The sequence below is a fragment of the Meleagris gallopavo genome, chromosome 7 (assembly GCF_905368555.1).
Source record: "Meleagris gallopavo chromosome 7, MGAL_WU_HG_1.1, whole genome shotgun sequence".
Lineage (NCBI taxonomy): Eukaryota > Metazoa > Chordata > Aves > Galliformes > Phasianidae > Meleagris > Meleagris gallopavo.
In genome coordinates this window covers 24901321-25045131 of record NC_139410.1, presented here as the reverse complement: position 1 = coordinate 25045131, position 143811 = coordinate 24901321, and the positions used below count along the sequence as shown (strand labels likewise).

At 42.9% G+C, this 143811-nt stretch overlaps 4 protein-coding genes across 13 annotated transcripts; 1 reads left to right on the top strand and 3 right to left on the bottom strand.

Moving 5' to 3' along the window:
* Positions 1-1221: 1221 nt before the first annotated feature.
* INHBB (inhibin subunit beta B) lies at positions 1222-6711 on the bottom strand. The gene is made up of 2 exons (XM_085227557.1): positions 6277-6711; positions 1222-3926 (listed from the first exon to the last, which is right to left on the bottom strand). The coding sequence occupies exons 1-2, from the start codon at positions 6677-6679 to the stop codon at positions 3151-3153; spliced, it is 1179 nt and encodes a 392-aa protein (XP_085083683.1). The 5' UTR covers positions 6680-6711; the 3' UTR covers positions 1222-3150.
* Positions 6712-24266: 17555 nt separating this feature from the next.
* RALB (RAS like proto-oncogene B) lies at positions 24267-45954 on the bottom strand. Of its 2 annotated transcripts, none has more exons than XM_085227561.1 (5): positions 45772-45954; positions 31886-32045; positions 30446-30654; positions 27981-28158; positions 24267-26131 (listed from the first exon to the last, which is right to left on the bottom strand). In XM_085227561.1, exons 2-5 carry the CDS (start codon positions 31997-31999, stop codon positions 26012-26014), a joined length of 621 nt encoding a protein of 206 aa, XP_085083687.1. In that variant the 5' UTR covers positions 32000-32045; positions 45772-45954; the 3' UTR covers positions 24267-26011. The 2 variants fall into 2 exon arrangements, with proteins under 2 accessions (XP_085083687.1, XP_085083685.1); XM_085227559.1 differs by having other exon boundaries at positions 31886-32042; positions 45772-45953.
* A 31658-nt stretch (positions 45955-77612) lies between these two features.
* LOC104911795 (leucine-zipper-like transcriptional regulator 1 homolog) lies at positions 77613-93084 on the top strand. Of its 3 annotated transcripts, none has more exons than XM_085227555.1 (10): positions 77613-78034; positions 78287-78392; positions 81003-81075; positions 86081-86335; positions 87187-87266; positions 88062-88140; positions 89189-89235; positions 89880-90000; positions 90901-91087; positions 91407-93084. In XM_085227555.1, the coding sequence occupies exons 4-10, from the start codon at positions 86173-86175 to the stop codon at positions 92107-92109; spliced, it is 1380 nt and encodes a 459-aa protein (XP_085083681.1). In that variant the 5' UTR covers positions 77613-78034; positions 78287-78392; positions 81003-81075; positions 86081-86172; the 3' UTR covers positions 92110-93084. The 3 variants fall into 3 exon arrangements, with proteins under 3 accessions (XP_085083681.1, XP_085083682.1, XP_085083680.1); XM_085227556.1 differs by having other exon boundaries at positions 80986-81075; XM_085227554.1 differs by lacking the exon at positions 81003-81075 and having other exon boundaries at positions 77614-78034.
* Positions 93085-95463: 2379 nt separating this feature from the next.
* On the bottom strand, positions 95464-143265 carry EPB41L5 (erythrocyte membrane protein band 4.1 like 5). 7 transcript variants are annotated; one of them, XR_014884254.1, is made up of 27 exons: positions 143113-143265; positions 142180-142364; positions 134619-134723; positions 130200-130242; positions 129004-129082; positions 126593-126637; positions 126239-126291; positions 123777-123897; positions 123280-123367; positions 122573-122661; positions 121663-121732; positions 120779-120948; positions 120034-120140; positions 119509-119536; positions 117400-117442; positions 116454-116572; positions 108771-108937; positions 108381-108475; positions 104496-104624; positions 103794-103855; positions 103215-103316; positions 102715-102808; positions 101734-101811; positions 101230-101271; positions 100677-100810; positions 98401-99836; positions 95464-96449 (listed from the first exon to the last, which is right to left on the bottom strand). XR_014884254.1 is itself a non-coding variant. In XM_085227548.1 (26 exons), the coding sequence occupies exons 2-26, from the start codon at positions 142357-142359 to the stop codon at positions 99779-99781; spliced, it is 2301 nt and encodes a 766-aa protein (XP_085083674.1). In that variant the 5' UTR covers positions 142360-142364; positions 143113-143265; the 3' UTR covers positions 95464-99778. The 7 variants fall into 7 exon arrangements, 6 of the variants coding, with proteins under 6 accessions (XP_085083674.1, XP_085083678.1, XP_085083679.1 ...); XM_085227548.1 differs by having other exon boundaries at positions 95464-99836; XM_085227552.1 differs by lacking the exon at positions 143113-143265 and adding an exon at positions 142962-143089 and having other exon boundaries at positions 95464-99836.
* Positions 143266-143811: the final 546 nt, after the last annotated feature.

The window sequence follows — 143811 nt, the reverse complement described above, 5'->3', positions numbered from 1 at the left end:
CACTGGGAATGAGGTCTCAGCAAGCCCTGCCTGCAGGGCCCTGCACATTGACTGAAGACATTTCTTAATATATCCCATTTCTAACAGCGCTGCCCACTCTTATTTACAAAGACTGTGTCATTTGAGGTTAAACATGCCTTCAGACTGTAGGCACGTGTACTTCCAACTGATTTCAAGGGGAATTTGCTGCACTCAACAGTGAGGCGGCAGATGCAGCAGGTCGCCATGGAGCCATGTCGCCCCGCTGCCACAAAATGGAGCAGGAGAAATGGTTCTGACAAGAGGTGTGCAGGGAGCAGTGGCAAAAAAAAAAAGCAAGGAAATATTGAAGAAGTTTGGTCTAGGGTCAAAGTTCTGTGCAGCAAGTTGTTAACATGGCCACAGCAAGTTGCTCATAAGGGTCTTCCAAAGCAAAGTGGTCTAGCCCCCAAGCCTAGCTTTGGGAGGGAATGGGCAGAGTAGTGCTTGAATTGGAATTGTAACCAGAACCTGTCATTAGCCTCACAAACTTGCTTCTTCGACACTTCCCAGGTCTCGGGGTCAGAGCTAACATTTGCTAAGTCAACAGAAGTCCTTCTGTCAGCATTAGCTGGCGTTTGGTCAGGCCTCCGGCAGGAAGGGGCTGTCTGTGGAGATCAGCAAAATCAATATCTGAATATACGTGCGGCTGACATGGATTCCTGTGAGTGTCTGTCAACATTTTTTGTTTAAGTTAGTAAATAGGATGTGTTTTACTCCAAAAACATCTCCTGGCTGGCAATGAATTTGAGAAACAAAAATTGATCAGCGTTAGCATTGGCCTGTTTTTCCTGGAAGTGCTTTTCCCCTTATTTCTCACTTCTGGTAAGCGCTGTGCTGGGGAGTGACCCAGGCAAGAAGTCACATTCCTACACAGCAGGTGAACCAGGAACTCGCTCCCAGCGCTCGGCAGGTATGCGGAACGCGGCCCTGCCCGCACCCCACGGACCCACACCAGTGCATGCAGCAAGGAGCAGATGCTTGCAGGTACAGAGGGCCATGAAGTGAGAGCATGGCACTTCAGGATGGCAGCTGAGCTCTCAGACACAGCTTTCTGCAGCGCCTAATATGTGTACATCCTGACGTGACGGCTCATCGCCTGCAATCAGCCCCAAAAGCAACTGCGTTTCTCCAGATGTTGTTGCACACTGCACCAAAATTAAACAATTAAAAAAAAAAAAAAAAAAAAAAAAAAAGCAGGTCCAGTTTTCCTTCTTTTTATTTATTTAAACTGTACACAAATGTAAAATACTTCAACAGCAAATCTAAGTGAAAATTGTTTGGTTTAAATTATTATGGAACAGAACCTAAAAGGAACTTTATTAAATAAACATAAAAATTGGATTTAAAGGATGCACATCTTGTAATGTATTCTACAATAGTCATTTTTTTTTTCACTCTACGTTCCATGTGCGTATGGTATAGAAAAGACACTGAATAGAACAAACAGAATCCATTTTGTACCCTGAAACAATTGGTAGGCCTCGTGAGGGATTGCTCAGCATGACTACATGATATATGATGGCTTTGCCATCTCATAAAAATTATAACTAATATGTTGGCCTCTTTGGTTCCAAAATTTATGTATAATACATTTAACTGTATTCATTTTTTGCTGCTATAAAAATAACATTTTTTTCAAATGGCAGTTTTTTGACTAATCATGCAACTAAATCAGTGCAAACATTAAAAGCAATCATTCGCTTTAAAAAAGAAGCAAAAGATTTAATTTCAAGTATAAAAAAATATAAAAAAGTCATATCATAAGTCCAGTTTTGTCTAGTATGGGTCAACACTTTAAATTGCATAGCTCATGCGGCACCTGTTTACCTAGATAGTGAGCAAAGATAAGTGCACTATCAAGTACCACTTTTCAAGGCATTGAAATTTGCAAGTGCTATTATACGTGCATTCAAGCAGTTTGCAAGTGCTATGCTGTATCATTATTTTCTGATCTTTATGGCCATTCTTGACACCTCCCGGTAAGGAAATTGAAAGCACTCTCCTCTCTCCTCCTTTCCAAGACTCGTTAAAATGTTCCTTGCCTCTTACTAAATGCACTGCATTTTTCAGAACGTCTCCACTGCGGCACTGTCGCTCCTCTGCAGGGTTCATTGGTTTAGCCGTGGTAGCGGCCTCTTGTTTGCTCGCTCCCCACACGACAGCTCCTCGCCGAGTCCCCCGTCGAAGAACACAGAACGCAACTCTGACTCTTTGCTCTCGGAACAGTGAGAGATGCTCACGGTCAACACAGTCCAGATACAGTGTCAGATTCCCTTCTCCAAGACACAAACAGGTACAGCCATCCGCGGGTTGCTAGTGGTCAGTTACAGCATCAGACCTCCAACAGTCCAATGTCAGAAACACAGCAGCTGCATATGTGTCTGTCTCCTTCTCTCTCTCAGATGTTACCGAAGTGGAAGTGCTTACTGGAAGTGCTGTAGGAAGATACGGTTTTCTGTGATGCTTATATTTAGATAAATTTAAATTAAGAGGAAGTGATCACCTACAAAGGCAGGTGTCCTGCAGCTTCCCACTAGACCTAAGAGGTGACAGTCGACTTTTTTTTTCTTTTTTTTCTTTTTTTTTTTTCTCTCTAAGTTTGGTCATTTCGACACCTGCGTGCAAGAATACGTTGTGCTCTCGCAGTCTGTGCTTTTGCCTGAGCAAAGGGAGCTCATTTCGGTCTGGCTTTGCTGGCAGGCGGGGATACAGCTGCGCAGCCGTCCACTCGTACTGGCAGGCATGTAGGTACGTCGTCACTGGTCACTGACTTCCTGCGCTCACGTCCCTTTCCCAAGCTGCCTCGTGTCTGTGTGTGTGTCTGTGTGTGCACGAGCGCGTGGTTGTGTGTGCGCACGGTGTGTGTGTGTGTGTGTGTGTGTGTGTGTGTGTGTCTTTAAGATATCTCATAGCGTTAACTTATAAGTGGTAGGATATATAAGTGTCCAAGATCCACAAACTGCCACTGTCCTGACACCAAAGTGAAATGACTTCTTTTTTTTTTTTCGTCAAACTTTTCCACAGTGACTTTTCAACACTGATGCCTGGATACACAGTGAAACTTCCTCCAACACCATCTCGTACGGGAATGTTCTCTCTCTCTCTCCCCCCCAAAAAACACACCTCAAATCAAGCACAACCACATTCTTCCACAATCATATTGGGAACGTCCCTTTTCACAATGTTGTATTCATCATCAAAGTACAGCATTGACATTGTGCTAAGTTTGGTTGGAATGCAACAGGAGTTCACGGTGCCCGGGTTCAGCCCCCGCATTCGGTACTGATTCACGACGGCGGTGTGAAAGGAGGAAGCCGACCCCGGGACGCCAGCCAAGTAGGCCGGGCAGCTCCCTTCACAGTAATTCCCATAGTAACCTGATGGTGCTATGATCCAGTCATTCCACCCAATGAGTCTAAAGTCAATGTAAAACTGTTGCCTGCAACATAGATTGGTCCTGCCATCGCACTCCAGGCCTCTTTTCCGGATCCTGTGTTTGTTATCAGCGAGGCGGGCTTGCACCACTAAAAAAGGCCGGTGGGATTCCTCCCCGGGGTCCACATAAATTGGCAGCACTGAATACTCTTCACAGCCCTCACATTGAACATCCAAGTTCAGTCTCCTTTCTCCTCTCTCAAACAGAGCCTGGATCGCCTCTGTCATGGGAAAAGTGTGCCAACCACTTCTTTTGAGATCGACTTTCTTTTCAACCACATTCCACTTGTTGCTAGTGTCCGGGTCTTGGAAATAGACTTTGACTCTTACTTTTCGCCTGCTGCCTTTCTCTAAGACATATGGAAGCAGCTTCAAGTAAAGCCACAGGCTGGCTTGAACGACAAACAAGTTCTGGTTCCCTTCATTCGAGATGAAGAAATAGAGGCGGACTCTAGATGAGGCCAGATCGTCTGCAAGATAAGGAGAGATCAGCAAGATTAAGTCAAAAAGAAAATGTATCTTTTGTGCGATTCTGGGTTCAGCGGCAACGCCGGAAGACAGCTGATCGAAAGGGCAATGGGGCTGCATCAGCCAGAAGGCATGCACTGAATCTGAGAGCCCCGATCTGCAACCGAAACAAACTGCCGGGCTGCAGCCGAATGGGTCGGATGCACAGCCACCAGCCAGGGCTCTCCCAGCACTGGGTTTCTGCAGCCGGAGAGCTGCACGGACACCACAACAGCATCTTGAAAGGTCTGGTGCTTGCACTGCTCTATCTTGCTGGTTTAAGAATAGTTTTAACTCTCAGCTCTTGGCCGATTCTCACAGCGAGAGCCCTTTCAGCAACCACTGAAACGTCAATGCCAAACCGGGGATTTTGTTTCGATTTTCACATACTCTCACAGATGTTTAGCAAAGAGGATCCACAAGATAGGGGGAAAAATATTTCGGTAACATCCCTACATCTTCTACAGATGAAGCAAAGCCCTCCTAGTCTGGTACAATATCTGCCATTCACCATCCCAACCTCTGCCTTTCCCCTCGCAGCGATAACTCGCCTAGAGGCGACCAAACGAAGCAGTTGCTCTCACTGCACCGCCACTGCTGACTGCTCTCCGTGTACTACTCAATAACATCAGAATTCCTGCAGTGACATTATCCCGGGAAACCAAATGTCACCAAAGGTCTGACATAACCCATTATTTGTAAACACAGGCGCTGCTGCAGGCATTGCTGCAGAAACACTGGTATCCCCGCTGCTGTTCTGCACTGTAAGTCCCAACCAAATCTGGCGTAGGTGATGAATGCGCCTTTGCAGCGGGGACGGTAATGCTGGTGCTTGAATCACAGCCTTGCAGTCGCTATTTAAATTACTGCTGGAGAGGCATTTTCTCATCTGTCCTTATCTGTTTGACTTCTTTCTGCACGCAGCCAAATGAAGATTTCTCTTCCTTTTGTTTTCCTACGAACCTCTGTAATTTTTGTCAATGTTTTTTTGCACAGTCAGTGTCTCCATTTGTTACCCTAGATGCCTTCCCTCCTAATTCGCCTGCAGGGCCCATTCCTCACCCTGTAATATTTCAGGGACAAGGAATTGTCACTGTACAATTGTGTTTCTGTACATCTTACATCGAGGCGATATTCAAAGTGTTCATTAAAAAGCAAGTGGAAGAAGCCCACCCCACACCTCCCACCAACAGCCCACCAACAAATAACAACACCAGTGCTGTATGCTGAGAACACCTTCTGCACGCTAATAAACACACAACTTCTTTATAAACTGTGGTGACAGTGACAGAAAAAGAACAGTACAGCCTTGCTGCACCAATCCCCATCACTTGTGTTGCACGAGATTGTGTGCGTCCATCAATTTTGTATGTGAATATAACAAGCATATGTATAATGCAACAGATCCCATAGATACTGTAAATGTATATGCTTTGCTAAGTGGGAGGGTAGATAAAGAAGATGAGTAGGCAGCATCCAGGCTAGAAAGAGATTTATTTTGTGGACAAATGATCTATAGATGCCACAGAGTGATAGAGAGGCAGAGAAATGAACCGAATGAAAGAGCAATGAGGGCAAGGAGAGATGGGCAGATAGACAGCAGGCAGCAGTGCACAGAGTGCTGCAGATGTGCAAAGTTCACCGGCACAGCGGCCGCCCGGGTGAACTGCTGGGAAGCTCCGCAAAGGGACTCAGAGCCGTGCGACCGCAGGGGCTACGTGGGATTGAGGCAGCTGAGACGGTGGGGATGGATGATGGGGATGGCACAATCAGTACAGGGACAGACGGACAGAGGGGAGACAAGCAGCAGCGGTAGGAGGCAGACAAGGCCAACACCATGAATGAAGGCTAAATACGTGGGGATGGAACGGACAGGGAGGGCAAGCAGACCTCAACAGAGGGATGCACACTGCGGAGCAGAGGAATTAGAAGGGCATCAGCTGCGGTGAGGGATGGAGTGGGACAGGCGGAGAAGGGACAGAGGGATGCAGGGGATAGAGGCGAGCGGCTGGAAGGAGCGCTGCAAGGAGACCCGCAGGGGGACTCGGCGAGGGGGCTGGCGGGGCAGAGCCGGGCACAGAGACACGGGACAGCGAGGGGTTGGGAGCCGGGGCGGAAGAGTGAGAGGTTAAGGACGGGGGTCGACGAGCCCAGTACCAAGGGCCCACAGCTGGCAAGGGACAGGCAGCAGGGGACAGGCAGGGGACAGGCAGGGGACAGGCAGGGGACAGGCAGGGGACAGGCAGGGGACGGGCTGCGGGGCTCGGGACAGGCAGGGCAGAGGGCAGCGGCTCGGGGCCGGGCGGCGCCCACCTGTCTCGGCGAAGCTGATGATCTCGGAGACGGGGTCGTGGGCCGGGGGCCCGGCGCTCGCCTGCCCGTCCAGGCTGGGGATCTCGACGCGGCCGTCCTCCCGCACCTTGCCGGCGTGCAGCTTGCGCAGCGCCGTGACCATGGCCGCCTTGGGCACGGCGTGCGTGATGTTGGGCCGGTCCCGCATCTGCAGCCGGCTCAGGATGTGCCTCTTCACCGCCTCCAGGAAATCCCCGTCCACCTTGCCCGGCTCCTCGGGCCGCCGGAAGCCGCAGGAGGTGCATGTGTCCTGCGGGGAGCCCCCGGCGGGAGCCGGCGGGGTCGGGGTGGCGGCGGCTCCCAGCAGCAGCAGCCCGCAGGCCAGCAGCGCGGCCAGCACCCCCCGGCGAGCCGCCCCGTCCATGGCGGAGGAGCGGGGGGCCGAGCTGGGGCCGGCCCGGAGCGCCGCAGGGAGCCCGTCTGCAGGCAGCGCCGCTCCGAGCGCTCCGCGGCGCGGAGGGGGCGGCGGCAGCCAAGCCGGGGGCCGCAACCGCTCCGCGCGGGGAGGGAGGGAGGGGGGCCCGGGGAAGCGGCGTGTGCCGCCGGGGAGGCGGAGGGGGGAGGCCGCCCGCGCAGGCAACCGAAGTTGGGGAGGGAGGGAGAGAAGGGGGGGAACGGGGGGGGGGCGGCGAGGCTGAACGCACCGAGCGCCCGGCTCCGCGGGGGAGGGGGACGGCAGCAGGTGAGGGGGTGGCCGCGCAGCCCGGGGAAGGAGGGAGGGGGAGCGGGGCCGGAGGTGCGAGGGGAGCCGGGGAGCTGGGGGAGGCGGCGCCGCGCTGCCCCGGGGCCCCACGGCGCTTCAGAGGGGCATCCCCGGGCGCCGCCGCTCGTGGTCCATCGCTCGCTTCGGAGGGTCCGGGCGGGCCGCGGAGAGAGCTCTTTAGTCCGGCGTCATTGAGGGGGGTCAGGGAGATAACCGAAGCAGATTTATATACAATCCAATTTATAGCCTGGAAGGAGGAGGGGGGGTGGGGGGGAGAGATGCCACTTGTACCCCCCCGCCCACTCCGCCCCCGCAAGACAACAATCCACAGGCCGTGGGTGCGGGTCTCTGAGCCGCTCCGCCGCGCTCCGCTCGCTCCTTCCTTCAGCGCCCGCCGCTTCCCGACGCGCCGCCAAAGTTGACGCGGAGCACCGCCGGGGCGGGGGCCGCGGGCGGCGGGTGCGCGGCCGACGGCTCCACGGTGCCGAGGCGTCTCCCCGCGACGGCGGGATCGGGAGATCCGCACGGAGGCTTCGGAGGATGCGGCGGTCCCCGCGCGGTTCCGCAGCGTTGCGCGGCCGCTCCGCGGGGACTCAGCGCGATGCCGGCGGTCCCGGGAGTGCTGCGCGGATCCACTCGGTCAGCCCGGCGCTGCGGCTCGCTGCCTCGCTCGCTCTTTTTAAACAATATCTCCCTTGTTGGTGGTTTGGGTTTTTATTATTATTATTATTATTATTATTATTATTATTATAAGTATGATTTTTTGTTGTTGTTGTTGTTGCCGCCGCCGCCGCTGCTGCTCCAGTTAATCTGTCTCTCCGTCTCTCCCTCCTCTCTCTCTCTCCGCGTCTGTTTGATCTCCGCTCGCCGTGCGCCGGCTCCAACGCCGCGTTTTGTTTTGGTTTGGTTGGGGCTTTTTTTAACGCGTCTGATGTTCCCTCGCGGCTCCGCAGTGGAAGGGCTCGGGGAAGCGGCTCGCTCCTCGCTTATCGGCCGCGCGTCTCCTCCTGCTAATTTCACCACCCCCCCCCCCCCGCAAAATCACGACATTGTGGCACTTTCTACTGAAACTTTTATACAGGAGTTAAAACCACGTGGGAACTCCAACCTATAACAGAGCCGCCGTGGGTTCCTCACTATTTGGGAGATTAAGTTTTTTGCCCCCCGGGCTATTACAGTAACTTCCTTATGCGGAGCTATTAACTGCGCTGTTCCTTTAACTCCCCCCGTTCCTCCCGGTTCCCGCACACACCCACCGCACCGCACCGCGCCGCAAGGGCCGACCCCGGCCGGGAGTTGGGTGCCCCCCCCGGGCTGTTCCCTTGCCTTTTAAGCACTCGAAAGGAGAAGGCATTAGAAAGTTTACCGTCGAGTTGGTTTTGCGACGGGGCGGGTGCGAGCGTGTGTTTGGTGCAGCGAGACGGGGGCTCTCCTGGGCAGCGCGGTGCGGGGAGGGGGACATAACGGGACCCCGAGCCCTGCGAGCGGGTTTCCCTTTGCGGATAAGCCTCGAGGGCGGGGTAAGGCTCCGCTTCTCATCCGGCTACCCTGCAGCCAAGCCCGAGGGAGGGCGGGCGGGCCCCCAGCGGCCGGGGCCAGTCGGCCAGGTGCACGCAGCCTCCGCCCCGGCGAGCTGCGGGCTCACCCCGGGGCCGCGCGGTCCCGCACCGCCGCGGGCATGGCCGGGCCGAGGGCGCCCCCGCGGGGCCGCGCCGGGAAGCGGCGGGGCGGGGGGCAGCGGGGCGAGCGGAGGGAGGCAGTGCGGGGCCGTCGTTCCCGCCGCGGAGCCCAGCGCTGGCTTTGCAAAGGGCAGGAGCGCGTTTTCAAGGAGCCGCCGCTGTTTTAAGAAGGGAAATAAAACTTGGGCAGTGTGTGTGTGCGCGCTGTACGGGTTGCTGTCAGCTGTCACTAATAGAAGCCACCCGGGGCATAAAGAGGGTCAGTGAGGGATCAGCTAAAAGCAGAATTGCTATCCCCACACCACCGCCGATCTTTTCTCTGGCTTTGAGAGAGACAAACAGCGCTGTGGAGCACCATCGCATCTCAATCCCAGTCTGATCAGTGATATTAAGGGCAGTGTACCGCACCTACGCTGCATAAGGGGCTCAGAATTAGCGCCTGCATTTCGTGCCTCCTGCTAACAGGTTGTGAATGGAAAGCCCAGAATGTAAAAAAAGAAATAATGCTAAAAATCCAATCACTCGGACATCCTGTAAGCTAATAAGAGCACGTGAAGGCGGCAGGCTTAGTGCTTCACAGTAATTAATTTGACAGCAAAGAGCTAACAAGAAAACAACAGCAGAGCAGTGGTGAGTGGTGCGTAGAGGTCACTGTCACATGAAAGCTGAGAGTAAACATGGCCATTTTGGCCCATCCCTGCTGCTGCTGTTTTGCCTTTTTTCCTCCTCTTTCAACAAACTACGGGCATTTTGCATATTCAGACCTTGGGAAGATGCATCTTCTCCAGCAGCTGCCAACAAATGAACGCACTGATTAACCTCCCCTTATTGACAGTGCGCCCAGGGTTCGCTCTGAGGCTCCCTCCCAAGCAATGAAGGCAGCAGGGTTGGCTCTGTGCTTCGTTCAGAGAGCACAGCTCCGTGATGGAGCCATAGCACTCTGTTCATTTTCAGCCCTCCTTAGCTCTCAGTTCTATTCCCTGGGCACAGACCTGTTGCTGGCACACCACAGCTGCAGGAGCAGCACGGAGGTGATAACTTCGCACCCCCCACCTCCCCCCATCCTCTGTTTGCTCTGAGCTCATCTGCGTGAGGCTCTGCGTTCACACGCACCTCTCTAACCGGCTGCTCACCATCTGACTCAGGGTCACGCGTCTCTATGAGTTAAATGCAGGGGAAGCCAGGAAGGGAAGAGCTGGGATGTGTGCTGAGTGGGCAGTGTGAGGTGCTGTGCGAGGTGCAGCACTGAGGGCATTTCCTGCAGAAATGTCCAAGTCTCCTGGCTGAAGTCTGATGCTCATTAAAGCTGCTGGTGTAATGAGATGGGGATGGATGCCGTGTCTCATCCTGTGCAAAGCAGTGTGTTCCAACGCATCGTACTGCTCCAGTTCTTCCCACAGCCCTTTGCTGTCTTTCCAGGGCAGACAGTGCAGATGCTGCTCTGGGGCAGGTCTGCATCTCCCAGACCAGAAGGATGCTCTGAAGCAGAGGACGTGGCCATGGCATGGGGCAGCTCCCCCCCAGGCTGTATCTTCACAATGCATGGCCAAGGCTCTGGTCCCCACTATGATTGCTCCAGCACCTTTTGTGCTCTTAAACCAGCAGCAATATCTGTTAGGTAACCTTCCTAATCCCTCTGAGGAAGGATTTTCTTTACCGATGGCTGAACTGCCTAAAGCTTCTCATATATAAGAGGCCTGGTTTGCACTATGAACACTTCCCCTTTGATACCAGCAGACACAAGATTCTACTACCACAGGCATCTTTTTCTGCAAGCATTTCCTCAAAATAACATAGGCTATACTGGCAAAAGCACTTTTTCTGCTCTTATAGCTGCATCTACATGGGGGAGGTTGGGTGTAGTGGAGCGCAATCTGTTTGAAATGGCACTTCAGAAGAGCACTGCTCTCCTGCAGGAGTTCAAGGGTAGACCTTGGATCATGCACTGCTGCCCCATGTGTGGAAGAGCTCTGTGCAGGGTGGCTGCTGTCATCATGCTTTAAGTGCAGAGAGATGTGGTTACAGGGCTGTGAGGGCAGCGCTCTGTGTGAGATTTCTATTCATGCCCTTCTTTTGCTTCATAAGAAAGTGATTCCTCACTACCCATAAACGAATCAGGGAATCATTAATGTCGGAAAGGACCACTAAGATCACCCAGTCCAAACATCAGCCCGTCTCCACCATGCTCACTAACCACATCCCTCAGTGCCACATCTACACAGTTCTTGAACACCTCCAGGGATGGTGACTGACCCCAGTACTGACCCCTGGGAAGCACCAGTAGTGACCAGTCACCAGCTGGATTTAACCCCAATCACCAAATGCTTTTAAAACAACTGCAAAAAAAAAAACACTAGAAGTTTCAGAAGCACCTTAGATTTGTGGAAGGAGAAGTCCTATTGGAAGTCAAATAGGCAAATGTCATTCTGAAAGGATCGGGATGTTTTCTGAACTGGCGAGGCAGACCCAACTCATGAGAAAAAAAAAACAGCAAGAGGTTCCCTAGCTTCCCTGCACTCCTTTAAGAACAAACATGTCTGGAAGAGCACCCAATGCAGCCCAGCCCAGGTGTCAGGCAAGAAGGGGACATGGAGGCCAGAGGGAGGACAGGATTCGAGGGGACCCGACAGCCCCATCCCATCCTACTGCCCGGCCCCATTACCTGTGGTGTTGCAGGGCAGCGTCCCGGCCTCTTCTCCACCCCTCGTGAAGGTTTGGATCCACACTGCTGCCCCAGGACACAAAGTGCAGATCCTTATCCCAGAGCACAGGGCAGCGCCTTTCAGCAAAACAATGGCTTTGATGTCCAAAGAAGGACCATACACCATCATGTGGATACCCCCTATGACATTCAGATTGTATCCACAGCTCTAGGGTGGCCCAAGAGCACTCCTGTTTTCCTCATGGGCTTTGTCCTCAGCAGCCCAAAGCCGTACTCTTATAGCCAAGCTGTGACTTCCTCTGAAGTTGCTTGTATTGACCTAAATAGGTTGGGGCGGGTGAGGACACACAGGCGAGATGAAAAAGCCATGCTGGTTGCCCAACAAAGAAGTGTCTGCTTTGTGGTGAGCGCTTTTAACATATAAGCACTTTTAACATATTGTTAAAGAACACGATTTTCATGTTTAAGTTCACACCAAAAGCCTTGCAAAGGAGCAAAGACAGAGAAAATAAAATCTGCATTTAAGTGGTAAACAAAACAGTTAAAACTTCTCATAATGTGAGTGCTGCGCACCGAGGCGATGCATTTCAAAGGCGACCGGTGTATTTCATCCGTGCACCCAGCTGTGGTACACGGAGCAGATGAGGGATGTGAATACCAGGAAAGAGCTGTGCTAACATTGGCTGTCCTGAGAAAAGCAGGGCGCGGGGATGGGATGGAGAGGCTTCGCACTCATTTTAAATAGATTTCAGAAGCAAAAGATGCCTGGCACTTTGCAGTGCTGTGGGAGATGGGGTACAGCAGCTCAGCTGCGTGGTGGACCATTGGTGGCACCTGGCGAGCACCAAGCAAGCACAATTTGAAGGAAGCCAGAAGCCCTGCACTCAGGCTGATCTCCTTCTCTGCACCCCATTTTCACAAGCCCTACGCTGAAGATAATAGCATTCAACCTTTGTAAGTAGCTTTAAAACCAAGCAGTGTATAAGAATTCACCCTATTCAGAGTGATGCTCACTGCATGGCCACAGTACCGTCTGTCAAAAGTCATTTTCAGTCTATTCACGCTTGCCAGAGTTTGTTTTCTGTGTGCTTTTTGCTGCACCAAACCCAAACATACCCATACAGCGTAGCTATTCAGTGGGCATGGTGGAGATGGACTGCTGGTTGGACGAGGTGATCTTGGTGGTCTTTTCCAATCTTCATGATTCTATGATTCTCTAACATTTGCTTTCATGGTGCTGAGAGGCATGGCTTAGGGATGGAGCTCGGTAGGTCAGGCTGATGGTTGGACTCGATCATCCAGAAGGTCTTCTCCAACCTACACATTTCTGTGATTCTTCTAGAACGCCTTGAAATTAAAGACCATGGCTCAGGCTGCCGCTCTCAGCCCACTGAGATGTTCCTCACAGATGTTGTAAGAACACGGGAGCTTTCCAACCCTACCATTCACAAGCAGGTTTTGTTCTGCTGCCTCCCTTACCCCTATCTCCTCAGCAACGCACTTCTCCAGAGCCTTTTGCCATTTCTGAGCAACATTTATTGCTGTGGTTTCGGTCCTGACTGCAACACTGTTAAGAATAAATCACAGTATGTTGAAATAATACTACGAAGTACACTATACAAGGGTAAGACGACAAAGTGCTGCTCTGAGGACTACAAAAACAGAAGCACATGGATCACATTAAGCAGAAACTGGCCTGCAAGAGACATAGATACTGAGACATTAGGGGTGGTGCAAAGAAGCAACAGGAAGGTGTCTTGTTTTAGGGTTTTTTCTGCTTAAAAGATGAGAGAGAAGGCCTAGGGGAGAGGAATGCATGAAAAAGAAAAGGATGAGCCTCTTTTTTTTTTTTTTGGCTACTCCAGGTGGGGTTTTCCTCTGTTTAAATGCTGAAGGACAGAAAGATTTTAAATTAAAATCTTAATAAATATAGCCCTGAGGCTAGTAACATTATTACAACCAAGATGATTACAGCAACCAAGCCACAAAAGAAATATATATATATTTATTTATTTGAAGCATAATAAGCCTCAATATTTAGTTGGGAGAAAGCTAGGCAGCTAACTGACTTCCAAACTAGAGAACTCTGCGTTCTGCTGCACTGAAAGGATAAACCAACACTATACATACTTTGCAGGGCTTGGTTTCACTCCTGTGCAGGATAGCATTATTACTGCTTCTATTTAAATACATACATATATCTATATAAAATGTAATGTATACATATATGAATCACAATTGCTCAGATCACGTGTGTGAGGGTTGGCAAGAGAGAGGCCCAAGTTTGCAGTGTGTAATAGGAGATATGGAGATCATTCAGTACCTTCCCCCTGAAAGAGCTTCCCAGGCCCTCCAGCTTGTTCTGGTGAACAAGGCATGTTCTCCTTCAGACAGGTCTCCTCTGAGCCGATTTTAAGCTGACAACAAGGTTCCACAGTTTGTTTGTGTGTTGGCTTTTTGTTTGTTTTAATTATGGGAATATTTTAATAAAGGATACGGGGATGGAAAGGAAAGGATGCAAGCTGATAAAGATGATTAAATCATAGAGCAACTGCGGAGTGGGTCATGAAGTGTTATAATCCCCAACTCCCCTCTGCTTTCTGCCTCAATGTGTTAATGCATCACACTTTAGTACAGTGACACTTTCAGCCCTAGGTGGAAATTCACACATGATGAAGAGGTGGAGGAGGATTTCCAGATGGTCAGACCTCAGGGAGTGCGAAAAGGTGGGGGGAGGAAGGGAGAAACTGCTGAAGGAAATCGGACTTTGGTCACATCAGTAATTTCCAGCTGAAAATGGAATATTAAACAAAACAAAACAACACAATCAATGATCCCACACCAGAGCCAGATGCACTCAGGTTTGGATGTTGTGCGTAACAGTTCCTCACCACTGCTGGTCATGAAAGATCCCTTGAAACCACTGCCTTGTTTGTGGGTAACAGTGAAAGACGCGAGCTTCATTTCCTAGGCTAGGTCTCAATGAGGGTACCACAGCATCCCAACATGGACCCAATTAGTCATTTCATTCTCCCCAGCTTCTCTTTACTAGAGACAAGTGGTACTTGCTCTGAGTCACACAAGCTCAGCAGAGATGCATTTGGCTGGTGCGTGTCCTCCAGGGTCCTCTCCTGCAGGCCCACAGCTCCCGGAGCAGCAGAGGGCACTGAGACAGCAAATGCAAGGCATGCAGCTTGTAGCTCACCATGACAGTCCAGAACAGGCCCTGCTCTCCTTTGGGAGAGCATAAGGCAGCAGCTGCTGTCACACAGCTGGACCGCTCTAGGAAAACCTCATTTACTGCAGCCTTTTGGGGGAAATAGGAAAGCAGTCATGGGGTATAGTTCAGGGTCTGCACCTACTGGATAAGAGATGCTAGCATTGTGTGAGGAATTAGCACTGGGGGGTACCCTGCACAGCCACAGCTTCTCTCAGCTGTCAGGGGACATTTAAGATTGTTTATTTTGGCAACTTATTTTGGCAAACATACATTGAAGAGGTCTCCTTAAAATGGCAAAAAAGGAAACAGGAGGTAGGACAGCTCAACCCCATTTTTTAAGGGCTCTCCTTCACATCTGAGGTGTTCCTGAATCAGAGCGCTGCTTCTACCACAAACTGGATGCTGAAGATGCCAGGGGCATGCAGCCATGATGGCAAGCACTATTTTATTCAATAGCACCAGCATGAACACATCTCCTGGATGGTAACAAATTAAAAGGACTGAAGACTGGGGGATGACTTGTACAAATGTCACAAGAAATGAGGTGGCTGCACACTGTTTGCACTTTGAGGAAGTGTTTGTTGAATGTCCACTCCCTGACACTCCCAGTAGAAACCACATTGTGCACACAGGTCAGGAACACAGAAGAGAAAACAAGTGCTTCGCCTGCATTCAACACCTGTAAAATCTGTGCTCTTAAATAAGAGGAGTGTTCAGTATTAGTTAATTCAATTTACAGGTCAAAAATCAGGGAAGTTACAGCAAAAGATGAAGGAACACCAAGCACCTAGTGTAGTGGTGATTTCCATGAGGATATATCTGGAATGTTGAGGTGCCTGTTCCATGCTTCAGCAGCAGACCTGCAGCCCCTGAGTCTCAGAAGCCCAGGATGGATGCTGCAGGCTTTAAGCATCCTGTCATGACTGAATGAGCAGCTCTGACTCTTTTCCCTGATGGACTCAACACAGCAGGTGCTTTCAGCCTGCCTACCTTCCAGATCAGGTGTTCAAAATCACAGCAGTAAATATAATTTTTTCTTCCTTTTTTTTTTTTTTTTTTTTTCTAAAAGAGCTCAAGGTGGGTGGAGAGTACAGCAGCAGGCTATTTTTGATCATACCTTCATTTAGTCAGGAGTCCAACATTTCATGGGGGGGGGAGGGAGGATTCAGTCCCCCTCTTCTGGCTGACAGGAGTCCAGGAAGGAACAGGCCATGAGGTGGTATGGAGGCAGGAGTACACAGAGTCCCCTGCTGGGTCAGTGCAGGCACCAAGGGCACACAATGTCCCCAGCAGTGCTCCAGGCAGGCTGCTTCAAGAGGCATGAGGCCAGACCTCAGGCTTTCTAGCCCACCAGCCAAAATATCTGCCAGTACCTCATCCTCAAAGGAGGGAAGCAGGCCGCTCCCTGGGAGATGTACCGACTCCCACGGGGAGCAAGGAATGGAGCCATGTGAAATCCCCCATGCTTGGCCCTCACCTCTTAAGTGAGGAGCATGGTATACACAGAACAGGGCAGCATTGCCAACCACCCTGCTTTTCTCTGACAAGAATGGATCCATGCTCTGTTCCTGGAAGAAAGCCAAGAGCTGAAATTGTGACGCCCAAGGGATGTTCAGCCCTCCAGCAAGGCAGGTTTAAGAGGCTGCATCCCCCAGCAGATGTTCCAGCAGCAAGGCTGTCTTAGTGGGTACCATGGCTGCCATTTTGAGGGGGTGCATGGCACAGTCTGCTCTGTCACAAAAGGCAGAGATTTGGCATTTGTGATGGCTGTTGAGAATAGGCATTGCAGTACTCCACAAGCTCCCAAGTCCATTCAGTTTGCCTTCTTAACACTGCAAGAAGGCATGTTCCCTCTCACCAAACCATTGCTGCAGTTGCCATGCTAGCAGCCCCCAAAGCAAGAGTAGGTAGAGCTGTCCGAGAGTCCAAATTACTGCATGACACACAACATGCAGACTGCTTTGAGCATTACAGCAGACCAGGAATCACCTGCTCAAGGACTACATGTTGGTAGCTGGTGGTCTTCCCCAGCTCTAACAGGGCACCAATCTGCAGGATTGTTACTGTAGGCAAACTGCTCCGACCATTACCTAGATAAGTTATAAGGCTGAATTTGTTCTGTTTTACAGTAGCTATTAAAATGAACAGATGTAAGGTTGGAACGTAGAACGTATATTCAACTATGTATTAAGGATTGATAGTAAACAAGTGATTGATAGTTCAAAGAGATCATTCTTGCAGCAAAAGTAAAATAGCTGAACAGAAGAATCAGTGGGTAGAAGCAGAATATTTGCTTATAGTGGGATGGCAGCTATGAATCAACATAGAACAAGGAAGGAATAAGCAGCTCCTCATCTTTTCTGCTCTTTGAAGGGGTAGGGAGGATTTCCACACCAGCCACAGTCCCAGAGCAAAGCTGCCACCTCCTTCAGGCCTCCAGCTCAAGCCTCTCAGGCACCTGACACAGCTCTGAATTGCCCTAGCAACAGGAGAATATTCCTTATAGAAGTGCCTCAACTTCTGGGCCACTGCTCAGAGATTTAATCCTCACAGTCAGACCTGGAAAAAACAAAATGGCGCAGAGACGTGGTGACCAATTGCAAGTTACAAGCTTTGGCTTCTCACAATTACCAAGGTTGGAAGCCATCTACCTACCACCAATACACTAAATCACTAAATCAATCAGTTTCTTTGTACTACCTCATGGAGTCCAAGGAGGCAGTGCGAAGTACAAGACAACCTGGTGCACAACAAGAACAACTCCATCAAATTTCTAAGTTCAAGATAGGTCCTCACAGATACGTTTAACACAAAGTCCTAGTCAGACTTCCTAAAAAAAAAAAAAGTGAAGCATGCATCCCTTCATCACAGACCCACTTTTCAAGTGCTCCAAGCCTATTTAATACCTTGTACTTCATTGGATTTGTGTCTCATGCTGAAAACTATTCCCTCTGGAACGTATTTCCCTTTTTCTTTCCAAAAAAGAACAAAAGATAAGTTTTAACTTGGTGTTGATGCAATATTCACCCCACCCAGAACAGTGTAACCAACTTTGAAAGCTCATGTAAAAAACATGAAGAGTAATTTTTTTACTTAGCTCTTGTTATGAACAATTCAGAGATAAGAAACAAGGCAAGACACGTCTCAGCTGCAAGTGTGAACATGATCTCAACACTGCAACATTTTCCTTGCCCAGCCAGAGATGGGTTGGCAGCATGAGGTAAATGAAGGTAGGTTACAGGTGACAAGAAGGTAAAAAGCCTGTTATTAAGCTAGGTGTAAGCAGTCCTGAAGCTTCATTAGGGCCAGGGAACTCAATCCTGGACATTTGCACCTGCTTGATTGTTCTCTGAAAATTAACATTAAACAAATGCTGTAAAGCTGAAGCTAAGCTGGAGAGGACTCAGATGCATCTCTCCCTGCTCTCTGACTAGGCAGTGGCTAGGAAGAAGTGTCATGGACACGCATCAAATTTTTTTTCTTTAGCAGGGAAGCCAATTCCTATTCACCACCAGTTTCCCCAAAGTGTAGAGGGCACATTATCTGCTGTCCTCCAACCACAGCTGCAGAAGATGAGGGAACTGCAGAACTGCAGCACATTAAGAGGTGCATTTGAGCACTGACCTATTTTTGTTCATCTGCCATGGGAGAGACATGTGGAAACATTGTGGTTTGATGCGTTTGATTAAAAATATGCTAATGAATAAAGAAAATTAAGTGTATCCCTTGGGCTCCTGGCATACTGCCAAGGCAGGCACTGGGACCACCAACAGGGGGTCCTTATGCTTCACCTTTTTGCAAGCCTTCAGCTTCCAAGTGCAGAGGATGATGACCCAGCAGAAACAGGGCTTAAAGTTAAGTGGTGTGTGTCCTGCCTCCAGTCCTCCCCAAATACCACAATATTTGGAAGATTTATGCCCCAGGTGCTGGAATCAGCAAGCATAAAAACATCTTTGTTTGCATTGAAAAAAAATACTTCTACCATCACTGCTTGCAGAGAGCAAGCTTGCAGACATGAAGCAAGTGCACTCAAAAGGCTTGGAAACAAAAGACCATGAAAGAGAACTCTAAGTTCATTTTCTAAAGCACCTCATTATTTTTAAACCAAGTGTAGTTTTGGAGGCCTGACTTACAGTTTTCAGACTCCTGAGGCAAAGCTGCACGTGTGGCCTCCATTCCCACACAGGAGAAGCTCTGCCTGCCCTCCTCTCTCCATGCTGCTCAGCAGAGGGGAAAAGTACAAAAGCAAACTCAACCGGTCACAGTGTTACCCTCTTCTCCACAAGCATTTGCTGTGCTACCATCATCACTCACATGGACTTACTCAAGGTATCCCATAAGAACACTGTAATCTGGCTGCAGGAATAGGCAGATCACCTGCTCTGCTACCGCTCCTCAGGTAGGAAACAGCTCTGAAGTCTGAGGTGTCTGGCCCTCCCAGCACTAATAATCCTTCCGTGGGTAGTTCTTCCCAAAAATCTGAGTCATTCTCCATCATACTGCAGTCATCAGAGCTGGAACTGGGCAGCTGGCAAAGCTTGGGAAACAAGTGTCCACAGTCTGGTGGCACTGCTCAGCATCTAGTTGGAGCACAGTCACCAGCAGCAAAAGAAAAGGAAAGAAGGGCTCATGTCAACCCAAGTAGAATCAGGAAGATTTGAAACCCTGAAAGTAAAGATTAACTTCCATGGACAAAGAATAAGCATCTCTATAAAGAAATAAAATTTTGGGCCCGGGAATGGAATAGGTTCTCCCCCACAGCCCTGCCTAGGGTGGTAGCTAGAATTGCTAGATTTAAAACCACTTACTCCACCCTGCAGGCATCTGTTCAGCAACTGAGCAGGTCTCAGTTTTCATAGCTTCACCTCCCAAGCAGGAAGCAAAGTTTAAACTTCAGAATGCTTCCATTCTGCACAAGGATTCTTTTGTCACATTTGCATCTGACTTAAATCATTTATCTCAGGTTTTCTTTAACGCTGCTAGAACCGAAGAGCCAAACTTCTAGGAGTGAAAGTGCAGGCTGTCTTCAGCAGTGTTGCAATGATGGTTTTCATTTAGAAGCAAGAATTTGGTTATTTTTAAGATAATTACTCCTTCCCCCAGTCCATAGTTGTTTTCCTTGTTTACATGTATAGCAGTGTAATGGCATCATTTTGTGGCATGGGTAATCATGCTACAGAGCACTCCGAGACCACAGGTTGAGAAATGCTCATCTAAACAGCAAGTTCAGTTTATTGTATATGCTTTCCTTTCAAATACAAAACAGCACTATTAAGCAATAGGGAGTTACTTTCCTTGTCTCTCCATGCTGCATGTACATACAAGTTTGTCCTTAAATTTCAGTATTTGGCCTATGAAGCCAGCATGCATAAAGCCTCCGATATCCTGAACACTAGACCTTAAAAAACAAATCCTATAAACCTCGATTATATCAAAAACACGATCCTGCCTCAAAGCCAAATAGCAAAGCTCATTGAAGGGAACTTGCTGTAAACTCTGAAAATTAATCAGCCTTATCTGGAAGGCAACTGCAAAGTACATGGTCTCAGTCATACCTCTGCATTTTATCTCCAGCCCCTTAGGAACTACAAGGCTTAGGGAGCTGCTGGTATCTCCCCATTAGAACCTATTCCCACAGCAGACACTGAGTTTGCAATTGGGAAGGGAAACTGGGAGACATGAGAATAAGTATTTTTATCCTGATATTCCCACCTCCAAATTGAGGCTTTATACTGAGAAGAAAGAAATACCATCTTCACTTGACCACAGACACAAAGTGTTTTGTTAAGTACTGCAGTCCTCTGGAACAACTATTCTTCTCTGGCATACAAATTACTACTCAGTGAGCAGAACGTACTAACAGCTGCAGTGCAAACAAGCTTAATGCTATTGAAACCACAAAGCTACTATCCTTTTGAGAAACTGGATGTTCTGTTGCACACCAGAACAGTTTGACAAGAGTTGGCTCTTCCATTTGCATGCAAAAGGAAAGCTTTAACTTAGAGCAAGGCCTCCTACTGTTCAAGAAAATAATAGCAGAGCAAAGAGAAGACTCTAGTTCACAGGAATTTCTACATATAATTCAGGTAGCAGATAAATAGCAGCTGCATGTACACTCATCTGAGCATGCTGAACAGCCCTCTCCATGGTAGAGCTGCTAACTCTGAAAGCCACAAGATGGAGCCAGCAGTTCTCAGGAAGAGGTGCCTGTGCCACGCGAGCAGGTGAAGCGCTTAGCACACAGAAGAAACCACACCAGATAACTGTTCTGATTATGGCAGAGCACAGGCAACTTGCCTTCAACCTTTGTCCTTACGTATGTGCAGACACTCACCAGTTTCACACTGCTTTAACTTGAGGAAGGCCACCTCCTTATGAGCACCTTGAGGGCCAACCTGACAGGGTTTGTTCTGGGCTTAGGGCACAGCAAGGCAGCAGCATCCTGCCTCCTATGATTCTTCATGTTACCCCTTCTCTGCTGAAAAGTATTTTAAAAATAGAGTTAATTGGAAAGGAGAGCTACACAAAATCAATACAAAACACAGGGCAAACATTACACAAGCACCATATTAGCAAGATTATGTAAACAGCTGTAATCCTTGTCCAGAAGTCAAAGGAATGTTCTACTTCCAACTTACAGAGCCATGTCAACAGAAAGTGCACCCATCAGCAGATTTACTGTAAAACCCTTTCAGAATTAAGTGGCATGACAGCACAGTGTTTTTGTCCCAGACCATCCTGTCTACGAGGCATCTCAACTTAAGTTTGTTCATTACAAACTAACACAATAGCTTCACATTCACACTAGGTACCAACTCTTCTGCACAACACTGCTTATTTTGTTACTTGCTCATCAAGATCAATGAAGTAAGGTGAAAAGACTGTTTAGACAGTTGATGCAAGCCATCTGATCCAGTTAGGTTGCAGAAAGGGAGCTATGGAAGTGAACAAACCATTGCAGCAGCTGAGTTCTGAAATATACATAAGCTATTTCACCAATGCCTATGTGAGAGTTTTCAGTCACTTCTTTCCCTCCTTCCTCACAGCCTGTAATATAGCCATGCTACAACTTTGATTCAAAAAAGCTTAGTTCCAGAAACTGAAAAATCAGTGGTTGTTTGATTTAAGAATTTGGGAATTAGACTTACAAATACTGTAAAAATCAATAACAAACAAATGTGGTGCCTATTTTTCTTTTTATTGTCAATAGTAATAAAAATCAGTTGTATTAGCACAATAATGGAGTGATCTCTTTTATAAAGATTAGAAATGTTTGTGCACATTAGAGACAAAGCTTTGAAGCTACATAAGAAAAAAGTTGGCAATGTACATGATTTCGAAGCAGTCTTATTAAATCTCGCCATCACAATCACTTCCTCTTTGCTAAACCTCCCTCTTGGTGTTAGAGATAACACCTTCCCCTCCTAAGAGGAACACCTGCCATTCCCATGAAGTGTGGAGACCACAGTGAAAATCAGTTTCTGTTGTTCTTCCTTCATTCTCCCATCTATACAGTTAACAGGAGGTGAATATAGCAACATATGCTTATAGCAATTAAAAAGAAGCTTCTGTCTACATAAGCTTTGCTTGAAGTGAGATGAATTGATAAACAGCATCTTTCTGAAGGAGAATTGATAGACCTGTCAGCCCCAAGCACAGGATTAACACTTTGGAAAGTTTAAAAAATATTCATGGTGAGCATTTACTTCAATTCATTCCTCCCCCACTGCATTCCAAACAGCAGCTTTGTGCCTTAGACCTAAAGTATTAGCCAGATAGATTTCAACAGGAACTTTGGATAAGTACTAAAGTCTTGCTGAAGTTTAATACTCAGTAAATGAATGTACATCTTTCTTCACCAAGCCAAAGGTTTGCCAAGAAATTGCAGTAAAGGAGCATTGATCTGTATGTAACACATCATATGATGTCACTGTGAACATTCTTCATGATCTGTATTCTCATCTAGAGACAGCCTTTTCTAGTCAGCAAAATTCAGCTTTCACATTCCTGAGTTTAACCTGCTTTTTGAAGTTGCACTTTATAGTGACTTAGCTTCTGTTTGAATGGGAGGCTTGTCTCATACATGCTTACCCATATCTGAAGACTGGAACACTTCAATATCTACAGCTACACCAAATACAAGAGATTACACACCACAGTAAACAGTGCCCTGACTTTATGTCAAGCCATTATGCAAGAAAAACACTTGGCTATGTGCTTGCATTTAGGCAAGCAAGTCTTGCATGACCTCCAGCCTCAAATATCCAGTTACTTACCTACAGCCATTTTCAAGGAAGATTCAAGGCAGATTACACTGATGAAGTGAAAACTTAGCCTTGAATTACCAAACATGCAAAGGCTACTAGAATGTGTCAGCTTCAGATTCTTAAACTGCCTCAGCTAGGCAACAAGGCTAGCAGGCAGCTACACACACACAGCTCTTGCTGAAGACCTCCTTGTTCCACGTATCTGATCTGTAAATATTTGTTTAAATTAGAAGCCAAAAGATACCTTTGTTCTGTTCACAGGAAACCCCCAAATCTAAAGGAAGCTTTTCTGTGCCACTCCATATTCATTCCAGTCAACCCACCTCATACTGATGTCCACTGAAACACACCTGGAAGTAATTCAGGAACCCACAAAGAGGCAATACACTTTTATAAGAACATGCATTCAGGCACATCCACCATATGAGGTGAAGGCAGCAGAATTCCAGTTCAGGGGAACAGTTTCATTCACTTCCTGGTGCAAGTCAAAGCTTGTTGCCCACTGTTACAAAGCAGTCAGAGCAGCCACCCTGTTTACCATGTTTCCAGCTGCATCTGGAAAGTTAAATTGAAGCTTTTCGGAAGCACAGAAAAGGATACTGAAGAGCTGCTGAATTTAGCCTCTAGGCCTAGCACTTCTGTTAGGAGTGACAAGACCAGAGCACTGAAGAAATCCAGTACCAAGCAATGAAACAGCAAGCAGCTTCTTTCAAGCAAGTCTACCTCAGCACTAGGGCTTTATCTGTTGAGACAAAGTGATCTGAATGAAGCCAGCACACAACATAAAAACACCAGTGGGAGAGTGACTGTTCTGAACAGAAGTTCATCTGTCCTAATACTGTCAGGTATGTTATGATTAGAGAGGTCAAAGGTCAGAGCATGAAAGTCACTTGAGCTAACAGTTGAGGCACTCACTGTAAGCTTTGCTGAGTTCACTATTCATATAGCAAGGAAAGCTTATTCAGTTTTGTTACTCACATTTTACAATCCGCCTCAGAGGGGCTTGACCTAGGTAAGCTTGTAAAGTGAACACAGCCATTGTTTATCCTTTAGGTTAATTAAGGACTTAACCTTTAGGTCTCAACTAAAGCCAAACCTAAGTGAGTGGTCCGCCTCCAGAAGTGGACATTCACGTGCTGTAGATACAGTGTGCACAAAAATGAAATCTAAGCTCAAGAGGAAGTTTTGTTAGAAGCTTTAGACAGCTTTAAGTGTCCCACTGGGTGTTTAGGCTTCAGACACAGGTGGTACACTTCATGCGGTTCTATAAGCCATTAGGCTCCCAGCCTCTGCCTCAAGAACTACACTCAGTTGGCTTTGTTATACCAATTAATTATATTATTCAAAGGATTATTTCCAGACTTTGTGAACCATTCTTTCTGTGCACAGAACATCAACAGAAAATGAACTAAACTTGACATGAAGATTACAGCACCTTTTATTTAGTACAGTTTCCCCAGTCCAATGAGTTGCCTGACAAGTTAAACTAGTTATGGAAGACAATGAGCACGATAAATCCCTGTAAAACCTCAGACCAACAGAGGTTCTAATATCTAACTTTTTTCTCCCCGAAGTTCAGAGGTGGAATGCACAAGAGCAATCTAGTACATGTTAAAAATGTTTTTCATCCTCAAATTACAATACTAAGTACTGAACAGTATTTGCTACTCCTTCACCTCACAAAACAGTATTTGTTAATTTAGTGCTGCAGTGTGCTTCACTGAACAACCACATAGCATCATCTTTTCACCAATAGTGCTTTAAGCATCCGGTTAAAAAGCAAGGTACAGTCACTACTTCAAGTCTGTCTACTCCTTTGAAATATCCATAATTCATTGAGAGACTCCACAAACAGAAGAGACAGTTACATTCTACAACAGCAACAGAAGTATTTTTTTTTTTTTGGCAACCACACTTAGTTTAAACTGCATCAGAAAACAGTTCAGTCAGCTGACAAGACCTGCTAAGTACTGACTTCCCTTCCATTTCTAGGCTGGTTTTTGTTGCTTAAGACATGACCACCATTGCATAACCGACAGCAAAACTCAACATGCATCTCCATGTGCTAGGTTGCTATGCATCAGAAACAGTACATATAAAATTAACAGTGAGTAACAGACATGGCAACTGCTCAACTTCATTCACTTTTTGCAAACACAAGACTCACTAGCCAATTAATCAGAGGTAGCACGTACGCCTCACCTATTCCAAGACATGATTGTGATGTGAGCCATCCCTACTCAGCTTTCATTTTCAGCAGGAAATGGATGCAGATGTTCCCACTTTCCCAACATGTTACACATTCTCCAATATAAACAAAACTGATGAACACTGATTTTCACTGTTCCAGTACCAGTAAGGGGATGAACGACCAATGCAGAATGAGCATAACAGCCACAATACATGGGAGAAATCCAGGATGGCACTTCTAGGAGTCTGTGGCAACTATTTCTTCTGATGAAAAGCTTAGGTATTTTCTCATCCCATAACCCTAATTTAAGGATGAGAAGACAACATCAGGGAATGCCGATATTTAAATATCTTTTCTGTATTATCTAAATAAGTCCAAATTGAGGCTTGATTCATGAATGCCATATTGACTGAGCAGAACATGGAAGGAAGTTTGTTTCAAGTTGACTCAAGTGTCAGTTGCTATTTAAGTGGAGCATAAGAAGGAAACCAGCAAATTTCAATCTAACAACTCAGTAACCACTAACAGAAGGCAGAGACAAACTCTGACTAGTTGTCATCCAGCTTTTCTGCAGTTTGCAACATTAATAAGGGCAACAGTGGAAAAACCATTTGAACCTGAACAGCTGTGCTTGTTAAGGCCAGTAGAGGTTCAAGAAACAATCTGAAACATTAAACCAGGAAGTTAATATAAAAGAACTTCGTACAACCAAATAGAGTGATTGTAGTTCTGAAACCTCAATAGTTTCTAGTTTTGAAAGACACTGGGAAGACAGAGACAATTCAGTTTAAGTAGGCATAGGTTTTGTTGAATACCAGAAATGGTTTCAAAGTTGTTTTCACATTTTGAAGGTATGATATGCAAAGCAAAAGATAAGGGAGTCAATACAGACTTCCTTTCATGAATCCAGCCCTATATCCTTAGTGGTATCTTATCCATGCCATTTGTAGATAGATATACACAGTCTCCAAGCATCACAGTAAGCAACATCTTTCTTTAAAGCTTTTCTTGTTCTTTCCACTCTTCTTGCCATTCTTGTCTTTGTTTTCAGACATTTTCTTTGCTCTGATTTCTCTCATTAAATCAAAGAATACCTGGAGGGAAAAAACAAAAAGATTAAACAAGTTCTGGCACCTAAAAACAGATACAGATTACTGTATTAGGCACATAAGTGATGTAGCACAACAAGGTACCTAGCAGCAGAATCAAATCTGGACACATATCCGAGCAACAAACTCAAGAATTATGGTACCTGAAGCAGTGGCAAGAAGCAAGACTATTCTGTGACTATCGTAACTTAAGTCATTCAACAGCTCTGTTTCAAGAGCTTTTTGTTGAATATTGCTCTTGTACAAAAGTAGCATTCAGAGCTCAAGATAATATTTCTCTGCGCTTAGCAAGCATTTCCCAGCAAATAACTCTCATTAACTAAAGTATTTAGTCTGGTCCTTCCCATGTGGTTACAAGCACATATCCTGCTGCATAATATTCTGTTTGTTTTATAATTAAGAAGAGATGCAGCATTCAGAGTGGCAGTATCAGGTACAGGAAGTCCTGTTGCATAGAAGATTCTCAGGAAGTCATTATTCTGATGCCTTCACCCAAAATCCTAGATAACTTTACCCATGCAGGTCCAGTGTTTAACTAGACACCATCAGATGGAATAGCTGTTTCACAGAGTTACTAGGAAAAAAAAAATCAGTATTATAAAACAACTGTTTTCTCTCATACAGTTATGCTCCTTAAACAGGGAACTATGCAGAATTGAGATACTTAGAAACAAGCCTCTTTTAAGTGGCATGTAGCATAGGACAAGGAGCTGTGACCTAAAACTTGAACATAGAAAGTTCCATACAAACATGCAGCAGAGCATCTTTATGGTAAGGGTGACAGAGCACTGCAACAGGCTACCTAGATAGAAGAATGTAGAGTCTCCTTCTATGGAAATAATCAAGACCCATGTAGACACCCACCTGTGTGGCCTATCACAGGGATCCTGCTTTAGCAGGGAGTTGGATTCAATGATCTCTTGATGTCCCTTCCAACCCCTGCAATTCTGAGATTCTATATCATCTATGAAGAAGTCTCAACTCAAGAGAGTTCTATACACTGCTTTAAATCAATACTATGATAAATAAGCTTCTACTAGGTAACTTATGGACCAGTTACACCTCTATTAGTGAGCTAATGGACTAAAAGATCAAGGAATTGTCTACAACACCTTTGCCTTTAGAGCTTAACAAGCTACATGCATGGCCAAGGAAAAAGCTTACAATTTGTAATCTGAGAACAAATGCACATTTCACTCAGCTACATCTCTGTAGCTCTTAAGAGGGACCAACACTAAGCCTAGGGGCATCTTCTGAAGAATATGGAAGTAAAAGGGTACTCTCTTCAATAAACTGCTTAACTACACATCAAAAGGAGATTGGAAACTGTTGATTTCTCCTGCTGGGTGAATTTATTTCTCATTAGCAATGTCCCACCAATATTTAGTCAAAGCAGCAGCAGAAACACTAAGAATGATTGTCCTATATCAGCATGTGCAAATCAAAACATGATAGGAACATCACAAGAGTTTTTGGTCAATTCAGAACAATCTTGACAAAAATAAGCGTCAAGTTTTTAACATCAACCACCTTATACAGCTTTGCAGGGAAGGATGGAAACAGTTCAACAACTATAGCAAACAGGCTTTACTGAAAAGCTAGTTCAGGTACAAACAGTTAAAACAATACTGTTAACTTGTACTGTCTCTAGGCTTGCCCAAGCTATGTATTTACTTCAGTGTACACATTCCATTAAGTTGCTTCTTTTGATAACCTATGCTTTCTGAAGTCCAAACCTGGATTTGCTTTTGTTCCAGCAAGAGTCAAGAATTCACTCAGCTCTTAAGCAGGCAGTACCAGTTTAACTGTAGTAAAAACAAGTTATTTGTCTTACCTTATCTACATTTGCTCTAGTTTTGGCAGAGGTCTCTACATACTGCACACCCCACTCTTCTGCCTTACTTCTAGCCTCTTCTACAGGCACTTGTCGGCGCTCTTCCAAGTCAGATTTGTTTCCTACTACCAGTAAAGGTATTTTATCTTCTTCAGCCTTCACACGCAGGATCTGTTCCCTAATGCATCGGGTATTAAAAATAAGCACATGCTAGTGATATTAACAAAAACCCTACTCTTAAGATGAACAGATCAAGTGGTCTGCACACTACTAGCATTCTGCACGCTACTTAAGTCAGTCCCCAAACAGCCAAATACAGTTTAAGTGATTCTAAGTTCAACACCATGGGCTTCACACCAAGTAAAAGCTACATCTTCAGGAAGGCTATTTCACCATTTAGTTGGAAGTTTTGCTACCCTGGCTCTAGAAGAAAAGTAATGCAGCAAAAGACCAACTTAACAGGAGTTCACATCTGAATGCAAAAAAATTACAAGTTTGCCAGATTTCAGCCCAGTGTTTAGTTACCACCCTCAATTTCAAGTCTTTACCCCATCTCAGTACAGGTGCAGGCAGCATCAAGACTTTGTCAAAGTAGTAAGTTAAGAACAGAAGTCACTGGCAAAGATTATTCTTTTAATGGCTACATCAGTCATTAGTTACTAGCTCAGCACTACACTGAAGGGCTAGCAAGTCTTCCTCCTTCAAAGCCTTCTAGGAAGAAATATGAATTGATCAATATTAACCTTGCTATCCTTTTCCCATTCAAGAAGGACCTATCAGCACCTGAGAAAGGAGACTGTGAACACAATGCCATAGACAAGTCTCAAAGCCTGTGCTAATACTGGAATAAGACAGGTTGAAACTAGATTGACACATGCTGCTGTCCATCTGGAATTCTGGAAGTGTCATACCAGTATGCAGTTATTTTTAGGCTATCCATTTTCCCTTCTTCCTGAAAAAGTGTTTGTTTTTTTTTTTTCCAAACCACCAATTCTTACTAGTCCTCTCAACTAAATACCTCATTTTAACTTATTTCCATATTGTTTAATTCAGAACCATTCAGAAAAAAAACCATTCTCCATCTCATGGCTTTCACGTCCTTGTTCACCTTGAAGATTAGCATTGCTTTTTCATTTCTCTGGATGTGCTGGAATCTTCAACCAACACACTGTTAATCCAGTTACAGAAGTCTAAAAAGAAAAACCAACAAGAAATATACCACTACACCTTCTCAACCAAAGCCTTAAGCCTCAGGTTTAACTTTATTTCGGTCAAGCATCCAAGCTAAGAGTCAGACATGGTACTCCTAGAAGTATCTAGTTTTGTACCTGCTTGATTGGTATTGACTTTTTCCCCTCCGTCTTCCATGATGAAAAGTCTTTGCACTCACTTTCAGCCCAACACTACTTCAGCTGTTTCATTCCTTTAATGCTCCAAACAGAGCATAACAAACAAAACAGCTCCTGTTGTGTCCCCTGTGACTACCACCCTTTTTGTCACATATGTGACAAACACACTCTTAGGGAACTGCATAGTTACCTATTACTGTTGGAATGGTAAAATACGTTAAAAACTTGGACAAAAGCCCTAGAACCTGAAGGAAACATTATAGCTATTATAATATCCTGGAAGTAAGTGTCTGCCTTGCTCCGTAAGCAGAAATTTAAGTGCTGATTGTCTGTTAACCTTCTTTCAATAAAGCCAAGTGAAAACAAATCAGACTGATGAAGAGCAGACAGAACTCTTAAGGAATCTCTGAACTGTCTTCTACACTGAGGCAACAGCTATTAGCCAAAAAAAGCCAAAACATTTGTCCTAAAGAACCTGAATACAGAAGCTCTGGGACCAGAATAGTTGGTCAAAACTCTTTTCTTTTACGGTACAGAAGCAGTTTCTGTGCTCAGTCTGGTACTGATTTTTACATTAGAATTACTAATCCTGAGAACAAAAAACAGAAGCATTTACCACCGTGTGTCTTTCTAGGAACATGTCTGCCTACAATAGCGCTGCTTAGCTGCCAACCCTTGCTTGGCACCAACCCATACCTGAGTGTGGAGGCTAATCCTTCCCTCCCTTAGAGCACCTGCTTCTAGCAGTAAGCAACAGTGTCTGAAACCTGGCCAAGAGGCAGACTTAATTCCAGAAGTACTGCTCTCAGATAATTAAACTCCACATCCACAAAGACTGAAAACTGGCTTGAATACCTAAGTTCTAAGAGTCCAAGAATCTGTTATTTGCCTGAAGTTGCTGATGGCGTAATGTACTCACAAGCTGAAGACATGAAGACAACTGCAGCCAGAGGCATGGAACAGTGGTTTTAGTTACCAAGAACAAAATGGTTGTATTGTCACTTTCATGGACCAAAAGGTAATGGATAAAGGAGAAAGAGCTGTAGCTTTTATGAAGAATTGTCAGAGTAGAATAGAAACCAAACATATCCCCTTGCCTGTGGGAAGAATGCTTACCGAAATTCTGCTGTAGCTGTGAAGGATTCGTGCTCTGTTATTGAGAAGACTAGAAGAAATCCTTCCCCACTGCGGAAATAGTTATCTCTGATTGCTGCATAATCCTCCTGTCCTGCTGTGTCCAGAATGTCTATTTGAACTTCTTCACCATCTAGAACTACTTTCTTTCTGTAGCTGTCAGCCTTGGTAGGTTCATAGTCTTCTACAAACTGAAGATAGAAATTGGTGCTTAGAACTACTGTCAGAAGGGCTCAGTATTTGCCTATATCCATTCTCTCCCACTTCAGTGATGCTTAAATTCCTGAAAGCCTCATCATAATTCAGTCAGTTACTAAGTTCCATCACTTTTTTTTTTTACTATAAAAAGCAAGCTATTTAAGTACTTAATACATCAAAGAGCCAATCTGCCTACTCAAGAGAAACTGTCTTCCTAAATAAAATACCGTTCAGCAATTTCAGCACAATTTCAGGGACAAAGACACAGTGTAAGCTACTAGCTCATGATGAACAGGTTGCATTATCTAGATCTCCCACCTCAAGAACAAAGCATTTCTGAGTGTACTTCAGTCACAACTATCCATAGTTCCAACAAGCCCAGATGACAACAGCCAGTCATTGAACATAAAAAGTTGCTCCATAATTATACGGGCATATAGTTAAACACATTCAGTACTCACCAAACACACAAAGCCACTGACAACTCCACTTGTAATTCGGTGTTGACAGTACACGCCCAGCATAGGCTCCTTAGTCTTAACGACTAACAGAAGGTTGTGCCATGAGCCTGATTAAGTTGACTGTGTTTCTCTATCAGCCATGCTAGAGGTGGTGTAGCAGGAAGTTCATGCTTTCAAGCTGGCATTGCCACCGATTTCCTTATGCCAAAGGCAAGCCAGCTGAAGCACTGAGTTATCTCAGCATAGGTACCACAACAGTACCTATGCCATCACCCCTCAGTGATGGGGCCTGTTCAGATACATTACTACAATGTTTGGACAGCCTGCAAATAATGGCCAAATTCTAAATTAGCAGATCATGAGTTCAATTATGTTAGTCTGGACTGCCTGATCTAGCTTTCCATATATCAGTATGGAAGAACTAAGCATGCATACTGCTCCAGCTGGTTGAGATCAAGACAGAATGCTTACTTATGACCTTACCTGGCTAAAACAAATAGCAACCAAATTAATTTCAATTTTAACAGGCTCTGCACGCACTCAATTGTTGGCACATTTTGAAGCTGTTCTTTCACCAGAAAGCGTCAATCCCATCACTCTTGGCCAGAAATGCTCCTACAGGGCACCCTTCACAGATTCTTATGTTATTCTTGGCCAGTCACTAGACCTTTTCCTACTAAGATTAAGTCCCTTCACCCCCATCACAAGCATTTAGTAAGCTGCACCCATTCAGATTCAGAAAAACTAAACCAAAGCTACTTACCTCATCATACATGAACTGGAGAGTGAGCGCAGATTTGCCTACACCTCCACTACCGACCATGATTACTTTATGGAGTGCCAAGGAACTCTGGTTCTTGCCCTTGCTGGCAGCCATTGTCCTGTCTGCCACCAGTGAAGTACCAGACAACCAATCAGACCTGCTGACAGAAAAAATAAAACATCAGTGCCATAGCAGTACCATGCAGGTAAAGCATCTCGCTGTTGTGGAACAAACACATTAAAACCCCATCCAGGAAGCCTGGAGAACAAGCCATTCCCATGCACTGGAAATGAAGTCTAGACTGATGTCTAGAACGGAAGTATTTGTCCTAATATCTTGTATTAGGACAAATGCCTTCCCTGTGTCAGGAGTAATAGAAAGGTCAAAGGCTTCTCCCAGCCACATACTAACTGAACAAGCTGCTTTTGTTTGTAAACCCATCCTATGTGACTGCCACCTAGAGAAGTTTCTAAAGGAAACTACACTTGTAGTAACAGGAAGTTGTGTTTTTCTCTCTTATAATAAGGCTTTACACCTTTCTAAAATATTTCTTTAAAGTTGATACAGCTTAGTTTCAACCTACTAACAGAGCTCTACCTTAGATCTGCTTATGAAAATGACTTTTGATCTTTTCTCTATGTAGGCTAATAAGAAAAGCAGAGATTCATAGAAAATTCTGGCAGGAACAAATTGCAAAAGCTTCCAGCAGAAAGTCTTATGACATGGCATAAGCATTTATTTTGATATTCTAGCCTTTGATGCTACAATTTGCTTTTGAAAACATCCTGCTTTACTGCAAGAAATACTCAGTACCTGCTCTTCTCCTGATGTTGCAAATCTAGAAAGAGCAAGTTCAATAAATGAGTACTTTTCAACAAGCTTTTGTTATGTGTCACACAAACTAAGTACTTAAGTGCAGTAGTGGCTTTTGTTACTTCTTATTCGTTTAGGAGGTCTCCAGCATTTACCACCAGCTGGATGTAGCAGTGCCAGACCCTGATTAGCATAGAACAGCAGCTGTAAGAACAGCATGCTGGGAAACAGGGAACAAAAGATGAAGCAACTGAACGAAGTTGTCACCGGACATGATCCCCAGAGTGAGGAGAATAAAAGATGTGTGCTCCACACACAAATGCTATATGGGAGATGCAAGGACAGCAACACCTCTGTCCTCACAGCAGGACAGCTGAAGACCCCAGCTATTCCTATCCCGGCTGAGTGCTGTAGGAAGGACAGGACAGCAGATCATGCAGAGAACACTGCTACAAAAAGCAGCTATACCTGCCTTGACTTATAATAGTTCCATTATCACAGAACAGTAATTATGAACAAGCCTACCAGGAGTCTCAAAAACTAGCCTGAACTGTGATCAGCCCATGCAGACCCATCATACCATCGACTTCTACCAGACAAGAGTAATGCCTACAACAGAAATTATATAAGCACTACACTGGAAAAGGTTTTCACATAACTAGCAGTCCTAACACTAACAAAGCTAACCAGGGACTAACAACCTGACAAGCTCCAAACATTCTAGAATTAGATAGGGTGGAAAGGACCACTGAATATTGTTCAGTTCAAATTCCTCACTCAAAAGCAGTTGGCTCCAGGCAAGCCAGGTTACTACGTGCACTGAGATCTGAAGTCAGTAATTCCATCACCAGACTGGGTGACCCATCCTGGTAGACACCAACGGCAAAGAATTCTTCCCCCTTCGCACAACTATGTTCTGAAAAGTAACACCTCAGACTAAATTGTTGTTGACTAGCATGTGCCATACAAGAGCAAACACCCCAACAATGAAGAATTACTCTCAGGAATGCTTTTTCAAGCATCTGAGTTACAGTACAGTCCCCACATAGAGAGTGCTACTCTTATCTGCCTGCTACATCCATTTTGGGGACACTGAATTTAGCCATTACCCTTGAGGTTCCAAACCAGGAGGATTGCAGGTTTAGTATAAGGCATCAGAGGCAGTTTAAAGCAGGGGAGGGAGCTCACCCAGTCCTTTCTGAGAATAAAGGGAGCAGCCACGACCTGTGGTGAGGAAGCAGAACCACAGAAGAGCCAGGCAGAACAGAGCAAGACAAGGCTGAAACCATGCAGCACAGGACTGATCCTGACAGCGTCAATGTGGCAGGCAGGACCAGGCCAGTAGCACATCACTGTTTCAGAAAGGGTACAGTGAGATTTTAAATAGGAATATTGTAATAAAGCAAACAAAACTCATTGAGATTAACTGTTCAGTTCCCTTTCCACCTCTATAGCCCAAGAAACAGTTTACTTTCCGATGATCCAGTCAGTGGTTGGACTTACAATTTCTATGTTATCTACCTTCAGGTGGTAGAAGTCATACTGAACTTGGTGTGGAAAATGCTATGACCTGTAAGAATAAAACCTTTTGAAACACCTTTTGAGTTTCTTCAGGCTACTTTTCATCCCACTGTGGATGAAAGTTCTAGACAGAGCCCGTACCAGGACACAGACTTTTCCAGGCAGTCTTTTACATTTCAGAAATTAGAAGCAATTACCTGCTTCATCTGCTTTAAAAGAAAAGGACTGAGTAACTGGGTTTTTGATAATGGGCAACACAGAACTATATACACAGCAGAAGTTTTGTGGTGCTATTGAAAATGGATCTTTAGACCAACAAATGAAGGCTCTATCAGACAGGCTGGCCACATGAAACACAGCCAGAGTTGTAAATCAAGCCACAGTGGTTACTAAGAAGCTGATTTTATTTAGACTTCTGAAGATCCCTCCTGCACCACAGACCTAATCCTACCAGAAGCTTTCGCAATCAAACTGTACCACCCTCAAAATGTAGCCCTAAACCCAACTATTTCAGCCTTCCCTCATCTTACCTGTTCAGACTGCAATTCCTCCAGGTTAACTAAGGTTAACCTCCTACCATAGAGTAACCTGCACAGTGTTGTTTTGTTCTTGGCAGGTGTCTGCAAACCAGAGTACTTCACAGCAAGCATTCATTTACAGCTTCATGAAGTCCAAATGTAAATGTAGCAGTGCTAGTTTTTCTACTCTACTCTTCAACCTAAGCAGTCACCCTGCTCCAGAACACTATGAGCATACAGGACTGGTTTAATCTATGCCCTGATGCACAGATGACTACTGAATGGTTTCAGCCAGGTTACATACACCACCCACACTGAGCCTCCACAGTTGCAATCACTTAAAGGAAACAGCACTCATCACAAGAAAGGAACCCATTTTACTACTGCACACACTAAACATAGACAGAAAAACATGAGAAGCCGCAATAAGTCCACTTGCTTTCCAGGAGATATTCTGTTATAACAGGAAGAAATTCTAGAGCCATAGTGAGGTGTTAATTAGAATCACTTCTACTTTTTCCAACTCCATTTGAGGTTTAAAAAACTGAAATAGAGCTCTAAGCACAGAGTTGCTGAGACCAGCCCTTGTTCTGCAATGCAGCTGATATCCTTGGACGTTTCTTTTCATTGCTACCCCACCACTGAAAGCAGCCATTCTTTGGATTTCAAAGTGGGATTCTAGAAACACTTCACCCAATAGCTTGACAGAAGAGCTTTGTTAAACCCTTCAGACACCTAGTTTTAAAGGAAAATCTGGGTATTCACCCTATTAAAAAGGCTTAAATGTGATGTCATCCAAAGCAAGCACAGAAAGGACAAAGTTCCACAACAGTATTTTAGTGATCCTCATTTATCAGAACGTGAATTAGAGGCTTTGGGGTGTTTGGTTCTGCCATACGCCTGCAAGAATGCAGTCACAGAAATTCCCTGGATCACAAAACTAATTAACAATCTCACTGAGCTATGAACTGTAAGAGCTCCTCAGCTGTTCTGAGGTTATCCAGAAAATCTTTAAGCACTAAAATTCCATTAGCTTTCAATGGACTGTAAATGCTCCAACTGGTAGTTCAACTATAAAAACAAGTTCACTTAATCTCAAGTGGCGTATTTAATGCTACTAAGAATTTTAGTATATGCATGCTAAAAATAAAATGCTGCTTTTTTGGCTGTGCTAGTATCTTACCTCTTGGAGTGTCTCCAGTTATTGGTTTTCATAATAAAAAGATTATGAAGTGCTCAGCACAAATCCCTTCTCAGGAGGTCCCCGCATCCCTCCCCACTTACTGCTGGGTGCTCCTATCTTCAGTCATGGCTGTGGATTTTCCAGGCCATGTTTTTATCAGATCAAGGACCTCTTCTGGCCTGAGATGTCTTGCAGAGAAGGATGGGGCAGCAGTTTCACAGTTTCCATTTATACCACCCATTTATGCCTCTCTCTCCATTCCATCCCCCTTGCACCAGCTGTACACGAGCCCACCTCCCACAAGACAGCCATCAGCAAGACCTCACACCTCAGTACCAAGTACTGATGTGATGGGGAGCACATTTGTAGAAGTAAAGCCAACTGTAGCAGTCAGAAGGTTACACACACCAGTGAGCAAGCAGGTGAACTTCACAATCCTGTCCACCCCACACTCCCCTGAGGTGTGCTGGTGTAGCCAACACCCTGCTGCAGCACAGGGGCTGAGCACTAGAGCAGAAACCCTAGCCTGAGATCTTCTTTTAGTAATTAGACATTTTCTTATCTGTACAAGATCTATTAGAAGTTTTGTCATTACTCAGTTAACAACACCAGATGAGAAGCTAAAAACAGATTCAGAAAACACAATACTTAAGAACCAAAGAAAAAGCAAGGTAATCCCATATCCTAGGAATTCCCTCCAAACAAGAATTTATACAGACTGGATCACTGTTGGAAGAATGAGAAACACCACAACACTTGAGAGTTTGAGAAAAAACTATTAAATACATTATTTGACACACTAAAAGCTACACGCTTGTTACAGTAGTTTCAATCAAAATTCATCATTAGTTACAACCAAGAGTCAGAAATATATACATAATTAGCCTGAGTGGCTGTGATGGCCAGTGTCTTCCAGCAGCAGCTATACACAGACCACGTATATACAGGTAGCCTTACTGTGCTCTGCACTGCTCAACATATTTGCATGCAGAAAACCTCAACTTTCCACTGAAATAAGATTATTTATTAAAGCAATCTTTTAGAGTCAATTTGCTATAAAAGGACCGTAAGTATTTTTCCTCAAGTGCATACATCTGAAGCAGTTCTACAGAATAAGAACTTGTAGCTGGGTGCCTCCCACTCATTGTTGCTTTACCTGACCACAAGAACAGTTCACAAGTCCAACCCCCTGTTCTCTGCGCCAAGTACTAGCTAGATTTGGGCAATGCTACTTTTTAAGGCTATCCTCAGATCTGGAGCACCAGGTACTCGGATTAAAACAGATCACTATTTCTCATACACTCGCACACTGCTCCCATCATCCCTGTCAAGCACAGCCCAGCTTCGCCCACAAGTTTTCTGAAGAAAGATGCATCACCACAGCTTAGAAAGCAAGTCTGAAAGCAGCACTTTATATACAGTCCTCTCATATCATTCAGATGACTCTTCTAGCTAACTCATTAAGAACAATGAGACAATGCCTCTGCATATCAGCAGTAACTTAAAGATGCTTTGCTTACAACAGTCCCGATGTCTGAGGAAAACTCAACTGAACTCCAAATCCTACCTAGGCATTCCACCCTGCAGCAGTGCTGTGTATTGGAACAGTGTCAAAAGGGCAACAGTTTAAAATAACTTCAATCAGATCTTATGCTGTACTAAAACAAGAATCGCACAGGCATCTCTGTATCTAAGGTGATATAATTCCAACAAGAATTCCCTTCAATGGGGTAAAAAAAAAAAAATAGGTATTGACTAGGGACAAGTTACTCAGTTAAGTGAAGAAGACTGCCTATAGGTAGTACTTCTAAGCTGCTGCACATCTGGAGGACTGCTTATATCTGTGATAAGCTAAATAAGGCTGCAAAGGTCAAGATACAAAGTTAATGCTCCTAACAGCCTGATAATGCAGCATACTATCACTGCATGTAGTCAGTCATCTTAACAGTGCTGTTCTGCAGTCACATGTTCATAAAGCACTGCAAATCACTTTAATTAGAGCTTGAATGCAAACACTGGAAAGCAACTACTGCTTCATTTTGGTCTGAGAGTGTCTTTATACAGATCTGTATGAAAATCTCTATTGCAATTATTCTATTTTTGTCACAGACTTGAGGTAGGCATCTCCATTTCCCAGCTTAATAAAGCAGTGCCTGTTTTTCTTCCATCAGTCTTTATAAATACAAAAACCATTCAGCCAACAAAGAGGGATCAGTGAAATCAGCATTAAAAGACACTGTTTGAGGACAGAGATATACAGAGCACTTCCAACTCGGCACCAAGCTAGGACTAGCTACGATACCAGGTTCATTCCTGCTCTAAGTACACAGCTCATCTTAAAACTGCATAACTGAGCTCGTTAAAGGAAGTGCAGCTACTTAGCTGTACAGTGCTGCACCCGTAAACTGCAGCTTCCCAGTCACACTAGTGGTTTTGTGCAGACAAAAGCCACTGACATTTTTACTTTTTTTCATGTTTTAATTGATGTATACTGAATGCACACACAGTAGTGAAAATGCATGTAAGAACGGAAGTTAATGGTTGTTTCCACTGCTATTCCACTTCATCTATTGGACCACGCTATCTGAAGGTGAGCTCTTCTGGGATCTGATGCACAAGAACAGACCAGAGAGCAGTGCCCCACAGCACTCAGATGAGTCATCTCTACCCAGATTCCCTCATAAAGCAAGGACATAAACTGACTGTTTCCTCTACAGCCTTCCCCACAGCTCTTGATGGGGGGTCAGAATGAAAACAAACAATGTCATGATGGAAGTCTGCCAAATCTCCAGCACGCATCAGTTTCCCAGGGAAAAGCACCAACAAGTCTGTCAGCAAGCCAACAGCAGCACTGCTTAGTTCGTATACATACAGAGTATGAAAGCACAGCTCCTGACTCCCGCAAGCAGCACAGACCTAACACAACCCCACATCTTCAAGGGATCGCTGCTATTTGGGAGCTGGAACTTCTGCCCTGGCTGCAGTGCACCAGGGGCACTGAAATACAAGGAGACAAAAAGACAGGAAGACCACCTCGCTCCTGACTGGTGCATGAGCTGCTTGGTCCCCCACAATGCTGGCAGTTAAGTACAATCATAGAAATCATTATATACAATCATTATAGAATAATCTGTCTGCTACAGCCATTCACTGTTGTATTCCTTACTAATCAAAGGGGAAATGCCCTCCTCACAGCTACTGGAGCCACACCTGGCAAGCTTCTTGTATGTTCTAATGGTTAGAGGCTTTTAGCATTGTTTTCTCCCACTGGTATGCACCTTCTATTTTAATCAAATGGAAGAACTGCTGTTTTAATACTATACTTACCCTTTTAGATTCCAGTAACAGCTCTGCATCCTTCTTGCTCCACGTGGTTCAACCTGCCTGCAAGTGCACCAGCCTGCCACATGGCACCCGTCCCAAGTCAATGAGGAAGGAGATAAGCACAGAACACACTGCTTCCCATTCTTAACAAGTGGGATTATTCTTCCCCAGAAGAGACAGCGGGTACATCAGGATTACATACACACCAATAGGGACATACAGCATCATCCTGAGGCGAGGTTGGTCCTGAATGGAGACTCCCAAAGGGTAAAGTCCTGGTTTATCAGAACACCTCAGCTCTATCATAAAACCCTTAGAATTATATACCTACTGACAGTGCAAGGCCTTTATTACTCCTTGAGACTGACTGTTTCACAAATGGCACTGCAGAAGCAAAGTTAATTGTTCCAGAAAGCCAGAGACCACTACCTTATTTTCTACACTGCTGTGCAGAGTAACCAGCAAGATAGTCTCTTTGCTTTAAAAAGGTAAAGCACTACCCGAAGTAAGAACCTGAAGACACTAATGCCATTACATCTAGTCAAAATGTAGGAGTTACCCATCCAGCCTTCTCCATGTGCTTTCAGGCTGCCAACAGGTCTAACACCAGTGCCCAGAAGACACTTTGGAAAAACTATAGAAGAGATTGATCCACTTGGCTGCCCTTATCCTAGCAAGGACACAGATACAAGTCTCCTGCAAGCATAAACACTGAGCTAATTTGCTCATATTGCTATGCAAAGTTTGCCACTGTAGTGGTAACTGTCTAGTTGCCTAATTACCTACAGTGAATCACAGACAGTATCCTCGCATGAGTCAGTGAGGCTCATACCTGATAAATGACACTGCAGAGTTGTACAACAACCTCAACCCCTGCACTGACTTGCGAGCATTTCAGCTTCACTTCCTTGGAAAGCTTCTCAGTGTAAGAGCATGCTCACCTCTGATACACAGCACACACCAGGTCTGCCAGAGCACTGCTAGGCATAATGACATGTTTCAGATGTTAATCTAATACTGACTTTTAACCAGACCTCTGGAAACATAGTGAACTGCACAAGCAGAAAATTTGGCTGGGGTATATCTTAAACAGCACATGAGATTTCAAAAATAATACGACAAATCCTATGTCAGTATGAGATTACAGCACATTTTCAATGGATAACTTGCAGCAATGTAACTCAGAAGAAAACAGATCCACTAAACTGCTGCAAAAGCACAGTCATGACGCTGCTACAGAGTCACAGGATTGACTTCTTCAGCCTCAGGAAGTGTTAGCAACCCAAGTTCCCCACCCAAGCCAGCCCACTGGCCTTGCAAACACAGCACAGCAATCAGCAAGCTGCTCACTCAGAGGATGAACATAGCCATGCCATAGGAACTACCTTCAGGTTTCCTAGTGTCTGGGCACCCAGGGGAATGCAGAAGCCCAAACACCATGGCCTAAGTACTATCAGCAGCAGCAACAGGTCCTACCCATACACCTGAGTGTCAAGTACTCCTTGCTCCTGAACTGAAATTAGAGAGCAGCACTCACAACTCTATCTGTGGATGCGTAAAATACTTAAATACCTGCTGACATAAATGGATGTAGGTGGGTAATAACCCCTTACTCTAATCATTGACACCCTCCTCCTCAGGGGCACAGGAGAACCATCTCCCTGCAGCCTCTGAAAGCATTCACACTATTTGAACCACTGTAGGGCTCACAGACACACAGAGTCAGAGCTCCCTTCATCAGAGACACTGCACTTCTGCTCCAAGCACCCAATTTCCCCATCTTCAATCAACACATTTCCATCACACAAAGCAACAACAGCCACACTGGTTACCTCAGACAATTAGTATTTATCTGCAATTCAGATGCTGTGTTAAGACTCATCTGAGCAGAAATATCAAATCTCCCTGATCAGGAACAGCAAATTCCACATCCAGAAGCTACCCTTCTACTGACCTAAAGAGACATCTTAGGTATGTACACAGGCACATGCCCTCTGGCATACTGCGCTCACACGCTTTGCCTCAAAGCCAACAGCAGTATTTCTACCCATCTTTAAACAGGAACCGAACTGTCACAACAGCATGGGGCTACATGCAACTTCTTCCCAACTTTAACAGGAACCAGTTGATTTCAACATAGAACTTCACATACAGCATCCAGAACAACTCCTTTTAAGACCTACCAAGTGACAGGTCACATGAAAACCACAGAACCAGAGCAGTATAAGTCATACATTTATCCTTGCCTGCTCTTTGAGACATTTGCTCCGTTCTCAGAGCAGAAAACTATTATCTTGATAGATGCCAGCTCACCTCCTGCTCTCATGTCTTCCCTTGGAAATCAGTGCAATGGGCTGCTTCTATACACCAGAGCATGCAGGGTGAGAAACAAACAGGAGATGCCAGGGGAAGTCCACATATAGTCACAGGAACTGCAGTCCTGCCAGGAACATAGAGATGAGCTGGGATCTCATGACAAGAGTGCAGCCACGGATGGCTACAGCTCTGCCAGGAAGGCAAGGCAAAGAACTGCCCCTCCATCAGGGCAGTGGGAATGCCTATGGATGGATGCTAGGCTACTACAGAGCTCTGGGGTCAGGGTTAGTGTGGGCAGTAAAAGGCTGGACAAAAAGTCTCCTGAAGCTTCTTCCAGCCTCAGCAGTTACAATTTGAGTCTGTGCTCCTGCAATACACTTCCCACACATTTTATCTCTGGGAAGCCTTTTCAAACCAAACATCTATTTCATAGCTAGCAAAAGTACAGCAGAGCTTAAAAATGACAGCAAGTCCTTCTCAACTAACACTTAATTCAGACCCTCATATGATTTTTATTTACAAGAGGTAAAAAGCAGGCACGCTCATCAGTTGCTATCAGTTGTGAACACTTCAGGAGCGTAGCTGGACTAAACCACTGCTTGATCCCTGTCCTACAAACAAAATGAATGAAAACGTACAGCATCACCACCAACCTACATCTAACAACACTTTAAATTAAGTAAGGTTCTTTCCTTTCCAGCTTCGGCCCGTAAAGCCTACTTAAATTTTAAGTTGTCTTATAAAGAAGAAAAATTCACACTGAGCTTGCAGAATTGTTAGAAAATAGATTCGTTCTTAAACCATTTTGAAAATGAAAAATAGAATGAGGAATGGCACGAGTTCCAAGCACACACAGGACAGGATGGAGCAGTGGCACTAACCTTAAGAAATCCACTCTACTTAGCTGATGCTCTGCAATATGGAGTCCAAAGCTCAGGTGGCCCCTATGGTCTTTTTAAGCACTCATGTTTTTAGTAATGCTATATTCTGTCAGCAACCCCTGGCTTACAAAAACCTGTGTCACTACCTCTAAAAATAACATCCCCTCGCTTGGCCATCTAAAGGATGATAAAACCATGCCCAAAGTCAGAGTATGGTGGAGCCTGCAGTATTCTTCTGAGAAGCAACCTTTACCCCATGTAAAGATATATAAGAAGTGCCATAACCCAAAGCAATGGCAACATCAACAGAACTCAGCGTGCTTTCAGCTTTCCAGCCCAACACTGATTAGTTCCGCCACATTCCTAATTTAAGAATATATCAGGTCTCCAGCTTCACCAATATACTTAACAGCCTGAAGTATTTCATATTAATCACATCAACTGACAGCAACACTAAAAGTAACAGCTGACAGGTTTAAAGCTTTAACAAACGCTTATAATTTAGAACTGATTTTTTCAGTGTTTGATTTGTGATTCCATTTGAGCAAAGCTTTTAGTAGCTACTGTGTTTCCATTAAGTCTCACATTTCAGTAATCAACCATTGTTTGCACCTTTCTGGGCCACTTCTGTAGCCATCAGAAAGGCTGCTGGGTCAAGGTCCACATACAAGACAGCTGTAGGTAAGCAGCTACCACCATAAAACGATTCAAGAACCAACACAGCACCTAAACAGCATCCTCACATTATATAACTTACAGCTTTCATTGTGACAGGTCTTAAAGAAACACGTGCACATCTCAAGCACAGACAGAACAGATCCTCTATTAACATTATTGAAGCATTATTCAGAAGAACACAAAGCAGAAGTTCCATAGGTTTGACTTGCCTAACTAACAAGGCATGATATTTCTGGGGCAGGCAGTGATGGAAATTACTTAGTCCTGTTTAGTGGCTACAAGGAGCTACTGATAAAGTGATCGCTCTAAAAACTATTAACAAGTACTTCTTAAACATCTGCTCCCTGGCCTCTGGAACAGCTAGGCATCGGTTTTATTATAGAATAAAGACCATAAAATTGATGATTACCAAAGAAAGAGCCAAGGCTGTTTGCTGACATTCCCACTCCATGCAACAGCAGATAAGAAGCATGGGAACCTCATCACCACTGGTGATGGTGGCAGAGAAGTTTCTGAAGATGAAGAAAGAGGAAAGAACAAAAAGTCTGAAGAACGTAGTTTTTTTAACAGAGGAATCGGACATCAATAGAAAGTTTGAGAACACAGCTGCCATCTAGCCTGGCTAACAACTGGGATCAGCACCTTTCATAAATCAAACATGCAAAGGTTAGTGGAAGCAATGCATACAGGGCGTAGGAGGCAAACATTGGAGCAGTGCTCATCCATTTCAATGGCACCTCCTCCAAACACAGAAGGTCAGTCCAACTCCCACAGACCTTCAGCCTCAGCTGAGTGTTCCAGGCACAACACACCTGCTGGCCCTCAAGGCCACTTAATTGTTTTCATATACCACTATGTACTTGCACTCCCTGAACGCTTATTGTCTGCATAGGTGACATGAGAAACAGGGTCCTTCAGTACCTCTGTTAGCAGAGGCCATTCAGATGAATTCATTGTGTAACAGAACATAATTTAATCAGTCAGCTGTGTGGAGTCTGGATCTAGTTATTACTAGATAGCATAACGTTATCATGTATCCACTAAGTGGAAAGCAAACAGAGTTTACAAAGCAACAGGACAAGATCAAACTACAAACCAGGTTCCTGAATATGACAGGAGGGCTGCTCTGCTACATCACCTGGGCTCTGCTCATAGAGCTGCTGGTGAGGCCTGGACACTGACACTTCAAAGGGAAATGAGCTGCTCTGTACAGCATTCAGTCACATCAGTTGGCACTTACTCAGTAAGGACTTAACAAAAGAAAGTTTAAAGCACAGAAGAGCCATTAGGCTGCAGAATCCTTGCACCACGCAGGAGGTCAGCTGTATGGGCATCATCCCATCATTACTGCATTTTCTCAAAATGTCTAAACTGATCTTCTCCCCAGATATCCAGCACCACTGCACTGACAATTAGAGACAAGCTTAGGAGTTTCAGAGAATGCCTGAGAAGGGGCACTGTCTGGTCAAATTAAGCTTTCAGGCAAGACTTTTTATAAAGCATTCCAACTAAGTTCTTTAAACTACACGCTTCCCTGCAGCATACATATAAACCCAATGAAAATAGGTCAGCTTCACCTTTTGCTATGCATGCAAAACAGAATCAAGTCAGCCCTCTCAAGAGGGATATATAACAAACAATACACTACCAATACAGCCTAATACAGGAAACTTGTTTAAGGAGTGGAAAACGCTTTCAGACTACTCCCCATAAATAAAAGCCATTTAATATGGAAAGTGAAGGCAAAAAAACCCTACTATTGGTAAGCTAATATAAGTTTAATCACGAACAAAAACAAAAAAAAAGTTCAGAGTACAGAGGCAGAGGTGACTAGAACAGTAGATAAAAGGTGTGCTAACAAGTCACTATAAGTGAACAAGCTGCAAAGACACTACTGCCAAGTGAACTCAAGTCACTGGTACTCATTTTCCTGACATAAGGAAGTTACTTCCAGCCACCAAGCAAGCTGCTCGCATGAACCATCACACATGTGGCCCGGCTGTCAGTCCCTCCTCTCGGCTTCGAGAAGCACAGCCCAGGTAACAAGTTTGCATTAGAAAGACTGCTGAGGAGCCATGCCTCCAAGATGCTCTTCAACAGCGCAGCAGCTCTCTCCCTCTGCCACAAGGAATCAAGTCCCAGAACGAGGAAAGCAGCGGCGGGACAGCACGGCGGACAGAAGGCCGCCCAGACCACGGAGTTCAGCCCTCACCCCCTCAGGAACGCACCCCCGGGACGCGGCCGAAGCTCGGTCAGGCCGCAGCACCGTGCGGAAGGGCGGCCGGGCCGCTCCCCGCCCTGCTCCGGGAAGGTCACGGCCGGCACCGCCGCGCTCCTCCCGCGGGACCTGCCCGGAAGGGGCGCAGGGCGAGCGCAGCGCTGGGCCGGCAGCACAGAGCCCCGCACGCAGCCCCGGCTCACCCCTCGGCCCTCCCGCGTCCTTTACACAGCGTAACCGCTCACCTCGGCCCGGCACGGCAGCCCCACTCGGTGCCGGTGCCTCGCAGCCCAGCCCGCAGCTCCGCGCGTAGCGGCGATACCTACCCGAGGGGCGGCCCCGCGCAGGCCCCAGGGACGCGGTGACCGACCCCTTCCCCCACAGCCCTCCTCGCGAGTAGAACCGGGACGAGTCAACCGAGACCACGCTCTCACCAAGGAACTACGATCCGGCTCCGCGCTGCGGCTCCCGCCCGCCGCCCGGCTCCGCTTTAACCGCCGCCGCCGCCGCCCCTCGCGCTCTCATTGGGGCGCCGCCGCCGCCCGCGCGCCCCCGCCGCGCACTTCCGCCCTCGTCGGCGCGCCGCTCCCGCCCGGGCCGGCTCCCCGCGAGCGCGCCCCCGCCCCGCCGTCACGTGACGAGCTGAAGCCAATCGGCGGAGGAGATAGCGGCGGTGGGCGGGGCTAGGCGCGGGGCGGCGGTAGGCGCCGAGCGACTGCCGGCGCTGAGGCGGGAGTGGTCCGTGTGGCGTTGGTTGGGGAGCTGTGGTTGTGCGGGGGTCTTCGGCTCCCGGAGAGGACTGCTGGTATATTGACTGCTCTTCTTCCTTCAAAACTTCCATCAGTCCATAAATCCGCGTTCTGTCTGCTCAGCTCTGACGTTACCAAGCGGTCGCACAGGCAGACCTAGTCCTCCTCCAGACTTGCAGTCTGTGTGGTGATGCCCACTCGGGAAGTGGGGAAAGCCATTCCTTCCCCTGACTTCTGTGGGCTGACAGTAACAGTGTGAGCGGTTGTGATAACTCCTGCCTTCTCCTTGGGCTTCCATGCAGCCTGCCTCAGAGGAGGAAGACAGAATGACCTTCCACCTCTGTCTGCTAATGGCAGGGTGAAATTGTACTTGGAATGGTTTCTTCCTGTCTCGAAAGAAGCCAAGTACAATGACTTAGACTTGTTTCCCAGTTATTGTGTCTGTCTCCATGGCCATCTTGCACACCACGCAGGCAGTATGGTGGGACCAGTTGCTCTGATGTGAGCATACAAAAGAGATTAATTTGGGATGAAACCCTACCTACGAGCTGAAAATACCACGCACCTGAGGAGTCAGATCTTGTCAAGCAGACCACAGCATGCCTGCTGCCCACACCACAGTGCTGACACTTCCCCTTGCTTCATTGCAAAGAAGAGGCTTGAGAAATAAACCACCTTTATCCTGCTTCTGCAAATTGTCTAGGGGAAATCTACTTCTTTGTAGTAATCCGGTCATGACGAAGAACATTTATCTGAGGCCATGTTTGAAAGCATTATGCATATTGCCTGGTATAATCTCCATGGTAACCATAGGTGTTACAGATACATTTTTGCTTCAATACTTAAGAAGAAAATTTCTATAGAACAATTTAGGGAACAAAATTTCTTTTCATTATCATTCATATTGCGTTTATTTTATTCTAAGTGCCTTGCAGACAATAAATGTTCACTTTCTAAACAAGTAAGATTTCAGTAGAGATGGAAAAATGTATCTTTGGCTGTTGCTTCTTTCTGACCTATTACTTTAGACTGCAAATTCCTCAAGATGGGGACATCATTTTCGATGCATATATTTATTTTCTAGCCCACTAAGGATGTAACGAGGCACTCTGAGCACTGTTTGGTCATTATGAACATTAAGTGTGGTGGGTAACTGAGCAGCAAATGTTTCTATTTTGCAAAGATTAGGATGCATACTTCTTTTCTGAGCAATTCTATTTTGTAAGTAGAAAGGTATTCTAGAAGTTCAGCTATCTGAAGAATGAATTAGCTGAAAGTAGTTCTAGAAACAAGTGATGAAAATGATATAAAACCCAGGGAGACAGCTCTATTCAATTGAATTGTTTATTTATTGTGGAAGTAATTAGCAAAGAAAATCAAGGAGAATTAAATAAGGAATTAAATGGGAATGTTGTGGATCCCAAATTTAGCTGGAGAGAGGCAGGGATGAGTAGAGCAATGTACAGATCTAGAGAGCAGATTAGCATACCCACTGCTATTGAGGGTGGCCAGACAGATAAGGACGTGCTGGATGGGGCTGGAGTTGTCTTGAACAGGTTAAAGCAGCAGGAAGGTTTTGTCCCTCTCTGAAGGAATTCTTAGTTATACACGGCCAGTGCCTTGTAGCCCCGTGCAGCACAAAGCAATAGCACAGCAATGGTAACCAGACCCTTAAGTCTTTTTGACTTATTAATTCCAAAGCTAGCGTATTATTTTTATCCTACTCATGGGACCACACTTCAATCAAAATGAATGCTAGCATAAAGCGGGGAAGAACAAAAGAAAACTGATTAGAAAGAACAGGAAAAAACAATTGTATTAGTCAGAATGCTGCCATGTTCTTTTTGTTCTCAAAAGACAACATTTTTTGTATGTGAGAGTTCAGCTGTCAGAGTTAATCTAGGCTTAGATAAATTGTCAGGAGTGATACATGTACATAGAGTACACTCAGAGCTTGTACTTAAATGAAAAGAATTTAGTCAAAGACCATTTTCTCTTCAGGCATGGATCATTTAACAAGAACTACATTATACAGATTATTTGTATACTTAGGAGAATGAAAGTGACCTCGGCACGATTTATCAATTTCAGCATTCAAATACCATAAAGCAATAAACCAAAATGTAACAGAAATAAATGATAGAGAATGAAATATGACTGTGGCTTTGGCCTTGTTGGAGTTTATGGCGTTTTGATTGCATCGTGCACTTTATTTTTGTTGCCAACAGGAGGAAGTCACCATGCTACCATCCACTACAAGATCACCTTGCAGCTTCAGGTGCAGCTGAGATTTTGTCAGGATCAAAGTACAAGGTCGTTTTTAAGGAGATCCTTACTGAAATTTTGTAAGGTAAGGAATTTCACATTCCAGTGTTACAGGTGTTATGTTTCTATCATCATGATTATCGTCAGCATGAAAGATTTAGGGCCTGACTTTGGAGCCTTTACAGAAGGAACTAACTTTATTGTAGATATTGATAATCTCAAAGAAAGAGAAAACAAAATAAGAGAGTCATAAGAGCTCAGATAGTCCTTCTCCATGGCCCAAGGCAAGATCAGCTATGCATGTATCATTTCTGGCACGTATTTGTTTAATGTACTAAAGATTGCAGTATCGTAGCAATTTCTTTAGAATATTGGATTACTTTATCATAAGAAACATTTTAACAATATTTACCGTAAATTACTTTGAATGTCACTCATTACAGTTAAAGCCTGTTAATTAATTGCACACTGGACAGATTTTTCCTTTTGCAAGAAAAATCATTATTTTTTCACTCCTCAAATTCTTTTTTTTTTTTCCTACAAAATAACACCTATTTTTTCAGTCATTCCCTGTAGGCCATGTTTCCTAATTGCCAGTCACTCTCCTTCTTTGGCCTTTCTCCAACTAGCCCACATTTCCTTAAGTGCACTGCTGAAGCAGATGCATTAAGGTTTCACTAGGTAAAACACATACTTTAGTGTTTTAGGGATAAAGTTGGATGTGATGATCATACTAAAGCCAACTGTGTAAAAACTGGAATTATTCTGGAACAAAGCAAGGCAGGCCAGAATAATAAGGCAACTAACACTGAGAATTTTGCTGAGTTTAGCATTGCTACCTAATTGAGTAACTGCTGTTAGGAAGTGATTTCAGCTGTCATGAAAAAAAAAATCAAGTTAACAGAGCTCGTGTCACTTCTTTTTTAATCAAATTTTCCACATCAAATTATTGACAAATATATCAAATAAATAATGCAAATTACTGGCTTTGATAGCAACCAATATTCTGCCAGGATGGGATCAATACTTCAGAAAATGCTGTCAATGAAAAAGGTTGGTTTTTTTTCTTAAGTACTTGCTTCTGTTTGCAGTCTGTAATTTAATTTACCAAACTTAGAATGAGGTTAAAATATTCTTCTATGAATTAAAACAAAATGTATTCTTATGCAATAAAGGTCTTTAATAATTAATCTGCTATCTTTGTTCTTATTAATGCAGCTTTCTCCTTTCAGTGTTTACTTGGAACATCTACTGTAAATATTCAGGAGTCTTAATGCCACATTTCCACTTAAGTGGCACTAGAATTTTTGTTTCCCAAACCATTTACAATCTATGAGACTTGAATATGGTTACTGTTATGATAGCATGTTATCCACGCATCTGTGCTATCCTTTATGGAATTAACCAACTGTGACCAAGTTTCCTGCACCAACAGCATAACTTTGTGAAATTAAAGGTCTGAGTGTGAATTTGAATGGGAAATCTCTTTTGGAAATTCCAAGTACTGTTCAAAATAGTTTTGATGGTGAAACAAATGGCTACAGATTTTGCCTATCAAAATTTCTCTTTAGCTACACTCTGCTACAGATTCTTTATTCATAAAAATACACATAATAACACTGCGCTGTTCATTAGCTGTTGTATTTATACCCAGAAGTCTCAAAAAAGTGGATGCAGTGGTTGTTGTAGGAAACCTGCACGAATCTGTTCAGTCAGCAGACGTTCTAAGGACATTTGTGTGTCCTACAAATATGATAGTGTAAGTATCATATTGCTCTGCATTACTAGATTCTCAGTTGGATGGCTTGTAAGAACATAACGCAGTAACGCGATAACATTGCTACAGTGAATCAAGTTCTCCCCGTTGAGCTGAATGTTTGTGTATTATTTTACGCAGCATTCCTCTCTTCTAGGAAAGATAAATTCCTTGTGGCTTATAATCTAATACAGTCTACAAACAGCCTCTCCTTTTTTTTCTTCTCATGTTATTTTTGATCAGAGTACCATGTGCTTTACATTAGAAGATTAAGGAAAGTAATTTCAAAATAAGCACACCCTATATCTCATCTGGATAACCTCCTGGCTTCTGTATTGTCTTTTCAGTCAACGTTGCTGCATGTTTAGGATCTGTCAAAAGAATCAGACATGAACTTTTTAAGAAAAGACTATTTGCTAGAAACTAATTAAGTCACTAGTAACAATTCAACTAATAAAACTAAAGTTCAACTAATTAATGGTTCAATTGATATGCAGTCTTTTAACTCATTAATAAGTACATTGTGAATCAGAAATGAATGAATTGCAAGTAATGCATTATTGATGTCTTATTCTTCTGATGCTATTTGTGTTAAGCCTCATATTCCTTTGAAAAAGCTTGAAAGGAGCTGTACTGGTTTCTGGGGCCCTGAGTCTGCCATAGAAATGTACCTCGGCCAAGGTGTAAGTGTGGGACTACATGAGGCACTGTAAGCCCACAGCTGAAGCATTTCTTCAGTCCCCAGGTTTTGTGATTGCATTATGGCTTATCTCTGGAAAACCATGAAAATAAAGCAAAAGCATCACATTAAATTAAAAACTGAAATAGTGAAAGCCTGGAAGTTCTGATTTAAAACATCTGATACTGTAGATAATGTGAGCAAGGGAAGGCACAATATAAGGAGAAAAGAATATATATGTAATTTAAAAGTTGAAGCCACTGTGATCTCACACATCTAAAGTCACGTTTATGGCCAGAAATCCTACTTTTTCCCAAATGTCACTGGAGCTGCAGTGATTTACAGCACAGAGAACTGCATTGTGAATTCACAAGCAAATCCGCCCACCCTTCTACCTAATCTAGTCTTGAAATGACTGGAATCCTTCATTCATCTGATATTTACTGCTGTACAGCAGTGAACATTTGCTCAAACTTGTTTTTTTGTTGTTCTCTTGTTGTTGTGTTTTTTCACATTACAGGGCTGTGTTTTAAGACTTTACAAGCTGTGTTACAAGCTTTCTGCCCTAGAGCAGAATGGTGAACGAATGGCTCTTTTTGGCTGTTTTTTTGATCAGTTACAGTTTATTGAATGGTGTTGTATTTTGGCTTTCTTAAATCTTGTTTGCTTGATTTGACGTTATCATAGATGACAGCAGAATCCACGTATATCATACTGCAGATCTGCATCTGTGCTATGGCTGCATAGACTGTGTGAATCTGTAATGCAAATCTTGAACAAATTCTTTTAAGCAGCTCCATCTATTCAGACTGAAAAAAAAAAAAAGAAATTTACAGTAAATAAGGAACTAGCCCAAACAGTGCCTGTATCTTCTAAGAGGCTTTGAGAATCATGATTGTCCTTAATCACACAGAACACTTTTGTATAACTTTGATATCTTCAGTAAAAAGCTTTGCACAACCTTTCAGAGAACAATAAATCAAACATCTGACTTTTCAAAATTGCTTCTTTTCATTCAGGCATGAATTTCAACCTCATGCTGAATTTCTTGAAGGGCAACAGTAGACCTTTAGTCTCTTTTTTTTTTTTTCCAATTAGACTTTCAGCAAAAGCAAATGAATTTGATCCGACTCACATCGCTTTATTCCCTTTGTAGCCCTTGTCCCTTTATAAGGATTTCCTCTTTCTATGCAATGTTCTCTAACATTTAAAATGGAATTATAGGCAGGTCATAAGACATATAAAGCCTGCTTTTCCCTATATATATATTTTTTCCTACCATAGCAATTCGTGTCTGTGAAAACATCTGCAAAATGCCAAATGATATTTGATTCAGATATAAACTGTTACGGAAATGGTCAGATTGTTGGTCTCAGGCCAGTTTCTCCAGTGTAAAAATCAACTTCATACTGAATCATTGTGATTATCATCACTTGAATTGAGAAAAAAAAAAGGAAGTAAGGCCCCTTCAAGAACTGGTTTCTGTAGGTAACAAATGGTAATTGTATATACATTGTATATGCATATATATATAGGGGGGAAAATAATGTTTTTTCCTTTCTGCAGATCAATAGAAGGCTAAAGTCTGCAAGTTTTGAGCTTAGACTCTCATATGGGTCACCGTAAGTTAATTAAAGATGGGCAATGCAGGCAGATAATCTAAGCCTGGCCATTTGAACCAGAACTGCGCAGGTGCAGATGCCAGCAATGCAGCCAGTATAAATTGCTACGCCCTTATGAGAGCAAGGACTATTCAGTGTGTGCTCTAATCATTAGATAAGATTAAATCATTCCTGCTTGTACCCTCTCTGGTTTAGTGAATATTATTTCATGCAAACTGGATTGGTTTCAACAAGAAGGACTAAATACATCCCTTGCCTAGCACAGGCAAGGGCTTTGTCTTTAGATGCTTGGGATATTTTCCTCCTTGATAAGAGCTCCAGCCACCTCAAAGGAGAAGGCAACTGATGTCCGGCTTCCTACATGCTGTATAGATACCGTATCCCTTGAGACCTCTGATAGAAGGGATGTGCCTTCTCCCTGTGATTTGGAAGAGAAGTCTGCTACTCTCTCCTTCCGTCCTTCTTTCAATTTATGGAGAAGAGCAGGATTTACAAGATGCCCAGTTCATAAATTATTTTCTATCAGCTTCCCACTGAAGCTAGCACAGATTACATTCAAAGAAGGGGTCTGAGAGTCTTACTGAATCTGACAGTAAAGGCTTACGGTGCTACATGCCCCAAAGTCTTTTTGCTAAAGGTTGTTTCTCCCAAGAGAATGGTAGCTAATATTTGTGCAGTTATTGTTAAATGGCTGTGAACACACAAACTAAATGGAAGATCCAAAATGTGTAATGATTTGTCTTTTTTTTTTTTTTTTGGCAAATGTTTTAATCAAACAAGTTATTTTCTTGTAAATTTAGAAAAGATCTTTGTATAGAGTAAGCCTGAGATATTATTGTAGTCTCATGGCAGATGAAACTTTCCTTTCAAGAAAAGGCAGCCTTTCATGTTCTTTGGAAAGCAAAAATATTATGGATTTGCCCATTGTGCCTGAAGATATCCATTATGTCAAATGCAAAACGCAATAGTCATGTCATGTCCATGTTACATTCAGTTTGATGTAGTTCTCACTTTTCAGTTCCTTTTCACAGAGCCTAACCAATGTGGCCACCTGCTGAATCTCTCTTTTGATTAGCATGTAAAGAATTCTTTGTTTGGATCAGCTGGGCTCCCTGGACTTCTCAGCACTGAAGGCTCAGCAACAGTTTCCTTGTGGTTTTTCTTAAACCACTCCAGGGGTTTTCTGGGGATAATTTGAAAAGCTTTTACTTCAGGAAGAGATGGTAAAATTCAGTTCACCTTACACTTAGCTGAATTGTATTTTCCTGCTTTTTTAATATGATATTAATTGAGATATATCAAAGCTACTATTTTTAAATACTATCAGCTGCTGGAAGAGGTAGGAATGCATGCTAGTCCAGACCTAGGAAATGGTGAGCAGCTTTCAGAACCACCGTACATTAGATGGCACCACACTTGTGACTACCTCTGGTCTTATTTAGATCCACACTACAGGGCGAGTTCCTACTTACATTTTGGTCAATATGCACTGTTAGCTCCCTGAGAGTAACGCTTTGCGTTCCAGTAGAGTTCAAGTCCATTTGTATTCTAATTGACCAATACTAATTCTAGCTCCATTTTTGTTAGACTCCAGACTTTAGACCACTGATTTTCCATCAGAGTACCAGTGGTGTGCTACTGCAGGATGTAACTCTTCATACTCTCAATTCTTAACCATGTTCTCCAAAGCTTCTGATTACTTCCATATCTACCAAACTAGTTTGCTGGGAGCCTTATTTTCATTATATAGAGAATATTTTATTTCCACTACTTATTCTGTCCTGTGAACAAACATTTCATTCCAATTCTGCCACAGCATCACCACTCTTGCTCTAGTTGTTCATAGCTTCCTGGTCTGCATCCTGTTAGTGCTGACACAGGCTCCTAATATCCAGTATGGATTCATCCCTCCAAGGACAGGAAACATTCTGCTTTGCTGATTCAAATCTGAGCAGAAATAGCGTGGCCTAAGAAAGTTTTAAGAGGGAAAATTTTAGTAAAGAGTATGAGCATTAAGAAAGTAATGGTTGGAATCATAAACACAAAAGAGAGAACTCTGTCTGGAAATTCCTTGATGAACAGTAATAATAATAGTAACGAAACAGGCTGAGAATTCAGCCTAACATCAGCAATCTTTTTTGTATGTTTTTCCTTTCTAAAGTTTTGTTTTGTTGGTTTTGTTCTTGTTTTAATTTACTCTAGTCTGTATGCCTTCATTATATACACTGGTTTGAGCAAATTCCAATGTAATATTATTTAACAAAACTTTTACAAGTGTTTTTGTAATTTAACTTGTGTGTAGAGCTGCCCCTTGGGGATGACAACTTTAAATCTGTTTAAGCTGTCATTTGTGGAAATTTGTCTAAATGCTGTAAGACAACATAATCTACTAATAAGCGTTTAAAACAACAGACTCTGGTTAGAAGTGGTTGGTTCATGAAAATACTGATATTTCAGAAACTGCCTGTGGAACTGACAGCTTCTGGACAAGATGCAAGTGACTGAACTGGGATGTTCCCCTCCAGGTTAGTGGCTTTAGCTTAGGGTGATTCTGTGTAAGAAGACAGGCCATTGTTTAAACTGTGCTATATAGGGTGATCACCACACTGGATGTAGCTGAATTTCACCAGTTAACAAATGGAACATAGCAGTCATTCAGCTTAAAAGAAAATAATTTTCAGCTGGGGGATTTTGCTGGGTGTGATAAAAATACTTATGTAACATATGGAAGTGAAAATGGATCAAGAGTGCTTGATAAAGGGAAACAAAACAAAGACAGGTAAGCGCTCAGGTTTTTACTTCCACAGCTTCCCTGAGCAGATTAGCAAGTTGCACTACAGAGGACTGAAGTTCAGGGAGTGCTTCGCACACCTGTGTACAAAATCACAGCTTCTCTTTCCTAGACAAATTTGAATGTCCTTCTGTTTAAAAAAGGTAGAGCAATGAATTTACTGTGTTTGAGTTTGAGGGATTCTCTAGCTGATTTAGCATGATGAGGCAGAATGATTTCCTTCCTCCAAGTTTGCTAACAGGCAACAGGAAGCACTGCCTTCCTTCCCTGCTCCCAGCTTGCTGCCTCTCCAACATCCTCTGCCTGTACAGACAGGGTTCCTGCACGCTCTGCTAAAAATAAAATAATAAAAGTAGGTCCAGTTATTCCTGATTGAAGTAGTCATCTTATTCCTTTCTTCTAATCTGTTGTATATCATGCGTAAATAACTGCCAGGTTACCTAGCAGTGAGTATTCCACTTACAGTGGAGTATTGTTTAAAATAGCTTTGTTAACAATTATTATAGCAACATAATATTTTGAGAATATAGATTAATTACAAATTTAAAAGGCAATGGTGGTGACACCGTTGGACTTGAAATAGGCTATATCAACAGATTGAATCTGTTCCGAGTTGTGAGGATTTTTTCAACTCCAGCTGTCATGTTCACATGTTTCACTCCTGCAGCAATGGACTTTTCCCTCTGATGACTCAGAGGAAATAGAGTCTCCACCCACCCAGTCTTTGACAGAACAGTAGTTCCCCAAATTTCTCACAGCAGAAAATTACAGAGATGGTAGAGCAAGAATTTAATGCAACCCCAAATACTGGCGTAAATACATGATTAGAATGGATTCCATTTGCCTTGGGACCCTATTTGAAATTGCTGTGTCCTCACTAGTTAAAGTAGTGCCTGATTTGGGTGTCACTGCTTTATATGCTGTTAAAGAGCATACCTGTATTTCTGAATTATATTACTACCTTAAAGCACAAAGCAGCATGTCCTCAATACAAGATCTGGGTTATTTAACCTTTGCATATTCTAAGATACGCATGTTCTAAGATAAGAGGAATGAATCTGTTAGAGGCAACATTACTGACCTCCTCCCTCTTTAGCTGCTTCTTTGCACTAAGAGCCATGATCATGCTCCATTCCAGTGACTTCAGCATCAAATCTGGACTTACACTGGGATGACGGTAGAGTTTGACTGCTATTCAAAGCAAGGCTAATTTGTATTATAAAATTAGCTCGTTTCCTTCTTGATTTTTACTGATTTACATAAAGTTAGACATATATCATGTCTTAAAGGTGCATAAAAACAAACGCCCCTTTCCTATAGAGATTACAATCAATAGCAAGAAATTAAAACACAGTATAAAGAATGACTGCCAGGATGAAATAGATCTTTTTCCATAGACTATGCTTTTCTATGTGACATACACTCAGTAATTCTTAATCTACAATCAATTCAGGTTAAGTACTTTGTTTCTTTTAAAGCTGTAAATAGCAACGCCTAGTGGATTAGCATAGAAACACTTTATGGAAAAAATGCATCTTATGAAGGATTTGAATGAAGTTAGCATTGTGATTTCATCCAGAAGTCTTATCAGAAAAGAATTTACAGCAGAGAAGAATAGCTTCTGCCTTTTCATCACAGTTTCTTTCAGAAAAACAAGTACCGAGGACAGATAAGGAAACTTTCTGGTAGATTACTCCCATTATCAAATGGCAACTTCACTCCACCCTTTCCCTGTATTTGGCTTCTTACTGAGTGCCTGAAGCTACTGTTTTGTTGCAAAACTACCCTCGGAAAAATCCCCTGCCATTATCAGACACATTAACAAAAGAAAGAAATGCATACTTCTTCCAAAGAGGAAAAATGTGATTAACTGCTATCCATCAAAATTAGGAGAGGTAACTGTTTAGCACGACTGGAAGTTAATGTACCTTTCCACTGCACCTTAACTGGCTGCATGTGCAGAAACTGAGCCATGGACACATCCAGTAGCACTTTTCTTCAAGCAAAATTTCAGCTGGATTCTACATCTCCGTCCCTTACTTAGAGAGTTTTCCTGAAGATAAATTGTTTCAACTTGTACTTAAGCTAGAGGTTTTAGTTTTTGTAATTCATACTTTGGTCATGTTAAAACTAAACTAATATTATAATTCTTCCCACTGGCTTTTGTTCTTTTACCTCAGAATAGTACCTATTCCCACTAGCAAAGGAGCTTTGCTATCAGCTCCAAGGTCAGCAACTCCCTTCACCACTGTGCCTCCTCCACTGAAGGAAAACAGGACCCAGAACCTGTTGGATATGTTAACTTGAATAAAAAGCCTGCGGGATGAATCCAGAGATTCTGTAGCAGAATTCAGACTTACTGTAATTATTTCCTCAATTGCAAGTAACATAATTCCTGCAGTTGTTCAGAAAAATTGAGTACATGCATCACACACAGATGACAAAAAAAAAAAAAAAAGATAAAATCCAAAAAATACAAATAGAAAGGCACGTATTGTCATATATTCCATCTCAGTTAGTGCTACCTACAGCACCACAAAGTATGTTAATAGGATAGCTAAGCCCTACAGGCTGCATGAGTCAGATCCCAGTGCAAGGACGGGCCACTGAGATGACAATAACAGCTCAGGACTACGATTCCACCCCTCCCACCATGCACACATTTATACTTGTAGGTTTTGCGGGAGCTTGGGTGGAGCATTAGGTTGCAGAGGAGCTCCACTCACTCTTCTTCCCTACTCCTCCCATGACAAGCAAGGAATAGAGGCAGAACTTTCATGATTGTAATGATAATGTGATGCTACTGTTCAGTTCTAGCGAGAAAAATACCGTCTTTTAAATGTTTATGTCAACTGGGAATGTACCTTGTTTGTAAGGCCTCAACAGTGGAGAGTTATGTCCACCATTCAACTTCAAAAGACACTTTTTGAGGAAAACCAGCTAGAGTCCTGGCTGCTGACACTGAGACAAGCAGGACTGAAGGAGGCTGGAATTTAGATCACAGTACTGACAAGAATAGATGACAAAGCAGAGCTTTAAAAAGTCACTCAGAGGGAAAGCTTTGGGCCAGAAAGGAAGTGAGAAGAATGGAGGGTACTGCTTATTAAGGGGAGGAGGTAGGAAACAATGATGCTATTGTGACAGTGGAGCTGGTGAAGGTCAGAGAAGATAAGCTCTATTTTGTCCAATTGCAAAACACACGAAGTTGAGGATTTTTAGGAAAACAAAGAGTTAGGCCTAGGGACATTGTGTCCAGGGAGTGTGGTATATTAGTATGAACTGTAATCTACGGTGCTTTAGTTTTACAAATGAAAAGCAGTGCCTCCAGCAACTTTATGCAAAGCATATTTGCTTTGCATAAGACTTACCATACTCTTCCTGAAAAATTAGCTATAAACCTGAAGAAGTGCACTTTGCTGGAAACTCTGGGAAGGATCTGTTTGAGCTGAAGTAGAAGCCAACTCTGGACATGGCACAAGCAGCACGGCTGTCAGGTCCTGATCTCAGGAAGAAATACTAAGCTGAATATTTCCTCCTTGAATACAGACTTTTGTGAGCCCCCAGTTGAAGAACTGTGCCCAGTCTTTAACCAGACACTGCACCATAGCCGGTTCTTGTGAAAGTATTGGAAGCAGGTCCCAAAGGAAACGCCATATTAAGTTTATTTCACAAAAATTGCTTGTACAAATCGATCTCCTAGGAAACAGTAAGTACTTGTCTGCATTAGCATTCTTTACCTAGCACTAGATGTATAGAATGTGCCTGGGTTTGCTGCTGTTTAGATTTCCCTTCTTTAGCATTCCTACAGCTTGCCAGAAAGTCTGCTTCTGCAGAAACAAAGGTTAATTAAACACATCCGCCCATTAGAGCAAGGAGCAAACATTAACTCCTGGCCCAGAGCTACTGTCTTCAGCTGTCAGCACTGAAAGACACTTGGAACCACAAGCTGGTCCTCAAGCAATACTAGTTTCAGCAGAAACTGCTCGTTTTAATAAAGAAAGAAGTCCTTCCCCATTTGTGCTGTTTCAGCTTGTACTTGCCTTGCTGCACTGAGCTCCAGCAAGAAACATGCAAGTGGTATTTAGCAAGTTACACGATCCAAGATATTTGGATCTTTACAGTGCCATGATTAACACATAATAAGGAATGTTGGAAAAATGTACCTTGCCTGCATTGCTAACTCCACCTTTTATAATTAGTCCAATTAAGGTAACTGATACTGGATTTTTTCCGTCACTTGTGGCATTCTTTGGCCTTGTACCATTCATTCTATTTCTACAATGTGATTAAATGGGTTGACTCCCTCAGTATGCATTTCTTTTCACTTTCTTTTCAGTTCCATTTTCAGTTCTAATGTGTAAGAAACATGCTGCCACAAATGCTTTCTCAGTTCTGCAAGTGTACGTAATGTATTTATGGTATTAACTCTTCAGAGTAGCTGTATGGCTGTACCTCAGTTTCTTTCTCACTGCCTTATGGGCAGTGAAGAAAGTAGTTATATATTTTTCATAAACATCACCTGTTGCCATGTGCATAATCCCCACCACTGCAAAGAACTGACATTCCTAACATGTTTCCTATCTGTGCTGAATCAGCAGAAGGAGGCTGATAGACCTATTAAAGAGCAGGGATGAGATTACTGAGATAGGCAGGGTACATGGAGGTTTTCACTGAAAGCACATTCATGAACTTAACATGCAAAATGCTATGATGTCCACTCAGTTATACATGGCTTGTTGTCTAAAGTCGTGTATTTAATTTCAGCTGGTTTTGTTTTGCTCAGACACGCAGATCACAAAGTCTTCTTTCTATTCCCAACCTGGAAGAGAACACCTAGGCACAGTGCCAATTTCAAGCCTCATTTTCCCCAAATATTAGCTAATGCTTCATTTGCATTTGCAGTTCCTCAGACATTATTACCATTGCGTTTGGTGGTTTAGTCACAGGAACTATTGATAAAAGGGAACACGAGTGAGCAGCCAGATAAATATTTTTAATAGTTTGCATTGCTTTTTTAGGTTTGGTTTCAAAGTCTATGAAAGTCACAGAGGTCTCTTCTACCAGACAATTCAGGCAATCCATGCCTAGTTTTGAACAACCCCTTGGAGAGGCACCATCTCTGAGACCTGGTAGATGGGCACAGTAGTTTCACAAATTGCTCATCCCTTTCCGTCAGGTTGTTCTACAAAGTCTGCAAGAAAAACACCTTTATTTCAAACAGAAATGGAAAGCAAAACTGGAGCAACACTGACTAGTGACATCTGGCTACTGATAGCAGAGCCCAAATGATAAGAGAGGGTAAACCCAAAGGGAACACAACATGACCCTGGAAAGGAGACAGGATGGCCTTCTGGAACATATCCCATGGCTTGTTACCTGGAACCTTCTGCTTAACTCCAGCTAAGTAGTCAGGAAGTGATTCTCACTACTTTACAATACATCACACTACTTTGGAGCTGTTTCTATAAATACAGCATGACACCTATAAATACAGCTGATTTAACACCTAGGAGTGTAATTTGCACTCAAAAATTAAGTGGTTGAATTTTTAAGGTACTTTGTTGTTAAGGTGCAGTTAAGTTGAAAGGCTCTTTGCCCAGCAATGCCCCACTTGTTACACGCAGCAAAAGTCCTTACAGAAATCTAGGAGATGACCACAGCCTTGTGCTGCTTGTCTCACAGGTAGCAAAAGTACTACGTGATACAAAGCATTGTGTAAGTCTGTGTAAAAGGCAGCTGTGTCCATACTCAGGTTTAATAGGGAACAAGGGATGGTGACAGTATTGCTCCGTTACCTCTCCTGGGCCTCTGCCTTATGCCCAGTATGTATTCCTGGGCTGTTTATTCTCCCCCGTACTGAAGAATACCATCAAACAGGTAAGACAGTGAGGATTGGAAAAAAATATTTTATGTTCCATCAACACAAACAAATGCATGGACTACGCTCAAAAAGCTATAAAGCTGCTGGAGCATGAGATTAGCCCGAACATGGGTACTATTTGTTCAAACAAGTTTTCAAGGATTGTACATCTTTATGCACCAGTTTATTCAGAGATGATACAGTTCAGAATTGCGTGTCTAAGCAGGTTTTCCTGTAGATGCAGTTGCTATTTTGTGCTTCAGGCTACATTTTCATTCATTCATGACAGCATAACTAGCAGTCACTCTTCTTTCTGTGGGGCAATACTTTCACAATGCTCCATTTACTGAAGCGATAAATATTATTAATTATATTATTAATTATTAATTAGATATTATTAAGGAACTGGTGTTGCAAGTATGAACAACAGCATTCCTGCATTCACATCAATGAGTGTGTTTTAAGTGTGTTCCTTATCTTTTTTTTTTTTTTTTTTCAAAATATATGCAGCTGGTATCTGAAGCTACATCTGAACAAAAAAGTCTAAAAGAGTCCTAAGCATGGAAGACTTTTGCAAATGTTTCAGTTGTTTACATGAAATAAAACATAATAATCCAACATGGAACTGAGAATCCTTATTTTAATCATTCAAGGAATTTGCTCAACTTTAGAGTGAAGTCTGGTATGATGATTAAAGCATCGGGCAGGGAACCTGGAGACATAAATTCTATTTTCAGCATTAGCACTGACTCACAGAGTGATATTAGTCAAGTCACTTAATTTAACTGCCTCACTCTCCATCTCACCTGTAAAATGAAGAAACCTACCTCACACGTTCTTTGTGAGATTAATTAAATGTTTGCTGCACACCTAAAAGTTCTTGGATGTAAGGTGATGGAAAATTTATTATTAAACACATTTATAAACAGGATACAGGAGCAGAGCTGGGTGGTTTCTATAAAGGAAACTCACTTCTCTTTCATCTCTGAATTTTTTAAGCATGACAACAAAATAATTAGCAACAGGAAAAACTGCGGGTGAAGCCCTTGAAAACTTCATAAATTGAAAATAAAAAGCATGCAAACAAACTAGACACTGACTAAACTACAACTAAGAAGAAAAATATATGATTCTCTCTTCAATTAAGGACAAAGGTGGCTTTTTCTCTTATGATCCAGAAATAGATTTGCATTAATGGAAGCAAAAGGCAGAAGATTTAAATCTAGAGAAAGGAAGTCACGTTTCTTAAAGAAAACACATTGTTGCTGAACCCACTGCCACGAAACATTGAAATGAAGGTCTCAGTGAATTCAAGAAACAAACAATTACATGGCGATGTGAGAGTCTGCTGTGATGTTCTATGAAACAAAAGAGTTAAGAAACAGCTGTGTTGCAGAGCACAAGCCAGCTACTAGCTGATAAGCATTAACAAAATGTGAAGTCTGTTGGGCAGCTGATTTAACCGCACCTGGCACAGGCCATTCTGCAGGCTGGGAGTGCAAAGTGCTTTGTGTGTGGCAGTCCCAGGGCATCATGACCCTAACAACCTTTTATAATGAATATGGTGAGAAAGAGCAAGTTTGTTCTGCTGCAAAATTAAATATGTCTGCAACAGAAGAGGGTCTGGCAACTCCTAACTGAAGAGAACTGTGTACCTTCCATTCCCGGCAAGCTCAATGAAGCTGAGGTGATGCAAGGCAACAATTTCTACTGCCATACTTCTGTGACCCCAGAAATGAACCAGTCAAACCCCACAATGAGCAAAGGAGAAATGGATAGTGTAGTGCAATCAATGATATATTCACAAGTTACATGTTTCTCAGAAGGCTGCCTGTACCAAAGACTGTTTGTGGAAAGGATGCAGCTTATTTGCACTTTTCTAAACCTAGTTGTCGTTACTTTTTATATTCCTAAACATCACTGATGCTTTCTGTAGGTTCCACTCAAAACAGACTGAGGCCTGTAGGTAGACCATCTTAAGTTTCTCACCAAGCTCTGAGGCTGGTTTGTTACTCTGGTACTGTCGAGTGCCCCTTGGGGTTTCCATTCCTTAAAAAGCAATCTTCCAGATTAAGAAATAACTTGTACAAGATCATTCAGTAAATATAAATGTAAGTGGATCACTTGCTTTTGTTATAACATCTCTACAATGTAAATTCCAGAACATACTAAGCTACTCATACACTGCAATCATAAATATATATTTAATATAGCTAATATATCTCCATTCAGCATGGCAGAGACATCCAGACAAAACCTTGGGCCCTCCACCAGGAGTGGCAGAACCTTACAATTTAGTCTTCCATTCTTTCTGCACTGTAGAGCTAAAAGGCCAAGATGGAGAAGTGCTGAGGAAACCACAACAGCAAGGGTTATGAAGCTGTATTAAAAGGAATCAGTGACTCATTGTTCATATGTTTACTTGGCCTGTATGCCCTAAGGTTGAGTGGAGACCAGTTCAGAAAACTAGTTCTTTTATTCTCTTCATATATCATTTATTACTAGCTAGCTCTACTGCATTCATTAAGGCAAACCAAATTAAGAATAAACAAGAGGTGCTTGTCATCTAGCACTAAAACAGTGCCACGTGCTCACTTTGAAGCTTCTTCTGCATAAATTTCAGCAGCTGTTTTTTCCTGTCTGCCTACACCAGGCTGGCTCACAGGGTGCATGCACCTTGTCCTATTCCTGCACCCTGCCCCTATTGTAAGCCAGTCCCTGTACCCCAAGAGCCCTCCCCATTTCTGCTCTCCTTTTTCTCACTCCAGCTAGGCCAGGAAACAGCTTTTGCTTCTCACCTCAGTGTTGGAAAATGCAAGCGAGTTTTCGTTTCACGTGTGTTTGTGTCACTGACTGCACACATACACAAACACAGGGAGGTGATCATTCTCCAGTGCCACCTCACCAGCTAGTTAGACCGTCTGCTTTCATAGCTGATACTCACCGTGCCAAGGGAGCCTGTCCCAGAGCCGTGGTTCCCCAGGGAGCCGCAGGCAGGGAATGGTAGGAGCAGCTCCAGTGTTCTGAGCAGGGCAACGCTGGCCAGAGCCGGACTCCTCCTCTTGCTTTGCAGAGCTGCATGAAAAGGGAAGGTCTCAGGATATGATATCATGTACTCATTGTGAAAACTAGGAAACTGTTGTAGGTGATTGAAAAAGTAACACCTTCAAAACCCCTGAATGGCCAATAACAGAGAATTACATTCCTTCTTTGCCTTCCCAACCCTCTCTCAAAACAGTTTCAGTAAATAGAAGTGAGAAATTAGGAAAACAATATTTACCTCATTATTAGCCTGAGAGATGTTTTACAGATGAGCCACCTTAGAGCACTGCTCAGATCCCTCTACGGTCTGTGTGTATGACATCTCAAGCCCTGACCTCGCTAAACACAATGATTTGCACACAGTCAGCTCCCACAGCCACTGCTTGGAGTGCATAACCAGCAGACTCGAGAGCATCTATCCACTCCTTGGCCCTACCCTCACTTCTTTATTGCCTTTTCCAGTGAAAATACTATCATCTAAAGCACCTAAGTGACTTAGGACTCCAATTAACATTTTCTAAAGTAACATAAGCTAAAAGGCTTGCAAATCTCATGGGAAGTCAATGTGATTTTATGCAGATATGCTGGGATAAGTTTTACTCCTTAGGTCCCTTTCTAATTTGCAAGTTTACTTCAGAAATAATTACCCATCTACAGGACTGTATTGCTATTAATTTATTTCCTAGGTCATCATTTATTTCCCAAGCCTTTAAAAAAGAAATCAGTAAACACTCAAAGCAAAGCAGATATCCTACCTTGACACAATTGTTTGTAACCTGAATTTATCTTCGAAAGTAGCAGTTTCTAGATCAGACCTAAAGAAGCACCTGCATGCCTGAAAACTTATCTGTTTTGTCCAGTTTTATCAAGTGACTAATATAGAATTATTTTCACATGTTGCCAGGATACTTTTGTTTCTGTTATAGCCTCACAAAACACTATCAGGGGAAAATTGACATTCTAAAGTACACAACATTTTTACGTTGTGTTTGGAATTGCTAAACACTCTGTTAGGCCATTTCGCTTGCCTTTCAGATTTCCTTTTTTGTGTTAAAAAATTCCTGTGATATTTTCATGCAATTAATTCCATATTCAGCATTAAGATCACCCATTGTAAGTCACTGTCATTTTCAAGCTCCTGCATTGGCTTTTGGTTTAACAGCTTACCTTCAGGGGTTCTATGTTTTAAAAACAGTAATAGGGAAATAAACTGGAACACAAAACTGTTTTCTTCATCAAGACTCCAGGAACTTTTCTAATTAGTGCTAGTTCTGTTTACAGGTTTAATCATCCTTTGTTGTCCTGCACCGTGAAGATGGGTTACATCGAAAATTGTAGTCATAATGACTTATTTAAGAGATCGAGGAATGAGGATTAAAATCACTGATACATTTACTTCTGCAGAGTTTGAGAATTCCCCTGCTCTGCTCCCATGGCCTAAAGTTCAGGCAGATAAAGCAAGACTTAAGTAACCACAGGTATGTTGGTATTGATTCTCTTCTTGGTTCTCTGCTAATTTTAACATTCATCTGATTCCATCCTGAATTACTTCAGTGCAAGCAAGATGAAAAGCAGACCAACTCTGCATGGTTCTGGTTTGTTTTGTGGTATTCCTTTTTTCTCTTGCCAGAAAACCATCTTTCTCTTGAATTTTTACTTCTTTTTCCTATTTTCCTTCAAGCTAGAATTATGGAATCACAAAATAATTGTGGCGAGAAGGAACCTTTGCAGATCATCTAATCCTTTCTCCACTTGAAACTGGGCTAACTTTGGAGTTAGATCAGGTTGCGCAGGGCCTTGTTCAGTCTGCCTGTCAGTCTCCCTAAGGCAGAAACTTCCAGTTTCACTGGGCACCTTGTTGAAGGGTTTGAGCACTTTCTCTGTAAAGTTCATATGAAGTGTAATTCCTGTTCCTTTTTGCCGATGTAAGACTGTGCTTTTTCCCCTATGTTAGCACACAGTACTTGACTATTGGATGGAGAAGTAGCTCAGAGTTTGGGAAAAAAGATGGGAAGAAATGACAATGTGTGGAAATGAGGAAAAAAAACAACAGGAGTTTAGTTTTATAGAAGGCAGTAAGAGAGAAATAAAGATGCAGAGGGATCGTGGCAGGGAAAGAGAAAGTAATTGCATGCTTCACAGGCCAGGGTAGGATGTGTGTGAGAGGGTAGGATGTGGGTGATCAAAAAGCAGCAAGACTACAACTGTGGTCATCACCTCCAGATCTCAGTAGCTGACATCCTAAAACAAATTTACCAAAAATACATTGATAGCTATGTCATGAAGTTAATTACAGATGCTTGCAGACCATTTTGCTTTCCTAGGTTGCCTATGCAATTTCAGTTGCTTAGAACACTTCGTGTCTGAGGTACTGGAAAACATTTTGGTCTTCTGCTGTGTTCTGTTCCAGACACAGTTCCCTTTTTGTGGCAAGTGGTAGGACTCCAGCAGCATACAAAACAGACACATTTGATATTTGCAGTGGAGTTATGTTTATAGATAACTCCACTTTAGATCACAATTAATCCTCTGAGACATCTCTCAAATGAAATGTGTTTCATAAATATATGCTAAGATTGTTCCTCATGACATACATTAAGATTGTTTCTCATGATAACACCAAGGAGTCAGAAAAGTCCTGAGAAATTTTAGTCACAAGCACAATGATGAATAAATCATTTCCAACAGTAATGAAAAGGAAAATCAGAAATTGAAGAATTACTTTTCCTTTGCTGATTACTTCATTGCTCAGGAAAATTCAGTTTGACTGTAGAAATTGTTTTCAGGTGTCCAAGTTCAACTCTAGCATCAACTGCATTTCTGCAGTAGCAGAAAGCAAAGAAGAATTTGGGTATGAGAAAAGGTCTTTAAGAATGGTGACATGCAATTGTGTTCCTAGGAACTGAAGTCCAGGTGATTTAGAATAGGAAATCCCATTCAGTGATGTAAACGTGTTAACTGATGAATCCTCACAATAATGTTGTGAATGAGGGAAGGCTTATGCCATGTTTTGACAGATGGGAAAGCATGGACAGAAAAGGCTAAGTTCTTGCCAGGATCCTTGCCAGCTTCTTTCAAAGTAATTTCCAAGGAAGATCATTCCCTGCAGAAAGCTTGCAGCTACAGACGCCTTTCCAGCTTTCCCTCAGGTACTATGAGAGAACAAAGAGGGTCAGAGATGTTGCTACTGGCTTGGCCTTTTTTGGAGCTTGGACTGGACTGTGATCTGAACAGAGAACAAGCAGAAACAGCTTTTTCTGTAAGATGACTCACCTTGCCAGAGGAAGATTAGTTAAAGGAAATTTGTATTTGTCTGTACTAGTTAGAAATATGTACCCATCACTTCCAAAGTCAAAGCAGTAAGGCAGCAGGAGGGGAAACCTGAGTTTAGCAGTCACAGTTTTTTTGCTGTTGGCACTCCAACAAAAGCAGAAGCAAAAGCAGAGGAATTCCAGGCCGATTTCCAGCACAGTAAGAGATCTTATGCTTGAGGGATGTCAGTTCTTGGATCTCAGCTCTCCCATTTACCATTTTCACTCACAGTCCGTGCAAGACATACTCCAACCTATCCCAAAAGTACACTCTCTTTTCATCTAAGCTTGGGCCAGTACAGGATTGTTAAACTTTCCTAAATCTCTTCACAAGGGCAATTACCCAGGCAGAATTTTATGTAACTTCAGATTTTTTTTTTATTTTTATTTTTATTTATTTATTTTTTTTTTTTGGACTGCCCTATCAATCAACAGAGCGGTAAGATTGTAACCACCACCTTGCAGTGACAAAAGTAGAGGTTTAAGAAGCCGTTACCTTCCCATTCAATCAACATTCATTAAAACACCAGCCCGCTTCTTTTTCTTCACTCTGATAATAGATCCCACTTGCATCAAGTATTTCATTTGGTCAAGTATACTTCAGCTTTGCCATTCTTTCCCAGAAATGTCTGAATTAGAAAGACTGAATGATTTGTCAGCTAAAATGAATTTGGTTAAATTTTCCCTAATACTGGTAAATGTAGTCTGAATGTTGCCAGAAGTAGGGTTTTGGTATATCTATGTTCACATCCAAAATACAGCAATTGCTAAAGGCCCAAACAGTAAAATCTTTCTGGAAGCTCTTTTCATTGTAGCGTCTCTGCCCAATTAAGTATTGTTGAAAAATCTGGAGACAAGTGGGACCCCAGCAATATAACCTTGTACATTCTAGGGCACTACTGCCTCAGGAGTTTAAAGTTAGGATTTGTATCACAATAATGAAGGTTGCTTATACCTTTGTCCAAAGAAATGCCTTTGTTAATCTTAATAATGCAGAAGCTATCAATTTCTTGGTATGTTGCTACTTGTTAATCCCAAAAATTTTATAAAGTCGTCACTTCCAGTGAGCCTTGGTGAACCCATGACTTCCATAAACTCAACCCTATTCCACATCAGCCTGAATCAGTCTCTGGGTCCCACGGTCCTGACACAATCTTGAGCAGTGCTTAGATAACTGCTCCTGTATCATTTTAAAGACACAGAGATGGGTTGGGAATCCTTCTCTGAACCTCAGTGGGCCATCAGACGTGGGCCATCAGAATGGGAGAACTCTCTGCTTGCTTCATGCTGATTTTCTTAGTTTTACCATGGCCTACAAGCTTCTACGTTGCCTGTTCAGAGCAAAAAGGGAAGACAAAAACAAAAGGCACTTGTTTAGCAACAGATTTTCTTAGTCATCACTTCTTATCCTTAGAAAAAGCCTCTTGAGTTACACATCTTTGCAAAATAGCAAGTGATTAGTTTTTTTTTAGTCTGATCACACTCCTATGGCTTCCAGGTTTTATCAGCATTTCAGGTGAGACAGAATGCCTCCTGTTGCTCTCTCCAGACTATTTGTTTTAATATTTGGCAATTATTTGCTCTCATCTCATCTGTGGAGAAGCTTCCCTCTTTATATACAGGCTGCATCCTTTTGTCATGTTGCTGCCAACTCTAACTTCCTCCTGTGTAAATTAAACTGGTTATTTTGTGAGGGTGGGATAGGAGTGGGAGATGTTCTGAGCCAACAGCCCTTGACTATTGGATGTTGATCTCTCAGTTTTAGTTATAAGGTCAAGAACTGTTCCTGGACTGAGCCATAAAATAGATTGACATCATTCAGGTCAATGTGGACTTTCAGCACTCAATACAAAAAGACAAAATAATAAACCTAAAATAAAGAGGCTCACAATACAAAAAGAGCTTGTAACGTGATATAGATACTCTTGCTTCTCTAAAGATGTGCATCTCATCTTTTGCAACAAAAGTAATTAAATAACAAATAGTTACTGATTAGAGTAAAGATAAAGGAGGGAAAAGAAAACATGAGTCAGACTGGGCTTCTTGCTAAAGTAAATAATTAATTACATATTAAAAATAGACAAAGCATTGCAGAAAAAGAGAAATTATCCATTTAGCTAGTTTTTTGGCAGTTCTTCATAGTCATTGTAAGCGATCAGTTATCACCTGGTCTAATTAATCACATACTGAACTACCATGAATAAAATGATCATTTGTTTTAAAAAGAAAAAAAGTTATGTAGGGTCTGTGTTCTTTGTTGTCCATCCATCCCATTACCCAGCTTCTTTTAGTGAATAAAAATATGTCCTCCTCAAAATAGGTAGCAAATACATTTTAACCTACAAACATTTCAGAATCTGCTCATCTTTTCACTAGTAGACAGAAACACAAAAATAAAACGAATCCTACAGTATTATAATCTAAGATAAAGTCATTTAATATATTCAAATTGCACTTTGAGCACTGGGAAGATCTTCGATGTTTGCTGTATTGACTGCTTTGCCGACACCTTCATGAGCTTATCTACATTTGCTATATTCCACTGAGCCACTAGATGTCCGTCGTGCCTACATAAAGCTCCAGTTAGGAGAAAATCCGAAATCAACCAGTGTGACTAAGTTGGAACACAAGCTGTGTAGAAACATTCACAGCATGTAAGATTTCTTCTGTAATTAACACTGGTTCTTCAATAAATGTCGAGTGTGATTCTGTAAAACACAGCAATTCTGAACGCTGATATGCCAAACACACAACCCTAACTCTGCTGAGATACATGCATATGTGCCAAATACAAAATACAAAAATCAGGTGAGGCTAAAGAGAACAGATGGAGACAACATTGAGCAAAATAGGCTACAAACCCATGGATGACAGAGTAAACTGGTACATTCCATTCCCAACTATTCATTGTCAGCAGCATTTTCCATATGCATGTATTGTAGCCCTTCCTTGCTATTCATGAAGTACAACAGCACAGTCTTGGCAGTCAGACCAGATTTTAATTTAATTAAAGAATGCATTTGGCTGCAGTTTAGTTGGGGTATGAGTGGGCCATATCACTACGTGATTTTAGATAACAACAGACTGGCTGGGGAACAGTCACTTCAGTATCAGACTGAATCAGAGTGCAGGGCAATGTACAACAGACACAAGAACAATGCAGACACTCAACCCTGGTGATGGAGAGAGCAAAGACAAACAGTGCTCTAAAGGAAACAAAAGATTTCACCAAGTAAATAGTATCAGGAAGCTGCTAGCAACTGCCCACAGGCTGTACAACTCCCTTTTCCCTTCCTGCACTCTATCGGCCTCTAGCAAGTTTCCTCTATGCACATAAGCCTGACCCCAGGAGCTAATTCACACCATCAGCACTTTGCAAGGCCCTGCCACAGAAAGCACTGCATCTCTAATTCCATTTTGGAAACTCAGATTAGGACTCACTTCCTTAGTATTATAATTACAGAGACAATGAAGGGAAAAAGTCACAATTGAGACAAAAAAAAAAAAAAAATCTACTCCTATCTAGTTTTGCTTTTCAGGCAAGTGAGTGGTAGCAAATTACATTCAAGAAATATGGCTCTGATGACCAAAAGCATTGCCATTTTGCCTCACCAAAATGCTCATAGAAGAAGGTCACAGAATTTCTTTTTCCAGCTTTTCAAAAATTCTCAGTAATACAGAGGGTTCTCCCACCTCATCTAATAGCTGAATTATACAGATTTTCCTTGGAAATTAAGTACCAGACCTCAGCACATGCTTTCAAAATTATTTACGATCTTAATGTCTGAAGATTTCAGGGTAAGCTCAAGCATCTAAATGCCTTTATGAGTCTTGGTTCGATTCTTAAAGATGAAGGGGGAAATGATGCAATTCTCAATAACATTTCTTTGTCCAAGGCATTATCAAAGTGCCAAGAGCTGAAATATGTAAGAACTGATGCCTACATAAACACAGTCCTCTCTACTTGATGCCTTTGAACTCCTCTTGTGTTTCGCCCCTTAGTTGTTCTCAGTTTGATTCCACTGAAATGAGCAGTTCTTGAAGGCATGGTGATACAAGGCATCGACCATCTCTGACTCTACAGCTCTGCCAGCACCTCTCATTCAAGAGCTGAGAGTTACAACAGCTTTGCAATGAATACACTGAATGCTGGTGACCAGCTTCCCCTCGGCCACTGCACTGGAGAGAGCCAAATCCAAAGCCCAGCAACCACCAATGTGAGATTTGCACAGTTATTCCCACTGATGAATGATAGACCATTGCTGGATTAATAAATCTTACAGTTCCATACAGTCCTAAGTGCTCTTTCTAATGCTTGATAGCTCTGCTCTTACCAGTTATTTAACTCAGTCTGAAGCTAAACATTATTTTGTTTGTTTGTTGTTTGGCTTTGTAGACCAATATGTACATTACAGAGAATCTTTTTTCCCCTCACTACTCTCATTGTTGGCCATTGTTTTATTAGGAAACGTAGCACTCAGCAATAGAGAGAACAGACTGACCTATTGAACTGATTTCGCTCCTCGTCATAGCTGACAGGAAAACGGCTGCCTCAGCACAGGGTTCTGGGAAGGGAAAACCAGATGTTTCTTGGCTGCATTTAACAGATGTTATTCCAGTTTGCAACAACATTTTAAAATGCAGATCCCAAGAGTTTATGCATTTCCAAAGTATTCAAAGAATGGAAAAGTGAAAATTTCTTGCAAGTCTTCCAGTAGTGCCAAGCATCCCTTTCTTATTCTTTCTTTCTTTGTTACTCTCTCTCATATTTTTTTTTTTTTAACCTGAAATGAACTTCCCCAGTTTCAGCATTCCTGTGGTTCACACATACACCAGAACATGCCTTGGTGCCTACATGCATTAGATAATCAGATTGGGTAGATTAACATTGCCACGGATTTAGCATGTGACCTTGGGCAAACCGCTTGATTTCTCTGGCCCCCAGTCCTCCACTTGTGCTACGTGGAGCTTGTAAGCTCTCTGTGACAGAGCATCTCTCTCAGCTACCAGTATCTACAATATCTAGTGCAAAGAAACCATAAATAAGAACATAACCCTACGGTGTTACCATTAAAAAAAAAAAATCTTTATAAAAAAGTTAACTACCAGCTCTTCAACAAATGGAAACAGAACATAAAGAAAGTGAAGGGAGATACATGTTCTTTATAGGGTGATTGTAGATCACCCTTTCAACTGCTGCATGTGCCAGCATTAAGTGGAGAGATGGAAGGGCAGAAGTGTAGGAAGTTTCTATCCTGTTCTCTGAACAGATTCAGGTTGCTGAGTTGTTCAAAAGCCATAAAAGCCATTCCTTAATTTATATTATCTTCCCAGACAGACCAAATTGTGCTAGGCCCATGGAGACTCCCAGAACAAACCAAAACTAGGGAGGGCAGGATAGGCGTCCTTCAATATGCTTACCTGAATCCTGCCAGGTTTCCCTCTGAGCACACTCAGCACAGGGAAATCTGCCAAGCATCACAGAATTAGTGTGGTATTATTCTCGTGCTACAAATGGAATCATGGAATTGCTCAAGTTGGAAAAGACCTTGAAGATCAGAAGTCCAACTGCAACCTAACCATACTACCCCAACTAACAACCCTCTGCTAAATCATGTCCCTGAGCACCACACCCAAATGGTTTTTAAACACATCCATTGATGGTGACTCAACCACTTCCTTGGCGCTTCCTTCTCTTACCAAAACCAGAGATATGCTACCAGCTCCAAAATAGAAAGTGCCTCAACTTATGTTAAGTACTGCTCTTTCACCGGTTCTAGAGGAAACGGAAGTAGAGAAAGTGACTTTGCTGAAAGAGCGCTTGAACTTACCAGGATTCCTGATATTCAGAGTGGTGTACAGATTCAGATTTGGGAGAACTGGAGATCTGTACAGGGGAAAGAGAGGACCAAGAGAGAAAAAGCAGAAGCACAAATTTCATGACGACATTTCCCTGATCTTCAAAAGTATTTACAGAAAATGCCTGGTATTCTTCCATGCCCTGCATTGATACACAACACATGTACTGTAAGCTAAGCCAAATGTGTTATCTTTATTAAAGGGTTCTTGTGGCTATGACTATATTTCATCAGAGTCCTGTGATAGTCACAACTTTTAGAAAATGCAGATTTAATCCAAAATTTGAATTCTTCTTGTTAAACTAGAACTTATTTTTAATTAAAAAAAAAAAAGTGAAAAATAATCAAGACATTTTTTAAATGTTTCAAAATAAAACCCTAGTATTTAGGAATAGAAAATATTGAAACATTCTCCAAACAGAAACTTGAAACTTTAAAACAACGATTTAAAATGTTGACTTTCAGAATTAAGGTAGCTTCTTGTTTTACAGCCAGCCATAAAAGATTTTTCTTCTATCTTTATGGAATGGTGTGTATGATACAGCAGGTTTAAGAGTAAAAACCACTGGCATGTAAAAGCAACAGGGTCAGTTATTAGAACTCAGTGCAGCCTCCAGCAATACAGAAGAACTGAGGCTGTGTGCCCTTGGTCTTTTCTGACCACAGCCTCTTTGCCTGCTCTTTGAATTTAAGCTTCATAAATTGTTCAAAACTTTACTGGCAGAATCAATAACCAAAATACTGCTTCTCAACATCTGGTTCGCATTCTTCTCTCAGGTACGCTGCAATTCTAAATTAAATTGAATGCTTTACATGAAGTCACTCCAAATTTATGACAGCATACAGAAGCTAACTCAGTTCTTTGTCTTTGAAAGACGTCTGTATTTGCAGCCAAATAAAATCACAAATGCTTATATACTCAATGGCACAAGAGTGCCATCCAGCGGATATTCCTAAATGTGTATTCATGGGTGAAATCCTCAGTGAGGAGACAAGTGACTGGTATGGGTTGCGAGTACTGACCTGATGGCTGCACAACCCAATGCCGAATAGTACTGCTGGCCTGTGATGAGCACTTCTGTTAAAAATTAGTAACTTCGTGGAGAGTAGTGCTTGCTTCAAAGCAGGAACGTGCCGGAGGTGAGCTGCTGGGCTCAGAGGTACCACCACCATCGCAACGCATGCTGACTGCAGCCAATAACCTGCTGCTTGTCAGCCCTCTCTGAAGCCATGGCATTACCCCGTGGTGAACATGCTAATGTGAGCATTCTTGTACAGAAAGCCTCACCAGGCTCACAAATGAGAGTGATGGAGCTTTGAAGCTGGTTTCAGGCGAATACTGATGCACCCAGACATCAATGTGACAACAGATGTCTGATCTGCAAAGAACGGGCCCTGAACTCAGACCTTCCACCTCCCAGATAAATGTTTTATCCACTGTACTATATCACAGAAAAACTCCTTCTAGAGGAAACAGGCACAGCTGCTTTTGTGAAGACCCGGTCCCACTGGCATACATTAGAGAGATTTGAAGATTATCTTCTTGAACTGAGCTGCTCTGGGGACATGCACAGAGTGACACGTCATTTTTAGTTCCTGACTGAGTTGAGATCCACATCAGTTCCAAGCTGCTTGGCCCTGCTGAACCAGAGCAATCCAGGCACTTGCAGAGAGGCTCTCTGCGGCTGAATAGTTTACCTAAAAAAAAAATGTCAGCTGGCTTGGGAATTGAGGCCTGGTGCAAGGTCAGGCTCAGCTCACTGGGGTTTTCCACCATTTCTGGTTTAGATTTAGAAGCTCAAGTTCTGCCCTGAACCCTTACTTTTTGGGCTTGGCCCCTAGCCAGTAAAATAAATTCTGGTTTAACAAACATGTACTTGATGCAGACTTTACTGACCTACCTTATTGCCCATCTCACCTATCCCCCATCTGCAATGTTCCCTTTATAGTTAGCTGTATCTCTTGCAATGCAGATGCATATGAAAGATTGTGAATGATTCACAGATTTGATTGGCCTGATGGCCCACAGATTAAATCATTTTGTACAGCGTTCCTGTTTGTCTTCTACATTCATCTTGCCTCTAAACAGAAATTAAATTATCTGGGGATCTGTGGTCACCATTACAGGTAATACCTGCAAGACAGAGAGCCCATCCCAATAAGCAGCCATTTCTGCAATGGTCTTCTCAGAAGATGCAGAAATAAGAGGAAAGATATTTTATTTCTGGGTATAGTTCCATTCTGAGGCATCTCTTGCACTGTGATCAGATACCAAAGATCCAATTTGCCCCTATGAGCAATACAGCATCTGAAGACCTTCCTCTAAACCCTGCAAGAGCCCAGTACCCTGCATATGAAGAAGCTGGTATTTTGCCATGACTTCTATCATCTTCCACTTCTGAGGACATTTTACTCTGGTTAAGAGTGATCGGGTATGCAGTAAAAGAGTAAAAATAAACTATTTTACCTGGAATTGGCTTACAACAAGTAGTCACATCCAAAATTATCTGAAATATTAAGAAGTATGGAAAAAAAATTATGTACAAACACTTTCCACTGGAGAACAAGCACTTGAATGCTGACAATCATATTCATTCTTTACGTTTAAAACTGATACAAGTTTAAGATTTTAGTGTGGTACAATTGCTCTGAGACTGTGAGAGAACAGTAAAACATAAATGTTTTTGTAGTGATCCTCACACTATAGATACGCAAAAAAATGAAACAAAGTGCCATTTATGTTTCTTTGTTCCGCAGTAGACAAAAGCGAAATAACCCTCAGCGATATCCATAATGTGATTCGTTTTCTGATAGTGAAACCGATATGAACAATTCAACTTCTAAGAAAAATACATCAAGCCTCCAGCTTTGAAACAAAGCAGGAGCTAAAAGCTTATGAGCAGACCCAGGCATTATGCGGTGTCACTGGCAGTGTGACCAGCTTCCCTGTATTTATTCTGTGACAAATCTTCTGCCACTCTTTTCTCAGGTGAGCTGTCCTTCCCTAGATAAGGTTTTACTGCTGGCTCCTGTACATGCTATCTGTTTGGGATGGGAGTGCTCTGCCACTGCAAAAGGTTGCAGTGGGGAGATGCGTTGACAGGATTACCGCTGACTCGTTTTTCAAGAAAAGCTTAGGAGCAAAGGTGGGACGTGGAAAATCACAGTTTCCATTTTCAGAAACCTTTTTTGAAACTTACTGTTTAAGAAACAAAAACAGCGATCGTGGGGGTACTACATCTAGGGGTGAGGCCAAGCGAAAACTCAATACCACCACAACCGCATCATCCCGGGTGCTCGCAGACCTCAAGGGATGAGCCAACGCGAAGTAACAGAACTGCAGAAAACCAGCAGACACAGAAGGATCTGCCACCTTCTGTTGCTAGTGAGGACGCTATAATGACGGAAATAATTAGTTAATCTTTAGTTTAAATAAAGCATTGGGGGAAAAGGCTAAAAATAAACACTGATTCATTCCTTGTCAGGGAAGTTTCTCCTGTCAATTATCACATTGTTACTGCTGTTTTTAATCTAGTCAGATGGTGAGATTGGCAAATCCCTTCTGCAGGGGCTTCTGGGTGTTATTCTGTAGAGAATCTTGCTTGAAGGACTGATTGCTGCTTTTATGAGAGCCAGTGGGAGTTTGGCCACAGTCCTTCACGCATGTTAATTTGAGGGACTTCCAAATGTTAGCTAATGATCTCAGGCTTCTTTTTATGAAAGATGTGTGGGTATGTTTTGGAGTTTGTTTTTGTTGTTTTTTTGTTCTTAATCCCTAGCAGGAGGCAATTAAGAGGCTGTGGGGAAAGTTCTGTACTGAAGCACTGGATCAGCCTCTCCACAGCTCCTACAACCCTATAGCATGAAAAACTGAGAAGCATAATGCTCCAATACTGGGATATATGGGCTCTGAGCACCCTGACTCAGCTCTAGGTGTTACAGAATCACAGAATGGCCAGGGTTGGAAGGGACCTCAAGGATCATGAATCTCCAGACCCCCTGCCACATGCAGGACCACCAACCTCCACATTTAATACTAGACCAGGCTGCCCAGGGCCCCATCCAGTCTGGCCTTGTGAACTGCAGAGGAGCTGGACTGGATGGCCTTCAAGTGTTCTTTCTAACTCAAACGTTTCTGTGGTTCTATGAAATTGCAGTTGAAGATGCTCGTATTATTATTCACCCAGTCCAGACCATACACCTTGCATCGCTGTGGGCCGAGTATATCTATTGGTGTCCTCTTATGATAACTTGAAAAAGCAATTACACTTCTATTTTCTGGGCACAATAGTAACAAAGAGGCAGTGGCCTCCACCCCAGGGCAGGAAAACATGTCAACACGGCAAGGAGAGGCCGTGTGGGTGGGGAGTTTCACTGCTGCCAGTGTTATGGAACCTGGTGTAGCTGTGAAGGAGAAGTGGAGAGAAAAAAAAATACTACAGAGGCTGCAGAAGATAGAAAGCCAACGGCGTGAGCCCAAGCGAGCAGCAGGACTGCGGCTCTGGAGCTCATAGAGAGGCTCTGGACTAAACGCTGACTTAAAGGGCTGGGAGCTGAGCACAGACAAAAGCCGCCGCTCTCCTCTCTCTCCCTTCCCACCCTAAGCCTTAATTCCCGGCTGCGCTCCGGCCACCACCACGCACCGCCCGCCGCGAGGCACCACCAGGCCGCGCCCGTCGGGCCGAATCCCCCGCACCGCGCCGCAGCCGCGCAGGCTCGGGCCGGGCCGCGCCTCCCGCCCTCCCTCCGGCTGCGGCTCAGGAGGTGAGAGGGAGATGGGGCGGGGGGGGGGGACGGCAGGGGGCTCGCGGCCGGGCTGGAGGGCATGAGTCGGGGCTCCCCAACCGCTGCGGGGCCGGGGCGACGTGCGGCCGGCTGGGCCCGGGGGCTGAGGGACGGCCGACCCCTGGGCGTGCTCCAGGGGAGGCAGAGCGGGCCGGCCGGGCGGGATTCGCTCCCGAGTCAAAGCGGGGCGGTGATGCTGCGGTTTTGTTTTTGTTTTGTGCCCAAATCCAGATGACGCGGTGAGGGGCAGTACCCAGAGGGGATGCGGGAACGGGGCCGGCGGCGAGGGCAGCGATGCTCAGCAAACACCTCAGTGCACACGGCCATCACCCAGAAGGTACGAAACGAAAGGTTAAGTGCGAGAGGAAGGAAGCGGCTTCCATCACAGGGGGCCAGCTGCGGGGCCGGCTCTGCGCTCCCTTCCCACTCTGGGACATTCCCCATACATCCCTCCTTTTGCACATTCCCTTTTCCATGCTCAAAGAGCGTAAAGTGACAAAATGCCTTCCACCCAGCAAAAGACAAAGAAATGCGCCCATCCAAATCTCAAGCCAGAGTGTGCCTGGCCTGGGATGAATGCTGGACCGCAGTAGCCGGGAGTGGGATTTCTCAGAAAGCCAGGAGCCGGACAAAAATGGACCCTGTCATTCTGAGTCTGAATATGAAAACAGCTTGCAAAACATTTTTTCAGGCTTTGTAACAAAGGAGTTGGTCTTTCTTTTGCTCTGGTATCTAGGCTACATTGTGCATGCTCACGCCTATCACTGGTTTTATTCACATGAGTAATTCCATTTGAATTTGGACCATCGACGTGCATGTGTAAAGTTACTCATATGCTTTCTGTTTTCTTTATATATTGAAAGCATGTGAGTTTGTACTTCTTCCATTTCCTGGTGCAGCCCAGAAGCTGTTGGCATCAAGGTTATTGTGAGGCAGCACAGCCATTCTGACTTTGCGTGCCTGACACCTTTTCTTTCCTCGCCAAACTACTCCTTTGTGTGTGATCTATTCCAGCTATGCAATCATATCTTGTTTTTATGCAACCATCTTTCATGTGAGTGCTTAAATTCATTTTCTCTATAAAAGCTCCTTTTTGTACTGACAGTCTTTCCAGTTGTGCCATCTGATTCTTTTTCAACAAAGAAGTCATGATGTCTTTTATGAATTCTACTACAATGTATCATCTAAATTCATTGCAAATCTACCATCATATCTAAATGTTTTAATATTTGCCAGCTGGAATATTTTATTATTCTCATTGTCAAATGCCGTTTCTTTCTGCTTTCTTCAAGCTACAGCTTTTGCAGTTCTCACAGCCTTGTATATTGTCCCTGTCCATTGTTCTGTGCTTGTCTTAAGGGCAAAATGTTTCTGGGACAGGAAAAGCACACTGTCTGTCTTCCATAAAGTAAGGTGTTACACTGAGTTCATAACCAAGTGTAACCTTAGATGTTTCTTTTCCTCCACCAGAGACTATAAACAATAAGCAAGTAAAATTACCGTGCATACATTTTATTACTAAAGTTAACACTTTTTAACTGATGTACTCTCAGCTGTGCACTGTATATCATAGCACTGTAATTCATGCCCGAGGATAGTAGGCAGACAGTGCAGCCACCAACTCATCTCAACTGCATTTTTTCTTCCTAACCTAGAACATTTTGTTGTTCAGTGCAAGTAGAGTTGCCCATAGGAGATAAATTACCTGGAAGTTGTTTTAATGGCAGTTCACGAGTTGTCAAGAAGATACATTCAGTTACACCTGAGTACAGATGTATTACATTGAACCTCGAGGCATCTACCTACTCTATCTTGAAGGAATCCGGCTAGGAAAGTTCTTGTGAAATCCCCAAAAGATGCCTTCTAGGAATGTTGAAAGCTGCTGTTTCTGAGTGGTTGGGTGATGACCTGTGCTTTGGAATGACCTATTTGCACTGGTGAGAGTACAAGTTGCTTCCAAGGAAAGGGTAAAAGGCCAAATCCCTATTAGTCTGCCCTTTGTGGTGGGAGTTTCATCTGTGTGGATGAAAGGAACTGTGTGAGAATCAGGAACTGTATTTTCTCCCTGTGCCTTATCTAGAACATGAAGAAGTACCTGTTTGTCTCAGCTGATGTCCAAAGGATCATCTTTTTGGCGTGACACTTTACAATCAGGCCATCTATCCTGGGTACATAGTCAGACCACAAGACAGAACGAGCACTTGCCGTCCCTGCGGGTGCAGTCATCAGCATGACCTTAAATAAAAATAAAAAAGATAAGACTTCTAAAATTAGCATGCCATTTAAGTCCAGAAGTAAATAAAACCCATATATACTCACATTTATTACGAGCATAAACTTTTGATCAGGGATGATTGGGGCACTGCATTTATATTTCCATTAAGTGCCAAAACTGCTTCACCTACTGATGCCTGTTTCTGGAAGCTCTTTCCCAAAAACTTAACTCAAAAATTGGTTTGCAGTCAAGTAGTTAATTGCAGTTCTGGGAAAACAGATTTAAGGGCTTATCTGGGGAGATCTACTACTCAAAATTAAATAGTCTATTTTTTTTTTTTTTCATTTATAAAAAAATCAGACTCTAATTTATTAAGGAAAATAAACGGAAAATAAGTAGAAATATATGTATTTATGTTTTATCTGTACCAGAAGACTTATTTCAATGGAGTGAAAAAGATGATTTCTTCTATAAACAAAGATGTAACAATTCCAGAAATATTTTAGTGAATTATTTTTTCCAGATACCACTCCTTCCACAATATTTGGGAAATAGATGAAACATTTACTGCATTATCCCAAACTGATTTGTGATTGTTTTATTAAAAATAGGCAATATACCTAGCACACAGAAAATACATTTATATTTTTATAAAGGCATTATAAATATATTTATACTGCTTTATTTTACATTATTATATGTATTACTACTTTAGGACTTGCTTTATAATAGGCAGCAGTGCTACACGCTACTGAAGAGAACAGATTTCTTCTGGAAAAAAATACAGGAAGAAGATATCAATAAGGTCAGTTAACGAAAGAAAAACACCACAAAACAAGAAAGAAAAGAGATAATAAATCTGCAGTGCTGGGCTTTAACATGACTGGGATCTGAGTTAAAGGAAGACGACGGCTTACCCGCAGCGCTCCAGAAGCAGGCAGGCAGCCGTGTTCTCAGGGACAGATACTGCAATCTCATCTGCTTTGCAGTAAGGGTGCCTTGCCCTCGGTGCTCCAGGTACACTCCAGGAACAGTAGCTGTGTGCCAGAGAACAGAAGATATGTCATATAGAAGTGCTAATTACATGTGGCTGCTTTGCAGTAGTCGCTTCATTCAGAATACCTCTTCACTACAGAACGCATTCGGGAGCACTGAAATGTGACAATGATAAGAATGCCACCCTGAATTCACTTGTACAAATTCAAATAAGAGCTATTTAACATGAAAGCCCTTCAGATGTTCTGTAAATTTTCAGATCTGTGCAGTCAGCTTTACGAAGAGAACAGGGATGGTGCTGTTTCACCCCAGAGTGCCGGCCTTCCTCCCAGCCCCTGCATCAGAGCAGAGCCGTGCGTCCCGCCGTGTGTCTCACGTTGCCCTGTCCTTCAGCTGCCAGCTTCCCTCTCCTTCCCTGCACCCCGGCTCCTCCGGCTGCGTGCTCAGTCACTCAGGAACTGCACATTTACAGCACAAAGCAAGGCCCTCAGAATTCTAACTAATATGGGAATATTACTGTTATTCTGTATTCCCAGAGCCACCCCGCTTGTTGAAATGCTGAAATCCTGAAGCTAAGCGTCTCTGAGAATCAGTTTCTGTATTATTTTTATTTTATTTTTAACCCGGAGACAGTTCCTAACTACTTCAATTTAAGAAATAACAAAACAGCAAACCTTGAGTTACTGAGAGTTAGCACACACGTTAAGAAAATAGCAGTACGTGTGATATGCTGAAAAAAAACCGCAAACCCTCCGTTCTAAACTATTCCAAACAAACAAAACAAGTGGTTTTGTTCAAAACAGGCTTTCATACCTTCCTTACGATTTTTCGCTCAAAGACTTTTTTTTATTCATGCAGTCGTGTTGGAGCAGCTGTTAGAATAAGGCCAGGACTAAAGCAAAGGGTTGACGATAAGTAGAATCAGGAAGACCTGCTCAAATTAATTATTTTTGAAGAGTACTGAGGCATCCGGAAGAAAATAAAGTACTGTGCACAGAAAGGTGCTGAGGGCTCAGCCATTAACAACAGCAGAAATTCCTTTTTTCCCCCAACGAGTGATTCCATTTCTCAGTGTGTTCCAAAAGGCTCCATTCTCTTAAATCTGAAACTTTTCTGTCTATTGAAAACAGATGGAAATGAACCGGGGGACCCAGGTAGAAGAAAAGCTTTAATGAGCATGTATTTAAGAAATACTTACATAAACCATTCGTCTGAGAAACCACATCTAATAGAAATATAAATAATTATCTAATGAGCATATAAACTACATTTCCTGGAGTCATTTCTGTCTTTCCACATTTCCTGAATTATTTTCATTATGAAGCAGTAATGTGGCACCATTAATTGATGAGCGCTCTGTGCTGTAGTTACTGTGCTAATTGCAGCTCTCGAGGTCCTCGTCTCCACCGTCTGACAATCGGGAATGATTGCATGGGGGTTATTTTTAGGAGGAAACGGCAGAAGAGTTTGGAGAGCAGCAGCCATTTCTTGTGCATTACAGCTGGCTTGGGAAAAGTTGCACAGAAATGTCCCGAGTTGTCTTTTTGGTTTTTATTTTGGTTTTGTTTTGTTTTTTTAATCCTGCTGAATTTAGAGCTTCCTATTGGATAATTAATCTTGCTTTTAGAAAGTTGAAGCAGAGAGTGTAGCTCAGTGGCATCAGTTTCAGAAGAATAGCAGATTTTCTCTGAAAGCAGGACTTGTAATGGGGGCAGTCGGTGAACTTTATGAGCCTGGCTCTATACAAAGGCAATCTAGGAGTCAAGTTTATAATTAAAGATACCATCGATGAAGGGTAAGATTCGAGCTGGTTAACTTATCCAAATTGTGGAATGAAGCAATTTGTTAATTGATGTGTTCAGTGATTGCAGGTCTGCCTCCACGTGCTCTATGCCGATGCTCAGCAGGTGAGAATGGGAGGAGACCCCTAAAGCCAGGTTGGCCTTCTGTCCTGCATCCTGCTCGCCTGCCCTACACGGAGTTCAGCCAGCGTTGGCAAACACGTGGGTTGCATTTTGTTGCTGACCTTCTGTATGAAATCAGGAGCATCTTCAGTGGATGTTTATATAAGGGGAGTCAAGGTTTGTGTAGGAAGAATAATAGTGAGAAATATTTAGGAAGAGGAATAACCAGTTTTAACTGGGAACAAATAAAAGTCAAGGGGACGAGCACTTTTTAAGTATTAACAGCAGAGACCTATCATCTTTTTCTTTCCTATTAAATTATATCAGAAATAGCAGTAACACATCAGCAAACTTACAGTGCTTTATCACTGAGGTGTCTTTGTCCCCATTTCTCTGTGGAAGTAGCTGAAAAAGAGATGAACTGGGTATGGCTGCACAGGTTTGGTCGAGTCAGAGAGGAGCTGTATTTCATGGCTTCAGCCTTTTCCCTTTTCGGTGACATGCCATAAAGCATTATGGACTTAGGCACATATAACGCATCATTGATTCACAACTGCTAATTTGCCTGGGGAAAAAAAAATAAAGAGACACACACCATTGTAAATGCTGCCAATCTTGTCTTCTTTCAGACAAAATGCTAAAAGAAAAAAAAAAAATGTCATAAAATGAATTTAGCTCAGTTTGAATAGGTCGCCTTAACAGAATGGCTGCAAGGGATTGTCTTGCAATGCTTTTGTCACTGAATCTATCCCAGTCTTACCAATGGTAAATCTTAGAGCTAAGCTTTATAATAAATGAAACAAAATTAGATAGGATTAGATGCATTCCTTATTAATATTCTGTAGCCATTTTCTGTAGCTTGTTTTATCGTAATCTTTCTTTTTCCTCTGATTACGTACAGCCTGTCCTGGAGGGATCTGTGCTGTAAGCAATTCCTGGGCACCCTCCTGTCATTGACACTGGGATCGTTAAGTGCAAATTTCATCAGCAGTGAAAATACAGTTTTTGCAAATGGAATAGTTAATTCCTGAAGCTTCTCACTTGTAGCACGCTGTCTAATTTTAGCATTGTGGTTTCAGGAGTCAAAGTAACAGTTCAGACACGGCTTTATAAAGTACAAACAGCTTAAACTTGCTATGGGTATCTCTAAGGAGCAGTCAGTGGCATCAGAGGGATGCTGGGCTGTAGGAAAACCGAAGGACCTGGGATAATATGTGTGCTGCAGAGAGCCCTCCCCTGCACTGCCTGGGGACAGCTGAGCTTTGTCACCAGCTCAGCACACCCTGATGGAGTCAATCCCATTTTAAGGAGGCAGCTCAGCAGGTACCACGCCGGCCTCTTCCACCAGCACAGGAGGCTGCTGCTGGTTCAAACGTGAGCTTGCTTTTGACAAAGGACTCAGCTGAGAGAGGCACAACTAACTTTGCCAGGATCAATTTTCAAAAACCTCAGGCTTTGGAAAACAAGGGAACCTTTGAGCATATGAGAAAGCATTTAAAGAAGGGGTTGCATTTGTGGTATGCATTTGTGCTCCTTTGTGTAAGTACCTCCTGAAACAAGGTGTGTGGGAACAGAGGCAGAAGACTGAAAACTCTTGGAAACAAAATGCTCCCGTAAGAAGGGAAGTAGAAGGCCAAAAGAAAATTTAAATTACTGTTTGCAGGAAACTGTACCCGGGTATGGTTTCTGATCAGACAAGAAGCATTTCTGCTTTTTTGCCATTTCCTGGTGAATTAACCTGGAAAACAAGCTTTAATTCAAGGCCTCTCCCCAAAGAGCCTTTGAGCACCGCACGGCGGCTCAGCACACCCACAATGTGAAGACCCAGCACCCCAAGCACCTGCTTACACCTCTGCTCCTGACATGGCTAGAGAGCATTGTCAGAGTTTGCTGCTCTCCCAGAGGAAACTCTCCATTGTGACTTCTGTATGCAGGAAGGCTGTGGGCAGCAGAGGCACTTACGTTTCTCTGTGGATGTAAATGGATTTATTGCTATACATCTGGGGCAAATTTGGTATGCTTTTTTTTTATTATTAGAAATTATTGGGCTAAGTAGCTGTAGGTTCATTGCATTTCCCTTGCTACTAGTCTAGAATCAAAATAATGGATTGCTGCACATTCATTACACTGAGCTTAGAGTTAATGCACAGGGTGTGTCTGTACCAACAGATCCTTATCTGTCCTTTTCCAGTCCTGGATCCCAAAGGAGAATCCAGCTCTCATTGAAACAGTCTTGAAATCAGGAGTGGTGATGTCACCGACACAAATCCCAGGATTTGACTTAGTGCTGATCTGTAATGCTTCATAGGAAAACGTACTTTAAAACACTGGGCATTGTATATTTTGAAGGGGCTGAGAGATGAGCTACAGTCCTGGTGTTCCCATCTTCACAGAGCACAGTGACATCTTGTGGCAAATTAAGGGATAGTGCCTTTTTTTTTTTTTTAATTCCAGATCCTAATTTCAGCAGTTTCATGGATGAAAGTCTAAGAAAATTCTGGACAAGTGCTAATGAATTACTTTTATCTGTGTATTTGCTCTTTCCCAATTTTGTTTCAAGTACAGCTTACCTGGGACTCACAGAGAAAACAGACAGAACCTTGGTTTTTATCTACAGCAGGTGCAGGACGTTGTAGTTTGTGACTTCTGCTCACCAACACGCTTTGGAAAATAGCTTCAAGAACACGGCTGTTCCAGGCCAGCTGATATAAGGCTCTGAATCAGCACTGCACATGCTTTTCTCTGGTTATCATAGCAAAAACGGTCAGGTTGTGATTGATGGGAATGAAAGGAAAACATTGGAATCTTTTATCGTAAAGCAGAAGCTTTTTTTTTCCCTCCCATCATCTTTTTTTTTATATCTAGTTTTTTTTAATTTATATATATATATATATATTTGTCTTTTTACAGACCAAGGAGGGTCTAACCCCTGTCTGTGATGCTGTGGGACCTCCCCTGGCATTCTTTGCAGTTGGTACTTGGATAGGATCCTACTTATCAGCATGAAAGGAAAAGCTGCACACTGTGACTGGAAATGTGCAGCCCAGAGGAAGGCCTCTCCCTGCGATCGATACAAACACGCCTGTGTTGTCTGCAGAGGATTTGTTTATCTCTATGGAGGGCGAAACACCACCAGTCTCAGAGATTTTTGGCGGTACAATATAGGTAAGTTTGCCCCTTCACTTACTGGTCAAAATCAAAGAGAAAAATGCATCCAGTCATCCTGAAACAGGGGACACTCCAGAGCTAACAGCTTCTCTGGTTAGTGTTTCTCCATCAAAATAACGTTCTACCTCAAGCAGCTACCTAAGCTTTGTAAATGTTTTCAGAGATCAAAGAATGTATGAACTACATTATGATCATTGGGCAAATGGTGGGATTGTTCCTGTCGTAGGTGTCCCAGAAAGCTTAGATCTGAGCTCTTTTGTTTGGCCAAAAATACTGATTCATTTACAACATCCTATTTCTAGCTAAGGATGTGACAGAGATTTATTGAATCTTTAACATGGGAATAGTTTATTCATGGAAGAGTGCACAAAAGGAGTGCATGAATACAATACCTTGTAAGACTGCATTAGTAATGCACCATCAAATATGACATTTTCTGAGATTTAATGTATAGTGTTTCCTGTTCAATTGTTGTTAGTAGATAAAACTCAGAACTGCGTTCATGGAATAGCTGGGTTTTGGTGTAGCTAACTGTATAGCATTAAAATAAAAAACAAACTGCCATTCCACATATGTTTGCTACACAGAAAAATGTACTTAATTGTGGAATTGTGGGGGAGGTGTCTGAACTAACGGGAAAGATGACCCAAGGCTTTATTTTAGGATGGCCTGCATCAGAGCAGCAGTTTTTCACTCTTCTCAATAGCAAAGCAGGAAAATGAGGAAGTGCTTCTTAACCTTCATGCCTCATTGACTCTGGGTGTGCATCCAAAGCTGATCCTTTCACTTTTTTCTTTTTGTCTAAACGTTGAGTTCATCGCTGTCTTAACCTGAGCTTTGGTTTATAGCAAGGAATGAATGGGAAATGCTGGACTGCTCAGGAGATGGACCAGAAGAACTGGAAGAACATTCAATGGTGGCTTATAAGGTAGTAAAGGAAAATTTTCATTGTTCATATCCTAACATTTCTTTTGCTAACATACAGTAAAATAAAATGCCATCTATTATTACGTACTGGAATACCAGACCTCTATGTCAGTGCCCTTCTGGATGTAGCTGTACACTGTTCTGGATTGTTTCTGTATCAAGTCCCAGCATTTCAGCTTAGCAGCCATGTGCAGCTCCCTTATTTCCTCACTTAACACTTAGTACATAATAGTAATACAAAATACAGACCTTGGCAGCACATTCTTTGACTTAGCTGTACAGTTGTAACAGTTGCTCTGAATTCATTTGCATGATAAGCAACAGCATGAAAACATTCATTTAGGAACTTGCATAGAAAAGGAACGGGGGAGTGAAGACAAATAAGAATTACAGCTTTACTTGTGAAGGGGAATCAGAATTTAGGATATCAGGAGCTGCAGTGCAAGGCAATCCTCCTACAATTACACGTAACCTAGTATTATTACCTGAGCAATGTCTTGGAGAGCTCCAGGCGTGCATCCCTCACGTTTTCCCACTGATGAGGAAGTGTGTGCTTCTGGGGGGCTGTCCCTGTTCAAACAGCATGATGTTCAGTGGGGTTTCCTACTGGGGAGGATAAAAACATGGCTAAAAGTTGGTGGCTTGCAGTTGCCTCAAGAATTCTTAATAGGTTATCCTATGCATTATTGTTGGTTATATTTTGATGCTGCCAGTCTTTTCATTTCAAAATTATTTTTGCAATTATTTTCATGCTATGTGCCTACCTATACATGGCAAATATTTTTCCATTTTGCAGGGCACCCTGTATATTTTTGGTGGAATGGTAGATTCTGCCTTCACACAAGCAAAAACCCCTCTCTGGATATATGACACAGGTATGATACACAGGCCAGTCTCTTCCTTAGGACATTCCAAAGCCATAGCTACTAATAAATAGCAAGAACCAAGCCACTTTCTGCTGCTTGTAACAAGCCTTCCCTAGGTTCTACAAGAAGAAATGTGTGTAAAACTGAGGACATAGTTTTCCTCTGAAATTAGACTGTTAAACTTTCAAAGGAATCAGCTCTTCCTTTAATTGCAAGGTTATTAGTATTATTATTTAGGAAAGCATAATGTATTTTCATGTCTCTTTTTTCATTTCTCCTCCTTGCCCCAAATTTTCTATTTGACCTCATTGTGGCCTCTTTGCTGCTTCACTACGTAACCTTAAGTCAGCGGGTTTGTTTTAGTCTTTATTTTCCAACATGGAAATACCTGCTGCTACAGCAGAGATTTTCAGATAGAAGCTTCTACATTTAATAGGAGAAAGTATCTTGTTACTCACAGTACTTACCAGTGAAAATTGTGAATGAGTTATTCAGAAGTTTTGTGCCTTTTTTTCGTGGTCACTATTTCAGTGTTTCCTTGCAAGTATAGCTGTTAATAACATGGACTTGTAATTCTTCCTTATTCTTACCAGAAGCTGAATATCTGGTACCTGCAGTCCTTCAGATCAGTGGTTTTTGTTATCCAAGGACTGTTTTTAAGCGATCTGTGAAAAGGAATGAGAAGAATAAGGCTGTGGTTGTAAGGTTTACATAATAAATAACAGGAGCCATACTTTCACTGGAAAAAATGGAGATTCTTCAAATCCAGAAAGCCACAGGTTATTTTTTCCATTGTGAAATTTAGCTTTAGGAAACAGAAAATCCAATATGGCATCTCGGTGCTTTGATAGAAGATAAGGATACAGGAAAACTATCAAGCTGTCAGCTCCCCAGTACTGCTGCGTTAGGGGAAGCAGATTTCTTCATCCCTGTCACTGGAAAACACCAAGATGAGATTTACTTGAAAATTAGATTTGCAATTTGAAGCACTGATGTTGGAGGAGTGTCCTCTTGTGGTCTGTGATATAAACTGCGCTTTATTAAAATAATCCCCCAGATTCTGCAAGATGGACAGAGGGCCACGACGTACCAGCAGAGATGGAGGTAAGGAGCCAGGAAGTGGTGAATGTGTGAATCAAATGCCTGTTGCTTTGTTGATTAAACAGATTGCTTTGAAATATGTTCCCCCAAACAGTTCCAAACTAATCTCTTCAGAGACATGTGGCTACACTTTATTTCTTTGCACTTGCAATAATTAAGGCTTTTTCCTTCTTTAAGATTACTGCTCTTAACTTTCTATATAGCACTGAAATTTTAAGCCCTCTACCACTTCTTCTGTTTTTCTAAAATCCTTATAAAGAAAACCAATTTTAAATGATACATTGCTAGCATGAATGCTCTTAAAACAGGGGTCTGAAAACAGATGGGTAGTCACACTAATACATTTTGAAATGTGAAGCATTTTTTTATTTCTTTAGTCTGAGCACATTGACTCCTTGAGATATTGCTGCTTTTAAATGAAACCTCAGTGTAAGCATTGAGGTAATGGTCTAATGGATTGGGTTTATATCACTATGTGTAAAGAATGACTCGTGGGGTTGCTTCAGTTGTGGGTTTATCCTGTATTTTCAAAGAATTTTAACACAACCCAAAGCAATGGTTTTCATTACCTGGAAATATTCCCAAGGCAGATTGATATGACTTTGTCTGTTAACAATTCTTTTTGTTTTATTACTAAACTATTTCAGAGTTTGGCACCTACTAACAGAAAAGGCCACAGTGCAGTGGTATACTGTGCCAGCATGTACATCTATGGGGGATATGTTGGCATCAGAGGCATTTCACAGGAATTCTGGACTTTCCATTTTGGTAAGTTTAAAAGTTTGATACCTTTTGATCCAGTACAATCAGTGAAAAATGATGACTGCTGTGGAATAGCATGGCTTACTCTGTGAAGAAAATTCCTATCAGCAGTAATGTGGCAAGTTACATTTGGCTTCTGTTCAGCAGCATTTAATTACGAATTCTGTCAATTAAACTAATCCCCAGCTGAAATGAGTTGGACTGATTTATATTGGAGGAAGTTCTGCAGTATTGGCCAGTTTTAGAGCTGAGAAATCAGGGAGGATGGTTCTATTCACTAATTTCTTCAAGGTTTACCAAAAACTTCCAGTTGCAGCAGAGACCTTCCATGACTTCAGCCTGCTGATGCCATCTTCAGAATCTCAAGTCTAGAACAGACCACGGAGAGCTAAACCTGGCAGGAGATGGTTTCATTGGCATATTCATCCTCAGTCTGGTGGCTGCAAACCCGATGATTCCCAGAGACTTTCTAAAATGGAAAGCTTTTGTTATCTGCTGGCCATTCAGGAGCCGTGTTGAAATGAATGATGGTTTATCTTATCCTTCATTCCCTCTCAGGAAGAATGAACACAGACGTTAATGAAAGAATGTTTTAGTTGATTGATTTTCCCTCTTTTACCTAGGAAATTATCTTTCCATGACAGTGCTAACGAATTACCTAAGCTGTAGAAAAAACTGCTCTGTAAATAAAATCTCCATGGCATCTGCCATACAGCATCTGATATTTTCATTTTAAGTTTATGCACTTTTTCAGTGTCAGAAATTAAACTGTTAACTTCTACCTTAGTAAGGTTAGAGCAGAACATCCCGTTCTCCAATAAAGTAGTTACTTTGTTATTGAAATAAATCCATTCTCAAATATCAGGATAAGATCGGTAAATTTATGAATTAATGCTCTCCTTTCAGATACAAGAAAATGGCTATATGTTTCCACCCTATCTCACAGCACTGGCCCAGGACCTCGGCACGGTCATTCAGCAGTAGTTTATCGTACAGCCATGTACCTCTTTGGAGGACTGGCGGGGCTGAGTGAACAGAAAGATTTATGGAAGTGGGACTTTGGAAACAGCAGCTGGTATAACATCAGAACAAGGTACAGAATATACAAACTAAACGCAGAAAGAGAATTAATCTTATACTGCATGCAAGCAGAGAGAAAAATGTTTCCCTTTCAGGAAAGATAGGAATTACTCAGATTAAGACCCGGTACCACTGCCATCCCTGAAGCTCCAGTTGGCTTTGCTGGGGAGAGCTGTTGGCAACATGTTGGTGCAGCTGTCAGCAATACCATTTTGATGCCCCACTGCAGCTGTTTGGTGGTCATTCTCTTGAGTCAAAAGAAAAATAGAGGCTAAAGTCATCGTTAGATTCTTGTTGGTCTCCCCATAATTGCTGTTTTTTCTTGTATTTAGCCAAGGACCTCCTCCAGCAGTAGGTCATGCTTCAGTAGTCTTCAAAGACTCAATGCTGGTTTTTGGTGGAGGGATTTCCAACTCCAGTCCTAATGAAGACTTCTGGAAATACCATTTCCATACACAGACGTGGAAGAAGCTAAGTAGCATTACAAAGGCAAACTTCTCTCCTAAAACATATCACTGCATGCTAGGAATTGGCGTTGGCTTTCAAACTACCTCAGATTTCACTCCATTCAATACATTCTCCAGTCACTGGAAGAGTAGGAAGGAGCACCGCCAGCTGGTGACCATCCCAAAGCACTCCCACTTCTGCAGCTACTTCCGCCAGCAGCCTGCATATCGAGCGTTCAGCAACGAGGACAGTGGTGCCATTGAAATGAAAACCTTTAGCTTCCCTCTGGAGCCAGTGGGCTTTTGTGCATTTCAAACCTCTTCAGAGGTGGAAGTAGATCCAAAGAGAGCAACAAGCATTTTGACAAAGGACAGGTCTGCCCCTCTGTTTCTCTCTTCTGAAAAAGAGACTTTTGCTGCTGCTGTGCTTGTGGAACAAGAGGGGGGAACCAACCGTCAGCATGCAGCTGCAGGAGATGAAGTTAGCGGCGATGCCAATGTGCTGCTGCTCATTGGAGGCAAACCTTTGTCCAGCTTCTCTGAAATCTCATTCTGGCAAATGAGCTTAGATAGCTTGTCATCCCTTTGAATGCAAAGCAAAAGGACAAATCCCCACCAGTGTGCTACGAGGCAACAAACCAACCAAACAGTGTTTTCAGTTTTCTGTCAGCTCACTGGGAAAAGAACAAAACCTTCTCACACAATGCTATGCACAGATTTTTTTTACAATGTGAACAAAAACCTCTCTATACACTTAAGCCACAAATGACATAAAAATTGCAGTTCCCAGGAGCTTGTTGGAACTTTGCTGCCATTGTTACTTTTCCCTTCTGATCACCTAACATCCTTAAGTCACTGTGGCTGATGCTGCCACAGATCAGATCTGCAGTAACCCCTACTGGCTCCATAACTGCCATTTGAAATGTTTGCTCATCTTGTGGTGTGCCAAATAAAAGATACACACCTCTAAAACTGCAGTGTAATCCAGTTTGGGCATGTTAATATCACATTTGGCTGTGAAGGATCTGATGAATCCTAATGGCTTTTTTCTTCAGAGAACCCTCTTGGCACAGTGTGTCTGCAACAGCAGATAGCATATTGCATTGAGTATGTGAGCCTTTGTATGGTTTATTTTCTTTGTTTAAAACTTCATGAGCATTCAGATTCACCAAAAAAGGTTTTTTTTTTTTGGAGAGAGAACATTGTCCAGCATTTCAGGTATTTCTGTGTAAGTTACTGAGGTATTTGCCTTCAAGGTATTGGCCTTCTGATTGAATTCAGCATCCTCTAAGAAGAAATTATGATGTTTCAAAGAAATATTTAATATTTGCAGTCAAAAAAAAAAAATAGTTCTCAAGAGTTTCATAGGAATTATGAATTTTAAGTGGAAGTATTTACAGATACTTCCTTCATCTTTTCACAAGTTGCTGTCCCATGAAATCAGTAAAAAATTAAAGATGGGTTTGCAAAGAGCTATTTAGGAATTACTTGGACCTTCAGTGACCTTTGGAAACTGAATTGTATGCTGCCATATAAGTAAAGCATGCTGCACTTCCCATCAGTGCGTACTTGTTTTCTGTGCTTTCATGAATTTAAAATATATATTTACCCTTTCCAAATAGCAAAGAACTTGCCTCCTGGAACAAAGAGCGCACTCCCACAAGCACCAGCCATCTCACAGCAGTCCTGCAGGCCTTACTGCTGCTCAGGCTTTGGATTCCTTCTCCAGGATCATGTATTGCCCACTTGGAGGAGGCACGTTTGAGAACTTACAGCAACCAGGCTGAGCACGTGCAGGGCACTGCAGCCTTAACTCAGCAGCAAGCATTTCTTTCGCTGGCTGACGTGTCTGTTCTGGCATTATCTAGAGAGCTGCTGTAATAGACAGACTTCTCTCTAGGATTGATGAGGGAATAAAATTTATCTGGAAAGCGTAACAATGAACCAGTGATTTGCCAAGTAATGAGAAGGTCTCGTGGTACATCCATGTATCCTGGGGATGCACAACAGCCCAGGAAAATGCAATCCAGCCTCCGCCATTCCTTTCGTGCTCCCCCCAGCCTCCCTTCCCTTTGGCAGCCCCACAGAGAGTGTAGCATTTACTTGGAGCCAATACAGGTAGGACACGAGCCAGCTCTAAGGAGAAGGCCTAGCATAGGGAGCAAAAAGCAGCTTGCAGGACATGCCCATCTCCTCCATGTCCTCCCCCCCAGAAGGTGAGCGGAGTTGGAGCTGCATTGACACTTCTGATGCAGCTCCAGCTTCTTCCCCAGGAAATCCCAAACATCCACCTCAGCCCACGGGGCCCTGCTGCACCCCAGCCCCTGTACCCCAGAGCTTGGGATGGAGCTGAGATGGAAAGGGACTGCATCCCACAGCCCCTCTGCAGCACGAGCATTCCTCTGCCTGGCACCTCAGTCTTGCTGGTCATGCAGGACTTGTATTTCAGGCCCTATCCCAAACCTGCATATGGTATCCAGGACCCACACATGTAATTCTTGCTCATACCGTGGTCTGATACTCCCTGAGATGTCCTGTTTCAGAATTCGGTGCCACCAACTATGCCCAGCAGTGTTCTCATCACCCCAGGTAGTTCCAAGTCCTGCTTTCCTGGTGCAGCATATTTGTTATTTGATGCAGAGGTACAGCAGAGGCTTTGTGAATGTGCTTCTGCTTTTTCTCCATGCCTGCAGCAGTTCGTGAGAATTCATCCTGGGCCCAAGCCAGTGACTAAAAGCTACAGCCATCTGAATGCTCTGAGGTGGCCTGCATGAAATAATGAATGGAATTAGTCCAGCTGAAGGCAGCTACTTAGTAACAAACCAGCACTGATTTTTGGCTGGCCGTGGAGCAAAGGGACTGTCACTGAAGCGAGTTGTTCTGAAAAACTCTCTCTGAAAAAGGGAAGTTTGCAAATCACGTATCACAAGAGAACAATTCTATCAGCCTTAATTATCTCCAACTCACTGTCTTTAATTACTATTTGCTTTCAGAACATCAAAATGCACGAACAGTAGAAGGATTTTCTTTTAAAATATAGACACTTAATAAACAGGGTGGCTTTCAAATTAAAAAAAAAAAGCCAATCTATTTTCAATATAATTTCTTATAAATGAGTTTGAAGAACAATTGAGTCACTTACCAGTGGGATGTTAAGTTTGACCTACACAGAAAACATGACACTAGGGAAATGACTTTCTAGGAGCTTAGCTGTTAAGTTGGAACTATTTCACTTCATAGAATCGTAGCATGGCCTGGGTTGAAAAGGACCACAATGATCATCCAGTTCCAACCCCCCTGCTATGTGCAGGGTCACCAGCCACCAGACCAGGCTGCCCAGAGCCACATCCAGCCTGGCCTTGAACGCCTCCAGGGAATGGGGCATCCACAGCCTCCTTGGGCAGCCTGTTCCAGTGCCTCACCACCCTGAGTGAAATGACTTCCTTTGATACGTCATTGAGAAATTGAGATGATCAGATGGCTTGGATGTCCTTTGCTGCCTTAAGTAGAAATAAAGTTTCCTTTAACCTATGAGTAGCACCACTGTACTTGGAAGCATAACACGATCCCCTGAACACTGAAAATAAAAGCCAGGTGGCACTGCTTCTGACTGCACTTTGTGGAACTACACATGGACGTTCCAACCTTCCTCCTGGGCACCACTCCCTGCGATGATTTTCAAAATACCCTGCGGTCTCCTTGGAAAATCTCATCTCATTTGAAAACACACCACTTAACTCTTTACCATCAGCAAGTGGAGATGTTATCTCACACTTTAACTGGCAAGCTCAGTGGCAAACCATTTGTTGGCCGCATACGTGGGGCTCTGAGCTCAGGGAGCAGCACTGCCAGCACCAGTGACCCACTCCCGTCCCAGGTCTCAGCCACCCGCCTGCCTGCCACAACGGAGCACAGAAGTGTTTAAGAATGACTCCACAAGACATTTGCACGGACGTGGTGTATTTCAGACACAACTACAGCATAAACATTTTGAGATCGGGTTGTGGACTACAAATCGCAGTTCCTCGTTCCCGTGTACAGTTCCTATAAAGATGGCAGTGCAGTGCCCAAAGCCGCTCATACATCACTACTGTGAGACAGAAGCAAGAGGGTGCACTTGGTTTTATAAAAAAATCCAAATAAATTATACACTGAGAGCTACCGCCGAGCTTTACATATAAAAAGGTAAAAATACAGTAGTTAGTGTGGCTTTAACAAAAAAAAAAAAAAAAAATCTAGCTAAAAAAAATACTCTTACATACTTCAAAAATAGGTTTCTCCAGTTATAGGAAGGGGTGTGTGTGTGTTTAGGAAGCAAAGTGCTCAAGCCCAACAATACAAAGGAGCAAAGGATACAAAGCCCCCTGGCTCCCTGCTGTGACACAGCACCCGGAGCAACGCCCACTCCTCGTCCCAGCAGATGGGCACAGCCTGTTCCTTCTATAGTGCTGACACTTGGACCAAACACACGTGGATATTACACCTGCATCGTTGGAAGGCCATTAGCATGGAGTTCTGGTTTTTTTGGTATAAAAGCTACGATTGTCTAGCTGTGACATTAATGCACCTAATAGCTACGTAATTTTACCGCCGCTTTCTAACTAACAAACACTCTGTGCTTCACCTGTGGGAGATTCAGGTTGTACCAGAACACATTCACAATGTGGAAAATACATCCAGTGCTGTTTGTGGCAGATCTGAACAGTATGGCTTTGCTTTGAGAAACAAAAGAATTGGGTGCATGGGCTGAAAGCAGCATGTGGGGAGACCCAAATGGAACCGAACCTTTCACTTGAGACCCTCATTTGGTGCAGCACATTTTCTTGCCAGGTCGTGGCCAAAGAGTTGTCCAAAACATACCTCTGGTACAGCTGGCTGTCTCTGACAAGCTATGCATGAACTGCAATTTAAATTGGAGTGCATTCCAACCTGAAAAATGATAAATATATATATATATATATATGGAATATATAATTTTTTTAAGGGATCTGGCCTTTTCTAAATGACTGCAACACAGCATGTAGCTGTATTTCTTCATTCCTTTCAGCTCTCAAAGCTTTTAAGTGGTCAGCAGATGTGCCAGAATCCCAACACCAGATTAACACTGAAGTTTCATTTATCAATTTCTTTAAACACATACAAATAAAATAAACTTTTGAGAGGGTGATTGAACCTTCCAGCCAATCAACCAGTAAAACAGCCATGTTAAGAAAATTCCCCCTTCTCAGTAGCATATTGAGACTCATTGATACTCTATAGCATTAACTGCAGGAACCACGTGAATACTTACATTTAATAAAGTACAAGTGATAGGTAATGCTACGTTAGCTGATAGCCAGTCACAACACAACACAAGGCCTGTAGTTTAAAGCAAACCAGTGATGCAAAGCTACGGGACGTTCAGACACTGGATTATGTGCCTGTTCAGATCACATAACTGTGGTGTCTCAGTCTCTTCAGGCTCCCTATACAAACAAATGGAATAGCTAAATAAGCTACGATGAGTTAAATGGACTGTGCATTTCCTTCAGCTACCAGGACATTGCTGGGAAGAGGCTAGGTTTGCAGCCTCAATTCTAATGGAAATTGCAGATCTCTAACATAGAAGCTGAACATTTTGAATTTTTAAGTAAAATTTCAAGTATTTACTACTGGAAGTGGAGGAAAACCTTGCCTCTATGAAATTCTCCCATGTAGGAGTTTAAATGCAACATTTCCTCCATCACCACCACCCCAGCCACACTGGCAGTGTAACAACTGGGACTTGGAACCATTTAGATTTTAGGAGGCCACATTCACCATGTGTTACTTACTTGTTTTTAGGGTTTTTTTGTTGGCTTTTTTTTTTTTGCTATATGCGATTTCCCAGAAGGAATCTAATTATTTAGCACTCAGTACTTTAAAACTGTAAACTTCTGTTATTTTACTTCTGGGAGAAATTCAAGCTAACAGTTCACAGAGCTCCTGAACCCAATGGGAAGAGTCAAATATCAAACACGCCTTAAAGAAAATGCTTCTGCATTCTGTCTATTTACAAAACCAACACATGTAGTTGGTGAATGCCAGCTCAGCTGCTGAGCAAACAGATCCATAGTGAGTGCCAAGTTTCCCCACACAGTCCTGGCTTTGTGCAGGAAGCAGACTGTCGCAGCCGTAGCTTCCCTTTTTTGCTGCAGGAACTTTTCTGGCAACTCTGTTGATCCACACTAAGACATTTGATATTTGAATCGAGTATCTTTCATGTTTTAATATGTAATAGAGCTCAGACTTAAAATCTAAAAAAGCCAATACTCTGCTGGAAGTAACGATGGGAGGTAAATGCTGGCCAGCACAAGTGCACCACTTAGGCCCAAAGAGCAGCTCCTCTTTGGCTGGCAGTGCTGTGAGTGGGGAAGTGTGCCTGAAGCTCCTGCCATCCATTTCAACTGTTGGTTACATAGGCAAAGGCTGCAGATGACTCTCTGTAGCCCATACCAGTCTCAACCGCTCCCAATGGTCCCTATGTTTTTCTATTAAGGCCTCTGAGGTTTTGAGGAGTGGCAGTGGGCTGTGTAAATGCCAAGTGGTTTCTTCCTTAAAACTCTCAGTCAGCATCTTATAAAAAAATAATGAGAACAGCCATAAGAACACCCAAGACATACCCTAATCTGAAAGCAGCAGCCTAACAGGACACCAGCTTACCTTGCACAACCCACAGTGATTTGGTCCAACTCTTTGTCCACACGGAGTTATGTTCATGCAGCAGGCATGCACAAAGAAAGTTGTGCATACAGGTTTCTATCTCACTTTCACATTTAAAAATGTTCCTAAGAACCCCATGTATATAAATAAAGAGCAGCACTGTGCAGAAAACATCCTCCAAGCCTTCATATGCACAAACCTCTTCCTGAGAAGGATCCCAGTAGCTTCAACTGTGCTTCCCTGTTCAGAGATGTGGAATTCATCACTGGGCTTCTACGCTTCTCCTTCCTCTGACTCTGCACTGGTATTTTCACAGGATATATTCCCATGGTCCATGTTCTCATCTCTACACAGGGATCCTGAAGCCCAGGACACTCTTCAAATTGTATGTGCTGTATCCTGTACTTTACCTGAGCACCAATAGGTCTTTACCAGCAGTGTGGAGCACACTCTTGCAAGTGTTCCTTTCTCCTAGGAGCAGGTGATCTGCTTTTGGGAATGTTTCATCTCTTTTCCCCATTTTCACCTTATTCTGTATTTTGTTCCACACACTATTTGGAACAGGATTCAAGGTGGTGTTAAGAACTGACCTAGTTGTACCCTCATGCCTTATCCTGCGTGTTAAGTATTCTCCAAAGCACAAGACCTCAAACCAACACCTAGCAACAATGTGAATAGAAAAAATGAAAATCTTGTCCTTCCTAGCACTGAACGACAAGAGAGCTAACCAAAAAGCAGTTTCTGAAGTAAGCTGTACTCACAACTTCACTACTTCAATGCTGAAAACAAAAAAATACACCTATAGCCTAAGTACACATCTGTATTTGAGTCACAGAGGAAATGAAATAACCAGTGTCAAAATGTGGGACCTCTGCTGCAATGTGCTAATGCTATAAGAAGTTTGGCAGGTTAACTTTCCTGGTTGCAATGAGCAGCTCAAATCCAGTCAAAGTAGTTTGTCACAATAGTTTGTCCTGTAAGAAGAGGTGCAAAGATTACCAAGGGCTTTAAGGCCAAAAGGAGCATGTGTGGCAGTAAAGCAAAGGAAACTCAGAGTGACTAATCACACAGAAGAAAATGATCTTGGCCACATGAAACAGTCATTGCTACTGTGAGCCACCATACACTATGTGGCCACAAGGTGGCCCTAGAAGTTCTCCTAATCTTCCCAATATTACTCTACAAAGGACAGGGATGTGTTCAAATACGGCAGAGCTAACATCACAATGATCACTCGCCCGTAACATTTGAGAGGCATGAGACTAAACCAAGTGTGAGTGGAACACAACTAGATTTTGTTCCTCATGTTCAGAATTAGCTCCAGTGTGATACTTCACTTCTCTTGAGGGAGAAGATCAAACTTTCACGTGGTTTTGCATTTCGGCTCAGACTGTAATTCCAGTTAGATTGCAATAAATTTCAAAGTCTCTTCCTGGATTCTAGCAAACCAGCTGGCTGTTTCACCCCCATTCAGCAAGAGTTTCATCCCATGCTAGTCTTTCTGAAGGATTCTTTGTAGACGTCAGAAGATTTGAGTTTGAGTTTTTACTAGGTGGGAAGTACAGAAGCTCCATCTTCTACAGTTCAGTGGTGAGTAAACATTTCGTCCTTACTGTAGCATCCTCAGCGACTGGGCTAAAAGAGGAAAAAGTGGAGCCTCGTGAATGCACTTCTACAAACAGATCTGCCATGAGAGTGAAAGTGAAAGGTATTGATGGGAGCAAGACTAAGTATTATTCCGAAGAGCAGCAATATCTGCTGCCTCAGTCTAACAAGCCCAAAGAACAAACCTTTCCAATGGCCAACCTGCAGAAGGGCAAACAGAACTGACTTCCAATAACACATCACTGCCGTCCACTTTCTGTCCACCAATGCTTTCCCTTGCTTAAGAGGTTCAATAAAAGAACTGGTCACTGGAGCTAATTGTGCCTCACCAGTACAGCTGAATGGAATAGCAAGACAAAACATTGTTACAAACTCTAATCTCTGACTTCCTTACAATTTGGAATTAAAAAAGAATCACCAGGAAAAAAAAAGAATCACAAGTACCAGGAAGGGATTTTTCAGAAAATGCATCTGTACTGTAATCTTAGCCCAGTACTAAAAACATAGGAAGCCAGATAAGGGAACCAAAGCAAAATGATAATTCAAAAGAATGAATCTACTTTACAGTAGTTAGAATGATAAGAGCTTTACATCCAGTTTCATTTGTATTGTATCCTTTGTTCCTCTAGCAACTTGAATTTGAATGTTCTCTTACCCTTATCTAAAATACCCATACTACACATCAGCAGCTCTACTGACTTAGAAAATTTCAAGTTCTGTGAAGTGAGACAGAACTACAGTTTATAAAACAAAGTAAAATTAGGCAGTGTATCCAAATGACCGCTGTAACTATTGAAGTGGGAGGAGGAAGAGTGCACACTTATTCTCCATCCTATACACAAACTTTTCGAATATGTGCTAAGAATTTACCTTGCAAGGACTTCAGCTGTCTGCTGGCACGGTGGCAATCCAGCTGATGACAACAGAGCCTCTGTGCTGCCTTTCACTGCTTTCAGAGATAAGGCAACGTCATTTCCCAAAGGCCCATTGGACATCAGTCCAGTCTGAATTGGGGAGAAAGAAAAAGGAAACTGGAGTAGAAACCTGCTAGCAGAAGACACTCTAATTATTCAACGTGGTTACTTACAACAGGGAATTACGATCCATCAAGTCTGAACTAAACCCAAGTTCTTAAACTTCACGGCATTTACCCGCAATGTAACACAGCAAACATGGAGCTTTAAATATGTATTTTAATATATTTATAGATTAACTCAGCTTGAATTGGTTTGCTTTAGTTTTGGTCTGATGCACTGCTGTATGAACTTTCAAATTAATATAAATTATTATATTCTACTCATGTTCTTGTTTGTTAATCACGACCAAAGCTCTCTTCTCCCTCCCCTTCCCCCCTTTTTTTTCCCCTGAAGTTGCCTTTTACACGCTCCATCTCAAACTGCTAAGTAATGGTTCAGTAACTCACTGGCACTAACCACCTCGGTGTTATTATGGGCTGGGAAGACACCTACAAAAAGCAAAGAAAAGCTCATTAGAAACAGCTGGAAGAAACAAACAGATTTGACATAATACTGCCCACCTAAAACAATACCAGGTATTTGTCAGTCACTACTCATAATCTGCCTCACAATACAAGAAGCCTTTGAACCATGTTAGTGAACAGCTACAGGTGAAGCAACTTCACACAAGCAGCCACTCACAGCCACACAGCTAATACATGCTCACTCACAGAAACTCACTGGCAACAGTTTCTTTCAAAAGGCACCCAAACCCACTGCTATTTTCTGCTTTGCAGATGAAGTTAACCGAGTCTTCTGTGAGTAGTTTAAAGGTGCCCCCGATGTACCACCAGTTCACTCTACTGCAGCAGATCCAAGCATGATGGACGGATGCCCAAGCCAGAACAGAGTTTGAGAGTAAAAACCATTGTACTTGGGAAAGAAGAAGTTTGGTTTTGAAATACATTTACCCGAGGTGTTGCTTCTGTAAAGTCAATTAGATTCTCTGTCAATGATGATAGGAAAACGTCCTGGTCATCTGGAGCGCTCTATGGAATAAACCAGTTTTGAATTGAATTCCCAACAGTAAATAGATTTTCTGAACCCTACAGTGGCTTCCCACATTACAGACCAGTGTCCATAATGAACACTGCCATTCATTAGGACAGTTTCCTCAAATCTTTTCGTACCATCTTTTTCAACAGCTTTTCCATTTCCCTGTTCCCCAGTTGCAAACTGGAAAGAACATGATTGCCACGTAAGTTGCAGAACTGCCCTGTGCTCCAGTGCAAAGCTGAGGTATTGCACCATTTGACAAGAAGGTCAGCAAGGTCTGCAAGCTGAGCATCTGAACTCAGAAGATGAAGGTGATAATTATTCAGTGGAATGAACTATGTAATACTGGTTTAGAGGGATGACAGATAAAGGGTGTGTAGCTTTAGTTTACTTAACCCCTCAGCCTACTGAAACAAGAGCCAAGTACAATGTTGGATTCATGTTTTGTTTTGGAGAGGGACAAAGGAAAACTGACGCCTGAGTGCATCACAAAGACTGCTTTGTGCAGTTCACGGAGTCCAATAAAAAAACTACCTTAACCTTAAGGCAACCAAAATACAACAATTAAACATTACAATTCAAACGTTTTCCTCTGTCGTTATTTCGATGGAAACTGCATGTGTCACAATTTCATCCTTGCACCCATCTTCCTCAGAGCACCAATGACCAACCAGTTTAGAAAAATAAGCATCAGGCACAGAACCTGACAGAAGAGTCAGAAAGAGTGATGCATACAGCAGGCCTCTGCTCCACAAAGCAGTCTCTGGCATTCAGCAGTGACTGGCATTCACTATGTTACGACAGGCATGCAGTAAGGTCTGCTGTGGTTGCCTGAAGGCATCAGTAGCTCAGAGTGTGACACAGAAACCTTCCAGGCTGACAGGTGGTAGTGATACCTTTGAAACAGCAGCCTCCTCTGCTGGAGCCAGATTAGCTGGAATCAGCAACTCTTCATGGTTAGAGGCAGCATTATCCTCATTTAATGCATTACTGGAAGGAGAAAACATTCTCATCAGTGGATGTAGCCAGTGTTCAAAAAGACCCAACAGTATCAGCAGCATTTTCAGCACTTATTTCTAACTCACGTACACAGAACTGAAGTCTTCCCTGCAAGCCTCTTATCTCCCCAGGTAGGGCCAGGGGCAGCAGGATGTCAAATATTTCAGTCAGTTCAAAAGATGAGAGAGATCTCTTACTACTTGATAAGATGCTCACCCTGAGGCATGGCCTACACTGATTAACTGTTGCAATGCTAATTAAAGAAGCATCCGTAAACCTGTTTAGTTAGACACAGCCTAACTGCTCAGCAACTGCTCCTCATCTTTTCAAGTTGGTTTCATGGTAATCTTAGTGTGGCTCTCTTATCCCAGAAACATTTTTCTACTGAATCACTTACGGAATGAATGTGTTTGAGGCAGGGGTTGTTTTCAGGTTGTTTTGAAATACTGGACTGCTTGCTGAGGGACTACTCTGGGTTTTCCCTGATGGGAGAATGTTCCTGTACAGTGACAACAAAAACAAACACTGAAAGCTCTTCACAGACTACCTGTTATAGCATGTTTTTCAAATTGCTAGCTACTCTTTTTGTTCCATGTATTACCACATGCTCTTTGAAATTTGACACATGCTTATCTCCTTCAAAAAATTACACAGTTAAAACACGTAACTGAACCTTTTCCAGCGCCCGAGCTCAGCTAGAACTAAAGCTCATGTAAGATTCAGTAATTCTAGAAAATCAGCTGCCAGTAGGGAGAATACAGTAAGAGTACCTGAATTACTTTAATGTATCAAAACTTTGTAAACACAGCTTTTAGTGTTTTTCATTCTGAAAACACACCATGCTTACCATGTTAAACAACACTACTACAAGGTAAAATGCAACAATCACTGACACTGAGCACTGAGACTCCAGAAATACAGGTTCTCAGTACTGCATTTGGGAAAATACATTGTGCTTTTCTTCCAAAACAAGTACCTGGAAGCAGCATCCTGAATGTTGGAATTCTTGCTACCTGCCAGGCTGTCTTCTCTTACCACCTATGATACAAGAAACAAAACAAAAAAAGCATATCTGATTCCTGTTTCCATTTTGTATCAGTTCAGAGATTCACAGAAAAGCTGAGCACCTCCCTCCCAGCATGAAACTGTGCTGCTCATTTACTGCTCAAGGCCCTCAACTATCAAACTCCGTGTGAAAATTTCAGTGCAGATAACTTGCTAATGTAGCCAAATAAAATATCATTATTTGCTACAGAATTTAGTGGAATGTGCCAGAAGCATGGCCTTAGTGGCAGAACTATGGAACAAGTATTTGATTAGAAGGGATCCTTTGGGGGTTACCTGATTCAATTGCCACTCGAATCATGGTCAAGTGCAGAGGTCACTCTACAATCAACTCTAGATTGTTCAGGGCTTTCTCCAGCACCAAAAGGGATGACAATTCCTTCCTGGGCAAACTGCACCCCTGTGACAGTGAAAGGCTGGCAGGCTTCCTTATTCTGCCACTCTTTAGATCTCAGCTCCTGAAGCACCCCTATTTGCAAAGCCCCTTCTCCAACACTGCACAATTGCAGAGACAAACAGGGAAAATGGACACCTCCTGAACGTGGGGCCTCCTCACAACCAGTTCTAAAAAGCCACCTGAGAACACTGTAGTCCTCATCAGCTGAGTATTTACCTTGTGCCCTGCTTCCACCTGGGCCTTCACGATATTGCTTTTCATGTCTGCTGGAAGCCACGTTGCTGCTGCTATCGGGCTCTCAATTGCATTGTTAAGACATTTATCTGTGAGCTTCACCACTTCATCCTAGATGTGAAAAATATTAATCAGAAGCAGTTCCCACACAAAAACTCTGGGCTGAAATTAACTAACATCTCCAAAGAGCAACAAAGCTCTGAGTGAGAAGAAAAGTAGTGCTTATACCAAAAAGAGAAAGCAATCTCTGCTTTGGAACTCAGTTCTAAAATCACAGCAGCAGAAGTATATAAAAAAAAAAAAAAAAAAAGAATAAATACAGAAAAAAGCACAAAGCTTAAATGTGGAGAAGCAAAGAGCTGTGCTGAAAGTAGTGTAAAAGAACTGAACAGCAGTGGATTCTATGTATGTAGTTGAGCTTACTGATATGAGATTAATACAGCAACTATCATATAATACTGATACAGCACAACAGCAAGTTAATAATTCACTCTCAAAACTAGCATGGGAAGATTTTTGCTGTAAAACTGCTCATAAATTACGAAGTTTAATGTGTTAGCTCCCTCTCCCATCACTAATTATATTCGAAGAAACTGGCAGCCAGACACTTGACGAGGACAATTAAAAACACCTTTTCAACACAGTATATTTCATTCTGTGAATTGCATTTAATGAATTACCATTTTATAATTAAGAAATATTCCACCTACTAATTGCTATTTGATTAGTGACAGAAGTTAATTAACTGAGTGGAAACTAAACCTGGTGACCTCTCTTCTCAGGGTAGGACTCAGCAGGGGGAGACAGAGCCCAGCCTTCCCCCATATGCCACGCAGTGCCACGCTCCTGCAACGCTCAGTGGAGCAGCAACAACCCTGCTGCACTCTGACTTGCATGAATGCATTAAAAACCACTTCTGCTAGCAAATATTTAAAACTGCACATTCACCTAATTCACAAAGACCATCAGTTTATTGAATGCAAGTCTTTTTATTTGATAGGAACTATTGGAATTGGCACAAACCTGGAGCAATTAAAATGGAATTATTTTCTGTACAGTTGAGGAACCAAGCTGTGAGAAACCTTAAATCCTTACGCTTCGCCTCCCTGAACTGGATGCTGTATGCAACAGCCTCAGAGCAGAACTCTTAATGCATTCCTCCAGTAGCAGCAAAACAGTGGACTTGATTATTTTCACTGAGAACATCAGCAGAGCAGTGCTTTAAACACCATTTAGTCACTAAATATTAGTGGTCTAACTTCTTCTCCCTCTCCACCTGCACAACTAGCTCTAGGTCACACTAGCCTGCTAGCAATTAATATTCCCAACTCTGAAAAATTGAGTATTATTCAGAAATACTTTAATGTTATCAGATGTAAGTTCTGTAACACCAAGGAAATGTTCCCATCAGCAGTGAAGATTTTGAGATTTTTCTTAACCGTTTCTGTTCTGCTGCTTTCTACAGAAAGCACCTGCAGCTAAAGGGGAAAGCATTTGGCAAGTGGTAAGAGGGCCTCAAGATGTAAACCCTACCACACACTTAGTTGTCCATTTAAAACAGTAAGGCTGGAGTTTGTCAATACTGTAGCTTAATACAACTGTGTTTCCATACACTGGGTGAACCATGTGTGTACTTGATCCTTCAGCCAAAATACGGACAGTTAAGCAGCAATGTAAGAAGGGAAGACAAAAAGCTGCTGGGGAAAGTTAGGAAGCTGCATCCTTGGTTGTTTTTTAGTAGTTATGCTTAGGTCACTCTTTTCAGGACACATTTCCAAACCATTAAGCCTTCATCACCAAGCACAGCTGGGGGTTCTCATTCAGTACCGCTGTCACCTCCTTGCCTTTGCAGCCTGAAGCATACAGTCTCTAATCTGTCTACCTCGTTAAACAAACATTCTCAAGTCACCTCCTGGCAAGTTGCATCACAGACTGCAAAGCTCCATTTCATCTTTTCCACCTGAGGAAAACCACTTAGGGTACAGTCTTTTAAGTTTTCACAGTATAATTCACACGTACTTCCAGAAAGCTGCTAAGGCTTTGTTTCCCCAAGACAGACTCCACCTGCACACTGCTGATCCAGACACCTATTTCTCAGCTAAGCCAACGTTTCTGCATTCTCATCAGGGCCATATATTCCCCCCCACATTTATAACTGTGATAACCCAACCCCTCAACACCTCACACAGCTGGATAGCTGTGACTGTCCTACACTGGCATCTGTAAGATCAGCTTCTCACAGGAACCTTACCTTCCTTACTGTATTCCAGTCTAATACAATTTTGCTCTGTTCTCTCCATTTAACCAACTAGATGGTTTTTCCTCTCTGTTTGAATTAACACAGAGCTCAACAGGCAAAAGTATTCTGCATTAAGCTGTATTCTTTGCTTTAGTTTATGCAGAGGCAGCGTTTCGGCATAATAAGAACTATAGGCTACAGGCTAATCTTCTTAAAGACTCAGTAATCTTTGTAATGCAGTCACCCAGCAGAAAGGTACACAAGGCATCCCTACAACAGCCCTTAAAGGGGACAGAGCACACAGCCTGCAGCACCAAGCATACAAAGCAGCAGCACACACACACACACACAGCAGTCTCTCCACAAGAAAATCTGACTTTCACTAAATGGCACAAAGACTCCTGGGCCTCCCCACAACACAGGGCAGTGCCAACAGGTCGAATGCTGCAGATTATTTTAGTCTGTACAAAATGCAATAAAGCACTTAAAGCCTTAACATAGGGAAGCAGGTTGCTTTTTTTTCCCCCCTCTTTGCTTTGTTCACTGTCAAACCCGAAGGGAAAACTAAATTAAATCTAAATTCAAAAATATTCAGTCCAGAATCTGTTCATTTTAAGCACCTCTGCACTCTATATTCTAAAGTGTAGCTGCATGCCTGGGCTTGATGGCAAAGAACATCCCGCATGAGTGCAGCTGTCCAATAACCAGTGAACTCCTGGTCAAAGTTCTCTGCTGTCATAAGGAAGGATCCTGTCCTCTCCATCCCTTCTAGTAACACTTCTTATTTTCACTGTGGCTCTTTGATTCCCTCATGAGCCTAATTACTTCACACACCCACACAAAATTACAAGTAAAAAAGATTAAAACTGAAAAAGTTTTAAAAAGTTTTGATTTTTGTCACTTTGTAGAATACATTGGTTCACTGCAACATCCAACAGCTATTGGAGGTGACAAAGGAATGAGGGAAATCAGAGAAGGAAAAGCAATGAGGAGCAAGGGAGAAGAGAGCCTTCTCCCTGGGCAGGGAACTGAAGCTGTTATTTCGGCTCAGCTGCCTGCAGAAATGCAGCCTGACTTGCTCCAAAGGAGCAAAGTACTAAATAAATCAAACTCCACCGCTCCCCTCTGTGTAAACACACATGGAAACCTCTGCTCCCACCAAGCTCAGAGAGCTGGTGGGAACCAGTTACTGACAGGAGGAACTGACCACCAGAACACCTCTCGGAGCAGAATGTCCAAACAAACTTCTGGGAGGGTTATGGAATGCGACTGGAAAACACTAAGGGAAAAGCTCACCTCCTCAGAACGAGAGAGTGAATGATACAACGCTGTACAGCTGGCAACCTACAGATAAAGCAACAGAGGAACGTTGCAAGCGTTTAAACTTTTTGCTCCTGCAGATATTAGAAAATCTCAGCAGGCTGCAGCGTGCATATCCACAGGTTCACCTCTGCCCCATCATATGTACCTCACTTCCTATTATGCACAGGTTTATACATAAAATATTTCTATTCCCACATATTACTCATGCCTATTCTTAAAAATCTTGTAAACAGACCCTGCTGCACAGCACTATCTGGACAGAATGGAGCAACTGAACAAACCCATGAGGCACAATGCCCACCTACCTGCACGTTTATGTTTATGTTGGGACACTCAGTGGGCACAGGGCTGCTGCACTCTGCCTCCAGCTGCTTCAGTTTTAGGAATGCATCTTCAAATGCTGAAAAAGACAGAGAAGTCAACAGCTTTACTAATGTCATTGTGGAGCTAACTTGCACTAATTGTAAGGCTGAATGCTTGTTACAGGACTTCAGCTGAACTCCTAAATGCACTGCTCCATATTGTAGGAGGGCTGCATTCCACTGGCAGGCAAAACTGTCCTTATGCCTGTGATCTAAGAGAGCTCTCTAGGACAGTTCTGGATTCTTGTAAGGAAGCAGCCTCATGAGTATTTCACCAGTTAACTCTGACCCTGCACAACACAATAGTAGGAAGAAATCTCTAAGTTTGCTTACGGTCAGAGTCTGCTTTTTCAACTGCAGCTTCCTTAGTGCCAAGATGAGGGCAACCAACAGCCTCTCCTGAATCTCCTGTTACCAGGGCAACGACGGGACGGCCCACAGCATCATCCACACAGGTCTCTGGCAAATCCACACTGTCGAGGAGATCAACAAGGGGTATGCTGCAAAGGCACAAAATTGGGCATAGAGAGGCACAATTCTGTTACCAATCTTTCTACATTAAAAAAAAAAAAGCTTTAACACACAGTCTTTTTTCTTCTAGCTCCTTTTGGAGAACCAGACACATTCCGGAAAAAGTGTCTGAAGTAAACATTAGCAGCTCTGCAGGGATTTTAAACAAAGAAGCTGCAGTGAAAACCTCTGCACAATGTATAAACACAGCAATTAATTGTGAGAAAGTGAATCGCCCAGCATATTGAGCTAAGCCCTGCCCAGAGCACATACTCACTCCTTCTGGAGGCAAAGATGCACCACGACATACCATGTTAGCTCTCCTTCTGCAAGTGACTCCAGTTGTTTTAAGAAACAGGAAAGTTCTTACCTCGTAAATGCATTCGTTTGAAATAAGTGTTTGGAGATTTTCTAGCAGACTCACACCACATTTTAGCATTTTTACATGAGAAAACCAAAAGTGCAGAGGAAGACAGCCGATATTCTTCACAAAATGCTATTTCTTGGTGCAGTGCTTCCTCCAACTGTTGTAGAAAGGAGAGGGCAGGAGGGTCCACTGCTCAGGCCTGCACCAATTCTGTGCTATCATCAGACACACCTATAGCTGGTTTCAGTTTTACTGACTTGGGCAGAGACACGAATGGAACCTCAGCAGTCAGCATATGTAAGAGAACCACAGCACCTACTCTGTATCCCTTACGACTGCTTGTTTTCCTCTCCTCTGCTTTCCAAAGGAAATGGCTCCTTTTCATTTTGTCCTACCATCTGTATTTACAATGCAAATAGCAAGGTCCAAAACAAACAAAAAAACCTCACCAAGAAGAACAGAAACAGAAACAGTATTATGATACTTATGCTGTGCCAACAGCCAGGAATCTCATCTATCTCTTGCAAGTTGAGGAAATCTGTTTTAACAGCAAACTGACACATACAGACACAGCAGCTGCTGTGGAATATAATGGTTAACCAGACAACCTGTGGATACAACTGCAGTTTGATTGTCACTCCTTTCAGTCAACAATCACATTTACATACAGCACGGCTGTAATACTGATGTAAGAAAATGGATCATTTTTGATGGACCAGTTCCGAAGAGGAGAACAGTGAAACCAAGCAAGTATCCACCACAGAACTTACCATGAGCAGGGACAGACACTCCTACAGGACTGCTCAGATCAGCTTCTACTAATGGGTTTATGCCCCTTTCCCTCCAGCCCCTGGAATTTGGAAGCAGTCCAGTGTTGCCTCTAGAGGCTCCAGGAAAACAAACTCCCTTCAGCTGAAGCACCCAAAAGAATCCCTCCAATGTTAAACACACACCTCTGGAACAGACTGTGGGTTACCACCATTTCAGTGCTCAAAATGTCTGAATCACCTTAAGGCAATTAATTGCTGCAAGGCAAACTGAGGTCACTTGCTTGATTCTTTAAGCACTGGATGGAAAAGCTGCTAGCACAAAGTAGGAAAATATCCATTTCAACAGGAAAATGTATAGCCTCTGTGTGCACCATTGATGGGAAGAAGCACAGGGCTGCTTACCAAGAGTAGAACGACAGATAGAAAGAACTTATTAGAACTGAGCTAAAAGGCAGGAATGGATGTTCTTCCAATTAAGGCAACAAAGGAAGCAAGACCAAATCCTGGACCTCGTCATCAGAGAGAATAACTACACACGGAAGTGAGAATGTTTTCTAACACTTTTCTTCCCATTTTCTGACAGATTTTTGTAAGTAGTCTCCCAAATGTTGAATAGGACAACCAGCATAGGATTTTGCCAGCAGCATATTCAGAGGTGCTGAGGACACGACGTGTTGAAAGAACAAAGCGTACATAAGCTCCTAAGAACTCCATGCAAGGGAGGTGGTGCAGAGCACCAGTAATGCTGTCATCTTGTAATGCTTGTCTGAGTACTGCAGCACAACAGGGAGAAAGCAGATACAGAAGGAAAGTCAAAAGGATGAGATCTCCCAAGAACGCTGCACTGGTTGGGGCCCCCCACATCATGATGCTTGATGTCTGCAGCATCAACTGCTACCAGAGTATATGAAGCAAAGCTGACAAATAATACCAGCAGTTCAAATCACATGAAGAATGACAACACAGAAATTTTCTTTCCCTACGCAAAAATGCACAGTATTCAGGAAAAGCACAGAAATCTTATGGACATTAAGCAAAGCTCTGCCACCACCATACTGTTTAGAAAGACACCCATGCCACTCCTGAAGCACAGAACCTGCTCCATTAAAAATGCAGCTAAGTACTGCAGGTGTCAGCATGTGCTCACTGGGTACCATTTCTCAGTTTGCTGCTGGGAGTTGTCATCTTGGTGGAAACCAGGCTAATGCTCCTGAAGCCTAGGATGCTGCACTACAATAAGCTATGCAACTTCATAAATAATGAAGGAAAAAAACAAGTAGTTTGCTTTGCTTCATAAATAAACAAGTCCACATCGTACATCTAAAACCAAAATTAGGACAGCGGGCTGCTCTCATCACCTCTGTAGGTTCACACATCTTTTGTACGAAAGCTGCATTTCCTCAGCAGGGTTGGAAGTAGAGCCTTCTATTTCATTAGCAGTCTCCTCAGGTAAAAGGATGAGGAGATCAAAATACCTCAGGCAATAGGCAGCTCTATGCTAGCTCAGACTTATTGGTTTAGTTCTTCAGGGTTGGATACAGGAAAACAATGTTTTTGTATTTCTGGACTCTGTGAACAACTGGCAATTTTAAAATTATTCAAACACCTTCTTCATCCTAAAAGACAAATAGAAGTGAATTTGACAAGCCCTTCATCATCACTGTCCTTCTTTTTTTCAGTAAGAAAAAGATTACTGCAATTTAAGAGCAACTTATTTCAGAAAACAGATGAGAACACAGAGAGTTCAAGGGTAAAGAAGCCTGTGTGGTTGAAGAGCCACAAGAACAGAGAGAAGCCACCACGGTGGAGTCTTTGACTTCCAACAAAGCCAATGAACCACCCGGCAGGGCTGGTGTGTGTGGGCAGGAAACAGTTCTGTTTTGTTTCAGCACAGCAACACAGCAGCAAGAATGACAGAACGTTTCCTGGAAAGCAATTAAGACATTCCCTGGAGGAGAACCCCTCCCCAGAAATATTACTCTTTGCCTTTTCAGGAGTTCTGCTAATTTTATTCTTAGAAAATTAAAATAATTAATTCTATGCCATTTTCAAACAATGTGTTTCAGAAGTGGACTTCTTTAAAAAAAAAAAAGTTAGTTTTCAGATCAGCCACCTATCTTAGATACGTTTAAATAGTCACGGTACAAACGAAGGGGCAGTTGCATCAATTTCTTCAAGATGTTTGAAACCACACTGAAAGCCACCGGTTGCATGTGCAGCTGTTACTAACGTGTGCAGCTCGCAGAGTTAAAAACAGCTAAAATTCTTGCTATCATTAAAAAAAAATCTTAGCACAATTAAGGAGATACATATTGTAAAATGTAAGAGCGACGGGCGACCCGCAGCCTACGTGTTATTTTTCTGTCAAGTGTAAACACCAACAGCACAATATGCAGAGCCTTCATAAGAAACGCTTATTTCCTTTCCTAGTCATCTTTGGGACCGGTGGCCTCGTATCACAGACAGCTCTGAATGCAACTTTCCAGCCTCTGCTACCGAGCAGCCTCAAGCTCCCGAAGGGCCGGCATCTCACAGACTGGTCACGGTGGCTTGGACAGCATAGGTGACAGCACCGCTATGCGTTCCTGCATTCTTCACATTGTGCTCATGAACAAAAGCAGAGTACTGTCCATCTGCAGGGTGGGTCCTCGGCGGGGCCCGCGCGTCCCACAGGCTTCCACCACGTTGGCAGCGGTCGGCAGCGTCAAAGGGCCTGGATCATTGGGGAGCGGGAGGGGCACAATTAGTCACTGGGTATGGAGGGGAGGGGGGGACAGAGCACAGCAAGAGTAAAGCAAAGGAGATTGTCAGAAAAAGCCAAGGAAAAATGGTATTGCTGGAAGGTAAATACTGAAGGACAAAGGCATGCAAGAATATGTGCATATTAAGGTGGTGTCAAACAAAGCCTTTTACTGCTCAGCATCATGCACGTTTTTGCAGAAGCCTGAAGAGAGAAGTTGAGCTACGTCCTGTAGGTAATGTCTACACTTATCAGAAGGAAAAGCACTTCATATTTCAAAGCACTTCACAAAGCTGAGCAAGAAGCAAGCACTGCAGATGTGACAGAGGCCTCCCAGGCATACAGCACACTGCATTTCAGGAGCTGAAAGGGTTCAGGTGGCAGCTCTAACTGCACGGCCGAGACCAGCCGCTAGTTTTGCATGTGAAGGCAGGACGGTACACAAATGCTCAATTCATAAAATCAAAATCACAGCAGTGGCACGCCTGCTCCACTTGGAACAGAGCTCTCCAAAAGCTAGTTAGAGGAGAAGGAGACAATGCTCAGCACTTTGAAAGCTGTTTAGAAAAATACTTTTATGCGGGTGCCAATAGATAGAAGCAATAAGGCTTTGGGCACAAGCATCTCCAAAGCAGCAGGGATAAAGAATTTACTCAAACTGCTGAATTTCAGGACATTTTAAAAAACAGATCTGCTAAGTGCTGTCTATCTTGTACTAGAATCCTTCACTGCTGTGTTTCAAAACACGCTGCAGAAAGTTACTATCAGATACCAAAAAAGAGCTTGAAAAAAAGGGAGCTCTCAAACTACTCAAGAAATTCCTGAAACAAACATTCTCCTTCATTTTCATGTAAAATTCTCTATTTAGTGACCCAAACTTTGCTGCTGTTCATTTAGAGGGCATGTGGAACAGCCCCTGAGTTTAAATTCCATCTTTTCCTGTTCCCAGCCCTTCCAGCCCAGACAAGCAGCCAGTGCATGCGTTAGGAGATCACATGTGCTAAGGCAGGGAAGCAGAAAAGCATGTGGGATTCACAAGTGGTAAATGATTAACGTGCAGCGATAGTCCTCCTTTTGAAAACAGAGAGGATTTGGGTAAAGCTCAGCCATGGGTAAACTCAGAGTTTCAGTTTTTGTAAAACATTCTGAAGAAATGACCCACGAACATCAAATGCACCACTCCTCAATAGTTCATTAAATTATCTACCAGTTTCTCCAGCTTAAGCAGTTATGAGAAAACTGCATCCACTAGGAAGGAAAAAATCCCTTGTGTATTCACAATACATAAGCAGTCAGTAATCATTTGTCTTCTATCCTAGCTCCAGATAGATTCTTGAGAAAAGGTCAAAGTTGGAAAGATACACATTATGTTTTAGGCTTCTCAGCCTTGCAGCCAGTATTTCAGCTCATTTTAAGACCATCCAGACCAATATCACTTTCCTGTACTGACAATTTTATATGAATGGAAAAAAGAAAATAAAAACATCAGAATCCTTCCTGTCTGGCAGAGTACTTTCTCTGATCTGGCACAAGTGCTGTTGGCAGCTGCAGCATTAACATTTCAAATTAAAGGAAACGTTGCCATTAGGAAGGGATCTAATCTGCAACGCAGCCAGCATGGGCATCTGCCAAGAAAAGTACGGAAACGCACAGGGTCGAGACCTCACTTCTAAACCCCTTCAATCCAACCATCGACAAAATCCCCAGTCCGAAATATTTCAGTGCTCTCACCAGTCCTTGGCAAGCTCTCTCTAAAAGAAGACTATTTTTCTGACAGGAAGCAAAGATAATCCATGCAGAAACAGGCCAATTAAAGACAGCGGCAGCTGACAAGAGAACTCGTTAGTAGCAGACGGCAAGGCTTGAAGGCAGTACCCAAGCTGCAGCCCCCGCACCAGGTAGCTATGCTCCAGACACTGCAAACCTAATCCCACTGCCCAGCTATGAAACAGCATGTAGCTCATCTGCTGACTCAGCTCCAAACTGTTCTCTTCTTCTCCCAGCTGGATTTGTCCTTCATTACAGGCAGAACTGCCTCCAATAATCGTGCTACGGCTCTTAGAAACCAAACATGTACACAGCGCAAGTGTTACTCTCCCCATTAAAACACATTAATTGCCAGGCAGCATGTTTTCTTTATGGAATATTGCTTTGGGTTTTCTGCAGATACAGTTTGTATTCTTCCATAGAAAGGCTACACAGTGCAGCAGCTGGGACAGAAGTTGAGATCCTCAGACAGCATGAAGAGTGACAAACTCAGGTTCTAAATCCTAGCGGAGGCATACCAAGACCAAATCTGAAACAGATTGGCTACAGAGTCCTCTCTGCTTCTGAACAAAAGCAGTAGGATCTCAAAGAGAAGCAGAAGCCTTACGAATACTAGCACAAATGTCTGCCTGAATCAGATACCCAGGAAGAGTTGTTTGGAGCAGGAGTCAAACATTTTCATCAGAAGAAATAATGGCTGTAGCACACTGCTTGCAGTTAGACCAACAAACAAAAAACCAAAACCATTTTGAGAAGGCCGAAGAACAAAGAAACCAACCACCTTTCACCCGCCACCACGGAGGGAATCAAGTGATCAACAGGATCTCAGCACAAGCACAGATCTCAGCTACTAGATAAATCAAGGGCAAAAGAAAGAAAAACAGCGTTGATCATATATTCTCACTGAATCATCAATATAATGCAACAGACAAAGCAAAATTATCCTCCCTTTTATAATACAAAATCCATAGCATTGAAACTCATCAGTATGATTTGCAGAACTTGAGCACATTTGTCACTGCACGATTTATTCTTAAGAGGTGCTGAAGCAAATCAGATTCATACGTCAGTCAATGGGAGAGGGATCTTTTCTGTTGAGGGAGGAAGAGCTTAGGATAAGAGCTTTACTGTCCATCCACTCCATCATAGCTGCTCCTCAGAAGTCTCACAGAAATTAGAACTACCCTTCTAGGATCAGCCATAACAGGCTGAAGAAGGTCAGAAGTGTGCACACATCAGTTTTGGTTTTGAAATACCTTTGCAATATCAAATTTCTTTTAAAATGATGAATGATACAGAAGTTTACCTTCAAACAAATCAAGCAGGTTTTGAGATGCATCAATTCCTTAAAACAGTGCTCAGATTGCATAAAATCAAAGCTCTTATCTTTAGCTTGTGTCACTTTCCTCAAGCTCCCATTCTCCTTAAGACAAAGAAAAGATCAGCTTGTCCCTTTAATAAGATTTTCTAAGAGATTCAGCATATACAACGATTTACAAGATTCTGCATTTTATTAAGGACAGAGTTAAGTCTCTGGGCTCCATGATACCAAGCAAAGGGTTAAAAGAAATATTAGGACAAAAGAGAAGAACCCAGGTCTTCCCAAGACCTAAAAATGCTGTTCTGAATGCAGTCACTGCAGCCCTGGAGAAACTGTCTTTTGGTTGGCAGTGATCATGCATGTTGCCTTCAGCTCCCCAGACTACACTCTCAGCAACAAATCAGCTCTATCACCACTAACTTGACTCTCAAATTACGTTAAAGATACAAAGTAGGCAGTTCACTTAAGAACAGATAAAGAAACAGGCACTTGGATCATGCCTAAGCAAGCAAAATTCATTTCCCAGCAAAGCAGAACGTACCACTTCTTGTCTTGCTGGCTGCCTCCTGGGCTCCTTGGGAGGTTCTCTATTTCCACTAGGACTGGGGCAGAAGGAACTGCTGCTGTTAGGACAGGTAAGTTTGGCTTCACATTCCAACTCTTTGGAGACAGAATGTAAACAAGTTGGTTGCTATACACACTTCAATTAGGCAATGACATATTTTATGTAAGAAAACATACGACCACTTTTCCTTAAGCACAAAGCTAAAACAAGGCTGTTTTCTTGCATTACTTCCACAGCACTGGACGCCTATGCCCAATCTTTTCCAGCAGTACACAAAACACCAGGATTGGACTGAATTGAAGGCTGCTCAAAAAACTCAGTTTGCATAAAAGCAAAAGCTGGGCAGAGCACCAACTATCTGTTTGCTTCTAGCTGAGACTGTGCTCAATGATCAAATAAACCGGATTTCCAATTCCCACCAATCTGTGACCCCGCAGTGACTGAAATGCTCCAGAAAGCATGACAGGGTCTTTCCAAACTCCACGTCCTGTTTTTTGGTACTCAGAATGAGAGTTACCTTACTGTTTTCAGTGAAACAAGGCCTTCTATGCTAAGGAGGTACTGTAACCAGGAATCAACACTGGTGCTGATGGATTACTCCAGGCCTTTTGTATTACTTAGCACGTGGAATTAATGTGCTTTAGATACTAAAATCTTGTACATAGAAGTACTTCCTGTACCTATGAAAACCTGCATTTATAAGTAGAATAATTTATATAGCACAGAGATATGGTATATCCTCTTCATTCTAGGTAAGTTAACCAGCTATCTTGCTTTAAATAAGTAGCTACTTCTTCGCTTGCAGCTTGGTTAATTGCATGTAACTTTTGATACAGCTGGCCAGAGAAGGAAATAATGACATCCTCAGATCTGTTGAAATGCATGAAAACTGCCTTAAAAGGACGAAAGAGATAGGCCTTACTTGTGATCCATTGGTCTGAGTAATAACAGCATTGTTAGGGAAACTGAAAGATAAAAAAGAATTCAGAATCAGGTCAACAAATTCTTGAAGTCTGACAAAACTGGAAGAATTTTCAAAAAGAAACAAGATTTAATGAAGACCTTCCAACATTAAACATTCTCAACGAAAAGTCTGAAAACTTATGTTCTGGGTCAACTGCTTCATTTTAGAAGAGTAAGGGTACCATGTTAATTTGTTTTGTTGTTTTTGTTTCATCTGTAATTCATCTTTGTTTTGTTATCTCCTCTTCCTTTCCTGACTCAGTTCAGCCCTTCTGATTCAGCAGTAAGGCAGGGCACTTTAAAAGCAAAAATTGTATGATTTTTAGTTAAACCCTCAATAAAACACAACGTTGTCAAAACCTCATTTACATGCTATAAGTGTTCTGTCTGCTAATTAACACGCCTCTGATTTAAATTCCATACCATAGTTTGGAAGAAAAAAAAATCATGAGCTTCTTCTGTATACAGGGCCTAATAGACTGAATTATTACTTTGGTCTTAAAAGCAGCTATTCAAAGTTTTACACACAAAAGTTCAGCACGGCATCAACGATTTTATGCTTTTTGTTATTCTACATATTCAAATGTTCATGTTTTTGAGAGATTTAATAGCATGAACATCCTGTACAATAATTATGTGTTGTAAATCTTATGCAAAGCTAAGTGTTCAAGAAAAGATTTAAGGCATTTTTTTTTCCTATTATTTTTTTCCTAATGGTTCCAGGATCTTACCACTAATTATTCTTTTGATTGATGATCTGGACAACAGCAAACCAATATGGCAAACTGACAATTTAAATAGATCTCTGTCTAAGCTGTTCCTTGCCTGCTTCCCAACTTCGCACCTTCTATACTGAGAGAACGTGGAAGTTACCACAGAAGAGAGCAGAAATATTTAAGAATGCCTTCTGGGCAGCACATTCCCCAGTGCTGAGGTAATGCCAAAGAGTGGAACAACATACATCTTTCATGATGCATTTCAATTAGCAACACTGGAGTGTAGAGTTTCAGCAATAGCACTGATTGCTCTGGAGACCAACATAACAATGCCACACCTATGTGGAGATCAGAAGGCTGCTCTTATCAGAAGCAAAACTGCATATGGAGTTTCTCCTCCCACTCTCACAATGACCTAAGCAGCATGAAACTCATGGGAGGGCATAACAACAACAGCATGACGAGAGCAGTAATTAATCAGGCCGTCATACGTTTCGTGCAGAGTGTATTCAAGCACTCTAATGATAACCTGCATTAAAGAGAACTTTCCAGTGTCACGAAAAGGAAAGCCAGCAAAGGAGGGGACTTGCCTGTAAAGTCCCAAAGTCAAAGAGACCTCCACTAAAGCAAGTGCAGCATTGGTCTGACTTTTCCTAGGCTTCTCCCTTTCTCATGTAAGAAGCAGCCTGGACTGAAGGCAAAACTTGGTTCCTCCACTACCAGGGAATTCTTTTAGCCTGGTGTTCTCTCTTCACTGACGGAACATCGTAATACCCAACGATCTGGTTTCATTTCATACTGCAACTATAATACGAACTTCCACATTCAGAAAGACTCCAGGCACAGAAATGAAGCACCTAAAGGCTTCTCAGTGCTGGTTATGACTAATTCATAACTACCAGTATATAAGAACATTCTCAAAGAATGTACAAATAAATGTAAGTACAGTACAGAATATAAAGATAAAAGCACTTCAAACACTTACATATCTCAATATATTGCCAGAATAGGCAGATCTCAGCAAGAACCTCATGTTTTCACTTGATCTTTTCTCATGACAGCACAGGGAACTACAGCTTATAATCTGCAAGTTATCAGCAGCTTATAATCATAGCTAGTCTTAAACAAATAATGTTGCCCTCTAGTTAGTAAAATCTTCAATGTGACAGCAATACAGCAGCTCTGCTTCAAATAGTAGGATTTGTTTAAAGCAAACAAACAGAAAATCCACAGCAAAACTACAGTTAAGAGGTTAATGCTATCTACATTCAACTAATCTTATAACTACCTGCAGACATGCACTCAGATATAGCTGACAAACATCAAAGAGAAAAGTTCAGAATGCATCTTACCTTGTTTCTTCAAGTTTAGCAACATGTGCTGCAAAAGTATAAAGTGTTAATTAAAAAATTTGTAATTAACCCTTCAATTAAATATCACAGTATATTTTTAACATAGTCAAGCACTGAGTAAAAGTAGGCAACTAAAGACCAAGCGCTGCATGTATCCCATGTATAACGTGTGAAAAATAAAGTTTTAAATTATAAAAATAAATAATCTCAAGAGTAAACCAAAGATTTGGATTTAAGCAAAGATCTGCCTGGAGGTCACTTTGCAAGAGGGAGGAATAAGAGACAAGGTGAGCACCACATGCTGACAGGCAGCACGTTGTGCTTTGGACACAAACATTTTCTGACAAATAGAGATTACCTCCTGAATAAGTAAATCTAATTACCTCTGAAAAAGAAATCTAATTTTGAAAATTCAAGAGAAGCTATAGAAAAATGCCTACACAGAACCTTTTAAGGATATGATAATCTTTAGAGGAGATCATCACAGTGGACTGTACATCTCAAAAAGAAATGTCACTAGCTTACCTTTCATTTGTAGTGTCCGTCTTGAGTATCTTTTGCTGGGCCTCCTTTCAAAGGATGCTGATCTCCTGGCTTTGTTGGTCTTGGTGGTTTGGTATTCTGTTTTCCCACTAACAGTGCCAAGTGAAAAACAAAACAACAGGTTAAATCACTTTTTATGATGGAAAAGAGACACTGTTCACAAAAACATTACATTTCTAACTTAAATTCATACTTTAATAATCAGATCTCAGTTCTCTTAAAAAAGTCCCAAACTTAACACTTCAGAAAGTCACAAAAAAAGGAATTTTATGACATCTATCCTTTGTCCATTTTCCCAAAACAAAAAACTGAAGCAAAGACTTCTTAAACATTAAGCTGCTGAGAGAGCAAATTTTCCTTTGCTCACTTCTTGGTGATGGTACATACACAGACAGAAAAAGGCTGAAAATTCTAGTAGAAAATAAAACTTAAGGTAGCTTGCCAAAGTTCATAGAAAAAGACAGTAACAAAGCTAAAATAATAACATCTAGATATTCTAATTCCTAGGCAAGCCTTCTTTCCTCAAGGATTATTTTCCAGAAGCATTTTCAGTACATTGTTTTCCTCAGGACTCTGTAAGAAAAGGGCTTGTTTTCGTTTTTTTCTTTTTATTTTTTTCCCTGTAGTACGCATTACCAGGGTGATTCTAGTTGCAGTTATCTCATAATTCTTACTGGCCTCACACTACCCACCAAGTTCAGAGTGAAAACTGATGGACCCAACAGACCTGTACCGGAACCGGGAGCCCAGCCGAATGAAGCCTGATCTGCTTGAGCTTTTTTGGACAGGACCTCGGAGCCGGAAGAAGGCGTGATGTTCCACTGCACATTTCCATAAGTGTTTGCAAGCCTTGGGGTGATCCAGTCTAAAGACAAAAGTATGCTCCTGCTCCTTCCCCTTAAAACACACAAAGTACGCTAATGATTTGGAAGAGGCTTGAACAAATGAAAGATACAATTAAATGCAGGCCAAGTAAAATACTTTTTTTAATAGATACTAAAATTTGTGATAAAAGAGAAATATTTAAGGCAGAAAAATTAATTTCTTTGGAAGATTTAATGAACAATGTCTTAAGCTGGGAATGGCCAGCACCCTTAAATTTCACAAAGCAAATCCTGACTAACTACAAGTGAGAGACATTATTATTACTATTATTATAATAGAAAGGGTAAAGTCTATGAGGCTAACTTGGTTTCACTTCCAAATCTGATCTCTTCGAATTAACAATGCTCACATTTTTATCTTCTCAGCTCTGAGCAATTTCTTCCCACGGGAACAACTCTGGCATCTGTCCAAAAAATTCAATCCACTAGAAGTGCTACCTGGCCTTCTGAAAAACTTTCTTGCACAATGCACCAAAACCAGTGCATGGTTTCCAAATTATCTGATCTTCAGTAGTTTAATGAGGTATTCCTCTTTTAAAAACAGGGTGAGAAAAAAAGTGATTTAGCTTTTTTATTTCACATTTAACTCCCTTTGGTCCCCACAAAAAGTCACAACCAAAAATCTTGGAAGGCATCCGTGTTAATTCTCAAAATTTACAGATCAGGAATATATAAACTAGTACTATATAATCAAGATTGAGATGTAAGTAAACAGATTGTTATCTACCTGTTCATCATCTTCAACAACAACAAGAGTGAGTTTGTTCTTCTTGAAGTCAAGTCTTGTTATCTTTGGCCTGAAAGATGAACAGAAAAAACAGGTTATGTTCAGCTCTCTCAATAGCAGCTCAGTGAGAGCTAGGTTAGACGTGATGGTCCAAGTTCTTCTACCTTCCTCCCTGCTCCCTTTTTTGTGGGTGGTTTAAGTTCAGGCAGCAGAGCTTCATTATACCATGGATGGCAATACATTACTTTCAAACTTCAGTAGAAACTTTAAAGTAAAAAGCAACTTCCAAACAGTTTGATCTATCGGAATTAAAATAATAATTACTTGAGTGGAAATCAAACTTCCCCCAAATACCTCTGCATGCCTCGTCTTCCACAAGCACACAAAACTGAACTCATAAGGATACAAAGGCAGATCAAACCTTTCTAATGCATTATTAAATGCATTATTAAAAATCCCAAACAGCCTGCAGAGTTTATCGTAGATCTGGCTCTGTTTCAGAAAATTCCAAAAGCAGACAATACGGTACGACATAAATGTAACCACTTTCCTACCCAACCAGCAAGAAAATACCTAGACAACGATGGAGGGATTCCTGTACTGAGTTGATAAGACACACAAATAGTATTTTTGCCACAAAGTAAGTGTTTCTCTGCAAAATTTATAGGACTGAACTAAGTTAAAGTAACTATTCGTACAATGAAATTCCGCTCACCATCTGCCTGCTCATTCTCTGTATATGATAAAAAAAATTGGTTTTGGATACTGTAAAAATGCTTCACAGGTCTTGCAGGTACCCAGTATTCCCACTTCTCTCATGTTAAAAAGAAAAAATAAAAAGTGGGTAGTGCAAAAGAAATGAAAGAGTGAAGATATAAATTGTATCTCAATGCACAATTGGAAAGCTTACCAGAAAAACAAACCAATCTTTGTGTCTCCTTCAAAGACAAGAACTCCTGTAGGGGTTAGTCCCAGGCTGTAATCATTGCCGTCTCTTGCCTAAGTGCCACAAAATAAAAATCATGCTCATTTCAGTGTTTGACTACATATTCACATTATCCAGTGATTAATATAGCTTATTTGCCCAGTGTTACAGTTAAACATGCATCTGGTTATTTAGTGCAACAAGGATGTCCTAAGTGTTTCTGCATTCAATGATCTTATGCAATGGATTTTTCTAGATGGCATCCCTTCAATAAGACAAAATAAAGTGGAAAACCCAAGTTTCTTGATTTGTCTTTGTAATGAGGACTGCCTTTGTGCAGTCCTTCTCCACAGAAGATCTATTTTTATTTGCAGTTTTTCAAACGGTAACTGACTGGACTCTGGTCACTTTTAATTTCATTACTATGATTTGCACTTAGCTCTCAGTCAAAACACAAACAACAGAATGCCACACCAAGTGCACATTTCATACAGAGCAAATATCCTTGGATTTCTATCTTCTAGAAAAGCACAATATAAGGCGGAATGTTGATAGAAAGTCACATCACTTGTTACATACTTTAGATGAGTACTGCGCTCCATTTTTCTCCCTCAGAGCAAAACCTGTGTTTAAACTCTGGACAAAGCTAACATTATCATTTCAAAAGGTCACCATGCTGTGGTTAAACATACCTTGACTATGTGCATGTCTACACCATACATTTCCAGCCACTTAGCTTTGTTTAAGTAGTTAGTTTCAGCCTGTGCTGGTGTTTGCCCCCTGAAATACATTTTTTGCCGTTAGGTTGATGCCTGAAGAAGCACAGAAAGAAAAAACTGGCATATGAGGAAAGAGGAAAAGAAAGCATGAGAGGTTGTGAAAAACCTAAGCACTGCTGACCCTCCTTCACCTTCACTAACATGAAGGCCACTTTTGAAAGTTTTAACTTGAAATCTCTGCAGCAAAAATTGTTGCATTTCAAGATTCTGCAACCTCATGGTTTTACTCAGACCTTTGGGAAGCTTCATTTTTCATATTACATCCTTTTACAAAATATGACAGAAACACATTAGGATTACATTTTTCTATAAGAACAAGAAAAAAGCATTGGCAGTATCTTCTTAATATGTTCACTTCATAGAAAAATGACTGCAAACACTTGGATGGCATGCAGTGGAAAATCTTGTACCTGCATTCCTTCCACTTCTCAAAGATGGCCAGCTCCATCTCCTCAGTCTGAGTAGGCACAAATCTGAACTCAGATACCAGCTCAGGGACATGCTCAGCAGGATCATAGTCTCCAAGTTCAGCTGTAACAGAACAGCATTATCAAACAGTGTTCACCATAAAGACAGAAAATATGAACAGGAACTGTTGTGTGTCCTTTTCTAGTTTAGATACTATGCTTCTTTCTGTGTTCCCCCTCCTCTTCTCAGTCCTCCCTGAAATTGCAATGTCACCTTTTTTGACAAGGAAGTTACGGACACACACAAAAAAATTATTTTACTGTCTACACAAAAGTTTTGCATTAATTTTACAACGTGTTGTTGATAAAGCAGTACAAAAGCTTCTTATAAGATGAAATTATCAACATCCTTGAAACTATTCTTCTTGTAGAAAATTTTCAACCTTTTTGTCATTGATGTCTCCACTGAGCCAACAGCTGACCCAAGTTACAATGGAATTCTGTACTGAATTGGTACTTATTAAAATATATTCCAATTTGTAAAATGCAAAAACAGTTTTTAGCTTTCCGCGAATTATTTTTCCTGCTCTAAAACTTAATTTTTGGTTTTGTGACTATAAATCCATCCCGCTAAAGTTACTCTGTATCAGGGTGTCATCACACAGGTGGTGGTTTTTCTCTTTCCCTTTCTCAAGGCCCGCCATGTCAATACCAAATGGCTCATCTAGTACACGCTCAGCAGGGGCAAGAAATGATGCTACTTAGAGAGCATACTGGAACATACTAGTTAGTGGGCATGCTATGTCAAAGTGCAGCCCTCTTTTTCCACAGATGCTAACAAGTCCTGCTGGAAAGACTGAGTATGCTTAAAATGCTGACATTCAGTTAAGAAACTTTTACAAGGAAGTCCTGATTTTCAGAGTCACTACGTATTTGCTCCTCCCATTGATTTCAAGTGGCTTCTTGATGTTCAACTTCTATCCAAAAATTCAGAAGTAATTCTAACTTGGAACTTGATCTTCTAATAAATGCCAATAATTATTCTGTCTGCAAAAAGAAACTACGCATGTTACACGGGAAAAAGAAAGGAACGTATTTGAAAAGACATGGAAAAGTCAAGCCTATAAAGTATTCCACAGGTGCACAAACTACACACAATACAATGATGTGCCTTGGATATCTGAACACAGTGGGTATATTAACAGCCTTTTCGCTCCCCTCCTTCTCTCGTCTTTTCTTTTTGATTATTTTTTTTTAAATGCTGACAGAGGAAGTCTGTAGTTCCATAATAATTTACTCCCACTAAAACGCCTGCCTCTGTTGAAAGGAATGCTGTCAAAGCCAGCTTGGGTTCCAGCTGATTTAAATAAAGTACACAGCTGTCAGACAGCAAGATGAAAGCCCTGCTGCAGGCCTCATTGCAGAGGGAGGAAAGAAAAGACCAGCACAAAAAGAAATGTGTATATGGCCCAATTAGATCACTTAGATTTTCCAAAAAGTTACACACTAAACCCGTATCTTTAGGCTCTAACAATGCTAATATTTTTAACTACAGATTGTATTCTATCTATTTTTCTTCCATTCAAAAGAACAGGGGAAAAAGGTTTCTTTACAGCTTAACACCAGCTCTCTATACCTACACGTGATTAGTAGCTCCTCCCCTTAAGGGCAAAACATGTTTTGGAAAATATCCGTACGAGGAAGAACTTCAGTGACCTGGCCCTGTTACCTAACTCCGGCTCACCAAGTGCAACAGTACACTGCTTTACAAGATGAATGCTGCACAGAGAATTTGTGCTGCACAAACACATGGCACATCTCCAAATTCCCTTTTCCGTACCACAGCTCCACAACAGATTCTGGGATGTGTTCATAGACTCAAACTGGGTTGAATGAGGCCTCATTGCTATATCCTCAAAAAGGATATAACCCAGATATATCTGGAACTTCAAGTTTCCCCTCTTTTGTGGGTTTCTCTGCAACTACAGCAAGCTTCACGTTCGTTAAGATCACATCCTCAAGTAACACCAGCCACAAAGATCAATGATGAACAACCTACACAAGTAGGTAAAGGACACACCGCAGCTCTCAGGGAAAACCATGGATTAGGGAGTTCCCAGCTGGAATCAGAAGTCAAAGGCAACTCATTAATACAGTTAGCACAAAAGTATATTAGAAAACAAATTGAGGACAAAGCTGTTTATGCTCGGAACCTCCTTGTTCTGTTTTCTAAGGAATCGGTAACTTTCTATACACACAATCATCAAAATTACACTCGAGAGCAGTTATGTTTCACACTGGATTGCTAATATTTGCACAGAACCTGTTCACTGCATACCAGAAGGACAGGCTAAAAGAGGTAAGAAGAGTGTGTACATATAAATATAAATATATATATATATATATATATATATATACACAAAGTTGTTCAGACAACTTCATCCTTCCCCCTCACACCTACTCACCTTGCATATTGTAAGCTGCCAACTGGACGGCTGTATCAAAAGGACATTCCAACCTGCCAGAAGAGAAATGCCTCATTAAAACTCTTCTGGCACTATTTAGCAGACAACTCATACACCTGACAGTGAGAAACTACGAACATTTGGTACAAAACTGAAAAAGGATTAGTAGATTTTCACTAAACTAATGAGACAAGTATCAAGCTAAATGAGCACTACTCATGCAACAAAAGTAGAGTTCTAAAGAAAAATTCATTACTTAGCAAAACTTACTAGTCATCCAAATATGGAAGTTTAATAAATCCTATGCTAATCACTATGTAGTTGTCCAAAAGACTGTTTATCAGGAATACTTACTTTCCACTCAGAATATCCAGTTTTAGCTGCAGAACAAATAAATACCTGCAGGATTAAATGAGAAGTCATTGATTAACAATTCTAATGTGTCACTCAGTTAAGAGAAAGCAGTTAGAGCCTGAAAAACTTAAGTTTTCTACTCCTTACATAGCTTTTCAAGACAGAAGAAATTGCACTAAATATGCTTCATCAATTGGGTTAGTGTGGCACGCATTTCAAATGACATAAACCCCAAACTGGAAGTTGTCAGAAGCTGAACTATACACCTGCATGGAAAAACAAAACGGAGTATCTAAATGAGTCTCATCAGGATCAGCAGAAAAGGATGGGGATGCAGGTGACAGCAGGCTCAGTGTGAGTCAGCAGCACGTCCTGTCAGCCAAAACTGCATTTTGGGGTGCATTTATTCAATATATCATGACCAGATGGTCAAAAGAGGCGATTCTCCTGTTAAATTTAGTGTTGGTAGATTTTACATCACTGCCTTATTTAGTATTCTCCTTCTTGTGTAAACTGGGCAAGCATTAAACGAAAAGCGTTTACCCCCTCCAGTGTACAGCACCCATCTTCCAACCCAACACCACAGCCTTCTTTCTGTATTATAGCACAGCTTTACGTTAACAACAGAAGCAGTCTCACCTCACAGCTGAAAGCATGACTTCAGCAATGGCATCCAGATTGAATTCCACTGCAGTTGAACAGAAGCCTTACACAAAGGCAAAGATGATGTTTCCGTTTCAGCCCTGACGTTCACTAAGATCATTTGTGTCTTATGTCTGCTCATACCCACATACATGGATGTGAAACTGATGCAGGCAGTTTTTTTGCAGGTCCCTCAGAAATCCACAAGTACTTTGACAAAGCACTCATTATCCAAACCTGGCCTCTACATAAGGAATGCATTTGTACAGTAGTGACCCTGGATATCCAAAGAATGAGCACAGACTCCCAGTGTGCAGTGGGTGTGACCAACCTGTACTTATCTGCCACGCAACACTTGCAAACAATTCAAGCACACTTCCCTTGCTCAGGCTGTGTTACATGACCTCTGCCTGGTAGCATCTAGCAGGAAACCAGCAGAAAATGTGACCAAGCTGCACCTGTGGAAGCTGATGACAACAGTCTCCAGCTGTGTGTCCTACCATAAGATAAAGTGGAACTCCTGGAAAGCCATAGTATCACCAGTAACCCAGAGCAGAGCTCCTCTTCCCACTGCAGCTTCGTGAAACATTCTCAAGACAGAAGACAGGCGTGCTGCACTCCTGGTCTGGGGGATTAGCTAAGCAGATAGACAGGGTTTAAAAGCCCTCAGGTTTCAGTTCTGTCATGCTAAAACCTGTACAGCGAGGTCTGACTGACAGAACTCAGTCAAGACAGATGAAAATGTTTCAGATTGGTAGACAGATACTGGTCTGAACTTTTCCTATTATTATGATTTTTAAAGATAATTATCTGTTGCTCTGGGAACATAAATCAGGAAGTAAAACGTTCCTCCCAGGTTACCAAGAAGAAATTTACACAATTCTAACAAGAAGTTAAGAGACGTGAGTAAGAAGCTGCACAGAGTACATATGGTTGCAAAGGGTAATGCTACTGTAATCTTCCTGGTGGCACTCTGAGGGATTTGGCTGGAGCGCAGATCGAAGATTCACACAGAGATAAACACCAACACCAAGCACATCCACTTCGCACTCTTATAAATGGCTGGGGGTATGAAGTGTCTACAGCTGTCAAGAAAACGTAACAACTTTGTTTTCTCTCCAAAATGGATCATCAGCAGTGGTGACAACAATGCGAAGTAACGCTGTTTTTCACAACAGATTTATACAGCTGACAGATGGTAATTTGTGTTCCCTTTCAAAGCACCCCAAATATGTCTCAGTCCAACATGAAATGCAGCACTGTGAACGAGCATATATAAAATGCTTTTAACAAGAGAATTATCTGCTCACCTGACAGTACAATCCTCCACAGGCAGTACTGTCAGCCACCTCAAAACAGTGTAAAACAGCATTTTCTCTTTGTGTGACCACTGCAAAGATCATAGACGCAATGAAACATAACCAACCTTATTTCTACCAAAGCAAAGCCTGCAGTTCAGTGCTTTTCTGCATAAAAAAACAGGCAGCTAAAACTAAATGCATTCAGCAGAATACAGACAAATGATAGCACGTCAGTAAAAACGTCTGTCCACTGCATATAAACAGAGCGGCCGCTGGAGATGCGTAATGAAAAATAGTGCGTAAACTAATATAGCAAATACTGATACATTTACCAACAGCCAGGTAAGCCATCAGCTTTAAGGAGTTCTCCAAAGCACTGCACAACTGTTCAAAGAAATACCCAAAAGCCACACTTTCCTGGCCCTTTTTAGGCTCTCATGGCTATCCCCTTCACAAAATCCATCCCACCTTGTGAGCTCCTCACGCAGATTGTTGGGCTCTGACGAGTAAAACTTGACACGAAAATGCAGACAGTATGGTGGGCCGACTGCAAAGGAGAATTCATTCAAGACAGAGTTAACATGTACCGGGTGAGACTTTTTTTTTATTACACAAAATCACATCTCAAACACTGACTGAAATCAGCACTGTCCTACCACAAGGTCTTAAGTTAGGAATGTCTCTGTGACAGGGAAGTGCAGGGTGAAAGTACACTTAAATATACACACAAAAAGGTTGTATGTGTTACACATCAATCCAGGAGTCATATCACATTAAGTTGATGCGTCCTGCCAAGCACGTGAAAATCTAGGTTAATCCCCACATTTAAGGGCTCCATCCAAGAAAGCTGAGGATCTTGGCTCTGTGGTCAGTCCAATCCCTACACTGTACATTGTGAGCCTCTCCGGTGACTTTCCATAGCTCTGGGAAGCACGCACCTATTGACAATTTTGATCTGTATATTCCAGTAAATTTTTGACATATTTGAGGGGAGATATAACAGACCTTTCCATGGAAGAATCATCATCTCTCGAAACTGAAGGGTTAATCCAGCAGAAGGATGGTTTAACAGTTCTTTAAAAACTCACAGCCCTCTGTACATTCCTGTATCTGACAGTAGGAATTTTCTGTTGGTGCTTCCAAAATGTTTGTTTTACTAATAAGAGCACTACAAATCCCCAGAGACTTCCTGCATCAGACAGAGAGGAAGCTGCTGGACTAAATCAGCTGAAATCAGCTGATGTCCCAGATTACCCAAACAAGGACCAAAGACTCAAATAGGCCACAATGAGAGTTGTACAGTGGGTAATGACTGGAGTGATGGACTCAAACAGACTGAGGCATTCTGAGCTACTGCAGGGGATGGAGGTTCCAAGACAAGTTTTCCTATAGACAGGATAAAGATCTGTGGTGCTAAAGCACCTTCAGCTGCCTTGTCTCTATTTAAACTATAATTAATGAGCCTCTAACATGTTTAATTAAGGGCATTAGATGAAAGTAATATGAGCTGTAGAGGGAAGAGGTCATTAAGCAGTGAGCAGCTACACACTGGGTTTTGTCCCTGTGTTCTGCTCCCTGAGCACAGTCCTTTTCCCACCTCACAGTTCAACTCTGTGCCTCCTGCTCAGTGTGTGGTTCAAAGAGAAAATGGGAAGGACACTTACTTTTAACTTGCTTTTTGATGCTTTTTGTGTTGTCCAACCAGTGCTGAAAAATAAATGCATTCATCAATAAGGAGATCTCACAGAAGACAAACAAAAACCCCTGCATTTTAGTGAACACCATGTTGTACAAACAACTAGTCTATAAAAATAGTCTAATCCAAATCTTTTACAATTCACAGTTCTCAGTGCCTATTGAAGATACTTTCAGTCAAAAATTTATAATGCAAATGTTAGTAACAGAAACATCTTGACGTACCTTGTTTAAATCCAATTGTCAAGAACGTATCATCCATTTAAAAGCATTCTGCCACTATTTCTTTTTTCAACTACTAAAAAATTCACCCTATCCAACCAAAAACTGACCCCACACATCAATAATCAGAGTAATCCATGGAGGCAGAAACCAGAACCCAACTTTCTGACTCAGCTGCGATCACTTAGATGTGGAGAGGACAAAGAAAGTAAATATTGTTGTCACTTGGTCCTTCTTTTTGGATCACTCGAGTGCAGTATATAAGCAGCAGAGCTTTGGATGTCTGAACAAAACAGCCAGCTCCACACGATTCCCCAGTCTATTTGCAGCTGACATTTCAGCAATCGTCACATGGGAGGACAGAAGTTGGTTCCTCATTTACTAATGCTAATTCTAAGCTCTATACTAGACATAAAGGCTGACTATCTGAAGCCAAAATAATGGTTTAGTTTAGACTGCACATAAGAGCATGTGAAAAGTAAGCTGTAGATGGCAGGCCGAGAGAAACTCCTACATGTACATGCCATGCTTCCTAACACAACTGCACAAACTCCCACTGCTGAAGTGTTTACACCAGAAATTAAAGTTGGAAAACCAGCACCCAGCCAGCAGAAGAGACCTGCTTTGGAGGGCCATCAACACCTCGACAGCTTGCAGCACCTAAGAGGTGACTCAGTGCAACAGGAATCCTAGCACCCCATGCAATGTAATGGCATGGGCTGAACAAGCTGTCCTGCACCCCATGTCCTGGGTGCTCGCAGTGCCCAGGTAACACTGCATCACCACACCAAGCCCAAACGGCACCTCACATCTCATACAGACAAACTCCATAACTGGCAGCACGCCTTCGGTTCAGCTTTGTGCCACGAAATTCCGAGCGGGCCCCAAGGAGGGCAGGAAAGCAACAGGGCTATGAGACAGAACCGGCACTGCCAGGTTGTGGTGCTAAGTGCAAACCTGTTCCTGCACTCGGGGCAGGGCTGGCACACAGCCAGGATGCAGGGACTAATGGATCAGGTGCAGATCAGAACACCACCAACCGCCGCGCTGCGCACAGCTGCAAATGCCCTTAATAGTCATGTACACAAAGTAGCTACAGACAGCTATTTAAAATGTTATCTAGTATTTCTAAAATAAAGCAGGAACTTTAAAGAGGAATGAAATAAATATTTGTCAGCTCTGCTTACAGAGCCAGTAAAATGGAGTACTTTTTTTTTTTTTTTTTTTTAAGAAAATGCTATGATCTCTTTTTCCTATTCCACAAACTCACTTGCTCTGAGAGAACTGACTGACTCCTTCCCTCCACCGTAACAACATACACTTTCCACCTGAGGCTTGCAGGTGATTTAGACACAGGATGAGCTGAGAGAGCCTCTGCAGACCACCAGAGCAGCTGTGTGCCCGCCTCACTGCCCTTCTGCTTTCTCTCATCTCCTCCACATTCCAGTGCAGGCTCTGGGAGGCCCAAGACAGGCACTGAGCGTCCAAGTCTGCTCACCAGGGCTGCTGCCTGCAGAGCCAGCTTGGGATGGGGGTGCACGGCAGAAGGGAAACAACTGCTTTCCAATGGAGGGGAAGGAAGGAAAAAACCCACCTTGTGCATGGATGCACACAGACATCAGCAAACTTAAGATTTACTCCAAGTGATTAAAATGGAATTCAAGTGGACCTGGCAAAAAGATCCTTTAAGTTCACACTCTGATGAGAGTTTGTACAACGCAGCCTCCTGCTAAAATCCAGAGATAAGGCTCCCTAAATGACAGGCAGCACATGGAACAAAGTAGTGGCAGTCATTACTGAAACAGTCTGCTTCTTCAGAAATAATAATTTAAAAAACCAGCAACAGTTCAAGAAGGTAGGGCAAATAAGTTTTTGTTGCTGTTTTGTTCTTAATTAAGATGGTGAGGTTAAAACCTGTCCCTGTTTGTGAACCTCTTGGCTGCATAGCTGGTGCGATGCCGTACAGCCATTTCCAGCACTGAATGCTACAGAAGGCAAAACAGCTGCTGAAGGAACAGAGCTGTGCACTATCGCTCCATTAGGAACAGCAAGTCTTTGATGCTTGCAACTTAAACAGTTAGTAAATTCCTAAGTTCAGCAGTCAGTACTTCCTTACAGGAAACTTCTTTTCCATATGGCTATGGGGAAAGCCAAAAGCCCAGCAAGTTATCCTCAATCTTTTTAGGTGCCATCACTGGGCATGCTGTGCTGCTCAGCATCAGCCTGAACCAAAGCTGCTCATATTCACAATAACCTGCTCCCTTGGCTTCAGCAGCACTCAGATCAAGCCTGGCATGCTGTGAACAAACGTGTAAACACCTCCTTTGCCTCTTACTGTGACTATCCTTATCCATCAGACCAGCAATTAACACAGAAATCACATGGAAAAAAAAACAGTTTTTTCACTTCACAAATTCTTTCAACAACTATCTGAATGCTTAAGTGCAAAATATCAGGAAGAGCTTGTCTTACGTTTTGTTTTGTTTTTCTCAGCACATCATAAATTTGAACGCTGACCAGTCACTGAAGTTCAAAAGAATCAATAAAAGGCATCTACATACTTGGAATAGTATCCTTTGTATAGACATGATTTACTGAACATTCACTTGTAATCAAAACAAGCAGTGTCTCTCAGATATTTTTTTTCCAGCTACCTACACGTTGCTTGCATTTTAAGGGTTTTTACTTTTTTTTTTTTTTTTTTTTTTTAATATCTTCACGTGCAACCAGGCAGTGAAGCAATATAATTAGATTTAAATTGGGTAGCAGAAATGATTTCTTCCTTCAGAGCTAGCGGATAGCCCTGTTCACTATGAGACCAGACTCTTCTGCTGTTGATTTAGCAGGTCTGCTAAGTAACTGTTGAAAAGTCACTTTGTAGACCCTGCCTTTGTTTCCAGGAGGTTTTCTTTGTGCACCAACCCGCGTTTCTACCAGGACGTGCCAGCTCCTCTTTGCAAGAAAGCTGCCATCACAATTGCTGCTCAGTTCCTGAAGCAGTTCTCTCCGGCGGTGGTGCTCAGCTCTCCTGGCACAAAGCAATCCTTCCTGCTTTGTTACAAAGAAAGTATCCTCGATGCCCAGTTTAAACAGACCGTAGCTTCTACCGAGCCTCATACATAGCTAAGAAAAGTAAACAAAACTTCAAAACCGCTTTGTACCTGGTACAGGGTGTGCTATCAGGTACTCATCAGGGCTGTCTGGACAAAGCAACAATTCGTTGGACAAAAGTGAGCCATAAGCCACTCCTCAGACAGAAAACCTTCACAGGTTTCACAGATTGAGGACGAACCGACATTGCGTGACAATAAAACAGTCCGGTCTGGGCCAACAGCTCAGCACACAGCTTGTGCCACCAGTTACAACTAACGCCGCACAGGATCCTAGGAGCTCACAGAAATGCTTCAGATGCCACAAGTCAGAAGATCTAAAGCAAATTACATCTTTTCTGAAGAGGACAAATAGATGCAGTGGAGCCATTCACTATAACAATACCTACTATCATCACCTCTGACTGTGCATGCTTAACACAGCTAACGCGACTTTTATAAATATAAAGAGGTGTGCAGTAGACTGCCTTCTAATTTCTGCTGACAGGAGGTATGCATGGTTCTAAATAACATCCCCCTCCTCAGCACAACAGTCTTTTCCTCCTCAGAGCTACACCTCCCTGCTCCCAGCAGCAGCCAGTCCTTCTGGTCATGGAGTTTGCTTCGGGTGCTGAAGAGTCAAATGCTTTCTCCTCAAAAGAGGAATGCACGATTACAGGTTGAACGCAAAACTTGATCTCAGTAATTCTGAACAGAAGCCATCAGGCTTACAAACACACACAGGTGCACTAACGTATCCTAACATTCCACTTAAACACAAAAGAAAAAAAATAATAAGGAAGTACACAAGGAGCCATCCTTGCAGGCTAAGCCATGAGAAGACCTACATAAAACCATACAAGTGCATGTGAAAGAAGGGTGGGTGCCCATGACAAGCAATGCTCTGCTGCTGTTTTCAAAAGCAGCTACACTTTTACAAACTTAAGCTTCCAAGAGGTCTCTGTGCAAACTATCTGGTACACAACCATATCCTCCTACCTGCAACACACAGCTTCAGTTTTCTTTTGGCTTTTCGGTCAATATTGCAATTTAATATTGAGATTGGCTGCTACTCACCGCCACTTGTGCAGAATCCATGAACCTTAATCCAAAATAGTCGCTTTCTATAAGGTCCAGATGATACATGATCTGCTCAAACAGGAGCTGGCCTTTGGCTTTTTTCTGAAAAGACAGAAGGATTTAATGCCTACTGCACAATTTATCCTCTTATCTAAGTTATGCTTTATATTGTAGTTACGAAAGTAAGATGACTCAAAAATTAAGCTTCCTAGAATATAATCTGGAAAAGATTTCTCTCTCACTTTTTGTGATGCCTATTTTTCTGAATGCTAAACACACACCTCACAAGAAGCATCTGTAATATCCTTATGTGCCGTGCATAATTAGGGAGGGAAGATCTAGGTTGCATGTTGGGGGAAGTTCTTTAAAGAGAGAGTGGTGAGGTGCTGGAACAGCTGCCCAGAGAGGTTGTGGATGCCCCATCCCTGGAGGTGTTCAAAGCCAGATTGCATGGGGCCCTGGGCAGCCTGGTCTGGTATTAACTGGGGAGGTTAGTGGCCCTGCATGTGGCAGGGGGTTGGAGATTCGTGATCCTTGAGGTCCCTACCAACCCTGGTCATTCTGTGATTCTGTGATAATGCCCTTTTTTGGAACGTGTTCACGTGGACTCGACAAGGCTGACAGTGTTAGGATATAATTTAATCACTGTCCCTTTCAGGCTTTCCTTATCCATTGATAAGGAATGGGAAACACAACTAGTATCACTGACGATATCTAACACAGTGAAACATTTTCAGAGTGAAGTATAGGAGAAGTTGCTGTAGAAATTACCAGTTTGCTGTCTGGGCAACTCACAAGTTCTGAAGTGGATAGAAAAGCAGGCTGAATTAGGAGATAGCATTCCATTAGCAAGTGCTTCTAGTGACTGCCAGGAAACAGTCTGGGGCAAGGAACTTCAACAAACAGTACTTAAGATAAGGCATTTACATAAAGCTCAACTTGTAGCTGCAAAAAGCCACTGCATATGCTCATACATAATTTATGACAAAACCTTAGCTCCAGTCCCATGTAAACACTGCTTTTAAAGTGATGATCTAAAAAAATCAAAAATTAATTAAGTCTTTTAAAGAGAAAGCAAGTAAATAACACTAAGCAGGTTCGATACCACATGCATTTTTCACGGTAAGAACTCCTTCATAATAATACACTGGAAAAAAAAAGTACAATGACTATGTTGAGATGTACACCTCACCAAACTCATCCCGGGCAATTTTATCTGTTGATGTGAAATAAAGTGCTTTTTGGACATGAAATAAAGTGCTTTTTGGACAGCGGCAGATTTACTAGGCAGCAGAGAGACTCTCCCAGCAGCAGCCTTAAGGCAAATTACCTGCATGTAAAAACATCTCATCCACGATTTGAGTCAGTGATGTCTGTCTGTAAAGGGCAAGGCAGTGGTCTATTGAGATGCTCCTGGTGCATACTATATTCTCTTCTTAAGCACACAATATACAGATGGGAGTAAAATTAAATCATTTGCAACAGCAAAATTAGAAGAAGGCTTCATCTCGCACAAAGCATTCTGCACCTGATTTAAAACTAAAGGGTCATTTCCACCTTGTTCCGCAGAATATTTGAGATTCTTCTCAATTCTGCATGAAGTCACTCCTTAGGACTGTCATTAACCACTTAGCCCAGCCAAATGCCAAGGCTGACAGCCCTCCTGGGGACCGGCCCCGGAGCAGCTTAACTGGGAGCCGGAGTTGTGGCACACACCATCTGAGGAAGCAACAAGTGAAAGGCACACCTGCACACGGGTGGATTCCCTGCTGCAGCTCACCAGGATGCCGCTCTCAGCAGCACACCGAAGGTTCATTGGGGGTGGGCTCAGAGCGAGCAATGCAGGAGAACAGCTCCGAAGCAGCGGGGGGAGGTTTCCAGGGCCGCTGGCTGCTTTCTGACTTAAATCACCGAGCTGTCAGCACAGAATTAATTATGCAGCACTTTGCATGTGACTGAAACCCTCAGCTGTGCGTTCGGTGTAGGTCAGCAGAAGTTTCACACGCTCCCCGGTGTTAAGTTCAAACTCTTCAAGGCTTCCTTATTCCATTCTCAAAGATACACTTCCACTGCGTGACCTGGTGGAAGTTCCCCTAATTCTCCAGTGGCAATACTCAATGTAAATGACATTTTCACCTGGCTGTTACTTCTGCTCTTCCCTTTTCTCCCCTCCTTGCAGCAGGGCTGGGGTTGCTCTCGCAGGACAAATATTTTCAGCCTGCTTAATAGTTGCCAATGAACTACTGCTAACCACTCTGCTCCGTGCAGCCAGGGGAGCTGATTTCAACACCCGCCGTAACCCTAAGTCCATTAGAATACCGTACAGAAGGGTTTCAGTGCACTGTGCTCAGGCTTACTGAGCCTAGAAGGAGAAGAGTAAAGATTCAAAACACTGCTACCTGCCAGCTTGTTTTGGCAGAACTCTTACCTGATCCCCAGCACAGACCAATTTACGGTCACACATTTGATTTAATCCATTTCTGTCTTTCCTAACGTTTTTTTCTGATATAAACATTTCTGAGTTGCTAGCCCAGCATTAAGCCTTAGCAACTAAGCACCTGTCCCAAACACTTTGGGCTGGCGTTGCACTGCAGGGTTCTCAGCTTGGTGAAGAGCACACCAGGGTCTCTGCAACTGGCCTGAACTCATCACGGGGCAGTTCAGCAGAAAGCAGTGCTTGGGCCAAAACACAGCGTTATGCAGCAAGTCAGGAATGCTAAATCTTGGGGACAATTGAGCATCCTGCAGCACAGCAAACCCCAAATGCTGACCAGGCCACCCCTGAGCATCCAAAATGTCACGGTCTGAATACACCACACAAACAAATGCTATTTATTTACTCACTGTTTTTTTGCCAGCTGAGATATAGTTTGAAAATTTAAAATCTAGCCTGCTACAAAACTAAATTTTCCAACATCTCTGGCATTGCTAGATTTTCTCTTTAAGCAGTATCTGTGTTACAGAAAGCAGTCTGTATTTCATATTCACAGCCACAAATACTCAAGCAAGGAGCCACAAGTATTTTACGAGCTTAGAAAACCAGACTGGATTATTAAGTAAAAACAACTATCACAACACATCTCTGATCTCGCAGCCAGATCAGCACAGATCATTTCCCTCCACACAAGAAGCCAGCAGCACTGCTAATGGTTTGCTGCCACATTTTGTGGTGTTCCACACAGATTCGACTGCTGACAAGGGTGGATAGTGATAGGACAAGAGGAAGTGGTCTTAAACTGAGACAGGGGGGGTTTAGGTTAGATATTCGGAGGAAGTTTTTCACACAGAGGGTGGTGACACAGTGGAACAGGTTGCCCAAGGAGGCTGTGGATGCCCCATCCCTGGAGGCGTTCAAGGCCAGGCTGGATGTGGCTCTGGGCAGCCTGGTCTGCTGGCTGGTGACCCTGCACACAGCAGGGGGTTGGAACTGGGTGATCATTGTGGTCCTTTTCAACCCTGGCCATGCTATGATTCTGTGATTCCTTAATTTTATATAATCAACAAAGTACAGCCCTTTTAATCTTATTTTGTAAGCAATACTCCAAAACTGTGAACAGCTTGGCTAAATCCTACGATTCTACTGCGTTCTGCAGCTGGTTTATGTAAGACCTCGTTTAAACCATACTCCATGAGAACAAGGACAAGGACCATCCCCATGCTGAACGGCACGTAGGGAGGGAAGGAATACAGGGCAGAAAGCTGCTGGGGTTCCAGCTGAGCCATCCTCCCTACCTGGGGCTCACACCTGAAGGAGCTGCCTATAGGTAACTCCTGCCTCAAACTCAGGTTGGATACACAGCAGCTGGAACATAATTAACGCTCCGTCATCCACCAGAAGATTATGCAAACTGCGGGTTAATAAGTTAAGTGGGGTCAGGGTTTTTTTTGTTTCGTTTTGTTTTGTTTTTAAACAAAGTCCTTGCTTTCCACAGAGCGTGGATTTCCCGTACGCCTGCCGCTGCAGGGCTGCACTTGTTCTCCACATAAATCCATCCACACGCTTCTAAACCAAAGCAAAACCAAACCTCAAAATCAACGCCTCCATGTTTTACTACATATGACAGTCAGACAAAACTCACTGAATGCCTCTGGACATCAGGCTTCTAAAAGGAGAATAAAAACCAGCTGTAACAGACAGGGAGAACCACCAGGTCCCAACACAACCTTAGAATCCAAAATGAAGACTGGGGAAAAAAAGGAACTCTTCCATCTGCCCCAGAGGAGCTGTGGTGAGTTGTGTGAAGCTCACACTCCCCGTTCTGAATGCACCGAGGTGACAGGAAATAGCACACATAGCACCGAGACTCTTTAATCATTGACACAGCTGCAAAATACGTAGATTCTTCGCAAAGAATTCAGTCTACGTACTGCACACGGCTGTAGCCTTGAGGAATAGTTCAAGTTAGGCAATTTTCTGATTAGAAAGAAGAAATAGAAAAGCAGACAGATGAAGGGGCTTGACAGGGACCACAGATAAGACCGGCGGACAAAAAGCAGGGTTACTGCTCAAGCCCTGGCTCTGTTTAATAAATTAAGCTCAACTGCTTCATTTACAACAGACCCTTCTTGTTTCATTGTCAGTATTTGCCAAAACATCAGCCTCTGCTCCTTAAAAAGGCTCCAAAACATGCTCGGCTTACACAAGAGGCCACAGGGAACATGACTGAAACAGAAATTCAGCAATCACCAATGTAGTCAGCCCTAAGAACGGGCACAGTTCTGGAATACTGTTCTTTCAGTGGCACATTCTTCACAGAGCTACAGCTTAACAAGCCAGCATAAATCTTACGCCGTCTCTAAGTGCTTCTTCACCACATTTGGGGAGGCACACGGGGAGCCAGATTGGAGAATGGCTCCAGCTGGAAGCGGAACAAAATCACATTGATTATTTTTCACAGCGTTTTCTTGCCCGAACTTACTGCCCGGCTGCCAAAAAACCACACGTTTGTTCTGCCCAGGGGCACAAGGAAACAAGGACAAACGCAATATGGAAAGCAACATCTTCTTTCATTGCGGAAAGCAACAGTTGTGGCAGCAGCAAGTCATGCCAGCACCAAGTGTTTCTCTACTGTGGGTTAACAAAGGTGAAGCACTGGCTTTTGCCCTCTCCGTCCTGCCAAGCCAGATCTTTCTCCAGCTGTGAAGTAACTTGTTTGCTGAATGATTCAGTCTTAGGAAACACTTTCTGTTATTTATTCTTTTGGGTAAGATGGTTTTGCAGAACTGAGCTAGACAATAGCACTACGCACGACTGAACTGGCAGATCCCAGGGAGCCTGAGAAAACAAGGGCCCATTCTAAACCAAACCTACTGCCAAAGTAACAGAACCAGTCCTGGAAAATGCCTCAGCTCAAAGGGGCCGATTATTCTCACAGAAAGTTCTCGTAAAAGGAAAAAAACACCTCCGTGAGCACATGTGGGCTTCTCATTTAGCTTTAGATTTTAGAAAGAAACACTGTTTCTTCAGGATTTTGTACCCTCCACTCCTTCCTCTTCCTGCTCACAATTCAACCTCCAAATACAAGCAATGTGAGACACAGTCTGAAATTAAACATTTAATTTACTTCTAATTTATTGTATTTTAATCACCAAGGAAGTAGTGTGTCAGCCGCTGACAGTGGGCTGTAATTATGGCACCTTACTATGCAGATTTAGCTTGTTTGTTTACTGTTACTCGTGAACCTAGATGTTCCTGGACAAGGCTTTCTATTGGCTTACAAAGAAAAAAACAGCAGTGGAAAAAAAGTGACTGTTTCCTGCAAAAAAGAATAGTTACCACTACACCCTGACCTAAGTCTATAGCCCAGATGGGAGGTCACGACTCCTCTTCAGGCTCAATTTATGCTCCCCAGAGCCTCAGAAATGTTGTTACAGGCGCCTTCAGCCCCAAAGATTCCTACTCTGGTTATTTGGAGACACTCATTTAAACCCAAGTACTTTTTAAGTGCAACTCTTTCTATAAAGTGTTTGTGGGCATTCCTGGCCTCAAATCAAACATCCTAGGCACTAGGCAGCATTGGACACGTCCATTACGCTGTTTCAGAGATGAATAAATTAGTTTTATTACCTTCTAAATGCCTGTCCATACGGCCACTTGGCAAACAGAGATGCCCAACTATTCCTCCCACACTGTGTTACTCAGGTTTTTGGATACAGCAGGACACAACACTGCTCAGCTCAGCACCCCTTTGGGCTTTCCTTAGGCTGCCTAGCACTCAATTCTAGAAATGTGCTTGAATTAAGGGAGGAAGGAAAGAAAAATCATGTTAAGAATGGCTGCTCTGAATGCTCTTTCTGGCCAGTAGTTCCAACACCAGCACCACTGCTGTTAGAGGCTAAATCCTACAGAACTGCTCAGAAGGCCTCACAGACACACAGCTTCCTAACTGTGCTATGTGAGCTCTGCACAAGTCGCCAACATGGGACATGGAAAACCTGAGCACAAAGCTCCTGTTGCTACTGCTTGTCCTGTGGACTGAACCCAGGCGTATCATTAAACACAGACACGTGCACATTAAAGGAGCCTTAGAAATGCAAACCAGTGGCTAACACCTCACTCCCAACAAAGCACTACATACAGCAAGGGCAGTCTCATAGCAATCTGCCTTGAGGAGGAGAAGGAAATAGAATTCTTCTTGTCCCCTCCCATGCTGAAGATAAGAACTGCATCCAGGCATACACAAAAACAGCCCAACAAATAATTCCTGATATTCTGCTGTGTGTCAACGGTGACTGGCTATGCGCACATCCAGTCAAGAACTACTGCGTGCTTTCTAAAGATCATAGAATCATTAAGGTTTAAAAAGACCTCTATGATCATCTTGTTCCAATTGTCAGCCCGTCCCCACCATGCCCGCTGACCACAACCCTCAGTGCCACATCTCCACGGTTCTTACTGAACACCTCCAGGGGCGGTGCCTCCACCACCTCCCTGGGCAGCCTGTGCCAGTACCTCACTAACCTTCCCAAGAAGAAAAGTTTCCTAAAACCCAACCTGAACCTCACCGGCACAATTTGAGGCAATCACCTCTCATCTTATTGCTGTTATCTGGGAGAAGAGACCAACCCCTACTTGTCACACCTCCTTTCAGGGAGTTGCAGGGAGCAGTAAGATCTCCCCTGAGTCTCCTCTTCTCCAGACTGAACAGTCCCAGTTCCCTCAGCAGCATCCTGTGAGACTTGTGCTCCAAACCACTCGCAGTTTTGCTGCCCTTCTCTGGATGCACTCCAGGACCTACATGTCTTTCCCGTAGCTCATGAACACCCCAGAAAGCACTGATTGAAAGCACAGTGACACCTGGCAACACAAGTTGTGGTGAGCAATGACAACAGCCGTTTCTCCAATACCTTTAGAGCCAAGAGTTAGACTCGATGATCCTTACGGTGCTCTTCCAACTCGGGACATTCAACGATTGTTTTTGTGCCCATTGACTTGGCAGAACTCAAAGCACAATGCTAATACAGTAACAAACAGATACCCCGTATCTAACCCACAAAACAGCAAAAAGCTCCATCAGCTCAACACATGCTATCAAGCAGAATCGTCCCAGGGTCGTACCGGCAGGTCCACGCTGACGTCGGTGCCATCCAGCAGAGCCACACGGCAGGTGATGACCGACCTGGCATCTCCAGCTGCTGGGATGTGGGTCGCAGCCCTCTGGGCTTCACGCAGCCGCTCCCGCTCTGCGTGTCTGCGCATGGAGCGGCGCCCCAGCGTCCGGCGGAAGAAACTCAGCATCTTGGCTGGGAAATGCGAGAAAAGGCTTGGGTTATGTTGTTGTGGGAATGAGAGACATAATAATCATGACTCGAACTGCTAAGAAAGGGTCGGAAATAAAAAGACGTCAAGGATTGAAATTTCCTTGTTGGCTGCAGGAAGCTGGGTTAGGTGACTCTGTAAGGGTCCCTTCCAACTCAAGCGCTTCTAACGAAGCGCCAACGGGGCGTCCGTGGAGCTGCACACACCCGCGCCGTTCGGGGAGCTCGAGCCTCCAGTGACTGCCGGCGACTCCCGGAGGACGTGCAGCCGTGCAGGGCGCAGCCCGGCGCCGCGAGCCCTCGTACAGCCCATGGCTGACACCAAACGCCTTCTTAACGAGCCGCAGCGCTGCCCTCCGAGCCAGAAGACTAACCTCGGAGCTCGCGGCGTTGTGGTGCTCGCAGACCAAAGGGTTTTACACAGATTTTATCGCAGAAACCTCCCCCCGGCCGGACGGCTGGACGCCTGAGCTCCCACCCGCGGCCATGGCGCCACCTCCGTACGAGGCCGCTCTCGGCGCTCGCCCCGCGGCCCGGCGCCGACCCCCGCCCGCCGCCTCCCCTCAGGGCCGGACCCCTCACCTGGCGGCGGCGTCGCGCCGGGGCCGTGCGGCACGGCGGCTGCACGGGGCGGGCCGGGAGCGGGGGGGCGGGCCCGACAACATGGCGGAGCGATGCGGGAGAACCTCCGGCGGGAAAGCGTCCGCCGCGCCCGGCCGCGTTACTCACTCACCTGCGGGCTGCCGGCGGCGGCTCCGGGCCGAGGAAGGAACGACGCGACGACCACGGCGGGAAGGGACGCGCGGAGGGGACGGACGAGGCCACCGCCCCTTTGCGGGGTGGAGCTGGGGCCGCCCCCGCCCCGAGCCGCCAGGTGGTAGCGGCCGGCGGGGCGCGGCGCTGCGGGGCGGCCCACGAGGCGGCCGGGGGGAACGGGGACGGCGAGAAAAGGGCCGAACAGTTAAATTACTAAAGCACATCTTTATTTTGCAATTAAACAATTAAGATCCACAAGTAAACTATATATATATTTTCAAGTCTGTACCCAGACAACTATTTGTCAACTGAAATTAAATATATCCACAAAATATGCATAACAGCTTTTTTTTATTTTTCTTCACATAATAAAATGAGATTTTACTTAAGACTGAAACAAGACCTGTTAATATTAACTCGCATATCGATGCTGGGAACTGCTGGTTTTTCTGTAGGACGTCACTGTGTCACTTAATGGCAAGGAATTTCATTTTATCAAACTGAGGACAAACGCCTAAGGCCCTTAAACGCATACAGCAGCTGCAGTGACAAAAGCTGAATCCTTTTCACTTCGTCCAGTGTTGACCCATTTCAAGTTTCCATCGTTTCCAATCTGTCGAAGCCAATGAGTGGGCGCTGTAGTGTCCCCCAGCCCACCGCGGGCCTTCATGTCTAT

What these genes read in the sequence shown, in the direction of transcription:
- INHBB (XM_085227557.1), bottom strand. Translation starts at nt 6,679, where the DNA reads ATGGACGGGGCGGCTCGCCGGGGGGTGCTGGCCGCGCTGCTGGCCTGC. An exon ending in CATCAGCTTCGCCGAGACAG is followed by an intron (nt 3,927 to 6,276) that starts GTGGGCGCCGCC and finishes CTTATCTTGCAG; the next exon opens with ACGATCTGGCCTCATCTAGA.
- LOC104911795 (XM_085227555.1), top strand. Translation starts at nt 86,173, where the DNA reads ATGAAAGGAAAAGCTGCACACTGTGACTGGAAATGTGCAGCCCAGAGG. An exon ending in ATTCAATGGTGGCTTATAAG is followed by an intron (nt 87,267 to 88,061) that starts GTAGTAAAGGAA and finishes TCCATTTTGCAG; the next exon opens with GGCACCCTGTATATTTTTGG. An exon ending in TGGTATAACATCAGAACAAG is followed by an intron (nt 91,088 to 91,406) that starts GTACAGAATATA and finishes TCTTGTATTTAG; the next exon opens with CCAAGGACCTCCTCCAGCAG.
- EPB41L5 (XM_085227548.1), bottom strand. Translation starts at nt 142,359, where the DNA reads ATGCTGAGTTTCTTCCGCCGGACGCTGGGGCGCCGCTCCATGCGCAGA. An exon ending in TAGACATGCACATAGTCAAG is followed by an intron (nt 122,662 to 123,279) that starts GTATGTTTAACC and finishes TGTGGCACTTAG; the next exon opens with GCAAGAGACGGCAATGATTA. An exon ending in ATTCAGGATGCTGCTTCCAG is followed by an intron (nt 103,317 to 103,793) that starts GTACTTGTTTTG and finishes GTCACTGTACAG; the next exon opens with GAACATTCTCCCATCAGGGA.
- RALB (XM_085227561.1), bottom strand. Translation starts at nt 31,999, where the DNA reads ATGGCTGCCAGCAAGGGCAAGAACCAGAGTTCCTTGGCACTCCATAAA. An exon ending in TCCAGTTCATGTATGATGAG is followed by an intron (nt 30,655 to 31,885) that starts GTAAGTAGCTTT and finishes TTCTATCTTCAG; the next exon opens with TTTGTAGAAGACTATGAACC. An exon ending in CTAGAGCAAATGTAGATAAG is followed by an intron (nt 26,132 to 27,980) that starts GTAAGACAAATA and finishes TTTTCCCTCCAG; the next exon opens with GTATTCTTTGATTTAATGAG.